Consider the following 144,179-nt stretch of genomic DNA (forward strand, 5'->3'; position numbering starts at 1 on the left):
AACGCCAGAATGGTGACAGGGCCGCAAGAACTGAGGCTGCCTTGTTCGGACCTTGACACGGTCCCTCTGTTCCTGTCACAGAGCCCTTTTTCTTAAACATCCCGCATAGGCCGCTTGGGAAACTCGTTCTCTAGGCTGGACCAAGCTGTAAGTGCAGGACGCATTTGTTCTATGCGCCCATCTTTTAAAGGGGTCTGCGCCAGACCCTTTCGGAACTCTATCGGTACGATATTATTCGCTCCGCCCTTCAGTGTCTGAAGAAGAAGTAACAGGGCAGAAGAGCAGTTTCAACTTGAAGGCTGAGGACAGGACCCAGAACGGCGTGGGGACAAGCCCCCCAACCCGAGTCCCCGCCGCCCTGACTCGCAGTGCCCCACCCGCCCCGCAGAGCGGAGGCAGAGAAGCGGACAACTGCCCCGCCCCGCTCCGCCCCCCGCGCCGGCCATTGGCGGGTCTGAAAGACGCGGGGCGTTGTCCGTTTGAATGGGAGCTACTGGAGCTGGGGCGCAGGCGCAGAGGAGGGGAGCGGTGGAAGCTGGCTACGCGGCGGGACCCCTGGGAGGAGAGGATTGCTGCGCGAGCTCTGGCCCACGTGACCTGCGGCGAGCAGGGGCGGGGGGCGCGCGCCTGCCTCCCGCAGTGCCTCTGTCCAGCAAGGCACCCCCGGCGCGCGGACGCGCCTGGGGGAGGGGCCGCGGCCACCCGTCGGTAGCTTGAGGCTTCCTCAGCTGCAGCTCCGTCGCTATCGCCGCGCTCCTGTGACTCGTCGGCCCGCGGGAGGTGAGTTCTGAGGCGTCTCAGGGCGCCCCGCGGAGGGGGATGACGGGGTGGGGCATGTGTGTGCGGGGCTGGGTCGGGAGGTTCTGTGTCCCGGGGCTGGGGGCCTCCTGCTTTGTTTGGGTGCGCGGCTGGGGCGGGCGTGGCGGGGGACCCGAGTGAGGAGACCAGGAACAGGATGAGAAGCCGCTGGCTGAGGTGCAGGTTGCTTTCTTACTGCGAAATTTTTAAACGAGTCAAGTTTGAGAGCTTTGTTCCCTAACTTTTTTTTTTTTTTTAATAAAAAGTGTGATGAGGGCACAGCGACTCCTCACGTATTCTGAGTGTAACAAACAGTGGATTAAAAACCCGAATCCCCGTGTAATTAACCCGAGGCAGATAGCATTCACTTGTGGTCTTGCGCTTGCTGTCTAAAGCGGGCAGTGTTTGTCAAACACCTGCATTTACCAGTTAAGTTCTCGGATTTGAGGCACCGACCTGTCGAGTTACCGTAGGTACTAGTAATTGCTGCAAAAAGTCTTAGTAAGCAGAGGATGTTAAGAAAGCCCTTGTCCGAAAATCTGTATAATTTATGGAATATCTTCGAAGAGGGGGAAAAAAAAGGTGGATAATTTATAATTATAGTGGTAACCAGTTAGGTCACTTTAACTAGTATCATTTGAACTCTATTAAAGAAAACGAGTAAGGGTGGAAATTTTATTTGCCTCAATGCATAATTTAACCTTGCCGCAGAGTTAAACGGAGTAGCTTCTTGGCTTTTATTTCTGTGGACTTGAGTTGGAGTCTTCCGTGGTGTGTAGCTAAATTTTCAAGCTGCTACGTTAGAAGGGTGCCTGAAGATTTCCGGTCTGATAACCACCACTGTGATTACCTCTGATAAAGACCATTTTTGCTTGGGTTGTCCCTATTCGAGAAGCAGCTTTGGTTTAATTTTTATGTTGCTTACTTGTAAACAAAGGGACGGTCACTGTTGATTGACCTGGGTGTGTGTGAGGACAGTGAGGGCAGTCCCAGACTTAACTCTGCTTTAAGCCTTACCATGGATTCGTTCTGACAAACTCCTTAGGCGATTATTTATGGTAAAACGAGTGGAGCAGATACAAAGTAAAAAGTTGTGTGGTATTGTTGTAGAGGCGGTTCCTCCCAAATCTGCTTTGGCTAGTTCGGCAGTTTAGTTGTATTTTCTAATGTTATTAAATCAGACATGCAGGTTGTTTGGGTGACTCAGACGGTTAAGCGTCTGCCTTTGGCTCGGGTCATGATCCCAGCGTCTTGGGATCGAGTCCCGCATTAGCGGGGAGCCTGCTTCTCCCTCTGCCCCTCCCCCTGCTTGTGCTGTATCTCGCTCTCTCTCAAATAAGTAAATAAATAAATAAATTTTTAAAGGCTTTTTATTTATTTATTTATTTTAATTTATTTGTCAGAGAGAGAGAGAGCGTGAACACAGGCAGACAGAATGGCAGGCAGAGACAGAGGGAGAAGCAGACTCCCTGCCGAGCAAGGAGCCCGATGTAGGACTCGATCCCAGGATGCTGGGATCATGACCCGAGCCGAAGGCAGCTGCTCAACCAACTGAGCCACCCAGGCGTCCCATAAATAAATAAATTTTTAAAAGATTGTTTTAACAATAAATCAGACACGCAGTGTTAGAAACGTTATATTTTAATATAAACCTCAGACTTGGTACTAGGCTAATTACAGCGAAGATAGGTTTAAATGGCCTTGTATTTAAGCGTAAAATGTCTTAAGATTTACCTAAATGGTAAAAATTTTGTAATTAGTTATCTGGAATTTGAAAATGAAAAAACTGATGTAGATTTAGACTATTGTAAATCTAATAGACTTTCAAAGAAGTAATAACAGCTACTATCATTATTACTGCTATACTTTATTGAGCACTTGCGTTAAGTATTAGAGCCAGGCACTGGGTTAGGTAGTTTATAAAATGGATCTCTAATCATCACAACACATGTTGGATAAGTGTCATTATGCCCAAACCAAGTCTGAGAGTTTAGCTCAAGATCAAGACGTGGTAAGTCAAACTGTGTGGCCTGATCCCAGAGCACATACTCTATTGCTTCTCTGCGACTGTTTAAAACTCCTCAGGTTCTCTGGATTCCATTTGTAGGGACATAATCCACTTTTAAGGTGCCTGTAGGTGTTGTGTTTTATTGGAAACTATGCAGAAATATTTCAGTCCTCCTTTTAGGACTGCTGTCTTCGGTTCAGTATCTTACAAGTCATATAACGTTTTCAATATCCTATAGTCATCTTTATGAAAACAGTAAAAAATTAGGTAAAATTTTCCTGAATTATTTACATGAATATGAATGTACTTTTTACTGTGGAGCAGATCTATATTAAAGCCCAGTTTTCTCACTAGTATAGGATTCTTTGCTGCTTCAGAGCTCTTATCTTCTTTCCAGGCAAGAAATGTTTAAAAGTTTGTTGGGCATTGATTATGTGCAGAGCAATTTGCTTGGTGTTGTGAGATGACCAGAGAAAACTTCTTATTCGGCAGTTGCTTCTGGAGTTTTTGAAGTATCTTCCTTTTGTCTCTCTCCGCTACCCTGTGTGTTTCTGCCAGTTTATCTAACACAGATCTGACTTCTGCTATTCCTTTGTTGAAAAAATTGCAAGGTTAAATACAAGGCCACATACATATTCTGAGTCCCTAACACTTTAGTACCTTCTTAGACTTCTCTTTTCCAACTCCTAACCCAGTGTGTTTGAACTGGGCATACATTCTGTGCATTCTTACCTCCTTGCTTTTGCTTGAATCATTTCCCTGTGACTGGAATGCCTTTCCTTCATTTGCCTAATAAGGTCTACCCATCTTTCAAGGTATAGTACAGATATCCTTGCTTCTAAAAAGCTGTCTCTGGCCCTTTTTATTTAGAGTCATTCTTCCTATATCATCTGGTAACATTACCGAATTGAATAAAACATTTTTCCACAGGTTAGTGATAACTTTTGGAAGAAGGCAGAGTTACATTTTCCTATAAAGAATTCTAAATTCAAACTTTCTAGGGACCCTTTTTAGACATTTTTAACCCTCTTGCATTTGGGATCTATTTCTCCTTAAAAAGAAAAACAAATAAATAAGCTTATACTTATTTATTAATAAAAGGATTACAGATCAGAAAGGGGAAGAACTAATATATATACATTTAGGATGGTTTTTTTTTTGGTTTTTGGGGTTTTTTTGGGTAGAAATTGGGCTTAGTGTGAACCATCAGTGTTTTTGGGTTGCAGACATATTCTTGTGATCTCCCGGTTTTATAACCTGAGTAGTCATTCAGAAAGCACTGAAAATATAATTGGGAACGATGAAAATTTAGAATGTCTTTTTTTTTTTAAGTGCCATTACTATGTCCTTTATAACTTTGGTATTGTAATACTTCTGTGTATCCATTTTTATATGTTTCAAACAGTTAACTAGAAATCCTTTTTCTTCTTCAGCTATCTAACTGAAACACTTCAAAAGTTTATTAATTTTACTAATGGGTTAAAAGAACCATATCTATTTAACATTATTTTGTAGGAGAGATAATTAACATTATTTGTAAACTCTGGGCTGCAGTTTGATGAGAAATAAAACTAAATAATGGGGAGAAAATTATTAATTTTATTCTAATGAACATACTTTTTCCTTTAGTTGAACATGGATGCACACACACACACACACTCACTCCATGCCAATGCCAAGTGTGGAGCCCAATGAGGGGCTTGAACTCAAGACCTGGGCTGAGACCAGAGTCCAAGGCTTAACCCACTGGGACACCCAGGCACCCCTATATTTGTAAATATAAATCCATAATCTTGGGGTACATGGCTGGCTCAGTCAGTAGAGCATGGGATCTTGATCTCGGGGTTTTGAGTTCGAGCTGCACATTGGGTGAGGAGCCTACTTTAAAAAAAAGTTATCTTGTTGCAGCAAGACTTTTGATTCAATAACTGTTTTGTAGGGGAAAAGGAAACCAAGATTAGGGATGTTGCATAAAAGTAATCTCTCTTTTCTCCTTGAAATTTTGAAACAACTGCTTCATCCTCTTGAATTATTGTAATCACTGAGGATTATAATTACAAAACAGCAGTTTTAGTGATTAGTGTAGTCACTGGCATAATTCATATTGACTCCATATATAATCTAAAAATAGAGCCCCTCTGTAGTTTATCACCTCCCTACCCCCAATAAAAACCTTCAGTATTTAACTTCTTCCTGATTTATCATGGGCTGCCAAACCAAAGACACTAAGTTTGCTCATGCAATAATTACTATATCCATAGTGCTTTGTGTAGAGACTTTTGGAAACTGCTGTTGACCTATAGACATTCAGCATTTCTCATGTTAGTGAACTAGTACTTGGTCTTTTTTCACTGCAACAGTGAAGCCTTGAAATATTTAAATACTTTTCTTCTAAATTACATATTGTTTTAGTATTTATCTAGTTTGAAATTTCATATATGGTTTATTTGTATTTGACTATCCAGGGAGCAGAATTCATTGGAGTCCTTAAATATAAATGTTTCCTCATAAAAAAAGAAAGTTTATGCATAGTTTAGTTGTTTAGAGTGGTGAACTTTTAGGTATAAATATTGAAAACGTGAAAAGGAATTCTTATTGTATATTGCTAAAATTGTTTGGATTATACTATTCTGAAGTGGTTGCATTTGCGTTTTGAAAGGCCATGGCTCTGGATCTGAATTTTTTTTAATCTGCCAGAATAAAAATGAGAGTTTGAAAGTAATACTACCTTAGTTTTCTATTTGATATCTTTCATAATGACCTTCGAGAACTTCAAATACACTTGGAAACCCTTCTGACTGGTAGTATACTTTTAAGATACAGATTTATTTGGAAACTAGTACCATTAATCTATTCTTGGAATTTTATTCTATTTATTTAGCTGACTGATAGTCACAAACAGCTTATTAGAAAGTTTTTATAATAAAATGTGTTTCAGTTAGCAGTTATGCAGTTAGTTTTGCTTGTTTTCTAAACTAACTTGGTTTGACATCTCACAGACTAAATTTTGATTGTTGAAGACATAAAGATGAGCAATAAATTAAGGCTTAACCATAATTGGAGTGCATACTTTAGGATTATATATTTGCTTAAGGAAAACTTTATTCTTACAGTTTTTATAGCATAGCCTGTGGTAAATTCACATTTCTCCAGAATGATAGAGAATTAGAATGATCTGCTTAACTAATCAGTATGATTGTTTATTTTATTAATTTGGGATTGTATAAAGTAATTTACATTTGTGATGTATGACAGTGGGTAATAACACCATGTTCAACACTATGCATACATACATGGATATACACACACATGTACATACATGTGAGTGTATCTTTGGTTCAGAGTATTATGTAATTGAGTTATCTTTGGTTCAGAGTATTATGTAAAAATTAGGTTATATTATTGGTTTAGAGATTGAGTATGTTGAAAAAAGAAACAGAACTATTATGCCTTGCTTTAATTTTTTTTCTTTCATTGCAATTTCTCTTTAATTTTGCCATTGACTTATTGCAGTATTTAACATTGAGATCTCATTGGTACTTTAAAAAAAATTTTAATTTAAAGATGTGCAAAAATTCAGAAATGTCAGTCACTCAGTTCTATTTTTTTAACCTCAGATTCTTTCATTTATCGAACTTCATATGATTTCAAATTATCTCAAGTTTGATATCTTTATTTTTTTCAGCTATTATTTGTGAATGTAACACTTTACCAAGTACAAGTTTAATAGAAGTATTCCACTTTTTCCTATTCAAAGTCTAATCCATTTTCTCCTCTTGGAAGTATCCCTCTTGCAATCCAGTCTGTCACTATACTGCTACTGCTCCATCTACCTTGAAAATTGGAACTCTTTTAAGTTCTCTGTTACTGCTTGACCTTTCCCTTTCACATCTAGTCAGTGTGCATTGTTTTTCCTTTTTCTTTAGGTACTCCTAGCCAGATTACTTAATCAAGTACTCAGCCATTCTTAGGTCTGACTTCCCTTGCTTTAGGCACTAATTTCCCATATCAGTCATATATTCTGATATCAAAATTTTTTTGGGGGTGTAGTTGTCTCTTCAACATCTGCTGCACTAAAATCAGGCTCTGAACTTTTCTCTCTGTTGAACTTTGTTTTGGCATCCTTCTTTATTACCCCCATTACTTCTACAATGTATATTTGTTATTATAACCTGTATCCTTAAGTCTAATATAAAAGAACTTCATTTAAAATATTTTCTTGACTCTTCTTCAATATTTATCCCTGTTCAGATTCATAAAGGGTTACTGTATCTGACTTGAAACATTACAACTGAAAGGGATTTGGAGAATTTGACTATTGCACCTTAGAGGGAATTATTGGGATAAGAAAAGTTTAAAGAATTTAGATTATCTAATCTAAAGGCAAGAAAAGGGGGCACTTGGGTGGTTCAGTGGTTAAAGCCAACACCTTCAGCTCAGGTCATGATCCCAGGGTCCTGGGATCAAGCCCCACATTGGGCTCTTTGCTCAGCGAGGACCCTGCCTCTTCCTTTCTCTCTGCCTGCCTTTCTGCCTACTTGTGATCTCTGTCTGTCAAATAAATGAAAAAAATTAAAATTTAAAAAAATAAAGGCAAGAAAATTAAGTTACATTCATTGTCTGATGGGTGTTACCAGTTTATAGAGATACTTAAAAGAATCAGACCAGAGGTTATTGGCATTTAAATTGGATCATTTGGACAAATTGAAAGGACAAAAGATATACATGTAACTGTGTATCTCCTGTTTCCCCATCACTTAGTTCCCAAATATTTTACTAACAATGGAATAGAGCAAGTCTAGGATTTATTTACTCTGATTGCATACCTTGGACAGTGCCTAGAAGTCTACCTACCTGTATAATGGGAATCTGCCTATTTTGACTTACTAATCAGGTAATTAAGTGTGAGGCAATCGAAATGATATACTACTTTATCTTTTTATGTGCTTTTGTCAGTTTCCAGCATACAGAAAAAAATTATGTCTTTTTAGTTCTCTGTAGTCAGATCAAAAGGTGTTGTGAGTTTTTGTTAGCAGTGGGATTTTAGAAGCGCTGTTTTTTAAAACCTGAGAGGTGCTATGAAGGACATATGTTTACTTGTAAATTACTAGTTATAAGTCTTGATGGAGATTGAAGATTAAATTTGGTGCCTTTTTTTTTTTTTAAGATTTTATTTATTTATTTGACAGAGACATACAGAGCACAAGTGGGTAGAGCAGCAGGCAGAGAGAAAGGGAGAAGCAGGCTCTCTACTGAGAGGGGAGCCCGATGTGGGATTTGATCCCAGATCCTGGGATCATGACTTGAGCCGAAGGCAGCCACTTAACCTACTGAGCCACCCAGACACCCTAAATTTGGTGACTTCCTAATGTTCTTTCAAACCTGTAATTTCCATTCTATTTCCTAGTCCTGTCATTAAATTTTCTTATCCTAATGAACATACTTTAATATTTATTGCAGATTTTATTACTGTTACACTAGGAATATATAAACTGTGTGTTAAATATGAAGTGGGTTTGTTAACTGTGTAATGTACAGCATGAATGAACACATTGTTACTAAACTGGTTAGAGAGTTCTTGCAAAATTAATCATTAAATCAAGAATTGCTTGTGAGTTCAGTGAATAATGAGAAGTGCTACTTTATTGTTAGGAGATTGTAATCTAAGAGTGACTGGTTTGGGATATAATTCTTTTGAGAATTGTAAAACCATATTATAAATAGTCCTTATTGAAATGGTGAATAGCATTCCGTCTTCTTGCTTGTTTAAATTAGTTTTAAAATGTTTCTCTATGCAGGTATTTCACAACTTCATTTATATACATTTGTTAATTTGATTCCACGTTTACCTTTTAATGAATATAAAGTTAACATTTTTTAGTGATTGGTAAAATTTGAAATTTCATTATGATCTGCGTGAAAAAACATTTCAATTAAATTGTAACTTAATTTAATTCAAAGTCAAATTTATTCTAATACTTTACCTTCTGCTCCATTTTATAAATAACAGCCTAAACCTTAGTGTGGGTAGGGGAAGAAGACCTTTTGGTTGACAGTTTAGCTATAGGGTAATCTAGATGTACTTTGAAGCTATTGCTATTAATATCTACACTAATTCCTCTATAGTGTTTTATTTACTAAGGAGGCACGATGGGATTCTGAACAAAAGAAAAAGATTTTTGGGGTTAATAGCTGCTACCCTTTCTTTTCATCCATTCTTAAGACAATGCTTCCTTTGTTGACCAGGGAAGGGATAAAAATAATATTATTTTGTGTTTTTTTATTTTTATTTTTTTACGATTTTTTAAATTTATTTGACAGAGAGAGAGATCACAAGTAAGCAGAGAGGCAGGTGGTGTCGGGTAGCAGGGAAGCAGGCTCCATGCTAAGCAGAGAGCCTGATGTGGGACTCGATCCCAGAACTCTGGGATCATGACCTGAGCCAAAGGCAGAGGCCACTGAGCCACCCAGGCGCCCCTATTTTGTGTGTGTGTGTTTTTTTAATATGTCAGACTGGTTATTAATATGAAAACTTCGTTTCCTCTGGGAAACTTGTTAATATTCCCAAGGCTGGTCCTTTTCACCTTCTACCTCTTCGCAGGTCCTTTTCTGCTTTGTTACTGACTAACCTCTTTTCTAACCGTACCAATTAACAAAGCAGTCGGTATGTGTGATTTAGAGTCTACGTTATAGATGAAATATTTAAAATGATGTTATGTGGTAAAGGAATTAGATTTAGGGGTGCCTAAATCTAGGCTCAGTGGGTTAAGCCTCTGCCTTCGGCTCAGGTCATGTTCCCAGGGTCCTGAGATCAAGCCCCACATTGATGTCTCTGCTCAGCAGGGAGCCTGCTTCCCCCTTCTCTCTGCCTGCCTCTCTGCCTACTTGTGATCTCGCTGTCAAATAAATAAAATATTTTTTTAAAAAAAGGAATTAGATTTAATTGGATGGCAGCAAAAGGAAAAAATGGATAGAAATGGAAAGATTGCTCCAAATATGGAACACATTTCTAAAAGGACTATTCAAAATTAGGATTAGCCACCCCAAGACCTTTCTGGGAATACTGTAGTAAAATGTTAGACTAACTGACCTATAGAGTTGTTTATAACACTGAGATTCCAGGACTTCATAATTGTGTGTGATGGCCTGTAGTTTCTTTGTGATGTATCTGGGTAAGGGATTCATTTTCACTTTTCTATTTAGGATTTAGTGTGTGCTTCTTCAATTTGCTAATTAAAGTCTGCTTCAATTCTGAAAAAAACTCTTTATCAATGAAGATTTTGCCTTTACTTTTCTTTCTATTTTTCCTTCTAGTACTGTAATTAGACCTCTGTCAGAGCCTCTCATTTTGTCTTTCTCTTCTCTGAAACTGCTCTTCATTTTTCATCTCCTTATCTTTGAATGTCTGGATAATTTCTTCAGATAGTCTTTTAGTTTACTTATTCTCTCTTTAGCTTACCTGCTGTGCTATTTAAACAGTACATTTAGTTATTAACACCAATGTTCATAGCAATAATTTTTAATAGTAAAAATATACAAAAACTACAATCCAAATTCCCATCAAGAGCAGAATGAAAAATATATTTGGTATTCAATGGAATATGATACAGCAGTGGAAATCTGCAAACTGTAGCTATGTGCAACAAGTGAGATGAATCTCAGAAACATAATATTAAGGAAAACCTTAAAAAACTAAATAATATAATTTTTAGGCCTATGCAGATACTGTACCACGGTTATAAAAACAAACAAGGGAATAATGAACAAAATTCAGTTTAGAGATCACCTTAGAGGAAGGTATGATTGGTTAGGTTGAGGCATCCATAAGACTTCAAAGGTAGTAAGAATGTTCTTAAACTGGGTGGTGGTATATAAATGTTTGTTGTGTCATTCTACACATATTTTCTAAATTTGTTTTGTACCTACTCATTACTAATAACATTTTAAAGACCTTAAAACGTAAAAGTAGAATATACTCTGAAAACAAATGAATACAAGTATAAGCTAATTATCAACACAAATGTTTTCAAAGGAATAAATTTAGAGTTTGGAATTGGCTTATTCAAATAATTATTGAATTCTCATTTTACCTGTTAAGATAGAAATTTTTAAAGCTTAAAGTATCATAATTTTCTCTTTAGATGCTCTAAAACATTCTCCTGTATTTGTTTACAATAGAAAATATTACAGGACGCCTGGCTGGCTCAGTGGGTTAAGCCTCTGCCTTTGGCTCAGGTCATGATCCCAGGGTCTCTGCTCAGCAGGGAGCCTGCTTTCTCCTGTCTCTGCCTGACTCTCTGCCTACGTGTGATCTCTCTCAAATAAATAAATAATTAAAATCTTTTAAGAAAAGAAAAGAAAATATTACATAAATTATTGTATTTTAAAACAACTTTAAAAATTAAGGTGTAGGTCCCAAATAAATGTAATAGATTCACATCCTTATTGAGAAGCTTTATGGTGACAGTTAAGCCCTCTGTTGCTTTTTTTCTGTGATTGATATGACAGCAGTCTGTGGAGTTAGCTATGTGATTATGTACAGATTGGACTTACTTTAGGTTATTCTTTGAAAATAGGACTTCAAGCAAGGCATCTTGTATTCCTTTTGCAGAAATGTTGCTGAAGTGCTGCTGAAAGGGCCAGAGATGCAAGGATTTGGGACACACTTTGAAACTTTAAGCTGTCTGACATTGACCTCCTTTTGTTATTAATAAAGAAGAAGCAGGAGCTTAGGATGTATTAACACCAACTCATTAATATACTAACCGGACAATGTTCTGCAGCAGTTCTACATTGTAAAGACCTGGACTGGCACAAAATTAAATAATTTCATATTTTACTCCGCTTATAATATGACTCGATGGAGGAAAATTTGATAAGTATGAGGGAAGACCATTCTTTTCATGTTCGTTACAGGTAAGACTACTGCTTTCTTGGTGGCTTTTAATCCTTATTTAAACATGTATTTAGTTCTGATCATTTCAGATTTAAATTTGAATATATTCAAAATATATTATCTTCAGTTAGTATCTCCTGTATATGGTATTTTCTTTTTGTTGTGGTTGTTGTAAGTTTTTATATCCTTTCTATAGGAAAATGGTGCTAAAGGCCAATTATATATTATAATTTATTAATGTTTTGTGGATGAGTTTATGAATAGTTACATTATATTTTCCAACTATTGTAATGCAAATATAAAAATGAAATATATTTCTAAATGTTTGGGGTAAAAGATGGATTTGTAATATGGTCAGATGAATGACCTAATTTTTATGTTTAAGTTTTTATTTTATTTATTTATTTAAAATATTTTTTAGTTATTTATTAGAGAGAGAGTGAGAGAGCATAAGCAAGGGAACAGTGGAGCGTGAGGGAGAGGGAGAAAGCAGGGTCTCCCTGAACAGGGAGCCTGATGCCGGGCTTGATCCCAGGGTCCTGGGATCATGACTTGAGCAGAAGGCGGATGCTTAACATCTGAGCCACCGAGGTGCCCCATGTTTCAGTTTTTAAATGGTGATCTTTAATAAATGAGCTTTCTAGAAAGCCAGTAGCATTGAAATGGGTGGGTGCTTTCTAAACATGATAAATAGCCAGTTTAGTATTTAGTGATAAAATATTAATGACATTTTAGATACATTTAGGAACAAAGCAGTGATTTCTGCATCATTATTTAACATTTATTCTAGAAGTCTGGATCATTGCACTAACAATAAAATGAACAAATATTGAATGAAAGGCATGTAATTATTAGTAAGGTGATTAGGATAATAGATTCTTTGTCAAAGAATAGATAATAGATAATAGATTTCTTTGTCAAAACTGTTACAAGTTGGGTTGCCTGGGTGGCTCAGTGGTTAAGCGGCTGCCTTCCCCTCAGGTCATGATCCTGGGGACCTAGGATCGAGCCCCACTTCAGGCTCTTTGCTGGGCCAGAAGCCGGTTTCTCCCTCTCCCACTCTCCCTGCTTGTATTTCTTCTTTCCCTGTCCCTCTCTCTCTCTCTCTGTCAAATAAATAAATAAATAATCTAAAAAAACAAAAGAAACTGTTATGTTAGTATTAAATAAACATCAGAACTTGTAGCAATGGGTAGTAGTCAGCATTTCTAGTAAGTTGAAGTTATTGGTTACCAAATCTTAGATCGTAACACATGTTTAGGAAATAGATTTGTGATCTAACATGATTCATGTTAGGGCAAGGTGCTGCCACAGAAGTTTATATAGGTAAGATGAGGGTATTTCTATTTTTTTTTTTTTAAGATTTTATTTATTTATTTGACAGAGAGAAATTACAAGTAGATGGAGAGGCAGGCAGAGAGAGAGAGAGAGAGGGAAGCAGGCTCCCTGCTGAGCAGAGAACCCGATGCGGGACTCGATCCCAGGACCCTGAGATCATGACCTGAGCCGAAGGTAGCGGCTTAACCCGCTGAGCCACCCAGGCGCCCGAGGGTATTTCTATTTTTAAAAAAGGAAGTTTTAGGAGCACCTGAGTAGCTCAGTTGGTTTAACAGCTGCCTTTGCTCAGGTCATGATCCCAGGGTCCTGGGATCAAGTCCCACATCGGGCTCCTTGCTCAGCATGGAGCCTGCTTCTCTCTCCCTCTGCCTGCTGCTCCCCCTGCTTGTACACTCTCTCTCTCTCTCTCTCTCTCTCTCAAATAAATAAATAAAATCTTTAAAAAAATTTTTTAAAGTTTTGAATAAAAAAAAGGGAGGACATTCAGCATAATTAAAAAGGGGTTTTAATAAATGAAATGTCCTCTACCCTTTTGGGCATAGTTCCAGAAACCTGGGAGTTATCTTACATGCTTTTTTTCTCTTCTTACTCTCTGTAGCCAGTTTGAAGTCATGCCAGTTTTACCTCCTTAACGTTGATCCAGATTGAGCTACTCATCTGGATCCTTCCTATCACTGTAATAGTTTAGGCCCCCATTATCCTCCCTCCAGATTCCCTCTATTCTCCATTCTTACTCTTAGAATCCATCTTTTTAATTTGCTGCTAGAGGGCTCAGTCTAAAAACACAGAGCTGACCGCGCAAATTCTGCTTTATCACCATGGTGGCTCCTTGAAATCTGTAGGGCAGACCCAGGCTTAAAACAGTACACAAGATCTTCTGTTTTCTAGCCTCTGTGTATTCCTTTGTCCTTATTTTCTCCACTCCTCACCTTTCCCTCTGAGTTCTGGTTCCCTATACATGTCTTGCTGTTCCATGTCTCTGTGCCTTTGCTCGTGCTGCACCCTCAGACTTGAATTATCTACTCCTGGAAACCATTTCTAAACAGTATAGTTTGACTATGTACCTTCCCTGTGCTCACATAATATTCTTTGTATATTTCTTTCTTTGTCTCAACTATATTAAAATTCATTGTATCTGTTTATATGTTTGTCTCCTCCTTGGCCACTCCCTTCTTTGACCATTAACTTCCTTAAGGGCAGCTATGATGCCTAGCATGTTGTATGACTCATAGTGCATGTTTGATGGAATGTCCATTGAATTCCATTGGACATAACTATCAGGTGAATCTAGTAAGTAATATTTTTATCTGTCTTACTAAGCATTTTCGAGGGTGGTATACTTTTTAATGCTATAAGAATAGCAGATAAGGAGGAGTAGATTATACATCTGCCTGTAGGAACGTCTTAGATTTGTCCTTTTTCCATTATAGGGTGAACATGGTTATATATAGGTGTAGGACTTCACTAAAAGAAACTTTAAATTCTGTAACTATTTTTAGTAAGAATATGCCAAACAAAGCTCTGGCTTCAACAGTGCTCTAAGATCAGCATTCTGTATATTAACTGGATTGTTGTATAATTGCAGGTAATACTTTGTGTCCTTTACATTAGGAGTTGTGGCCTAGTATAAATTACTGTTCTACTCTGGTAAACAGGAAGCATGTAATGTGTTATCCATATGGTTCTTTCATTGTGGCAGTCCTCATCCATCCCTGGAGGAGTTTCTGTAGCATGAGTTTGTAATTTTGAAATGAAATGATTTTTTCCATTTCAACAGACACTGAGGAACCTCCTGAGAGATGATATAATGATTTATGAAGTATTTTGTGACCTACTTGTGAAGGTAGAAATGGAGACTGATAGTAAAATGAAATTAGTTTCTAAACTTTAAAACAGTGTATGATTGATTTTAAAGTAATTATCACTAATTTTTAGGCATGATAATAGTATTAAATTCTTTTGAAAATGAATCTCTTTTAGAGATATATACTAAAATATTTACAAGTGAAATGATGTGCTTTCTGGAATGTACTTCAAAAGAATCTGCAGTTGGAGAGTGAGGATGGAAGTAGAGATGAAATATACTGAGAGTATTATATATTGGTAATGTTGATGTTGAAAGATGGATATATCAGGTGCATTATCAAGCAAGTTTCTTTAGTTTTGTATTTCTTTGAATAAAAATTTTTTTCATACTTCTTACTATGAATAATAAACACTTCAGTACTTTCATATTGTAAAAATTGACCATTGCATACAAGTTGTAAAGGAATCCAATTTTGGTGTTGAATTCTTCAGTTTTGCTAGGTAAATGTAGTTGTTAATATTCTTTCCTCAAGAATAGTTTGAGGTAATGTGAATGGTGGAAATAGTATTGGGTTTGGAGACAAAGAATGGTTTCATTTCTCAGCTTTGCATTCCCACGGTCTTATTAATAGGTCATTAAACCTGTCTGAGCATCATTTTCTTCTTCTGTAATAATACCTATCTCAGAGTGTTATTTTGAGAGTTAAATTTGATATTTAGTAAAAGATCACTTTTAAAACTAAGTTTTAGTTTAAAATTTTTAAATTTAATTTAAATTAAAACTAAGTTTTAATTTAAACCAACCAAAATTCAAATCTAAATCAAGATAAATTTACACTATTTTCTTTCACAAAGTAAACTAGAATAATTAGGTATATATGGTAAATTGAATGGATGAAAATTGTTTGTTTATGGAAGAGATCCATGCTCAATTAGAACCCATAGAAGGTAGAGGGAGTTAAGGTCAGTAAAAAGATTTGACAGCCACAGAAGACAGCACAATGGAGAAGATGGAGAGCACTCTTTTTTTGAATCTTGAGTCCTCAATCCTAACAATTATTTTTAATAATTGTTAATTAATAATTTTTACATTATTACATGCATGTAATAATATATGTAATTATTATTAATAATTACATACTATTCTTAGTATGTAAACCTTTTGAGGGGAAGATCTGATTTGAACAAAATCTCTATTAAATCTTTTTAAATGATATAGCATTGAGTTTTTAATCTCTTGCTTTCATTGGTATACTATGAACACAAGAAACCAAAATTTAAAAGGTAAAGAAAAAAAAATCTAGTGTGGAAGAAAAGTAAATAATAATAAAATATAAAAATCAGGGGCTCCTGGGTGGCTCAATTGTTGAGCACATCTTTGACTCAGGTGGTGATCCCGGGGTTCTGGGATCGAGCCCCACATCAGGCTCCTCGCTTGGCGGGAGGCTTGCTTCTCCCTCTCTCACTTCCCCTGCTTGTGTTCCCTCTCTCATGTCTCTCTTTCTATCAAACAAATAAAATCTTTTAAAAAATAATAAATAAAATATAAAAATCAAGTTGAAATGACATGAGTTTATGCAAAAATAAGGAGTTATAGCTATAATGGTCTATTAGCAAAAACAGAAACATTTCAATTAAGGGTAATAGAACTGTGTTTATTTCTAGTTACTAGGAATGTACTTTCTTTGATTATACAACTAGATACGCCATTAGAAAGAATAAAAGAAACATTGTATGTTGGATATATGTTAATGGAGGTATTTTCCCAGTTTGTCTTCTATTCTGGGTATGTTCTTTGTTTCCAACCCAGCTGGTAAACAAATTAAGTAATTCTATTCTCTCATAGAGACAAAGAGGATATGAAATTACTTTCTCTCTTACTATTTAATGATCTTCTAAAAAATTTATAAACCAACTTGCCTTGACTACTTTGTAATTAGATATATTTGATTAAGGTGTTAGAAATTTTGCCAGAATATTGACTTATTGTCTAATAAAACTATACCAGAGCCACAATATTTCTTAGAATTAATCATAAGCTAGAGAGTTTGGGACTTCATTTTGGAAATTAGTTACTGAAATAACTTTTCTAAGGTAGTTTCCCTTACAGAGCATTCTTATTTCATAGACTTCAGAGACAGCTGAGTAGCCAGCAGTGTTCCACTTTGCTGTCACTCTTTCTAATGAAAATTATCTAAAATGTCTTTTTAAGGGGGTGTCTGAGTGGCTCAGTCTGTTGGGCCTCTGCCTTCAGGTCAGGTCTTAATCTCAGGGTCCTCAGATGCAGCCCTGCATTGGGTTCCTGGCTCAGCAGGGAGCCTGCTTCTCCCTATCCTGCTACCCCTCACTTACTCTCTCTCTATTAAATAAAATCTTTTAAAAAAATAATAAAATGCCTTCTTAAAAATTTGTAGCTCTTATGACACCATTAGTCTATAGCTAAATTAAAATTATATGCAACATCATTTGGTTTGATGGTTCCAGTATAATGTGTGAGTTTAAATCCAGAAAGTCATATATTTGTGGGGAAGATACTTATTTGAAGAAGACGTTTCTCTGGTTTATATGGATATAGCAAACATGTTGTAAATTTCCAGTTTTTACATGTCTTATATCTGAATAGCCAGTTCTGCCTTATCTCTGATTTCCTGGCCAGCCACCTACCCATCCTGAACAGATGGTGCTGCTGTGTGTAACTGTTTCTCTCCCTCTCCCTCAGTGAATATCATCATTAGTATTCCATTTTACCATGGAATGTAATTTTCTTTTAACTAATGCTCTGATGATGGACATTTAATTGTGTGGGGTTTTTAACTGCTATGAACATCTCCTTTCACATATATTTTTTTGAATTTGTGTCGCTATAGCTTTAATATCAATTCCTAGCAGTGAAATTGCTCAGTGTGTAATTTACATAATTGGAATCATGCTTAAATTAAAAATTTTTAATAGAGGGGCACTTGGGTGGCTCAGTTGGTTAAGCGTCTGCCTTCGGCTCAGTTCATGATCCCAGGCTTCCAGGATCAACTCCTGCATCAGGCTTCCTGCTTACTAGAGAATTTGCTTCTCCCACTGCCTCCATCTGCTTGTACTCATGCACAGATGCTCTTGCTTTCTCTCATTCAAATAAATAAGTAAAATCTTTTTTAAAAAATTAATAGAAAAAGTAATGTATTTTTAATGTAAAAATACACTTCCCAAGTTTTTTCCTATGGTAATTCTTGAAAGTTCAGGGGTTTCGGTATTCAGACAAATAAAGACACTTCATTTCAGTAGCTCATCTAGCAGAAGAACCCTTTAATAAAATCACATTTTTACATAGTAGTCTTTTACTACCTCATTTCTCTTCACACACAGAATATACTGGTAACCTTGTAAAACCTTAAACAAAAACAATTTTTTCTTCATGAAGTCTCTAATGTTCAGAAATACATTTTTTTTTTTTAAGATTTCATTTATTATTTTGACAGAGACACAGCAAAAGAGGGAACACAAGCAAGGGGAGTAGAAGAGAGAGAACAGGCTTTCTGCAAAGCAGGGAACCCAGTGCAGAGCTCGATCCCAGGACCCTGGGATCACAACCTGATCCAAAGGCAGAGGCTTAACAGCTGAGCCACCCAGGCACCCCTCAGAAATACAGTTCTAAAGGCCAGTTTTTACTTGTGAAAGACAAAAATCAGTTTTATTAATTTGAAATAACATGAAGAAATATAAATAGCAATTTACATTTTCTGATTTAACCAATTAATTTTCCAAGTACTTAAGATCTTCCATCTTTATATCTAGTTGACTTGATGTGATGTTGAAGCAAAATGTCAAGTAGAGGTTTACTTGCATTATTTTGTCTAGATCCATAAAGTGAGGGTGAAATCACTAGTCTGTGAACGGACAGTATCCTTTGGCTAAATTACTTGAATTATTAAAAAAAAAAAAAAAGACACCTGCATATAAAACTTGAAAATTACCTATCCGAGATGACTACATAAATCTGTTTATCCTGAACTAAAAGTTTGCTTTGCACCTTTGCAATTGGCTCTATTGAACTTAGTCCAGACTTTTCTCTTAGGCTTATCAGATTTCTTTTCTACTTTTGCAATTCCATTTTAATTTATGGCTTTAAGAAACCTTGGCATGTTACAGACCAAAGACAGCATCTGAAGAAAAGTGTTAATTGACCTGCTACTACAAATGCTAAAGTATAATTGTGTTTAAATAAATTTAGGGTGAGTGATGGTTTAATTCACATTTCTTGTTAAACCAGTGATTATCAACTCTGGCTTGTACGTTGGAATTCCCCAGGGGTATTTTAAAAAATACTGCAAGCCAGCTATCATTCTCAGTGAGTGGGGCCTAGCATTGAGAGTTTTATTTATTTATTTTTAAAGACTGATTTATTTATTATATAGAGAGAGTATGTGGTGGAGGATGGGAAGGGCAGAGGCAAAGAGAGAGTGAGTCTTAAGCAGACCCCATGCTGAGCATAGAGTCTGACATGGGGCTTGATCTCATGACACTGGGATCATCACCTGAGGTGAAACCTAGAGTTGGACGCTCAACCAACTGCACGACCCAGGTGCCCCACACTGAGAGTTTAAAAAAACACTCTACATGAGCTCTGCTGTTGTGCAGCCAGGGTTAAAAATCACTGCTCTGTTAGAATCGCTCAAAGCTAATTCTGATAAGGAGTAATTTCGTGTTGCTCACAAAATGAAAATGCTTGATAAGTTCAATCAGGGTTTTCTAAAGGGTGATATGTGTACCAGTTATATTACATAAGGTAATTTTACTTTCGTATTTTACTTACACATATTTGTCTTAATGTACATTCATAAATAAACATAAGTATCACATCAAATTCACAGTTCCATGGATACTGCTTTGGATGAAGCTAGAGTTATTTTTTTTTTAAAGGACATATGCCAGTTTCAAAGAGCTTTGCCAAATTATAGAAACACATTTAAGTGAATGATTAGGTAATACACAGACATGGCAGAAATCATAAAAATATTGAAGAAAACACAGTAGCAACTTTGGTGAAAGGCACCTGCTAAAGTCTACGATTAGAATCTGAATTATCAGTACTTTTTCTCCTACAAAGATTTACAGTAACGTCATTCTTCTGGCTTTTAAAAATCCAGTGACAGACTTTGACTATTAGAATTAATGCAATCTTTAATTACTGCTTTCTAACATAAAGTTTCTTGACTCTTAGTTCTTTTATGGAAGTGTGCCTGATATATCAAAATATTTTGCTCTTTTTTTCTGAGGTATAGATGATCATGTGGTGAGAACAGAAAGGAGCGTGTGTCTGTATGAGTGTATGGGACAGAGAAAGAGGTATAGATGGTAGTAGGAGGGGTTGATGGACAGGTGAGTAGATCACTTTGATATACGGACTGAGAATGGTATTAATTATAGGCCTTCACCTTCCCCAGGTACCTGTTTTCTCTCCAAACTCTCAGAAAGTCTGTGAGATTGCCACAAATCAGAATACTTTAGGAAACACTACTTTAGGTTCTCTCATTTGTAAAGTGGGTTGCTCTGGATAGGCCATTTTAAGATGGACTCCATATAGTAATATATAGCTATGCTTTATAAAAGACTTCTGAGGCTCAGAGATATTTGATTCAGCAACTTAGCTCATGCTATAAATAATAGTTGACTGTTTTATCAATAATGTATATCTACTTCAATTATAGAGGCAGCTTTTCTGAGCAAGAGTAGCCACAGTCAACTTGAAAATTATATTACCTCAAGTTAAAAATACTTTAGTGTAGTTGTAATGTCATGTTGTAAATGTCTGTCCTATATAATTTTATAGAATGGAAGCTTCTTGCCTAGAACTGGCCTTGGAAGGGGAACGTCTGTGTAAATCTGGAGACTGCCGTGCTGGTGTGTCATTCTTTGAAGCTGCAGTTCAAGTTGGAACTGAAGACCTAAAAACACTTAGTGCTATTTACAGCCAGCTGGGCAATGCTTATTTCTATCTGCATGATTATGCCAAAGCATTAGAATATCATCATCATGATTTAACTCTTGCAAGGTAATTTAAGCTTTTTAATACTCTTTCTCCCTAAGTGTCCCTTAAAATTTTTTTTTTCATTCAGGGGCGCCTGGGTGGCTCAGTGGGTTAAAGCCTCTGCTTTCGGCTCAGGTTATGATCTCAGGGTCCTGGGATAGAGTCCCACATCGGTCTGTCTGTTCAGTGAGGACCCTGCCTCCTCCTCTCTCTCTGCCTGCCTCTCTGCCTACGTGTGATCTCTGTCTGTCAAATAAATACAAATCTTTAAAAAAATTTTATTTTCATTCAATTAAAAAAACGAACTTAATGCATTCTAGTGAGTTCTAATTCAGTAGCATTGCATTCTAAAACTAATCTTTAGGCTGATCACAGTTTAATTAAATAAACTAATAGTAGTGAAATGATCCTAGGGTTTAATTAAATGAATGAAAATTAATTAGATTTAAATATGGAAATGTCAGTTTTAAATTTTTATTTAAAGTAAGTTTCAAGGCTAATGGGTCCTTCCTACCTAAAGCATGTCAGTTGTCTTCTGGGAAAAACTGTACTCTGACTGCTTTTATTTTTAATACCACTTATTTTTTTTTTCTTTTTTCCTCCAGGACTATTGGAGACCAGCTGGGGGAAGCCAAAGCTAGTGGTAATCTGGGAAACACCTTAAAAGTTCTTGGGAATTTTGATGAAGCTGTAGTTTGTTGTCAGCGACATCTAGATATTTCTAGAGAGCTTAATGACAAGGTAATAAGGAACGTTAGGTGGTAGGTCAAATGTTTTCATTGAAATTGGTTTGTGTTTTAAATCCTATTTAATTATTCTGTAGTTTACTAGAAGTTAATACCAAAAATATTTCTAGAAAAAGTAAAAGAAAAAAAATAAAAAATTTAAAATAGAGAAAAAGAAGATAACACATTCTTCTTTCATAAGTAATCATTTGTTTAGTTCTTTGTGGATGGCCAGTGTAAACATTTCTTTTTCTTAGCCATCAAGAGTATTATAAATAAATATGTGATCAGCATTAGAATACTTGGCTTCTGACTTCATAATGTAAATTCTGCTGATATCTTCATCTAGGTGGGAGAAGCAAGAGCACTTTACAATCTTGGAAATGTGTATCACGCCAAAGGGAAAAGTTTTGGCTGCCCTGGTCCTCAGGACATAGGAGAATTTCCAGAAGAAGTGAGAAACGCCCTCCAGGCAGCTGTGGATTATTATGAGTAAGTAACAATAAGTAGCAGTCATATGGCCCACCTAAGCCACAGATCTGCTCTGTTCTTTATCCAGTAATACATTCTTAAGTTTGGCAAAAGTTTTAGAGTTATGGACTAGCAAGTAAAAATAAACCATCAGATTGCTGCTGTGATAGTTTTAGTTCAGTAGTAATCCCCTCCCCAGGAAAGGTTTCCTTTAAATTGTTAACCAGTGCCACTTAGTGGCAAAAACAAGAAATATCTAAATCAATAGCCTAAATTATGTGGAGTAAATTTAGTCTCTTACTAGTAGATCTTCCATAAAACTTCTTAGCTGTAAGGGTTCCAAGACTGACCTTGTTCTTGACTTTGGACAGAAACCCGCCTGAATGATTCAGTAAAGTATTCCTGGTTATTTACTATAATCACCCTCCATCTTAGGTATATCTTTTTTTTTTTTTTTTTTTTTTTTTAAGATTTTATTTATTTACTTAGAGTGTACACATGAGCCGGGGCGGTTGGTCAGGGGGGATGGCTGGGGAAGGGCCAGAGGGAGAGAGAATCTCAAACAGACTTCTGCTGAGCATAGAGTCTGACATAGGGCCCAGTCTCACGACCCTGAGATCATGGTACGAGCTGAAATCAAGAGTGAGACGCTCGACCCACTGAGTCCCGCAGGCACCCCTTTCATAGATGGAGCTTTAAAATGTGGTACAAGATGGGATTGGGAGGGAGACAAACCATAAGTGACTCTTAATCTCACAAAACAAACTGAGGGTTGCCGGGGGGAGGGGGTTTGGGAGAAGGGGTTGGGATTATGGACATTGGGGAGGGCAAGTGATTTGGTGAGTGCTGTGAAGTGTGTAAACCTGGTGATTCACAGACCTGTACCCCTGGGGATAAAAATATATGTTTATAAAAAATAAAAAAATTTAAAAAAAAAATAAAATAAAATAAAATGTGGTACATTATGGCTCTAAGCTTATTTAAAATTTTTTTGATAAAAAGAATTTGATTTGTAAATCAAATTAATACATTTTTTTCTCAAACTTATTTTTTCACAACTTTTTTTATTTAGAGAAAACCTATCACTAGTGACTGCTTTGGGTGATCGAGCAGCCCAAGGACGTGCCTTTGGAAATCTTGGAAACACACATTACCTCCTTGGCAACTTCAGGGATGCGGTTATAGCTCATGAGCAGGTATAGTGCAAGGCTTTGGAGCCAGATCATTTTCTCCATCAGTGTTTTGAACAGTGATTAGATTATTCTCTGGTTGTATTATAGCTATATCTAATTAGAATTTTCTGTTTCAGCGTCTCCTTATTGCAAAAGAATTTGGAGATAAAGCAGCTGAAAGAAGAGCATATAGCAACCTTGGAAATGCATATATATTTCTTGGTGAATTTGAAACTGCCTCTGAATACTACAAGTTAGTCTATTATTTCAGTAGATAAATGTAAAATGAGTAGTTATGCAGTCCTATTAAATGATAGGCTCTGGGTTTAAAACCTGTTTTTTGCACATTATTAGCAGCAGGACTTTGTGCTTCTAAGCCTCAGTTTCTTCATTGTAACAGATAATGCCAATTCCGTGCTTTTGGTATTATTGTGAGGATTGAATAAAAGGATAAATTCAGCACTTAATTCGCATAGGACCTGGTACCTTAGCTTTAGTGGTAGTGCTATGACTCCTTTATATTTTTGTTAGTTTTTATCTTTAAAACTAATTGTTTTTAAATGAAATTCTGAACTTTTAAATCTTTTAAACCTGTTTAGCATATGTGGTGTATATATTTATGTGTTTCTGGTCTTGTCTTTTTTTTAAACCTAATTATGTGTTTTGAAGAAAAGCCAAAAGAAAGCCTGTTAACAAAAATATGCCCTAGTTTTCTCCAGTGATCACTGAATTTTTCTCCCCCACCATCACACCCCCTTGTTGAGCAGTTCCCCTGAGGATCTTTGATCCTCACTGTAAGCTCAGGCCCCATTCACTTACCTGAGGAGTTGGCAAACCCAGCTTCTTCTGTGAAGGGTCTTTCTGATCTATTAATAGACTGGAAACGTAGGTATAGCAAAGTATAGACTCTTTGAGATTGTCCAGTCTATGCTTTCTAGTTTGGAGTTTTCTCTATTAGTGGAGATTGAAGACCCATGTAGGCCTTAGGCAGAAGCTAGTTTGAACCACAGATACAGTGATTGATTTGTATTTTATTGTTAAAGAATCTAATGTGATTTTGAATAGTTTGTCATCTTAAAAAAACCATAAAATTGCTTTTAGATCCATCTAAAAAACTAGAATGTCATCCCATCCTAAACATTGACCAGTGGTTAATATTTGTTGGTTGGTTAGATAAATATGAAATGCCCTCCCAAATAAATTACTATATAAGGAGTATATATTTTGATATTTTTTTTTAAGATTTTATTTATTTGTCAGAGAGAGAGAGGAAGAGAGAGAGAGCACAGGCAGACAGAATGGCAGACAGAGGCAGAGGGAGAAGCAGGCTCCCTGCTGAGCAAGGAGCCTGATGTGGGACTCGATCCCAGGACACTGGGATCATGACCTGAGCCGAAGGTAGCTGCTTAACCAACTGAGCCACCCAGGCGTCCCTATATTTTGATTTTTAAATAGAAAAGTTTCTTATATTTTAAAGCAGAAGACATAGAAATATCTTAATTAATAAATGATCTACTTGTATTAAATACTGAAAAGTTCTGTAATAAAGAGGATGGTAGTTATTTGACTCGAAAGCATGGGTATAAAGTAATGAAACTTCTTCCCAATGCCCTCTCCATAAGTAGGCTAGAACTCAGAACTCTCCTTTAGAATTGTTTTCAGGACCACAGAAGAGGAATGTCTTAACATTTTAAAGATTTTTTAACATTTTATTTATTCATGAGAGACTGAGAGAGAGAGGCAGAGGGAGAAGCAGGCTTCCTGGAGCAGGGAGCTAGATGTGAGACTCAGGACCCCAGGATTACAACCTGAGCCAAAGGCAGACACTTAACTGACTGAGCCACCCAGGCGCCCCTGCCTTAATATTATAAAATTTATATCCTTCAGGATAGAAAGCAGTGGTTTGGTAAACCTACTTTAGCAATTGAATTTGGTTCCAGAAGGACTTCTGAACATTTACAAATTAACTATACCCTCAAAGAATAATGGTGTGCCAGAAAGATAGCCCAGGATCTGAAAGCAAATCCAAAAGTCTTCTAAAAATGTTTGAGAGGAGGCAATGTTAGAGTAAGTGTGTAGCCTCCCTAGGTAACAGATTTGAAGGTATCATCATTTAAGTTTATAATTTCAGCTTTGTTTGCTTAAACCTATCATATTATCATCTACTTATTTTTCATATATTATAAATCATATGAAGTATTTATAGTATTTGGCAGAAATTATAGGAGTCATTTAAGTTACTGGATCTAAAGCATCTGTAGGATTAAGTGCTGATGATAAGAATAAAAACAGTATTAACATTTATTAGCATCTACTGTGAACAAGATGCTATTCTAAGCACTTTGTATATACTAATTCATTTAATCTTCGCAAAACCCTGTGAGGTATTTTCTCCATTTAACATATGAAGAAACGGAGAGAGGTTGAGAGACTTGCCCCATTGCAGAGCTAATAATTGGCAAAGTTGGGATTTGAACCCAGTCTGGCTCTAGGATCCACACTCTTAGCTGCTACACTAGCTTCTCATTGACGATTCAATGAGTATAGGTAGAATTTAGTTAATATTTAAATATGGTATTTAATATTTTTCAGAAATCAGTGACTAATAACCTATACATTAGAATTTTAACCAAGTATTTTGAGTTTTGACAAAATGCAAAGACAACAGTATGATTGCAAAGTGAGGTTGTATGTACAAAAATTCTCTTTTTTTGCCCCTACAACTGGGACAGTTTTTTAAAATGTTAAAAAAAACTATATTATATAATCTGTAGGGGTATTTAATCTCATATTTCAATATTCTTTTTCTCTGAAGAATTAATAGGACTCTCAAATTTATTCTTAGAATCTGGATTTGGTTTTTGTGTTTCCAAGACATCTTTTCATTTTGTCTAAAAGTAGTGGAGAAAGTGTGGGATATTGAACTCTAAAATAGATGTACTGTAAAGGCAGAAGGAAAAAGAGTTTTATTTTACAATTTATTTTACAATGTTTTGTATAATAATTTACAAGTATTATAGCCAAAAATAAAAATGATCATTGTGTGAGAACTAATTTCTTTTTTTAGAAAGACACTACTATTGGCTCGACAGCTTAAAGATAGAGCTGTCGAAGCACAGTCTTGTTATAGTCTTGGAAACACATATACTTTGCTTCAAGACTATGAAAAGGCCATTGATTATCATCTGAAGCACTTAGCAATTGCTCAAGAGCTAAATGATAGGTAAGTTACACACTTTTTTACTAAAATTAAAATATAGATGCATTATTGAGCCCCTAGAGTTTTTCCTTTGTTTTTGTTTCCTTTGTTTTCTTTGAAATTTTTAATCAAGGAATTTCTTCTGCTTTAGTCACCTCCTCTCTATATTATTGTTTGAAGGACTAGCATGTCTTAGAAGATGAGAGTGCTCCATATAGCCTTGAACCAAGACAGTAAAGAGGTCACAAACTCAATTGCCTCCTGACTAGATCAGTGTGGGAATAGTGGTTAACTTACAGATAAGGGCCAATATAAAGCTCCTCAGCTCCAGCTCATTTTGCTAGGCAGGACGGAGGATCTATGATGTCCAAATATTTCTCTTTTTTAAAGAGAAGCTGGAAGTCCTGAGTTTTATATGAAATCTTCTGATTTTTAAATGTTGATGGCTATTTTTTAAAAAACGGTATGAAAAAGCAGTGTATCTCTACGCATTTAGTCTGTAATGTTTGCTTTAGGAGACAGATTTTTACTTCATTATGAAGAATTTCTCTGTAGTTGTTCAAAGTAAAGTATGCTACTTCTAGTGAGTTCTCTCTCCCCAGTAGTATTCAAACATGGACTGAATGATTACCTGGGCTATCATGAAAAGAAAATGGAGTCGTTTAGAAGGACCTTTCCAAGAGATTTTATTATTTCATAATAAATTGTATGTTTTAAAAGAATGTTTCCCATTTTAATACCTGACTCTGATTTCCGTATTATCTGGGTATTCTAAGAAATCTCTAATATTAAGATAGTATGTTCCTTTATGAAAGACCAAATAAATCCAAGGCATTATTTATACCTTTAATTACTTCTAGATAGCTTTTATTCCACATATAGCTCTCTTTCAGATAACCCATGTTAGCTTTGAATTGTTTTGTAGAATTGGTGAGGGAAGAGCATGCTGGAGCTTAGGAAATGCGTACACTGCTCTAGGGAATCATGATCAAGCGATGCATTTTGCTGAAAAGCACTTGGAAATTTCAAGAGAGGTATGAAACTAAAACACTCCTATCTGTGCTGTTATGGTTCACAAATTAGCAAGGTTGGGGGAAGCCCTGTTATTTCTCTAGATTGCTCCTATGTGACCTAGTAATAAATTTAACTATGCTATTCCCTTGGCATAAGAACTGCACAAGGCATTTTGAGATACAAATCAGAGGTCTCTTTGCATTGGCCTTGATGTAGGAAGACAGGAAAGTAAGGCCAAGCATGGCAGAATAGAAAGATTACAAAATATGCCTCCCATCTCTACATGGAAAAGTAGCATGGTATAGAAACAAAAACATGTTTTGTTTTGTAAACCAATCACGGATTTTTTCCTGTTGCAGTTCTGTCACTTTCTGGCTATTTGAGATTAGAAACCTTTTCTGAGTCTCATTTATCTCATTTATAAAATGGGACAAATAATATCTACCTTGCAGATCATTGTATATAAAACTGCCCAGTGTATTGTCTAGTGCTGGTTTAATATATATTAACTATTATTGTGGAATGGAAACAAAATTAGGAAATTTTAATCATGTGATGCCAAGTCAGTCTGTCACAGAATAACATTTACATTATGATTAAATACAATTGTAGAAGTTAAAAGCAACTAATATTTAGAGAATGAATTGATACAATATAATTAGCTCTTCTATTGCCATACTTACAGAAATTTCTATTTTCTTTAAAACAATTATTGAAAAAAACCATTTAATTCAGTCTCTTAATTCTGATATAACAATTTTCATTTCTCTATATTTTCTTGAGTTTTGGGTTCACAACATTTTCAGCTAATCTTCACCATTTTTTGTCTTTTAATACTACTCTAAAATATAAATGCTTGTGGTTGTAGGTTGGGGATAGAAGTGGTGAACTAACAGCACGACTAAATCTCTCAGATCTTCAAATGGTTCTTGGTCTGAGCTACAGCACAAATAATTCAATAATGTCTGAAAATATTGAAATTGATAACAGTTTGCATGGTAAGTAATAGGTCTTCAAACCCAATTTCTTTATCCTCAATTACATTTACATTACATACCACATGTTTACCATGTCCAGAGAGAATATATAACATAGGAAACTTAACTTTTTAAAATACCTTTTTGGGGCACCTGGGTGGCTCAGTGGGTTAAGCCGCTGCCTTCGGCTCAGGTCATGATCTCAGGGTCCTGGGATCGAGTCCCGCATCAGGCTCTCTGCTTGGTGGGGAGCCTGCTTCCCTCTCTCTCTGCCTGCCTCTCTGTCTACTGTGATCTCTCTCTATCAAATAAATAAATAAAATTTAAAAAAAAAATTAAAAAAAAATACCTTTTTGCTTTACCCTGTCCTATTGGTTTATCAATATAGAATATAGTATTTTCAGCTGTTATCATGAACTTAGGAATGGTAAAGTTATGATGATTTTCTTTTGTAAAAATACATTTAAATTCTCTATAAGCTCATTCAAAAGTTTGTATATGTGGGGCGCCTGGGTGGCTCAGCGGGTTAAGGCCTCTGCCTTCGGCCCGGGTCGCGGTCCCAGGGTCCTGGGATCGAGCCCCGCATCGCGCTCTCTGCACTGCTTCTCTCTCCCTCTCTCTGCCTGCCTCTCTGCCTACTTGTGTTCTCTGTTAAATAAATAAATAAAATCTTAAAAAAAAAAAAAAAGTTTGTATATGTGAAGATGACAAAATTAAAACATATTGTTTGGTTATTTTTGATTCAAATGTTTCTACGTATATGATTTTTATTTAGTTATTTTCTCCCCCCCTTTTTAAAAAAGATTTTATTTATTTATTTATTTATTTGAGAGTTGGGGGGTAATAGCAAACAGGGGGAGGGAGAGGGGCAAGCAGACTACAGTCAGTGTGGAGCCTGATGCAGGTCCCCATTTCATGACCCTGAGATGACGGCCTGAGCTGGAATCTAGAGACAGACACTTACCTGATTGAGCAATGCAGGCACCCCTCCCATTTAATTTCTAAGGTGATCTCTTAGCATTATTACTTTTTTTTTTTTTTTTTTAAATTCAGAAATCCTGGGAAATTTTTAGGTCAGCACCTACAGAAAGATTTGGTTTGACATTGCTACAGGGAAAGACATGCTGGACTGTCTCTATTTCTACATGAAAAAAATTGTACTTTTTTTTTTAAGTAAGCCTTATGTGCCATATGAGGCTTGAACTCATGACCCTGAGATCAAGAGTCATACACTCTACTGACTGAGCCAACCAGGTGCCCCCCAAATTCTACCTCTGATTAAAGAAATAAAAAGGGACAATAATTTAATACTTTGTACATGCTTGTGTGAGATCCATTTTACAGATCTGGCCGAAGCTTTAAAAATTCTTAGTCTGATAAAAGGTACCAATACAGATTAATGTTTTGAACTTGAAAGTCAGTGAAAAATCGAACTTTCATCTGTTTCCTTGTCTAACCCATATAAAGAAAGGAAGAAGGAAGAGATATTAGCAGCTTAGTCAGACTTTGAAAGAACATATAGTGAAAGATTCTGAAGTATGGGTAATTTATGGGACTGTGTGCTTTGCAACTGAGTAATGGGCTGTAAAATTTCTCTGCTTAATTTTCAAGTAGGTTATGTTGTAATATTTCTGATATTTTAACAAACTATTACTTGTCCTCATGGACCCCTCTAACTATAGACCCATTTTTTCGTTCCCACTTATTAAAAAAAACCTTGAAAATATTATTAATGTTCATTTCTTTACTTCTTCACCTCCCATTCCCTGCTCAAGTCACTCTACTCGGGCTTTGGCTCCATCGTGACACTGAAATCTTTTCAAGGTTACCAGAGATCTCCATTTTACCAAATCATTGGTCAGGTTACTTGATTTCTCATTGATATTTCCTACTGCTGATCATTCCCTTCTCAAAATACTTTCTTTGGTATTCCAGGATTATCCTCCTTTTCTGGTTTGCTCTCACCTCACTGGCCACTCTCAGTCATCATTACTGTCTCCTTACCATCTTTACATCCTTGAAATTTGTAGTGCCCAGAGATCAGTTCTTTTTTTTTTTTTTTTTTTTTTAAGATTTTATTTATTTATTTGCTAGAGACATAGCGAGAGAGGGAACACAAGCAGGGGGAGTGAGAGAGGAAGAAGCAGGTTCCCCGCAGAGTAGGGAGCCTATTGCGGGGGCTTGATCCCAGGACCCTGGGATCATGACCTGAGCCGAAGGCAGATTCCCAACAACAGAGCCACCCAGGTGCCCACAGAGATCAATTCTTGGACCTTTTCTTCCTTTCCCCTTCCATCTCTCCCTCCCTATTATCTGTCTATCTTGTCCTTCCTTCCTTTCTGATTTTATCCTTTTTCCTCTTATTGTATACTCTAGATCTACTTCTTTTTCTTTCTTTTTTTTAAGATTTTATTTTTTTTTTTTTTTTTTTTTTTTAATTTTTTATTTTTTATAAACATATATTTTTTATATACATATATTTTTATCCCCAGGTCTGTGAATCACCAGGTTTACACACTTCACAGCACTCACCAAATCACATACCCTCCCCAATGAAGATTTTATTTTTTAAAGATTTTTTTTAAACATACTTGATTTTTTTAAAAGATTTTATTTATTTATTTGACAGACAAAGATCAGGAGTAGGCAGAGAGAGAGGAGGAAGCAGGCTTCCTGCTGAGCAAAGAGCCCGATGCGGGTCTTGATCCCAGGACCCTGGGATCATTACCTGAGCCAAAGACAGAGGCTTTAATCCACTGAGCCACCGGGGCTCCCCTAAAGATTTTATTTATTTGTCAGAAGAGGGCAAGAGCAGGGGGAGCGGCAGGCAGAAGCAGGCTCTGCACTGAACAAGCAGCTTGATGTGGGACTCAGTCTCAAGACCTTGGGATCATGACCTGAGCCAAAGGCAGACGCTTATCCAACTGAGCCACGCAGGCATCCCAAGATTTTATTGATTGATTGATTGATTTGACAGAGGGAGCAAGCATGAGCCAGGGGGAGAGACAGAGAAGCAGACCACTTGCTGATCAGGGAGCCCGATGCAGGGCCCAATCCAAGAACCCTATGATCATGACCTGAGCTGAAAGCAGACACTTAACTGACTGGGCTACCCAGGCACCCCTAGATGAGTGCTTCTAATAGAACTTTCTGTGAAGATGGAAATATTGTAGATCTAATCTGTCTAGTACAATAGCCTCTAGCCATATGTGGCTCTTGAGAACTTGCAGTGTGGCTAGTGCAAAAGTGGAAATTAATTCTTAATATTATTAATTATAATTAATTAAAAAGTTAAGGGCCTCTGGGTGGCTCAGTCAGTTAATTGGCTGCCTTCAGCTCAGGTCATGATACTACAGTCCTGGGACTAAGCCCCATGTCAAGCTCCCTGCTCAGCAGAGAGCCTGCTTCTTCCTCTTCCTCTGCCTGCCACTCTGCCTACTTGAGTGCGCATGTGCTTGCATGTGCACTCTCTCTCTCTCTCTCTGCCAAAAAAAAAAAAAAAGAGTCACATGTGACTAGTCTCAGTTTGGGCTCCTTGCTCAGTGGGGAGCCGGCTTCTCCCCCTGCTTATGCTCTCTCTCCCTCTCTCTTCCTCTGACAAACAAATAAAATCTTTTTTAACAAATGTAAAAACAAAAAATAAAAGAAAGTAGAAGGCAAAAAATAGTAACAGAAGTTAATGAAATTAAAACAAAGATTCAAAAGAGAGATTTTGAAAACTACAAATTTGGTTCTTTAGAAAGACTAGGGGCACTTGGGTGGCTCAGGGGGTTAAAGCCTCTGACTTCGCCTTGCCTTCAGCTCAGGTCATAGTTCCAGGGTCCTAGAATCGAGCCCCACATCAGGCTCTCTGCTCAGCGGGGAGCCTGCTTCCCCCTCTCTCTCTGCCTGCCTCTCTGCCTACTTGTGATCTCTGCCTGTCAAATAAATAAATAAAATCTTTTTAAAAATGCCTATAAATTAAAAATAAGACAGATAACCCCCCCAAAAAATCATCAAAATGATGAACAGAAGAAATACAAATAGCCCATAAATATATGAAAAGATATTTAACTCATTTAATCAGGGAAAACGACAGTGAGGTTAATACTGGAAACTTATGAGGGGGCTAAAAATTAAAAGGTCTGAGAATACCAGTATTGAGATGTGGGTAATAGAAACTCTTACTCAGTGCTGACAGTGACAGAAATATATCTACTCTCAAGAACAATCTGGCAATATTCTGGGAAAGTTGTGAATGTAGTAAGCATACGCATACTGCTAATAGCCAAACTGGAAGAAATTCTTTCTCATGCCACTAAGATGTATTTCCAAGAATTTCTGTAGTAGTACTTATTTATATGATTTTTTTTTAAAAAATGGAATCAACCTATAAATCTGTCCCTAGTAGAACAGATAAAGAATTTCCTAGTCCTAAAATGGCAATGAAAATTAAACTAAACTACACATAGCAACTTGGCTGAATCTCTCAAACGTAAGGTTTCTCAAAGGAATCAAGTTAGATGATACATAAACTATGAGAGCATTTATTTACTATATCATAAGCTATGTTGCTTAGAGAGCTATTCATATGTAATGAAAATTTAAAAATTACCATGAGAAGGCTAGTTATAGGAAGAGTCACATAGATGAGGAATTAATGTGTTGATAATGGTTTATTTCTTAAGCTGGGTATTAGGTATCATATATTCCTTATATTATGTCTTTAAAATATTGCTTAATCTTTAAAATATTGAATGGATATGAAAATTCTATTTTAATGATTATTAAAAAGAAATTTGAGAAAGTTTTAATTTAACATTTAATGTGATCTTAAAATGAAAGTGAGTGACTTAGGAAAGAGTTACAACAGGGACACCTAGCTGGCTCGGTCAATAGAACATGCGACTTTTTTTTTTTTTTTTTTTTTTTTAAGATTTTTATTTATTTGACAGAGATCACAAGTAGGCAGAGAGGCAGGCGGGGTGGGGTGCAGGGGGAAGGAGGAAGCAGGCTCTCTGCTGAGCAGAGAGCCCAATGCGGGGCTCAATCCCAGAACCCTGAGATCATGACCTGAGCCAAAGGCAGAGGCTTTAACCCACTGAGCCACCCAGGCACCCCAGAACATGCTACTCTTAATCTTGGGATCATGAGTTCAAGTTCTACATTGGGCATGGAGCCTACTTAAAAAAAAAAAAAAAAAAAAAAAAAAGGAACAAGATATAGTACTAAGGATGTTATTTTGATTATTAGCTCAAAACTGAAGGCCTAAAGCCTTTTTAAAAATATATTTATTTATGCATAAAAAACAGAGAGAGGCAGAGGGAGAAGCAGGCTCCCTGCTCAGGGAGCCCAATGTGAGACTTTATCCCAAGACACAGGGATCGTGACCCAAGCTAAAGGTAGACGCTTAACTATCTGAGCCACCCATGCACCCTCTAAAGCCTTTTCTTCAGGTTTTTACTTACTTAAACTGCCGTACAGCTTTTTTTCCTCCTTTATTTAATTTGAAATTTTTTTCAGTTTTATTGAAAAATGATATACATGACTAATTTTAAGGTGTACAAGCAAGATGGCTTGATTTTCTCGTGATAAACATCCTTACGATAAACCCTCTTAGCAGCTTCCCTAAGTATCATAGAGCAATGTTGACTATAGTCGTCATGTTGTATATTATATTCTCTAGTACATATTTACTTTATAACCAAAGTTTATACCTTTTGACCACGTTCCCCTCCCCTAATCCCCTCTGCTTCTGATAAGCAGATCTCTTTTTCCTAGTTTGGGTTTTTTTTTTTTTTTTTTAAGATTCCACTATAAGTGAGATCATACAGGATTTGTCCTTCTCATTTTTTCTTTTAAGAGTCTGTGGATAGTATATAACCAGTTATTATAAAATGCCTTTTCTAAATTAATGGGTAATGTTAGAACCAAAGTTAGTTTCCAACCAAAATGTAGCTTCCGTACATCAAAGCATTTTGGAGGGAGTGGATATTCTATTTTTTTGTATTTGGTATGGAAAATTATTATTCTTAAAAGAATACGTGTTTGTACAAGTTTCCTCCTTCCATATGGGCTTGTGTAACAGACTTTAAAATTGAATAACCTAGTGATGCTGTACTCTTAAGGGCTCCCAGGTTTATTTGAATTAATTTTTTTTTCAAAGGTGCACGCCCCAAGTTTGGACGCCGACACAGTATGGAAAACATGGAACTTATGAAGTTAACACCAGAAAAGGTTAGCAGCTTTTATGTTTTAAATTTCTTGAACTGTTAAAATCAAATATTTAAATAACTTATAACTTAAATGAATAGTTTAAATAAACCTTGTCTTGTATAGGTATCACTTTAAAATTTTCCTTTAAAAAGAATGAGGAAAAAAGTCTAAGTCCAAAAAGAATGTGTGTAGTATGATGCCACCTGTTCAAGAAGAGCATTATGCATAGATATCCTTTGTAGATGCATAAAACCTTTCCAGAAGCATATGTAAGAAAATTGCTAAGAATAGTTGCTTCTGGGAAAAATACTGGATGTCTGAGTTAGGAGAGATATTTACTTTATATATAGTTTGAACTGTTTGAATACTTTAACATGTACATGTATATTTTAATTAAAAGAAAAAATTTTAAAAGGTTAGGAAGCTTTTTTTTTTTCTCCCCCAACTAAGTAATGGCAAAATTATTGGCAAGGTTAATATTTATGATCAATCTAGTTTTTCTGGCTGCATTTCTTTTTTTTTTTTTTTTTTTTAAGATTTTTTATTTATTTACTTGACAGACAGAGATCACAAGTAGGCAGAGAGGCAGAGAGAGAGAGGAGGAAGCAGGCTCCCTGCTGAGCAGAGAGCCTAATGTGGGGCTCTATCCCAGGACCCTGGGATCATGACCTGAGCCGAAAGCAGAGGCTTCAACCCACTGAGCCACCCAGGCGCCCCATCTGGCTGCATTTCTTAAAAGCATTTTCTTAACTGACAGATAACTTTTTATTCAAGATCTTGGTCTAGGCTTTTTTTTTTTTTTCTTTTTAAGAGAGAAGGGACTTTATAATTAGAGCTTATTTTTGTCTTTATTATTTTTTATTAAGTTTTTTGTTTTAATTCCAGGAGAGTTAACATAGTGTTATGAGTTTCAGGTGTACAATATAGTGATTCAATACTTATATATACATTACTGAATGCTCATCACTCTAAGTGTACTCTTTTTTTTTTTTAAAGATTTTATTTATTTATTTGACAGAGATCACAAGTAGACAGAAAGGCAGGCAGAAAGAGGAGGAGGGGAAAGAAGGCCCTCCGCTGAGCATTGAGCCAGATGCGGGGCTCGATCCCACGACCCTGGGATCATGACTGGAGCCGAAGGCAGAGGCTTTAACCCACTGAGCCACCCAGGTGCCCCTCTAAGCGTACTCTTTAATCCCCATCACCTATACCACCCATCCCCCCCACCCCGGAAAAAGGTTTTTGAAAAAAAAAATCTAGGCTACTTTCTTACACCTTCATTTAACTTAATTTTACATTGTTAAAGTAGGTGGTTGTTCTTTTATGGTATATTATATAAAATGCTTCTTATAAAATAAGTTCATTATAATAACTTTAGAAAATTTCAACAAGGAAATTAAAATTATCAGTAATCCCACCTCCCAGTTATTGTTATTTTGGTTTTTATTCATCTTGCGTTTTTGTATGAATACTGTCATATTTAAAGATATATTTTATAATGCATATTTAATATATCATTTCCATGTTAAATATTTCTCTGCCCTATTATTACAAGCATGTGTTTTTTTAATATTGACATTTTTGTGAGAATAGTTTTCAAAAGACTAACATCTAATTGATTTGAACTTATATCCAGTATCTTTTTTATTCCAGTCAGAGTTGTTCAAAAACTGAAAGACGTCATGATTTCCCCCAAATATCTACCTCTTACCTTGTCAGTTCTCAAAGCTGTCCAATCTGCAAATTATTTAAAAAAAAAAAAAAAAAAAAACCTTTAAGTCAATTTAAGCCTCTTTTTCTTATTCTTGAGGAACATACTAATAAGTAGCGAAATTAATTTGCTACCTTGTGCCCAGCTGTGTACTAACCATAGATTCCTTTAAGAAGCTAACCAGATTCTTTTTTTGGGTGTTGAGTTTGAGAAGTTCTTTATAGATCATGCATACATGCCCTTTATCTGTAGTGTCATTTGCGAATATTTTCTCCCATTCCATGGGTTGCCTCTTTGTTTTGTTGACTGTTTCCTTTACTATGCAGAAGTTTTTATCTTGATGAAATCCCAAAAGTTCATTTTTCCTTTTGTTTTCCTTGACTTTGGAGACATGTTTTGAAAGAAGTTGCTGAAAAGGTTACTGCCTATGTTTTCCTTTAGGATTTTGATGGAATCCTATCTCACATTGAGGTCTTTCATCCACTTAGAGTTTATCTTTATGTATGGTGTAAGAGAATGGTCGAGTTTCATTCTTCTGTATAGAGCTGTCCAATTTTCCCAGCACCATTTATTGAAGAGACTGTCTTTTTTCCATTGGATATTTTTTCCTGCTTTGCCAAAGATTAGTTGACCACAGAGTTGAGGGTCCATTTCTTGGATTCTGGGTTCTCTATTCTGTTCCATTGACCTATGTGTCTGTTTTTGTGCCAGTACCATGCTGTCTTGGAGATCATGGCTTTGCAGTATAGCTTGAAATAAGGCAACGTGATACCCCCAGCTTTTTCAACATTTCCTTGACGATTTGGGGTCTTTTCTGGTTCCATACAAATTTCAGGATTGTTTGTTCCAGCACTTTGAAAAAGGCCATTGGTATTTTTATCAGGATGACATTGAAAGTATAGATCGCTCTGGGCAGCATAGACATTTTAACAGTGTTTATTCTTCCAATCCATGAGCATGGAATGTTTTTGACATCTTTCCATGTCTTCTTCAATTTCCTTCGTAAGTGTTCTGTAGTATAGATCCTTTCCCTCTTTGGTTAGGTTTGTTCCAAGGTATCTTAAGGTTTTGGTGCTATTGTAAATGGAATCAACTCCCTAATTTCTCTTTCTACTGTTACATTGTTAGTGTATAGGAAACCAACTGATTTCTGTGCATTGATTTTGTAACCTGCCAGGTTACTGAATTGCTGTATGACTTATAGTAATTTGGGAGTAGTCTTTTGGGTTTCCACACAAAGTATCATGTCACCTGCAAAGAGAGGGAGTTTGACTTCTTCTTTGCCAATCTGAGTATCTTTTCTTTTTCTCTGATTGGTGTTGCTATGACTTCTCGTACTTCTAGTACTATGTTGAACAACAGTGGCGAGAGTGGTCGTCCTTGTCATGTTCCTGATCTTAGGGGAAAGGCTCTCAGCTTTTCCCCATTGAGAAAAGCTCAATGTGGGCTTTTCATAGATGGTTTTTATGAAATTGAGCAATGTTCCCCCTATCCCTACACTCTGAAGAGTTTTAATAAGGAAAGGATGCTGTATTTTGTCAAATGCTTTTCCTGCATCAATTGAGAGGACTGTGTGGTTCTTGTCTCTTCTCTTACTTGTTTTATCATATCAATTGATTTGTGAATATTGAACCACCCTTGCATCCCAGGGATAAATCCCTGATTGTGATGGATAATCCTTTTAATGTACTTTTGGATCCTATTAGCTAGGATCTTGTTGAGAATTTTGGCATCCATATTCATCAGAGATACTGGTCTGTAATTCTCCTTTTTGATGAGGTCTTCACCTGGTTTTGGGATCAAGGTAATGCTAGCCTCATAGAATGAGTTTAGAAGTTTTCCTTCTATTTCTATTTTTTGAAACAGCTTCAGGAGAATAGGCATTATTTCTTCTTTCAATGTTTAGTAGAATTCTCCCACCTGGACTCTTGTTTTTTTTTTTTGCATAATTTTTGTTCGCTGCTCAGTCTCATTAGTGGCTGTCTAGGAAGCAAGTCAAAAAATGGGCAGAAGACATGAACAGACACTTCTCCAAAGAATATATACAAATAGATAACAGGCACATGAAAAAATATTCAACATCATTAGCCATCAGGGAAATTCAAATCAAAACCACACTGAGATACCACCTTATACCAGTTAGAATGGCAAAAACTGACAAGATAAGAAACAACAAATGTTGGAGAGGTTGTAGAGAAAGGGAACCCTCTTACACTGTTGGTGGGAACATAAGTTGGTGCAGCATTTTGGAAAACAGTGTGGAGGTTCCTCAAAAAGTTAAAAATAGAGCTACCCTATGACCCAGAAATTGCATTACTATTTACCCCCATAATACAGATGTAGTGAAAAGAAGGGCCACATGCACCCCAATGTTCATAGCAGCAATGTCCACAATAGCCAAACTGTGGAAGGAGCTGAGATGCCCTTCAACAGATGAATGGATGAAGGAGCTGTAATCCGTATGTACAATGGACTATTACTCAGCCATCAGAAAGGGTGAATACCCAACATTTGAATCAACATGGATAGAACTGGAGGATATTATGCCGAGTGAAGTAAGTTAAACAGAGAAAGACAATTATCAAATGATTTCACTTATTTGTGGAACATAGGGAATAGCATGGAAGATATTAGGAGAAGGAAGGGAAAAATGAAGTGGGGATAGTCAGAGGGGGAGACGAACCATGAGAGACTGTGGACTCCAGGAATCAAACTGAGGGTTTAAGAGGGGAGGGGGTGAGGGGATGGGTGAGCCCGGTGATGGGTATTAAGGAGGGCACACATTGCATGAAGCACTGGGTATTATGCACAGTGAATCATGGAACATTGCATCAAAAACTAATGATGTACTGTATGATGGCTAACATAACATAATAAAAAAACTATGTTAAAAAAAAAACAAACAGCTAACCAGATTCAACCCTGTAGTTTTCCAAGAGCCAAATAATGACAAGTTTTATCTTTAAAATATGTTTGGAATTAATTGTTTTCTTTTCCTCATCATAAAGTTGCACTGAGTTATTTCATTAGTCTCAACAAAGTAAAGAAACATATATAAAGATAAAAGATGTCTGTCTTAGAGATGCTTCTTGGGAAAGAGTGTAACTGAAGGGAGGTCTTGAGACCCTGGATGTCAGAAAATGCCTTTTTGCTACTCTCACATTTGATTGTAGTTCCACTTACATTGGAATTATTGGCTGGAAATAATTTTCCTTCGTAATTTTAAGGACATCGTTCCAGTCTGTGTTCTTCAGTGTTTTTGTTGAAAGGTCCAAGTAAGTATATAGGAAACATTTAAAATTTTTCACATTTCGAAACACTTGGGATATAGGTGGGTTTTATGTTCTAACATCTGGGGCCATTTAAGTTTTTCTTGAATCAGTAGACCCTGAAGTCCACTCTAGCAATAATTTCCCCTTATCACCTGTATGAGAAAAGGAATGGGGGCCTGTGGGGGGGGTGGTTCAGGGTATGGGGAGGCTTCATTTGATGCAGAGAGCTGGCTTAGTCGCTCACTAGCTGCCTGTGTCAGGTATGATAGCCTCAGGAATAGGACTTACTCTGATTTGTGCCTCATGGTATAACCATGAAAAAAATGTGTTTTATCAAATTATTAGTTATTATATAACATAGACTTTTGGACTTACTTGCAAACACTTAAGCCGCAAATGTCACATAGCTACTGTAAATACTGTAGGTTTCCCTTTCCACAGAGTGAATATTTGTTATATTGAGTCTGCTATTTAGAGGTTAAGTATATTTAAACTAGGTCTAGGCCTATATAAATTGCTCATTAGATGTTTTGCCTATTGAGAATTAGTAGTTGGTGAAAACAAAAAATATCAACCAAAAATTACTACTGCTTATATAAATTTTAATAATTTATTTTTAATTTTAAATTTATATATAAATTAATAATGTTAATTTCTACAGTTAAAAATTCTATGTGCATCCAAAATTTCCAGGTGTAACAGATTAACTAACTCACATCCAGAATAAAATTTGCTCTTTCCTTGACCATTCAAATTTTATTTTTATGGGATTTTGACAAACTGTTTTCTTAAGTTCTTAAAAGCCACCATTTTATGTTTTGGTAATGAGAAATCCACAGTATACATTTGGTACAAGCTGTTGAAAACAGTGAGACACACTGGCAAAAAGGAATTTAAGAGATCTAGCTGCCCCTCCACACAAAATGAGTGGTGACGGCAGGTTAATATTATAGAAAACCAGAGATTGTTTTTTTATTCATGTCCTGCTTTCCATTTTTTATATTTATAATTTTGTAGGTACAGAACTGGAACAGTGAAATTCTTGCTAAACAAAAGCCTCTTATTGCCAAACCTTCTGCGAAGCTGCTCTTTGTCAACAGATTGAAGGGGAAAAAATGCAAAACTAATTCCTCCACTAAAGTTCTCCAGGATGCCAGTAATTCCATTGATCACCGAATTCCAAATTCTCAGAGAGTATGTATAAAATAAGGTTTTGAGTATCTACATTTTAGTATTCTTATACTGGAACTGAATATTTGGAAATTTATATTGGACATTTAATACAAAATGCCATTTTTATTCAAAGAAGTCTTCCATATTTCCCTCTTTCTGTTGTCTTTAAAGCTAGAAACTATAATTTCTCCATTCATGTTGTTTCATTGCTTTGGACAGTAGTTGTCCCTATTTTCAAAAATACTACCTTTTATTTACTGGAGTGTCTCCCAGTAAAACTGTCCTTCTTTCAGCTTAGAAGTTAAATGAAATTTAGATGATCAAGGATTTTAAAATACTAATTTAAAACAGTATCCGCTAGCATCAACTTCTGTTTATTTATACTGAAATTATAACAGTTACTAAAACTATTCTGATGAAACAAGAAACAAGTTAATTAAGAAATATAATCTCTGGAGTATCTCTAATCTAGCTAAGTTATACTCTGATAAAAGAATCAAAATAAATTACAAAGATGATTCTTCAAATTACCAAGTCCATTTCTCAATGACAGCTTTTGGGAATATTGTGTTAGTCTTTTATTTATTTATTTTATTTTTTTTACAGACTTCTCTTGTCCCTTAAGAATTAGTTCTGCCCTTCTCCTAAGGCCTATAAAATGTACCTCTACTATAATATTTACATCATTATGAAAAAGCAAAATACTTTTTATTAAACACTGCAACTGTCATTTTAAGCTTTGAAGCTTTCCAAGTAAAGTATGACTGGTTTCCCTCTGCCCCAAATATTCATTTATTTGAAGTTATATATTTTTTCAAGACCACATCTTTAATAAAGGACTTGGAAATCACAGTTCTTAGTTTTCAATTGGAAATTGGAAATCACTATTCTTAGTTTTCAGTTCTTAAATTAGTTTACTTTCAAATTCTGTTGTAGAATCTTAGAACTGAACTTTGAGCCTATTTAAAAATAAACTGCTTCAGATACTGAATGAATTTATATAATGAATACTGAATGAAGTTATATAAATTCATTCAGTATCTGAAGCAATTCCCCAGAGTGTGAGGTACATTTTTTTTTAAAGTTATTTATTTATTTATTTGAGACAGAGCGTGAGCAGGGGGAGTGGCAGGCAGAGGAAGAAGCAGACTCCTCACTGGGTAGGGAGCCCAGTGCAAAACTGGATCCCAGGACCCTGGGATCATGAGCTGAGCTGAAGGCAAAAGCTCCCTGAGGTACATTTCTTTAGCCTTGGAAATATAAGGATTAAAAACTATATATAACTAGGGGCGTGTGAGTGGCTCAGTGGGTTAAGCCTCTGCCTTCAGCTCAGGTCATGATCCCAGGATCCTGGGATCGAGCCCCACATCGGGTTCTCTGCTTGGCAGGGAGATTGCTTCCCCCCCCCCCCCCCACTGCCTGCCTCCTGCCTACTTGTGATCTTTGTCCCTCTGTCAAATAAAATCTTAAAAAAAAAAAAAAAAACAACCTATACATAACTAGAAATGCCTTTTGTTAGTTGGATTGGAATAACTCTATTACCAAGGTTGCCATCTTGAATTCTTTATAATGAAAGTGTCAATTTTTATTTTTAATCTTCATTCTTTACCTTTTGCACATGTATCATGATATCATTCCATTCATGATATGGAATGATAATGCTGGAATATTCAGATTTTCTCTCAATATTTCAGAAAGTCAGTACAGATACTATTGGCGATGAAGGATTCTTTGACTTGGTAAGCCGATTTCAGAGCAATCGGATGGATGATCAGAGGTGCTGCTTACAAGAACAGAGCTGTGGGCCTGCTTCAACTGCAGCTTCTTCCACTCCCCCTAGAATGATGCTAAAAAGTGAGTTATCTCTGCTTCTCCCCCAGTTTTAATAAAGTTCCTTGTGATATTCTTGTGATTTCTTTCTGAGAGTTTAGTTCTCATCAGAGCAAGTACAGTAAATGAGCCTGAACCCAGGTGTGCTGGAAATGCTGGTATTTCTTCAGTTCAAAACAAAGTTCTGTTTCAGTTCCCCTAGGTTCATATGTATTTTAGTCCACTGCACTTTCTACTAACTATAGCATACTGTCTCCCTAGATTCTTTGGAACTGGGAAAAAAAATTAACTTTATTTTTTTTTTTAAGATTTTATTTATTTATTTGACAGACAGAGATCACACATAGGCAGAGACACAGGCAGAGAGGAGGAAGCAGGCCCCCTGCCGAGCAGAGAGCCTGATGTGGGGCTCGATCCCAGGACCCTGAGATCATGATCTGAGCCGAAGGCAGAGGATTAACCCACCGAGCCACCCAGGCTCCCCAAAAAATCTAACTTTAAAAGTAAAAATAGTGAGGGGAAAAAATTTAAGTTATACATATCTTATAATTCTATATAAAACAAAAATGCATCCTATCTGGATTTTAAAAAGCCGAGACAGGGCTGCCTGGGTGGCTCAGTGGGTTAAGCCTCTGCCTTCAGCTCAGGTCATGATCTCAGGGTTCTGGGATCAAGCCCCACGTGGGCCTCTCTGCTCATCAGGGAGCCTGCTTCCTCCTTTCTCTCTCTCTCTCTCTCTCTGCTTGCCTCTCTGCCTACTTGTGATCTCTGTCAAATAAATAAAATCTTAAAAAAAAAAAAAAAAAAAAGCCAAGACAGACTGAAGAGGTACCTATGACTAAGGCTGAGGCTAAGGTCTCCCTGCACCTTAGAAAGGTCTAAAATGGGTTACTTCAATTTCCTACTTCAGCTACCAAAAGACTTCCTCTGCCACAGACTAGGACTTAACTTACCAGCAACACTTAACTCTTCCTATCCAGGGCATAGGATAAAAACAGTCTCATTCATTCTCACGTGAGAAATTATCTAAGAAAGTTTATTACCTTCCAAAATCTAGCTCCAGATCTTATAAAGTATATTTTGTTTTGTTTTTAAGTAGGCTCCACATCCAGCATGGACCCCAACACAGGGCTTGAACTCATGATCAAAAGGCAGCCAGTTAACTGAGCCAGCACCCCTTGTAAAGTTACATTTTGAGTGAACATTAGATAAAAGGAAATACAGTCAAATCTAAGTAACATCGAACTGGATCATCTGAAGTACTCTGGGCTTCTTTCATCCCTCCCTGCCTGTCTAGTCAGGCCCCAGCCTATCAGTGATTCAGGGGGACAGAGTGGATGTTGGGACTGAACAAGGCCAAAAGGAACTGTATGTGTTTAAAAGTGTGCTTAAATATTTTTGTAATGCTATGGACTTTTTTCTGATTCATAGCACCATCTGTTTCCATGGTATCCCCCAACACGGATGAGTTTTTAGATCTTCTTGCCAGCTCACAGAGCCGCCGTCTCGATGACCAAAGGGCCAGTTTCAGTAATTTGCCGGGGCTTCGACTGACACAAAACAACAATAAGTCTGTACTTGGACACCTGATGACTAATGACAACAAAGAGCCTGATGAAGACTTCTTTGACATCCTTGTAAAATGTCAAGTATGTATGCATATTTATGACAGTCTGTGTATGGCTCAGATGCTACTGGCAGCTTTGTCAGTATTATAATTTTAATTTGGGAAGGGCTCATTTTGTATTAGGGACACACTTATTATTTAGGGGTCCATCACACACTACAGATCTCTGTGATGGCTTTTTACTTGTATTATTTTAGTGGTGAGGCGAGGTGAGATGTTGCTGATGACTCTGAGCTGTGGTGGTGAATAGACTGAGTGGTGTAAAAGGAGACCTAGAGAAGAGCCCCTCTTTCCTAAATGTTAGGAAAAAGCATTGGGATCAGCCAGGCATTACTATGGGGAGTCTAGCTGGGGCCCTCTCTAGAGAACTTTAGGAGTAATGCACATATTGAGATAGCTTTCATTTTTTTGTTATTTTAATAATTATTTATCAAAATGGTTAAAGAATAGCTCAAATAACTTGAACAGGACCATAAGAAAAATAGTCATTTTTACTGAAGAGACATTTCCTCTGCCCAACCCTAATTCTGTGTTTTCTCATTCATAAAATGATGAGATGATGATACATTTACTACCTCTCTCTCATTCAATTAACAGAAAATTATTGAGCACCTATTATGTTCTCTGCACTAGACATTTGAGACATACTTGGCTTTTAAAGGATCCTATATTTTAGTATGAGAGTAAGTCTGTACATGTATATACATGTACATAGATATTCTATGTCAGGTACTGATAACATGCTATAAAGAAAATTAAAGCAAGATACAGGAGTTGGGGTATCCAGGGATGGTGGTGGTTAGGAAAGAGGTTTCAGTATTGGCATATTAACAGAGAGCGCTGAAAGAGGTGAAACAGGCATGTGAAGATTTAATGAAAGTGTTCCATGCTGAGATAATAGATCTCTTCTTGGATATAAAAGCTTAGCAGGCTTAGGGAATGACAAGGTGGCCAGTGTGACTGGCATGGGGTGAATAAAGGGTAAGAGAGTGGTAGGACATCAGGATGGAGAAATAACCAGCCTCTATCTTATAGTCTATGATGAGGTTCTTGTATTCCAATCATTTTGGCTACTGCTGAAAGCATGTGGAGTGGCAAAGGGTATTAGCAGAAAAGCCAGGTAGAAAAACCAATATGGGTAATTCAGGTAAAAGATGACTCTGATTAGTGTAGCAGTTGGTAGTAGTGATGATAAGCAGTCAGAATAGGGATATATTTTGAAGTTATGGTTGATGGGTAAGACCTGTTAATAAATTGGATGGAGGGTATAAGAAAGAATCAAGGAAGGCTCCTATCTTTTAGTCAGTGAATGGTACAGTTTACTGAAATGGAGAAGTCAAGAGGAGAAACAGTTCTACTTTAGATATGTAAATCTGAGTTACGTAAGTAGATCCTCAAGTAGAGATGTTGAGTAGGCCACTGGATATGGAGATTTTGGGAGTCATCAGCATATAGCTGGTATTAAATCCTTGATAAGACAGTATCCAAAGAATAAAGAAACAGGAAGACTAAGCTCTGGGCATTCCAAAATCTAACTGAGTAGAGTAAGATAAGCCAGCAAAGCAGCAGTCAGCCCAGACAGTGGTAGAAGCAAACTGAAGAAAGTGTTTTAAGAACATTGCTAAGAAGCCAAGTAAGATGATGGGCTGATCTATGAGATTTGGCAACATGGAGATTATTAGTCTTTTTGAAAGATACTCTTTTAGTGACATGATGGGGACAAAGGATTGAGGGGGTTGAGAAAATGGAAAGTATAAAGGGGAGATAGAAGTGGGTTTTCTTACTTTGGAAGTTAATACCGCATGTATGCTGATAGAAATGATCATAGAGGGAGGAATAGGTGATGTGGCATAATATGGAATAATCAAAGTTTTTACGCAGGTGAGAAGGAGAGCAGAGTATTATGTGTACAGATTTGGGGGTAAGTGTAGGTAGGAATTCTCTCTGGTGGCTTTTATTTTCTTAGCAAAGTAAGAAGTAGGGACATTAGTGGAAACTGTGGAAAACATAGTTTCTTTCAGAAACTGAAAGCATATTGAGCAGGGGAAAGTAACAGAAGTACTGAGCTACTCTGAGGACTCATTTGAATAAGTCACAGAAATAAGACAGGTCAGTACAGTGGTTTTTTTTTTCTTGAGGTCTAACCACTTAAGGATACAGAGATTTAATCAAGGTCAGTATTTTGACAGAATAGGATAGACTGGGAGAGAAGCACACCACGGAGTTAGTTCAGTTAGGGACTTTGGAATCTACGGTGCATCGAAGAGGGAAGTAAGGAAATGAAAGATATGAAACTGAAAAGTAACAACAAGCCCAATGGCTTTTAAGAAATACTGTCCCAGGGCACCTGGGTGGCTCAGTGGGTTTAAAGCCTCTGCCTTCAGCTCAGGTCATGATATCAGGGTCCTGGGATTGAGCCCCGCACTGGGCTCTCTGCTCAGCAGGGAACTGGCTTCCCTCCTTTTCTCTCTCTGCCTATTTGTGATCTCTTTCTCTGTCAAATGAATGAAAGAAATCTTTTTTTAAAAAAAGAAGGAAATACTGTCCCTAGGGGCACCTGGGTGGCTCACTGGGTTAAAGCCTCCGCCTTTGGTTCAGTTCATGATCCAATGGTCAAGCCCCACATCAGGCTCTCTGCTCAGTGGGGAGTCTGCTTCTTCCTCTCTCTGCCTACTTGTGATCTCTGTCAAATAAACAAATCTTTAAAAAAAAAAAAAAAAAAGAAATATTGTCCCTAATAACAATCAATATATATGAAGCAAAAATTGACAAAAAGGAAAAATGATCATTTCTACAAAAACAGTTGAAGGCTTCAAGACCCCTCTCAAAATAGGTACGACAACTAGGCAGTGGATAAACTTGAATAACGCAATAGGCTAACTAGTTCTTACAGAACATACATTCTTCTCAAGTGCATATGGGATATTCTCCAGGAGAGACCATATGTTCGGACACAAAGTAACTCTCAACAATTTAAAAAGACAGGGGCGCCTGGGTGGCTCAGTGGGTTAAAGCCTCTGCCTTCGGCTCAGGTCATGGTCCCAGGGTCCTGGGATTGAGCCCCACATCAGGCTCTCTGCTCAGCAGGGAACCTGCTTTCTCTCTCTCTCTTTAAAAAAAAAAACATAATCATACATAGAAGATACTCTGACCCCAACAGGATGAAGTTAGAAACAACAATAGAGGGAAAAATGGAGAATTCACAAACTTGTGGAAATTAACCAGTAGGTAAAGAGGAAATCATAAGAGAAATTAGAAAATACCTAGAGACTGATGAAAATGGAAACACAATATTCTAAAACTTGGGATACAATGAAGGTAGTACTCTGAAAAATTTTATAGCTGTAAGAAGGAAGATCTCAAATTAACAACCTAACTTCATAGATAAATCTAAAACTAGCAGAAGGAAGGAAATGGAGAACAGAAAAATGGGATAAATCAAATCTTAAATCTGATTATTTGGAAAGTTTAACTGGTAAACATTTATACAACTGGTAAACAGTTAACTACAGTAAGAAAAAAAAAAGCCTCAAATTACTAAAATTAGAAATAAAAGTGGGGACATTACTCATATTCCACAAAAATAAAAATGATTTTAGGGGACTACTCTGAATGATTATTTGCCAGCAAGTTGAATAACCTGTATGAAATGGATAAATAGCTAGAAACACAAAATTATCCAACACTGAATCATGAATAGAAAATAGTCCCATAACCCATAAGGACATTGCATCAGCAATAAAAAACTTCCTGACGAAGAAAAGCCCTGGACCTGATGGCTTCACTGAATTCTGCCAAACATTTAAAAAACTAACACCCGTCCTCTTACTCCTCAAAAAAACTGAAGAGAAGGGAATACTTCCTATTCCTAAATCATTCTATGAGGCCAATATTGTCCTGATACCATACCCAGGAGGAATTTGTTCCTGGAACAAATTCAACACGGGAATCAATCAATAGATACACATTAATAGAATGAAAGTGGGGGGAAAACCCCCACTCGATCATCTAAATGGATATAGAAAAAGCATCTGACAAAATTCAACACATTTTCATGTTAAAAACACTCAACAAACTAGGAATAGTAAGAAACTACCACAACATAATAAAAGTCATTTATGAGGGGTGCCTGGGCACAGAGTCGGTTGCAATGTCTTTTTATTTATTTGACAGATCATTAGTAGGCAGAGAGAGAGAGGAAAGCAGGCTCCCCGCTGAGCAGAGAGCCCAATGTGGGGCTCAATCCCAGGACCCTGAGATCATGACCTGAGCCAAAGGCAAAGGCTTAACCTAGGTGCCCCGCAGTGTCTGACTCTTGATTTCAGATCAGGTCTCAGGGTTGTGGACTCAAGCCCCATGTGGGTCTCTGCACTCAGCAGAGTCTGCTTGTCAGTCTCCCTGTGCCCTTGGCCCTGTGTGCATACACATGCGCAAATTTATAGATTAAAAAGAAGTCATTTGTGAAATAGCCACAGCCACTATCATACTCAGTGGTAAAAGACAAAAGCTGTTCTCTAAGATCAACACAAGGAGCCCACTCACGCCACCTTTATTCAACATAATACTGGAACTTCTAGCAGAGTAGTTAGGCAAGGGGGAAAAAAAACCACACTAGAAAGGAAAAAGTTATCTATATTCAGAAATGACAGTTTCAGATGTAGAAAACCCTAAAGATTTCACCAACAAAACCACAAAAAACCCTGTCAGAACTAAGAAACAAATTCAGCAAAATAACAGGATATAAAATATCCAAATAATCAGTCGTGTTTCCCTACACTAACAATGATGAACAGACTAAATAGGAAATTAACAGTTCTTACAGTAATATCAAAGAGTAAGCTACCCAAAAATGAACTTAACCAGGGAGGTTAATGAACAATAAAAACTATAGAATATTTCTGAAAGACATGAAAACCTCATAAATGGAAAAAAAATCTTGTGTTCATGGATTAGACAACTTAATATTGTTAAAATGCCCATACCATCCAGAGTGTAATCTACAGATTCAGTGCATTTCTTTTTTTTTTTTTTTTTAAAGATTTTATTTATTTATTTGACAGAGAGAAACCACAAGTAGTCGGGAGAGGCAGGCAGAGAGACAGAGGGAAGCAGGCTCCCCGCTGAGCAGAGAGCCCGATGTGGGACTCGATCCCAGGACCCTGAGATCATGACCTGAGCCGAAGGCAGTGGCCTAACCCACTGAGCCACCCAGGCGCCCCAGATTCAGTGCATTTCTTAACAAAATGAAAATGGGGCGCCTGGGTGGCTCAGTGGGTTAAAGCCTCTGCCTTCGGCTCAGGTCATGATCTCAGGGGAGACTGCTTCCTCCTCTCTCTCTGCCTGCCTCTCTGCCTACTTGCGATCTCTATCAAATAAATAAATAAAAATATTTTTTTAAAAATGTAAATAAGGTTTTTCACAGAAACAGAAAATTCCATCCTGAGATTCCACAGGAACCCAAATAACTCCAAACAATTTGGAGGAAGCAAAACAAAGAGGGCTCACATTTCCTGATTTCAAATTTTACTACAAAGCCACAGTTACCAAATAGTTTTGGTACTGGCATAATGACAAACATATATACCAATTGGAAAGAGAGCCCAGAAATAAATCCTTGAATATGTGGTCTAGTGATTTTCAGCAAGTATGCCAGGACTATTAAATGGGGAAAAGATTCTCATCATCAAATGATTCTGGGAAAACTATCCACATGCAAAAGAATGAAGCTGAACCCTTACCTAACACCATATATAAACTGATTCAGAATGGATCAAAGACCTAAATGCAAGAGCTAAGACTATAAAATTTGTAGAAAACATTAAGGGGAAAGTTTCAAGATTTTGGATTTGGCGGTGATTTCTTAGTTATGATGCCAAAGGTACAGGCAACAAAAGAAGAAGTAGATAAATTGGATGTCATGAAAATTTAAAACTTTTGTACGTTAGATAACACTCTTACAAAAGTAAAAAGGCAACTCACAGAAAATATCTGCACATCATATAACTGATAAAGGATTAATTCAGAATATAGAGAACCCTATAACTTAAACTACAAAAAAACCTGTTTCAGAAATGGACACGGGCGCCTACGTGGCTCAGTCAGTTAAGTGACTGACTCTTGATTTCAGCTCAGGTCATGAGGTCAGTGTCATGATATAGAGCCCCATGCTGGGGCTCATGCATAGCACAGAGCCTACTTAAGATTCTCTCTGCCTTTTCCCCAATCCCTCCCCAAAGAACCAAAATAGATATTTCTCCAAAGAAAATATACAGATGGCCAATAATATATGACGGGATGCTCAACATCATAAATTAGAGAAATGCAAATCAAAACCACAATGAAATACCACCTCACACCCATTAAGACACTACCATTAAAAAACAACCCCACCAGAAAATAACGAGCATTGGTGAGGACATGGAGAAGTTGGAAATGTTGGTGCCCTGCAGATGGAAATAGAAAACAGTGAAGCTGCTATGAGAAACCGTATGGTGGGATTTTTCAAGATTGCAGAAGAGTAGGAGAACTCAGTTTTGTCTAGTCCCAGGAATTCGGCTACACAGCCATCATCTGTGAACTCAACCAGAGATCTAAGAAAAAGAATTGCTGCAGTCTACAAATAGAAAGGCAGCCACTTTCTGCAAGAATGACAAGATAGAAAAACTCACCTCAAAAGAGAACAAGAGGCAATACTGACTTACCAGGGACCTAATCAGTATGGATATTAAGATGTTAGAACTAGAGTTCAGAATAACAATTATAAAGATATTAGCCGGTCTTGAAAAAAGCATAGAAGACACTAGAGAATCCCTTTCTGACAAAATAAAAGAACTAAAATCTAAAAAGATTGAAATCAAAAAGGCTATCAGTGAAATACAATTTAAAAATGGAGGCTCTAACTACTAGGGTAAATGAGGCAGAAGATAATTAGTGATACAGACGACAAAATGATGGGGAATGAGGAAGCTGAGAAAAACCAAGAACTACTGGATCATGAGAGAATTCAAGAGATAAGTGATACCATAAAGTTAACAATACTAGAATAATTAGGATCCCAGAAGAAGTGGGGACAAATTATATCTGAGAACTTTCCTAATCTTGAGGAAAGAAGCAAGCATTCAAGTCCAGGAGGCACAAAGAACCATCCCCCTCAAAATCAGTAAAAATAGGACATATAATAGTGAAGCTTGCAAATCTCAGAGACAAAGAGAAAATCCTGAAAGCAGCTCAGGACAAAAGGTCTATAACCTACAAGAGTGGAAATAAAGGGCTAGCAACAGACCTTTCTACAGAGACCTGGCAGGCCAGAGAGGACTGGCATGATATATTCAGGTTGCTAAATGAGAAATACGTAGCCAAGAATACTGTCTGGCTAGAAAGTCATTCCAAATAGAAGAGATAATAACACTTCCAAAATAAACAATTTATGATCACTAAACCAGTCCTGCAAGAAATGTTAAAGGGGATCCTTTAAGCAAAGAGCCCAAAAGTACCACCAGAAAGGAACACAGACAATATACAGAAACAGTGACTTTATAGGTAATTCAGTGGCACTAAATTCATATCTTTCAGTAGTTACTCTGAATGTAAATGGGCTAAATATGCCCCAATCAAAAGACAGGGTATGAGACTGGGGCACCTGGGTGGCTCAGTCGGTTAAAGCCTCTGCCTTCGGCTCAAGTCATGATCCCAGGGTCCTGGGATTGAGCCCTGCTCAGATCGGGCTCTCTGCTCAGTGAGGAGCCTGCTTCCTCCTCTCTCTCTCTGCCTGCCTCTCTGCCTACTTGTGATCTCTTTCTATCAAATAAATAAATAAAATCTTTTTAAAAAGGGGGGGTATGAGATTGGATTAAAAAAAAAAAAAAAAGACCCATTGATGTGCTGTCTGCAAGAGATTCATTTTGGACCCAAAGACACTTCCAGACTGAAAGTAAGGGGGTGGAAAGCCACTACCGTGCTAATGGACATCAAAAGAAAGCGGGGTGGCAATCCTCATTTCAGACAAATGAAATTTTAAACCAAAGACTGTATAAGAGATGAGGAAAGATGCTATGTCATAATTAGAGGGTCTGCCCAACAAGAAGATCTAGCAATTGTACATATTCATGCCCCTAACATGGGAGCAGCCAATTATACAAACCAATTAATAACAAAATTAAAGAAGCACATTGGTAATAATATCGTCATAGTAGGAGACTTAAAAATTTTAAAGATTTATTTGAGAGAACAGAAGAAAGCACACGGTGAGAGGTGGGGAAGGGAGAGGGAGAAGCAGACTCCCTGCTGAGCAGGAAGCAGATGTTTAACTGACTGAGCCACCCAGGTGCCCCAATAGTAGGGAACTTTAACACCCCACTCGCTACAATGGACAGATCTTCTAAGCAGAAGATCAACAAATAAAAAAGGGCTTTGAATGACACACTGGACTAGGTAGATTTCACAGATGTATACACAGCATTCCATCCTAAAGCAGCAGAATACACTTTTTTTTTTCTTTTTAAGTTTTATTGATTTGACAGAGCACAAGCAGGAGGAGTGGCAGGCAGAGGAGAGGGAGAAGCAAGCTCCTTGCTGAGTAAGAAGCCAGATGCGGGACCCAATCCCAGGACCCTGGGATCATGACCTGAGCCAAAGGCAGATGCTTAACCGACTAAAACACATGTGCCCCCAGAATATACATTCTTCTCAAGTCTACATGGAATATTCTCCAGAACAGATCACATACTGGGTCACAAATCAGGTCTCAACCAGTACCAAAAGACATGGATCATTCCCTGCATATTTTTGGACCACAATGCTTTGAGGCTGGAACTCAGTCACAAGAGGAAATTTGGAAAGAACTCAAATACTTGGAGGTTAAAGAGCATCCTACTAAAGAATGAATGAGTCAACTAGGAAATTAAAGAAGAATTTTAAAAATTTTTATGGAAACAAATGAAAATGAAAACACAACTGTTCAAAACCTTTGGATGCAGCAAAGGCGGTTCTAAGAGGGAAGTATATATCAATATAAGCCTTTCTCAAGAAACATGAAAGGCCTCACAGACACAGCCCAACCCTACACCTAAAGGAGCTTAAGAATAACAAATAAAGCCTAAACCTAGCAGGAGAAGAGAAATAATTAATATTAGAGGAGAAATCAATGACATAGAAACCAAAAGAACATCAGAACAGATCAACAAAACTAGGAGCTGGTTCTTTGAAAGAATTAGTATGATCGATGACACCCCCTCCCCCACCAGACTTATCAAAAAGAAAAAAAAAACAATAAAATAAAATCATGAATGGAAAAGGAGAGATCACAACCAACACCAAGGAAATACAATTACAAGAACATATGATGAGCAACTATATGCCAACAAATTAGGCAATCTGGAAGAAATGGATGCATTCCTTAGAGATGTATAAATTGCCAAAAATGAACCAGGAAGAAATAGAAAACCTGAGCAGAGTCCAGGGCTGCATGGCTTCTCAGGAATTCTACCAAGCATTTAAAGAAGAATTAACACCTATTCTTTTTTTTTTTTTTTTTTTTTTTTTTTAAAGATTTTATTTATTTATTTGACAGAGAGAAATTACAAGTACATTGAGAGGCAGGCAGAGAGAGAGAGAAGGAAGCAGGCTCCCTGCTGAGCAGAGAGCCCGATGCGGGACTCGATCCCAGGACCCTGAGATCATGACCTGAGCCGAAGGCAGCGGCCTAACCCACTGAGCCACCCAGGCGCCCCAACACCTATTCTTCTGAAGCTCTTTCAAAAAATAGAAATGGAAGGAAAACTTCCAAACACATTCTGTCAGGCCAGTATTACCTTGATTCCCAAACCAAAGACCCCACTGAAAAGACCAATATCCCTGATAAACCTGGATGATGCAAAAATTCTTACCAGGATACTAGCAGTAGGCTCCAACAGTACATTAAAAGGATTATTCACCATGACCAAGTGTAACTTATTCCTGGGCTGCAAGCGTGGCTCAACAGCTGCAAATCAGTCAACATGATACACCACAATAAAAGGACAAGAACCACAGGATCCTCTCAATAGATGCACAAAAAGCATTTGACAAGTTACAGCATCCTTTCTTAATTAAAACTTCACAGTGTAAGAAGTGTAGGGATAAAGAATATCCTAAAAGCCACATATGAAAAGCCCACTGTATCATTCTTGATGGGGAAAAACTGAGCTTTTCCCCTAAGTTCAGGAACAGGACAGAAATGTCCACTCTTACCACTGTTCAACATAGTACTAGAAATCCTGCCTCAGTAATCAGACAACAAAAAGAAAAGGCATCTGAATCAGCAAAGAATTGAAACTCTCACTCTTTGCAGATGACATGACACTCTATGTAGAAAACTCATAAAGGAATTTAGCAAAGTGGCAGAATGTAAAATCAATGCACAGAAATCAGTTGTATTTCTATACACTGAGAAAGAAATTAAGGAGTCGATCCCATTTACAACTGCACCCAAAACCATAAGATAATTGGGAATAAACCTAAATAAAGTGGCAAAGGATCTGTACTTAGAAAACTGTAGAACACTCATGAAAGAAATGGAAAAGCATCCCATGTGCATGGGTTGAAAGGATAAATACTGTTGAAATGTCTAAGCTATCTAGGGCAATCTAAACATTTGATACAATCCCTATGGAAATACTATCAACTTTTTCACAGAGCTGGAAGAAATAATTCTAAAATTTGTTTGGAACCCAAAAAGACCCTGAATAGCCAAAGGAATGTTGAAAAAGAAAACCAAAGCTGGTGGTATCACAATTCCAGACTTCAAGTTCTATTACAAAACTGTAATCATCAAGACAGTATGGTACCGACACAAAAACACATAGATCAATGGAATAGAACAGAGAACCCAGAAATGGACCCTCAACTCTAGGGTCAACTAATCTTTGACAAAGCAGGAAAGGATATTCAATGGGAAAAAGACAGTCTCTTCAACAAATGGTGTTAGGAAAATTAGGCAGCCACATGCAAAGGAATGAAACTACACCATTTCCTTACACCATACACAAAAATAGACTCAAGATGGATGAAATACCTAAATGTGAGACAGGAATCCATCAAAGTCCTAGAGAACACAGGCAGCACCTCTTTGATCTAGGCCACAGCAGCTTCTTGCTAGACACATCTCCAAAGGCAAGGGAAACAAAGGCAAAATTGAACTACTGGGACTTACCAAGATAAAAAGCTTCTGCACAGCAAAGGAAACAATCAACAAAACCAAAAGACAACCAACAGAATGGGAGAAAATATTTGCAAATGACTTACCAAAATATCCAAAATTTATAAAGAACTTATCAAACTCAACATCTAAAGAACACATAATCCAGTCAAGAAATGGACAGGGGTGCTTGGATGCCTCAGTTGTTAATCATCTGCCTTTGGCTCAGGTCTTGATTCCAGGGTCCTGGGATCGAGACCCACATCGGGCTCCCTGCTCAGTGGGGAGCCTGCTTCTCCCTCTACCACTCCCCTTGCTTGTGGTCCCTCTCTTGCTGTCTCTCTGTCAAATAAATAAAATCTTTTTTAAAAAAGGAAAGAAAGAAAGAAATGGACAGAAGAGGCTCAGTCCTGAGTGGCTCAGTCAGTTAAGTGACTGCCTTTAGCTCAGAACATGATCCCAGGGGTCCTGGGTTGGAGCCCTGCATTGGGCGCTCCGCTCAGTAGCAGATCTGCTTCTCCCTCTCCGTGACCTCTCTTGCTTTCACTCTCTCAAATAAACAGTCTTTTAAAAAAAAATTCTCTGGATTAAAACTCAGCTTAAATGTTAAAAAAATAAATAAAAACAGTATGGTAGTTCCTCACAAAGTTAAAATTACGATATGATCCAATAGTCTCATTTCTGGGTACATACCCAAGCAATTGAAATCACAGATACATCGTACACCCATGCTCAATATTCACAATATTGCATTGTTCACAATAGCCAAAAGTTAGAGGCAACTAAGTGCCCAGTGGCAGATGGATAAAATATGGTGTAGGTACATAATGGAATACTTTTCAGTCATAAAAATGAGGAAAATTCTGACACAAGTCACAACACAGGTGAACCCCAAAGGCATTGTGCTGAGAAGCAGGCATTTGTCCTCACAGGAGGACAAATACAATACAGTTTCACTCCTATGAAGTAAAGTAGTCAGATTCACAGAGTGAAAGTAGAATGGTGGTTGCCAGCAGCTGGAGAGGGGAGAATGGGAGCTACTGTTTAAGACATTTAGAGTTTGGTTTTACAAGACGAAAATCTTCAGAATATGGATGGTGATGACTACACAACAGGATGAATACCAAATAGGGTTAATACTAAACTGTACATTTAAAAATGGTGAAAGTGGTAAATTTTATTTTATAATTATAAAAAAAATTTCCTGGGGGATTACTATCTACCCTGATCTGGAAAATTGGAGGTGGCAGTCAAAATGGGATGTTTGAAATCATGATTGTAAAGACAATGCAGTTATTGAGAGTGATCAAATTTGCCCTAAGACCATGGGAGCGAACAGATAAGGCAGAGGTAAAGAATGAAGACCAGAAGAGGTCTAGGGACCCAAGTGCCCGAGTATTGGATGAGTTGGAAGCCAATGAAATCACCACAGCTTAAGGACAAGAGAAATGAAGCCTGAAGGCGGGGAGTGGTGGTGGTGGTGGTGGTGGTGGTGGTGGTGTGTGTGTGTGTCGTGGCAAGGCGGCTGCTCACAAGGAGGTCTGGGAGGATCCTGGGGCTGAGGGGTTAAATGTGAAGGCAGGTCAGTGCACAGTGCCCAGCAAGAGTGGGCACTCTGACGTCAGCCCGCATATCCCCATGCTGGAGCTACAATACCAGATGCTCTATGCACACTTTTAAGTGCTTGTATTTTTTAGTTGATCAATAACATTTCTAATGTATTTCTAAAACTCGGTAAGTTAAAACTTCAAGGAGAAAAATCTGGGCTTCAAGGATTTAAATGCTTAAGACAGGGCTAGACAGAAAACATTCTAGGCTTTTCAGGCCCCATGGTCTTTATCACAACTGCTCAACTCTGCAGTGGTAGCAGGCAAGCAGCCACACATAATTCACCAACAAATGAGCATTGTGGTGAAATGCAAAGGAAACATTATATACAAAAACAGTCAGTGGGTTCCAGTTTGCTGACCCCTGGCCTGACACGGTATTTGTAAGGTAGTGCTGCAGTGTTTTTGTACCTAACATTCTAAGGATTTGGTAAATTAAACTTGTCAGTGCCTATTCTGTAAGATTTGACCTTGACTTTTTTTTATTTAAGATTTTATTTGACAGACAAGTAGGCAGAGAAACAGGCAGAGAGAAAGAGAGGAGGAAGCAGAGAGAGCCCGATGCAGGGCTCGATCCTAGGACCCTGGTATCAAGACCTGAGCCAAAGGCAGAGGCTTTAACCCAGAGCCACTCAGGTGCCCCTTGACCTGGACTCTTAATTAATCTTAGCAAAGCCATGAAGTTATACTTCTACATAATACTTGCTAGATTCTGATTATGTAAATCATGGCAAAGGTTTTATTAGGTTTCAGGTCTAAAGATTATATTTCTGAAACAAGCCAAAAAAAATGTTTTTCTTGGGATGACAGGCATTAATGAAATATTTGTGGTTTAATCTCTTTCTCATCAATTTTCAGGGGTCCAGATTAGATGATCAAAGATGTGCTCCACCACCTGCCACCACAAAGGGACCAACGGTACCAGATGAGGACTTTTTTAGCTTGATTTTACGTTCTCAGGCAAAAAGAATGGATGAACAGAGAGTTCTCTTACAAAGAGATCAAAACAGAGACACTGAATTTGAACTGAAGGACCTTATACAAAGTAATGCTTTGTTGGAATTTAAAAATACAGGAAAAAAATAAGCAAACCTCTAGTTATTATGGATTTTTTTTTTTTTTAATGATCTTATTTCCTTTCAGAACACTGCAGGGAAATTCAGTCTATTACTTTTTCCTTAAAAGGAGAAATTATAGCACTGTAATACAGCTTAAAATGTTCTAGAATGATATAAATAACCTTTAATAGTATGATATTAATTAACATTTCTCTGGACACACTTGTTTCAGAGTGGAGGGGGTCTTACAAAAGGTGCTTCATCAACTTTCATGATTCAAGCTCGGGACTGTGTTCTTTGGCAACTTGTTAGATTCCTTTACCTAGAGTTTGTAAAGTAGGAAGATAAATAAATCTAGACTAGAATTTAATCCTCTTGCTGAGATAATTTTTTAAAATCTGAATTGACAATGGCTTTTTTTTATACTGAACCATGGATGTAGTGAGAAATTTTGCTGTTTAGTAAAAATAACATATTTGTCCATGTGTAAAAAAGTTACAGTCTTATTTAAAAAATCTAGATCGATCTTTTTCTGCTAAGAAAGTCATATTTTCAGTATGTTATTAGTTCAAAGCCATTACAAAAAACTCAAACTTATAGCATGTTTTAGATCCTTTAATTTTAAAGTGTGTGTGTGGCTTAAAATTATACTTTCTGTTACAAAACACAGCTGTAAAACTTTTTAAGACCTAATGTCAAAACAAAACTTTAAATAAGAACCCCCCCCCCAAAAAAAAACTCTTGTGGTTCTATCAAGAACCTAGGCCATGAAAATAGAAAATAGATGAAATTCACAAAATTTAAGAATGAAAGATGTAAGTTAAGCCTTCAGTCATCACTAAGCCTTCCCTCCCCCTCCCAGAAACTGGAGGTAATTTACAAGGGTATGTAATAGGACATGACACAAAGTAAGCTTAGCAAAAGAGGATAGCAAGGATGGAAAGCAGAGCCTAGTCTAAGGGTGAATTCTAGAATGCAAATACTCATAGCCAGAACAAGTTGACAACTCATTCACCTCTGGTTGCTTCTGATTCTGCACAGCCAGGATGGAATCAGGGCCTCTGTTCTTCCTTAAAATCCTTCAGGTGATTTGGTGGATAGTGAGAACCACTTCTCCAAACGGCCAATGTTTACAAAAATAGAAAGATAGTTAATCTGGAATCACATCAAAGGCTCAGGAGAAAAAAAAGATTTTTGATTCTAAGATCAGACAAATTTTGTCAAAAGTACTCAGCACCTGGATCATCTTGTCTTCTATATTACATACAAGATATAACGTCCTAGATAGCATCCTTGTAAAAACTGCACCTAAGTTTCATGGTTTTTTTTTCTTCTTACAAGCATATTTGATGAGCAAAGACAGCATATCAAATCACAATAATGTAAAAATAAGTGTTTATTTTGCATATACTATAGTTCTTAGACCCTGTAAACATTCAACATTATCTATTCCATTTAAACACTGCTTTTAAAAAAGCTGTCGACCCCATTCTGATTTTCCTAAAAACCTGTTGCTAAAATCCTTGATTGTAATGACAGATATGGGCTGGACAAGAAACAAGTCTATTTCTCCAAGTTATAAACTGGCCTTGATCTGTTCGGTCTGCTTTAGTGTCTTCCCTAAATTGCTGTCATCATTCAACAGCAGTGGTATGTTGCCTCGCTAGCTGTCAAAGTGGACCGCATCCCCAAACGGATATCTGTAATGAAAGAATACAAAGATGAAATTCTACTTAGTTTTTTACAGATCCATTTTTGGATTGATAAAAAGCAGTCAGGAGTTGAAACAGCATTAACTCCACTATCATAGTTAAAGGTCTGTCACCTGAGGCATTCACTGCTCTTCAGAATCCAGTCACAGCTCTGATGACAACTACCCTAAGCACATATTTCCCCCACCCCCAGCACATATTCACCAGTTAGTGTGAACAGGTCTGGCCCTCAGGGAAGACTTAATATGCATCGATGTTCACAAAGCCACTCAGAACTGCAGGCACCCCCGCATTAGCTCCTTTGTTCTAAACCTACTGTGTTGTGAATTTTTATAAAAAATCCTGCTGTGTTTTCTGCAAAGAACTATTACCTTTCTTTTTTTTTTTTTTTTTTTAAGATTTTATTTATTCCTTTGACAGAGACAGATCAGAAGTAGGCAGAGAGGAAGGCAGAGAGAGGAGGAAGCAGGCTCCCTGCCAAGCAGAAAGCCCGATGTGGGACTCGATCCCAGGACCCTGAGATCATGACCTGAGCTGAAGGCAGAGGCTTTAACCCACTGAGCCACCCAGGCGCCCCAGAACTATTACCTTTCTGATGAATTACTAAAGATGTTTGCAATATTAAACTAGAAAATAATATTAACAATAAATTTTACATCCTCTTGCTGAGGTAATTTTTTAAAATCTTAATTGACAATAGCATTTTTTTATACTTAACCAGGAACATACAGAAATTATGCTGTTTAGCAAAAACAATGCACTTGACCAAGGTGTAAAGCATGTATTTGGTGGGGAAACAGTAAAGCTATTCTCCAGCTACTGACTATGTAAAACCACAATCACCGATTTAACAAGCTGTGCTAACTAAAGTCTCCTGGCCATCTTCAGTTCTGTCTTAAACGAGGGTAAAGAGGGGCAGCAAGAAAGGGGGCCCAGTGAGCGCCAGAAGAGTTGAGCAATGGAGGCACCACTCGCAACGACGAAGCCATGATGAGCTGGGGCAGCCTCCGCAGAGACAAGGGAACACAGGCTCGGTAACTGCATTAAGACACTGAAGTGCATGAAGAGGGTAAAGCTGATGACAGCGGACTGTCCTTACAACAGTTTCTGAGTACCTGCCACTTTCAGAAACATACCGAATCCATGCACAACTCACAAATCAGTAATTGAAGTAGGTATTACAGGACAGCCACTAGGCAACACACACATTAGCTAATTGGTGCCTATATATGCGCATGAACCATAAAACTTATTTTTCATTGTTCCCTGATTCAAACTGGCCTCTTATTTGAAATCAGTGATGCTTGCCATATGTTCATCTATGAGATCCTGTTCCAAAATTAACACCTCAAAGTCCCACAGGAAGCACCAATATGAAAATGAAATTACGCAAAAGATAAAATTAAACAGAAATACACGTGTATTCATTAGTTCTGATGGTGAATAAAAATATTAATGTTTAAGTTGGCACCTGTGGAGTAGTAAATGTCAGAATATTTGTAGAGAAGAGCGAATAGTTGTGAAGAGTATACTTTACAAAACCCAATGACGACCTCTGAGTGGTGGGCCAAGTCTGTGCTCCTCTAGCCACGTGGGCCAGTATCCAGATCCTTTCCACAGCTGGCTGGGCAAGACACACTGCCTTCCTCTGCGATGCCTCTGGCATCAGTCCTGAGCTGGGCCTTTTCCTCTGCAGGTGAACCTTCCACCTTCTCTGATGTGTCTGGGCCAGAGACAGGCCTAGTAGACTGGCTGCTGTCAGTACTGCTTTCTGGCGGTGTGCTTTCTCCCTGGATTCCACCAAATTCTTTGAGATTTGTATCCAAAACAGGTAACTTATGCTGTAGAGAATGACATTTTAATTGTTTAATTAACATAATATGTGAAGATTCAGTCACCAAACTCGCTTAATAAGTTTCTGTGTAAATCTGTATCAAACTCTCAGCTGTTTCAAATCCCAACTCCAGTGCTGTGCTGTAATTATGTCAAAGTTTGTAATCCTCACAGAACCCTGCACAGAGGAGTAGGAGCACTTAGGATAGCCAGGTGGTCTAGTGACCCAGCTTTAGGAGAGCAAGAGGACTGGTGATCAGTACTGCTGACTCCTCTTGCCTGGTGAGAGTAATTCATATTTACTGATCCTATATTCAGTTCCAGGTACTGGGGATACAGCAGTAACAAAACAAAAACCCTTGCCCTCTCTGGAACTTAGGGTTAGCTTGGAGACACAATCAAGCAACAAACTAACAAAGTACCAAGCTGGGGCCAGAGTGCTGTTTAAATTAGGTAGTCTGAAAGGTGATACAGGAGTAAAAAGGCTTAAAGAAATGAACATTTCAGCATTCTAGACAGGGAGCAGCAAGTAAAAAGGTTCTAGTTCATGGAATTGTGAGGAGGCCCTTGTGGCTGAAGGAGAGTGAGAGTAGAAGAAATCCATGTACTAATGGAGGGGGACTGTGGGCAGATCCAAGAAGCCCTGGCCACTGAGATAACTAGCTTTCCCTTTAAGTGAGATGAACAGTCCCTGGAGGATTTGGAATGAGTGGTGCACTGCCATTAACTATTAAAGCTGAAAGGTACATTGGAAAAAATTTTAGATGTATGCAAGTATGTTTCCTCTTACAAGAAACTCCAATGGAAGGGATTCTAATTTTCTAGATTCAATTGTGCTCACAATTGTTTCTCAAAGGTTTACAGTAACAACTTAAGACATCATAAATTTCTCTCTCAAATAGAAATGCAAGTCTCCCTTTAAATGGCATTCTGCGGGTAGAAAGTAGAGAGTCTAGCCAATGATACCAAGGATTTGGGAAAGCAGGGTGTGTGACCCCTCCCCGCCCAGTCTCCCACCCAGCTGAGCCTTCAGGACTCTCCTGCAGGATCCCCGGGGCTCCAGGCCTTCAGTGAGGACTTCTCTCTCAGCTCTTCAAAGGGCAGAAATCTCAGTCACGATTAGTTGGTTTCCTATGAATTAGCACCTGTACTAACTACTGGTTAATAGTATTTAACATAAAAGTTAAATCTCGTTTTAGTTCTAAGAAGGCCGAACTTTTGACCAGAAAAGAGAGAGTAAACAATTATATCAATAATGATATAATTAACCGTAGAAGGTAAAAGAGCAGAAACGCCTAACCAGAAGCTCCACAGGAAGCACTGAGGTCTAGCAGGAAGGGGGATGGCAAAATAAACAATTGCTGACTTACACAGGGTACGGCCTTGGGATGCTGTCTCGCCTCTGCCTGGGGTACATCACATGGCCGGAGCACTTCGGGGCTCTTGTTGCCAGTCCTAGGCCTCAAGTCAACATCTCTCTCTCTCATATCATCTCTTCTACCCTCATATGTTTTGTCATAAGGGCCTTGCTCAAAGGGGCCGAAGTGGCCTCTATAAGGGAAATCTGCATCACCTGCTCCACCATGGGGTCTATAATCAACTTCCTGCAGCCGTCCTCTATCACCTGGCTTAAGGGCCCGGGGAGGTTCTCTCTCAGGACCACCTATATGTCTCAGCATATTTACTGATTTTCCAGCACCATAGCAGAAACTCTAGAAGGAAAAGAAAAAAATACATAGTATTTAATGGCTGACTTACAATGAAATTATTCAGGGTGCTAACAAAATTACCTAACTTGACTCAAGGGCATTTGGAGACATAAACATGTTTATTTTACCATTGTTTCATTTGTGATCCCTTGCTTAGATTAATACTAGGCCAGAATAGCCAATAAAATGTGAGAAATCACTAAGTGTTAAGTAGACATTTCAATCAGCTGAACACATTTTGACTGAATTCTAACAAGGGCAGTTGGCTAAAACCTAGAAACTGAAACTGGAAGGTACTGATTGATAACTGCTCATCAACTGTCTATTTTCACACCCAGTATATAAGGTAAACGATAAAAATCAGAGTTACACACATCATTACATAAACATTCTCATGTATGGTAGCTTTCCTACAAATACAAACTTGGCTTTAGTGACAACCAAAATCCAATAGGCTTTGAGTCCCATTTCATGGGAAAAACTAGGCAGCAGTTCTCAAACTCACCCCTGGTGAGGGTGTGTGTGGGGGTGGAAATCCCTGGGACAGTTTCAGGGTCTCTGTGAGGTCAAACTTTCCGTATTTCAAAGACCTTAAATCTTTTTTTACTCTTCCCTTCTGAGTGTATGGTGGAGTCTGCTGGGGACGGAGTGACTTCCTCACTGATGGCTCGACTGTGTGCTTGTATAGACTTATATTTGAAATTTTTCTTAGTTTTAATTCCTAATATGGTAAATATCAATAAATAAAACCCCTATGAACAAGAGCTCTTTGTGGTCCTCAGTTTTTGTTTGTTTCTTGGAGGCTTTTCCTGTTTTTTTGTTTTGTTTGTGGTCTGCAGTTAAGACAGAAGGCAAAAGGATCCTAAAAACAACAAGTTTGAAAATCACTGTGCTGGAGAAAACTATTTAAGATGAAGCAGTAAGAGATGATGGGTTTTTGCTTATAATACAGCTTCAGAGACTAAATACAAATCGTCCCCCACTTACAATGGTTCAACATATAATTGTTAGGCTTCACAATGCTAAGAAAGTCTTAGTGTGTTCTGTAGAAACTGTACCTTGAATTTATAATCTGGACCTTTTCCTGGACTAACGATTTGGGGTCCGATCCTCTCTGGTGATGCTGGGCAGGGCAGTTCTTGGTCAGCCATGGGGTCTTGAGGGCAAACAACCCCTACCTTCACAACCACATCTTACCCACACAGCCATTCTGTTTCTCACTTTCAGTACAATATTCAATGAACTATGTGAGATATGACACTTTGTTATAAACTGTTATAAAAAATGGGCTTTGTATTAGATTGATTTTGCCCAATATTAGATTGATTTTGCCCAACTCCTCTGAGCAAGTTTAAGGTGGGCTAGGCTAAGTTATGATGTCCTGCAAGCTAAGTATAGTAAATCCTTTTTCAACTTACAGTACTTTCAAATTACAATGGGTTTATTGGGATGTAATCCTGTAAGTCTAGGAAAACCTGCACTACTAAACAATTCATGTCACCTAACAAAACCATATCTCTAAACCTGACTCCTGTAATCACAAGTCGAAAAAGCAAACAGGAACAATTTCAAAGTGAATGAAGTGTGGTAAGTTCTGTATCCTTAGGGAAAACAATCCTTTTTAATTATTATTAATTTAAATTGGAAGGTACTAATTGATAATTACTCCTATGTTGTGTATATTCACACCCCTCAGAAAAAGTAAATGCTGAAAATATTTAAAGTTGTAAATTTTAAATAGGTTAATTCCTTTACAAATACAAACCTGGCTTTTACCATGGCACTTCTGGGTTCTTTACATTTTATGTGACAACTGCTTTATTAGGGAAAGGGCTGAAAATCAACAATAAAAAAGCTAAAGAGACAACAGATGAATGATGAATAATGTTTCCTCTTAATAAATGTCTGTTCCTGGATCCCCCAACTTTCTCAGTAACTCACCTTCTCCCACATCCCTACTTAATTCTGTGGAAAAGCCAATGCTCCTCCCCCTCTCAGTGCTGCAAAAACCCCAGACTGAAATAAGGCCCTCTTTCTCAAAGAGGACAAAAACAACTGACTTCATGTATATTAATTCACCAAGTTGAAGAACAAATTTAGAAAAATGTTATTATTCTAAGTCACTGCCATGACATCTACAATCAAACTTAAGAATCGTTTCCTTGCTTAAATATACATGTAAGTAAAAATAAATCTCTATCACTTAAAAATCTTCTTTTCATACCATTAAGCCTAATTTAGCCTGATTTACAACAGCAAAAAAGTCAAGTTTTAGAATTGCCTTTTTTCTCCAAGTGCTGTTAACAAACCATGCTGTATACTAACCAGGACAGCCAATGCCATAATGATCAGCACTGGAATGTGAAGTAATACTGGAATCTCCTTCATGAACTCTTTAATAAATTCACCAGCTCCCTTCCCAACGTATTTCAACGGCTCTGTGACAAAGTTGGTGAATGTAACTGCCAGTGCCTAAAACAAAAGATAACAGCAACTTAATTTTTCTCTCAAACGACTCAACAGAATGAGCCAAAATTCACTGTACACTGGGGCCAAAATTACATTCCTAAGTTAAAATGCTTTTGATGTCCTGCAAATCATTGTGTAATGGAAGTATTTTCTCTAGAACGAGGATTATTAGCAAAATGTTTAAAAAAAAAAAAAAAACACTAACAACTTTTAATAAATACAAGAGGTTTTTTTTTTTTGTTTTTTTTTTTTTTTTTACTAACTTTGTATAATTTTACAAATGTATTCTATACCTTTGTTGGTGGAACCAACCAAATAGGGTTGACTAATAAGAGTTCATAGTATTTTTGGCATGGGTCATCCTTATAGGTCCATGAGCTTCTTAACAATTCTATTTAGAGAAACAGACAAAACACTGAGTCATTAAAAAAAAAGTTGCATTTCATTTCCAAATAAGACAATAATTTGGTTTTGTCCCTGTCCCCACCACCAACCAATTTTAAATGCTGTACTTGTAACACTGACTTAAAAATTTTTCATCTTATGTCCAAAATGTTTATCTTAAAAATCTCTTTAAATCAGACAAGTCTTATGTAGATAAAACATTATACTTTATGAAAACTTCTAAAAGGTAGGTATTAAGAACTGTTCTTCAGGGGCGCCTGGGTGGCTCAGTGGGTTAAGCAGCTGCCTTCGGCTCAGGTCATGAACTCGGGGTCCCGGGATCGAGTCCCGCATCGGGCTCTCTGCTTGGCAGGGAGCCTGCTTCCCTCTCTCTCTCTCTGCCTGCCTCTCCATCTACTTGTGATTTCTCTCTGTCAAATAAATAAACAAAATCTTTAAAAAAAAAAAAAAAAAAAAAAAGAACTGTTCTTCACACACACAAATGAATCCAACTAAAACCACGGAAATCTGAGGGAGATCGCTGAATTATATGCAAGTTGATATCCTGGCTATGATCTCACATTGCCATCTTTGTGTAAGATGTTTACACGGGAGGAAAATGGGAAAAGGGCACATTGATTTGTTTTCCTTCCAACTTCCTGTGCATCTAGAATTATCTCAGTAAAATTTCAATTTAAAAAAAATCCCTTACTTTACAACATAAAGAACATCAGTTCTCCCAATTTTTCTAAATTTTTAAAATCTAAACCTCCTAGAGGAGGCATTCGATTGTCCCCTGCACCCAGGAAGCAAGGCCAGATTGTTTTAGTTCCCACAACTTCTAAAGAAACGTTAATTCGGACACCCTATTTTATATAATCTGCGGAGATTCTATTCTGGGTCAGTTATTATGGACTTGCATTTATAAAGTGCCTTTGAACACTAAACCATTCCTATGGCTAGATATACAGAACTAAAGGCAGTCAACAGTAGAGAGAATGTATATACAATCTGTAAGGAAAAAGAAAGTTAAAGAACTGTCCTCTTAAGAAAAAAAAATGTATAGTAAAGCTACAACATAAGATTTTGTAAGTCAGTATAAGGAGATTAAGTCTAAGATGGATATTAATTCATATAAACACTGACTCACTTCTTTAATGCACAAAATGGGCTAGACAGACAAGATGAGCACCGTCTCCATCACAGTCCAATGGAGGAGAGTGTAGCAGTATGGGGCCGGTGAAGACACAGTTCTTATTCCCTCCCCGTGAGGTTACATGAGCCAAGAGTCACGGTCTGAACCCTGACTTTTCAGGCATGTTCTTCTGACACTGAGATCTCAGTCATGGAAACCCTCCTTTCGGCATTTCATCATTTCTCTAAGTTATCTCCTTCCCGGAAAAAAATGAGGCCCAGTGAACCAACACCTTACCCCAGAGGCTTCCAATCCAGTCCATCTTCTCAGCACACACATTGTTTAACGGCTCCAGCTTGGCAACCTCGGCCTGATGCTGTGCGAACGCGAGCTGACCGACACCAAAAGGGTGCAGTGAGTGGCTGCGGACATGAAGGTTATGTCTACACATCCAAAACCCTGACTTCAAAACGTGCCTTCACCAGACACCAGACTGTTCACAGTTCTTTTAACAGGAAAAAATACATTTTTTAATGGCAGCTCTTTTCCACTCATGGCAAAGCAGTTTTAAAGCAAGGAGTGAGAATAAAGAACTACGGTTACAAAGTACTTCTTTGTTAAGTACTTTTTTTTTTAAAAGATTTTATTCATTTATTTGACAGACCACAAGCAGGCAGAGAGGCAGGCAGAGAGAGAGAGGACGAGGCAGGCTCCCCACTGAGCCGAGAGCCCGATGTGGTACTCAATCCCAGGACCCCGAGATCATGACCCAAGCCAAAAGCAGAGGCTTAACCCATTGAGCCACCCAGGTGCCCTGTTAAGTACTTTTGATGAGAAATGCAAACCTTTGTACTTTTTATAAAAAAGATTTAGTGTAAATCTAATTCATACCACACCCAAAAATATAGTTATATATATTAAATGACTACTTCTCATTTTCTTTCATAATTCATGATAAAATGGAGTTTTGTTCTGGGTGGTTTTCAGCACAAGCGGCCTAGATAAAAAGATAACATTTTTTATATATCCAAGCCCTGGGGGAAACTGCCAAGATAACAATATTCAACCAAAGTTTTTTTCCTTTAATTTGAAAATAATTAGTTCTAGAAGCTATAGAACTTAGAGCAAAAGATTAAGGATTGATTTAATCAGATAACTTCATCAAAAATATTTTGCTACTTGACTCATTCTGCCAGACAGATCTAAAATTGTCCTTCAGGGCGCCTGGGTGGCTCATTGGGTTAAAGCCTCTGCCTTCAGCTCAGGTCATGATCTCAGGGTCCTGGGATCAAGGCCCACATCGGGCTTTCTGCTCAGCAGGGAGCCTGCTTCCTCCTCTCTCTGCCTGCCTCTCTGCCTACTTGTGATCTCTGTCAAATAAATAAATAAAAATCTTTAAAAAAATAAATAAATAAAATAAAATTGTCTTTCAACGCGATTTCAACAGAACAGTAGTGCTTCATTTGACTCCATATTCACCATGACCCCAATTTTGAAAGAATTAAAATTTTGGAAAAAGACCAGAAATACCTGAAATTACTGAGGGCAATTATCTCTAGGTGACAAATTATATTTAACTTTTAAAAAACAAATTTCTGGGGTGCCTGGGTGGCTCAGTCAGTTAAGTATCTGCCTTTGGCTCAGGTCATGATCCTGGAGTCCTGGGATTTAAGCCCCACATTGGATTTCCTTTGCTCAGTGTGGAGTCTGCTCAAGGATTCTCTCTCCCTCTGCCCCACCTCCTGCTCACACTTGCTAATTAATTCTCAGTTTAAAAAAAAAAAATCAAGGGGCACCTAGGTGGCTCAGTCATTAAGTGTCTGCCTTCAACTCAGGTCATGATCCCAGGGTCCTGGGATTGAGCCCTATGTTGAGCTCCCCACTCTGTGGAACCCTGCTTCTCCCTCTCCCACTCCCCCTTCTTGTGTTCCCTCTCTCGCAGTCAAATAAATAAAATAAAATAAAATAAATACAAATCTTCAATATTTTTTTAATAAAAATTTTTTTTAAAAAATCAAACTTCTCTGTATAACTTTTTATTTATTCTAAATTGTCTACCATCAACATACCACTTTCATATTCAGAAAATAACCTAGCTTTTAAAAAATAACATTTTGATATCCTTTCTGGCAAAGAATAAAAGGACATACTCTATACTACCTACACAAAATTCTTAAAAATGCATCTACCTAGCTCTATTCCAATTTAGCCACCCAGATGCCACCCGTCAGAAACTGGGTTACGAATCAGGCCTGCCCCAAACCGGTCAGGAACCCAGAACACCAGAGACAGGAGAGCAGCTGCCAGCACCCCCACCCCCCGCCCCATCTCCAATCACTGCGGACACTTTAAGTCAGGCACTGCAGTCTTCTGTTATTATGAAGTAACAGTGAAAAACATGAAAATGCTCCACCTATTTGATACCTTATATAAATACATCCAATTCCATCCCAAACTGACGAGGAAACTGATGAATAACACACGTCTCAGCTGGGTGTACCAATGTACATACGTCCACAGCTCGGTAGCTACTAATCCCACAATACAGAGCAGACACAGAAGCACCTCGAAAACAGAAAGAAGCAGAGAACAGGGTTACTGCTAAGCCACCCTCCCAGCTGAAAAATGATAATCATCAGCAAAAACAAAGAACTGGCCTCAAATATGCAACATCATCTGTGCCACACTCGGCCACAGAGGTGGCAACAGACAAGTGTCTTCATCCGGGTTCTTAACGTGATTACAGCAGAGGGGCTTCTTTTTTATTTAAATTCAATTAACATACAGTGTATTATTAGTTTCAGAGGTAGAGGTCAGTGATTCATCAGTTGCACAGAACACCCAGTGCTCATTTCATCACATGTCCTCCTTAATGCCCATCCCCCCCTTCTCCCCTCCAGCAACCCTGCCTGTTTCCTGGTTAAGAGTCTCTTATGTGGTTTGCCTCCCTCTCTGATTATGTTTTTTATTTTTTTCCTCTCTTCCCCTATGATCCTGTCTTTTGTATCTTAAATTCCACATATCAGCGAGATCATATGATAATTGTCTTTCTGACTGGCTTGTTATTTCACTTAACAAAACACCTTCTAGTTCCAGCCACATCATTGCAAATGGCAAGACTTCTTTTTTTTGATGACTGAATAATATTCCATTATATATACCACATCTTCTTTATCCATTCTTCAGCTGATGACATCTGGACTCTTTCCACAGTTTGGTTACTGTGGACACTGCTGCTATAGACATTAGGGTGCAGGTGCCCCTTCGGATCACTACATTTGTATCTTTGGAGTAAATACCCAGTAGTTTGCTGGGTCATAGGGTAGCTCTATTTTTCAATTTCTTGAGGAACCTCCACACTGTTTCCCAGAGTGGCTGCACCAGCTTGCATTACCACCAACAGTGTAAGAGAGTTCTATGGTGGAGTTTTTAAAGCATTTTTTTAAATGAGCTGTTACTTATGTCCCCCTTGTCCCATCTTACCATCAACACATTATATGGATCCACTCCAAAGGAGTCTTCAAATCGCCACTTCCATGTTTCAAAATCATGAAGCTTAAAATTAATTAAAATATCACTTAGTGCATCATCCAAGGCTCCTGGTTTCCAATCCTCTCCACTGAGAAACTTCTGTATTTCTAACAAGGTTTGTCTTTTTAGAATAATCTCAGCATCATAATGCATATCATCTTGGTTTTCTTCAGGCTGTATTTCCCCCAAAAAACAGAAAAGAGAAACACTTCAAGACAAAAGCCGATTTGGAACTAAATACATTTGTGGTTTGTATTTCACTTGTATAAAATAGGAGTAATATTATCCACCTATTTGTCTCACATAATGACGAGAGATCATACATGTGAAAACCATTTCAAAAATTATAAAACTCTATGCAAATAAGATACTTTGCATTTTACCAAAATACAGTTGATTCTTACTATTGGCAACAGTTTGTTCTAGGACGTCACCTCGGACACTAGTTAACGAATACCTGAGCTATGGCTCCTACAGGAAATACAGGGTTGTGTTTCTACCAAGACATTTTCATCAGCCAGTCAATACACAACCCTTTTATGTGTTTCTACTTAAAGATACCTTATTTAATACTTTTGATTAACCCTGAATGCAGAGCAAACAACACCGTAACTCCTGCCCAAAAAAAAAGCTTATCTAACAGGAGTATTTTCCCTGGTAGGCACATCCTAGCCTTCTCACAGCTCAGAGACACTAGACCACACTACTCCTGGTAGTTAAGCATCCAAATAACATCAACAAAAGTGTGAAATATGAAGCACTAAATAAACCATAAAGAAGTACTTGTTTACAGTCTGAGAGCTGAAAACAGAAGACAGAACAAAGCCTTGCTCAGCCTCAGCTAGGACTGGGCACACCAGACATCGCATATGCTTTGCTGCTTTGTGTGTGTCCGAGAGGCGCACAAATGCTCTGCAAGTACTGACTCTGAGATTACAAAAGGTTAGCAAGTACGTAAATTCACAAATACGGAATCCACAAATAATGAGCATCAACTGCTTATTTTGATTCATTTACGACTTTCCATTTGCTAACTTTATTTTCAAGTACCCTAAAATACAATAACACAAATTTTTTTTAAAAAGGATCTCAAAAAGGGGCACCTGGGTGGCTCAGTAAGTTAAGGCCTCTGCCTTTGGCTTGGGTCATGGTCCCAGGGTCCTGGGATCCAGCCCCGCATCGGGCTCTCTGCTCAGCAGGGAGCCTGCTTCCTCCCCTCTCTCTCTCTCTGCCTGCCTCTCTCCTCTCTGCCTACTTCTGATCTCTGTCAAGTAAATAAATAGAATCTTAAAAAAAAAAAAAAAAAAAAAAAAACTCAGAAAGCAGGCAAATAAACTGGAGTTTCCATGAACAAACATGATATTTATAACTATCTTTATTAACGTGAGTTCAGGTTAGCAATATCACTATGAACATTTTACATTCATTAACTGTTAAGCAAAATGTTTCTCTTTCACAAGAGTAAATACAGATACTTATATAAAAGCAAATATAAAGTCAGGAAAAAAAGTGTCATGTAACAACACAAGTCATCACTAACGTGAAAAAGCAGTCATCCATTACTAGATCTAAAAAACCTTGAACTAAAAAAAGCAAAACAAAAAAACCTTGAGCTCCATGCCGATTACCTCCGTCATAGGACTTTTCAGGCTCGATCTGTATCCTCACCCCACACACACTGATAAGACTTGACTACAAGGATGCATGTATGAGAACATCTGCTTTTCCACTTCAAAAACAAGATGGGATTATTAAATATTTATCTAACATTCCTTCCCCTTAAGTTTTCTTGATGTTTGGACTCCTCGGAGTGAAAACAAGAACTCTAAAAAAAATGGAATCTTAACATTAATTATGGACAATACGCACATGATATGCAATTCTATGAAGGAGCCCTTGCCACAGTAAAAAGCTTCCAGGTGGGTGGAGGACCTACTTAAAAACACTGTTCTTTTCTCAGCATAGAACGATCTTTTATCATATGAACAAGAAAGTGTGCAAGTGGTTAGCATAGAATTTCCTTGCCAACTCACAAAAGTATTAAATTTCCAACTGTTTAGTAAAAATCAAACAACAAATTTAAGGTACCTCCCCACATCTGCAATTAATAATTAAAATATCTACCACAGTAATTAATATTCCACCAACACTCACAAGTCCAAGCTTTCTGGCTTCAATCAAAATCTTATGTAAGTATCTCCTAAAAACAGGATTGCTTTGACTTTCATAGTCTTCCTTCTTCTTCTTCTCACACTCATCGATCTGTAATTACAGAATAAATTCAACATTAGACAGCATCCAAGTTTCACATAAGGGGTTTCACCTAAGGGTCAAGTTTCTAGCCTAGCGGCCCCATCAATATCAAAGTAAGGATATCACTTTCATATCCGTTATCACTTATATGAAAATACAGAACTTCCTACCTTCTGTGGGTTCTCTTTGCAAAGGGCAAGTAGGTAACAAATGAGGAACATATGTCCAGCACTTAGCCCCAAATGGCAGTTCTTCTGATGACTTTCAGCAATTTTTTTTAAAAGACTGATCTATTTGAGAGGGGGAGAGAGAGTGAGCACACGCACAAGCAGGAGGGGCAAAGGGAGTGAGAGAGACCATATCAAGCACACTCTGCTCTGAGAGCGGAGCCAGATGTGGGCTTGGATCTCCCAACTCTGAGATCGTGCCCTGAACTGAAATGAAGAGTTGGAAGCTTAACCAACTGAGCCACCCAGGCGCCCCTCACTTTCAGCAATTTTAAAGCTGAAGATCATGAAGCAAGGGGCAGAGATGCAGATGAGAAGATTATCTGGGACAATCTGCCTCTTCCCAATCCCAAAGCAATGATTCAGTGAGCAAAGGAATAAAAGGAAGAAGAAAGGGAAGGAAGAAAGAAAAAACAGAGATAGAGAAACATAAAAGATGAAGCCAGAAGATGAAATGAAGGGCACATCAAGGAGTTTCCTGAACGTGTGTATTACTTTTGGTCTTTTACTAATTTTTCCTGTCAACGACTGAGCACGCCCAACTCTACAGGCCACACTTCAGGAAGGCAGAAACACGGCTTCTCCAGAGTATCTGAGCATGGCAACCCTCCGCACATAATTCATCCTTCAGATTTCCTCTGAACTGAGTTCTACAAACACCACAGTGGTCAAGTCACTGAGTGAGGGCAGTTCATATCTTAGATGCAAATTACCTTAGAACTGCCTTGGAACCTGTGATAACCAACTTTTATTTTCTAACTGAGTGTGAACCACAAGTTGAGTTAGCATTTGAAATAGGCTTCAGATGATGAACATGACAACAAGTCACACACAGACTTAGGAGAGAAGGACCCTTGAAAAGTCACATGGCAGTTTCCTCCACATGCAGGCAAGGTTTACAAACCTTTTCAGATTTCTCTTTAAGAGAATTTCTGAGAGAGAAAGTACAAGCAGGAGGTGGGGGGTGGGCAAAAGGAGAGGTGAATCTTTTTTTTTTTTTTTTTTAAGATTTTATTTATTTATTTGTCAGAGAGAGAGAGAGCGAGAGCGAGCACAGGCAGACAGAGTGGAAGGCAGAGTAAGAGGGAGAAGCAGGCTCCCTGCGGAGCAAGGAGCCCAATGTGGGACTCGATCCCAGGACGCTGGGATCATGACCTGAGCCGAAGGCAGCTGCTTAACCAACTGAGCCACCCAGGCGTCCCAGGAGAGGTGAATCTTAAACAGGCTCCACACTCAGCACGGAGCCCCTCATGGGGCTCAATCTCACCACCCTGAGGATCATGACCTGAGCTGGAATCAAGAGTCAAATGTTTAACCAACTGAGCTACCCAGGATAGCTCAGTTAAGAGAATGTTTTGTGTGGGATTTTTTTTCTTTTTTTTTTTTTTTTTTTAGATTTTATTTATTTATTTGAGTGAGAGAGAGCCAGCATGAGAGGGGAGAAGGTCAGAGGGAGAAGCAGACTCCCCATGGAGCTGGGAGCCCAATGCAGGACTCGATCCCAGGACTCCAGGATCATGACCTGAGCCAAAGGCAGTCGCCCAATCAACTGAGCCACCTAGGCACCCATTGTTTGTTTGTTTGTTTTCTTTTTTTTTTTTTTTTTTAAAGATTTTATTTATTTATTTGACAGACAGAGATCACAAGTAGGCAGAGAGGCAGAGAGAGAGAGAGAGGGCAGCAGGCTCCCTGCAGAGCAGAGAGCCCGATGCGGGGCTCGATCCCAGGACCCTGAGATCACGACCCGAGCCGAAGGCAGCGGCTTAACCCACTGAACCACCCAGGCGCCCCTGTTTGTTTTCTTTTAAGACTTATTTATTTTGTGGGTGGGCAGAGGAAGAGGGAGTCTCAAGCAGACTCCATATTGAGCATGGAGCCTGACACGGGGCTAGATCTCACGACCCTGAAATCACAACCTGAGTGGAAATCAATTAACTGCATCACCCAGGCGCCATGAGAATGTTTTATAAAACAAGGACTCGAGACTCCATTTTATCAATCATATTTTTACATGCTAAGCCCAAGATGCAAAGAATGGAGTGGAAAAGTTCTGTATTTCCTAGTGTGCAGCCAAACAAGCTCATCAAGCTCATGATACTACAAAACACAGTTAAACTGAGGCAAAATTTATCAAATGAGACAGCATTCACACCCAATAAGAACCACAGCAGCACTGACAGATCTGGAATTGAGATCTCTGTATCTCTGCTCACATGTTCTCCCAGTCTCTCACGCTGGAAACCTCCCTCCTCCACTCTATCCCTCTTCTCTCCTCCCTCAGCTACCCAAATTTACCTATTCCACCTTGGAGAAATCTAACATTTTCCTCTTCAACACCTGTCACGGCCTCAGTTGGAACACTGGGCATTGCTGGACCTCTGCTACCCTCTCCTTCAGCGACCCCCTTCCACTGGGCCACCAGCTGATGGCCTCCATAGCCAAGAGGCCAGTTCCCACTCCACAGCATATATTCAAACCCCTTAAAAATCTTGTTTTAAAATTTCCTTTCTCATAAACTCCATTTCAGCCACACAAATAAAAATATTGGATAAATGAAGGAATAGCTACCAGATTCTAAATTATAATAATCCCTTATATTTGCAAGAGTAATTCTTACATTTCATGGGTTGCCTTTGTCATGAGTCTATTGTGACCCAGCACTGTGAAAGGTGACAGAAAATCAAAAACAAATAGAACATATTCCTTGTCCCTGGGGCACCTGGCTGGCTCAGTCGGTTAAACGTCTGTCTTTGGCTCAGGTCATGATCCAGGGTCCTGGGATCGAGCCCCTGTCAGGCTCCCTGCTCAGTGGGAAGCCTGCTTCTCCCTCTTCTCCCTGCTCATGCTCTCTTCTCACTATTTCTCTCTCTCTCAAATAAATAAAATCTTTAAAAATATATAAATATATCCCTTGTCCCAAGAAATGTTCAGTATGGTAAAGAAGTAATTATAACATGGTGAGATAAATGTTATTACAGGAAAATAAGAGTACTTAAAAACAAACAAACAAAAAAAGGCAAGGCCAGAGTAATGAAAAAGAAGACAAAGCTAGAGTAACTAAAGAAAAAATTATACATAAATTGTGCAGTACATACATAGAAACACATACAATGTTAGGAAAGACACGAAACAGAGCAATATACTGTAAGCATAAAATTCATGAATTAAAAAAAGTTCAAACCTTATGAGTTAAAGAATCAAGTTTGCTATGACATTCCAACAATTCATCACCATGTGACAAGTCGGGACTGACTTCTTTTTTCTCTGATACACCATATTTTACCTAAAGCAAAAGAGAGATTTTATTTCTTCATAGTTCAGTTATGAAAATAACCTAAAGTTAATGAAAACTAAATTTTGACTTCATCATCTTATGACTTTGTCATATTCTTCATCTGTGTTGAACAGCCCAAAAAAGTCTCAAATTTACTAGCTAAGAACTAAAATCAAGTTAGTTGGCAGCTTGGCAGGCTTTACATTCATATTCAACACAGAAATAAGCAGGTGGGGCTGAAATCATCTTGGACTAAGACCCAGGGAGATAGTCTACATGGCTGCTAGTCATTGATACATGACTCTTGACTCTGGAAGCTCTGTGAGTAACAGAAGTAGACTATTTCCATGACAGGACCAATAAGATCTTACACACACGCATTTTTTTTTTAATACCTGAGATTTTCTCATTGTTCCCGAAGCAGCATCATAGTTAAGCATGTCTGTGGGGTCAATCCAGTCATCGTCATGAGCATAACCAGTTATTAGCCACAGACACTCACAAAGGAGCAGAGAATACAGCATCCTGCATGAAAGCTAAAAAAAATTTTAATAGACATAATGAAATATAATTATTTTTAGAAGAAATGGTCTTGTAATAAAAACTATCTACTTCCTTCTAGTGCTAAGATAAAGTTTTCTTTCTGAATAATAACTGAAATAAAAATACTCAGTAAAATGGTATTCACATTTCAACACATACACACATATCTGCACTGAGACAAAAAGAAAATAGGAACTTTTCATATGATTCACAATTCCATTCCTTGGTTTATACCCAAGGAATGAAAACACATATCCACACAAAAACTTTGTGCTAATGTTTACAACCAACATTATTCACAACAGCCAAAAAGCAGAAATGATTCAAATGTCTCTCAATGGACAGGTAACTAAACTGTGGCATTTCGGCACAATGGGAGACTCCAGACATAAAAAGGGATGAAGTATTACCGCGGGCTACAACACGGACAAACCTCGAGAACACTGTGTTGTGAAAGACCACACAGTAGAGGGTCCCACCAATATGAAATGTCCAGAACAGGCAAATCTACATTGACAACGGTAGATTAGCAAGTGCTCAGTTCTGGGCTGGTAGTTAAATGGCACAGGATTTCTTTTTGAGGTGATGAACAATGATCTAAAACTGTGGTGATGTTTGCGTGTACCTGTGAATATACTAAAAACCACTGAACTGTGCTCTTTAAATGAGTAAACAGTATGTGAATCACTGCCCAGTACAACTGCTTTTTTTTTTTTTTAAAGATTTTATTTATTTGACAGAGATCACAAGTAGGCAGAGAGGCAGGCAAAGAGAGAGAGGAAGGGAAGCATGCTCCCCACTGAGCAGAAAGCCCGATGTGGGGCTCTATCCCAGGACCCTGGGATCATGACCTGAGCCAAAGGCAGAGGCTTTAACCCACTGAGCCACCTAGGCACCCAGTACAACTGCTTTAAAAAAGAAGATGTATTTAACCAAAACCTCTTCCTCTCAAATTCTTTTTTTAAACACATGGAAAATAAGAAATGTAGAAGATTAACATTCAAACAAGGTGACGGGGCACCTGGGTGGCTCAGTGGGTTAAAGCCTCTGCCTTTGGCTCAGGTCATGATCTCAGGGTCCTGGGATGGAGCCCCACGTCGGGCTCTCTGCTCAGCGGGGAGCCTGCTTCCCTTCCTCTCTCTCTATGCCTGCCTCTCTGCCTACTTGTGATCTGTCAAATGAATAAATAAAATCTTAAAAAAAAAAAAAAAAAAAAAAAAACCAAGGTGACTGAACTCCCAAACCATTCATAGAAAATAACTTGTTTCATCTAAGCCTCTGCAGAAACACTGTCAAATCATTTCAAAACTTAATACCACCTTTATTTGACACTGTCCAGGGTAGTAGCCAGAAAGCTTATGTGGATATTTAAATTTAAACTAATTAAAATTAAATAAAATAAAAAAGTTCAGTTCCTCATTCACACTATCTGCATTTCAAGTGCTCAACACCCACGTGGGGCTAGTGGCCACCACAGTAGACAGCAGACAAGGCAGCTACAGAATATTTCCATCATCACAGAAAGTTCTTTTGGACAGCCTGTCTTATACTTAATATGAGTAAAAATCTGGTAAGGGAATTCCCAAGTCAGAAAGCCCTGGGTTTAGAGTCTAGCTGTAAAAAGAAAAGGCTGTACCACACACTCCTCCTCTGTGCTCCCAGTGTGCTCTGCTTACTCTTCCAGCACAACTCACAATGAAAAGAGCAACATACTGGTCAGTATTTTTTTTTTTTTTTAAGATTTTATTTATTTTTTATTTGACAGAGAGCAAGATCACAAGTAGGCAGAGAGGTAGGCAGAGACAGAGGGGGAAGCAGGCTCCTTGCAGAGCAGAGAGCCAGACGTGGGGCTCGATCCCAGGACCCTGAGATCATGACCTGAGCTGAAGGCAGCGGCTTAATCCACTGAGCCACCCAGGCGCCCCCTACTGGTCAGTATTGATCAGGCTCTTCACTGGCACAATGGCTATCGCTCTTGGCTGAGCATTGGAAACACCTGGAGAGCTTCTAAAAATCTCAATCTTCCGGCCACATTCCAGATCAATCCAATCAGAATCTCCAAGACTGGGCTCCAGGTGCTGAGATTTTTAAAGCCCCTCAGGTGGCTCCAATACACAGCAAGGACAAAAAACCACAACGCTACGATGCGGACTTTTCCAGGGGGAAGTAACCTCTTACTCCCATCGGAATTCACCCCCCCTGAGGACTCTCCTTTTTGCCTGCTCCACTTCTCCATGCCCAAGACCTAGAACAGCGGCTGGTACATGAGAGGCATTCAACAAAATTTTGTTAAGCAGCAAATGCAAATGGTCAAAGCCACACAAGCAGTCACAGGGTTTTAGAGGTTCAAAGGGTGAAGCAAGCTCATCCTACTGGGGGAAACTGACATCACTTCATGGAAGAACAGGGGTGGAGATAGAGAAGCGGGGGTAAACGCGAAGAGGGCGAGATGAGGGAGGCAGAGGAGCGAAGTGAACCCTCGAAACCATAAACTCAGGATGGACGTGCTGGGGCCAGAAGATGGTTAGATGACAAGGTAGGCTTGGGCGACAAGGCCCACAGCCAACCTCATCTGCTACCAGTAGCTATAAACGCATGGGAGCCACATCTGGGGAAGAGAAAAGCAGCAGTAAGTGTACAGAATGAGGGAAAAACTGGACTTGGTAGAGTCCTACAAGGAGGCTGAAGAGCGTTCTAAAGATTAGTTCTTCAGCCCTCAACCACTGAGTGCCCGTAAGGCAACAACAAAAAGGTGTTATCACTAATTTCAAAGAAATTCAGAATGAGAACACGGTTTTGGGGAAAAGCTCAGCTTTCATTTGTTCAAAATCTACTAAACACCTACTGGATATTGGGCACTATCTTAGGTGATGGGGATACCAGGAAACTAGCCCAGGTTTTAAGAAGCTACATGGAGGGGAGGGGCACATGGGGCCCGGGAATGCGGTGGAATAATAAGTTGACAAAAAAAAATAAGTATCATTTCAAATAATGATACATCCTATGAAAAAAATAAAGCAGGATAGTGGCAGGATGGATTAGGCAATGTTGAGTATTTTAGGGAAGGCCTGAGATTAAAGATAACCAAAATTCCATCACCCATCGAGAGATGGAGTTTATTTGCCCTCCTCTGCATCTGGGCTGACCCTGTGAAATCACGGGTCATGAAAAGAGGAAAACCTGAAATAAAATAAAAACATTTAGAATTATAATTCGGGAAGCAACCCAAATTGTGGCCCACTGCAAGGAGAAAGTTAGGGGTTTTTATAAGAAAAAGGAGGAAGGGAGGGCACCTGGATGGCTCAGTGGGTTAAAGCCTCTGCCTTTGGCTCGGGTCATGATCCCAGGGTCCTGAGATTGAGCCCCACATCGGGCTCTCTGCTTGGCAGGGAGCCTGCTTCCTCCTCTCTCTCTCTGCCTGCCTCTCTGCCTACTTGTGATCTCTATCTGTCAAATAAATAAATAAAACCTTCGAGAGAAAAAAAAAAAAAGAAAGAAAAAGGAAGAAGTATAAGATACATCAGCTGTCTACCAAGAATTATAACTGGAAGATATTACAATTTATAATTCATTGTTTTCTAGGTATGTTAGTTGCTAGGGAAGTCCCTTTTTCAGAGTGTCCAATTTTTGTTAAAAAAATACAGACACATCACCAAGGTGCTCAGTCATATGCTCTTGCCCAGTTCAAACAGAATGCAATTCCTGTTCCATAAACGTGATAAAGTTTCTGTCACAATCTTCTTGAGAGTAAAGGTTTTACATCGGTTCACAATATTTAGCCAAAATATTGTGGTAGAAATGATGTTGTTTTGGTTCTAGGTGTGGCTTGGCCTACATGAGGTTTAGCTGCTTCTACCTCACTTTTGAACACCTGCTTTTTTATCTCTGCTGCCATGCCGTGAAAAGGCCTGGCTACATGGAGAGGCCATGTGCAGAGGGCACACTTAGCTTACAGCTGGCAGCCAACACCAATGCCAGCCATGTGAATGAACCATCATGGTGGTCCCAGTCCAATCCCATGGTTGGACAGACTTAGGACCCAGCCAAAATGACGTGGAATAAAAGAACTATGCCGATGAGTCCAGTCAAGGCCCATAAGCCCACAGAATCAAGAAAAATAATAAAATCGTTGTTTAAAGCCTCTAAACTTTGAGGTGGTTTGTCACACAGCTGCAGATGACCACAACATTTAAGCAGACAAGTAAGCAGCAGCTACCTTAGGAAGACTTGGCAAAAGAACATCCAGAGTGCAGATGCAGCAAGCATAAAGATCAGAGCGGGAAGAAAATCTGAAGCATTCAAAGAACAGCAGGAAGGTCAAGATGACGTAGTAACTCCATGCTCAAAGCACTCCCAGGGCTCCTACACCAGGTCAAAATGAAGTAACAGGGGCCAGGTGTACCCTCCTGCCTGAACAACCAAAATCTCTGCACAAAGTCTACGAAACAAGTTTTCAAGACACTGAACACCAGGCAAACAAGCATAATGGTCTTTGAAAAATGGGAAACAAACACAGACAGCCTTTCCATTGCCCTAGGTTACTGCCTTAATAGTTTCTAGGCCACTGCATAGGAAGAGAAACCTCAGGCAGAGCCCAGAAAGCCACTGTGAAAACAACTGAGATTCTGGGGGGACTGAGGCAAGAGAAAGGTGCCAAAAGACATCCAGACAAATGAAGACAGTTTCTTCAAATACCCTAGGAATTTCCTGAGTGACAGCAGTGTCTACTGCAATGAGGTGACATTGATGTGACTTTGCTGGACCCCAAAAAAGCTTCAAGTGGCGGATGGTCATCAGAAAGACCAGGCACGTGATTAGAGTGTTGGAACTTTCTTGTAACTTTCAACTATCCAACCTCAGGGGAAGGAAGGAAAGAGGTCACTAAGTTCAATCATGCAGCCAATGATTTAATCAGTCATGCCCACATACTGAAACCCCAATAAAAACTCTGGACACTGAGACTCAGAGGAGCTGACTGTTGACACACGGATGTGCCAGAAAAGTGACATGCCTGGATTATATGAAGAGAGGACACAGAAACTCCACATCCTCCCCCACAGACTTTGTCCTGTGTGTCTCTTCATTTGGTTGATCTCAATCTATATTCTTTCCAATAAAATTGTTCAGGGAGTTCTTCCAGTAAGTCATTCTAGTGAATTATCCAACCTGACAGGGTTGTGGGATCCCCATAATTTATAGCAGTAGGTCACAAGTGCAGGTGGCCCCTAAGATGTATGTCTGTCATGGAGGCAGTCTTGTATAGGACTGTGTCCTTAACTTGTGAGGGTCTGTACTACCTTGGGTACACAATGTCAGAACTGAACTGTAGGACATCCAGTCTGCATCGCAGAACTGGTCTGAGAACAGTGCCCCTTGAGCCTTTAGCAAGGCACAGATCAGTGCACACAATGCAGGAAACTACCTCAGGCCTGAAAAAGAACCCCTTAAAGGATTCAATCAAAAATAAACAGGAGTAAAAAATAATAAATTAGGACACAAACTTGTAATAGAGAAGATAAAAACCAAAAGTTAATTCTTTGAAATGACTAAAAAAATTGATAAACACATAGTAAAATTAAGAAGAAAAAGAGAAGGCCCCCAAAATTAAGAGTGAAACAGGATAAATTATTCATGACTAAAACACTTAACAAACCAGGAATAAAGAAAAACTTGCCAGATAGAATACTACAGGCAAACACTATACCTGATGGTAAAAAGTGAAATCTTTCCCTCTGAGATCAAGAATGAGGTGAGGGAAAAAGCTCTGGAAGGTTTCTGGGATACCGACAGTGTTCTATTTCTTAATCTAGAAGGTAGACACAAAGATGTGTCCTTTTTAATAATTTGCTAAGATGAACATTTATATTTTATACACTTTTCTGTATATATATTTCACATTTTACAAAAGGGTTTTTTTTTTTAAATGGGAAAGACTAATTGAGATATTGTTATGGTCTGAAGTGTATTCCTCCAGAATCCACATGTTGAAGTCCTAAACTCCAGTTCCCCAGCATATGACTGTACTTTGAGACAGTGTCTCTAAAGAGGTAATTAAGTTATAATGAGGTCATCAGCATGGGCCCTAATCCAATATGACTGCTGTCCTTATAAGAAGAAATTAGGACACAGGACAGAGAAAAGACGGTGTGAGAAGGCAGATGGTGTGAGAAAGGAGAAGGCAGCCATCTACAAGCTGAGAGAGGCCTCAGAAGAAACCAACTCTGCTGACACTTTCATCTTGGATTTCCAGACTCCAGAATCTTTTCCCTCCAGAATCTTAAACAACAAAAATAAATTTCTGTTGTTTAAGACATCAGTCTATGGCATTTTGTTATGGCAGCCATAGCAAACTTACAGATTTCTTCAGACATAAAAAGACTAAGAAAGTCTCCATCCCATAGACTCTTGACATATTAAAGAAGTTTAAACTCAACAAGAAAAGGTGTGAATAAAAGATACAATGATGAGCAAAGGAACTGGTTAAGTATATTGATAAATGAAGTCAACTACTGACAGTAAAAAAAAAAAAAAAACCCAAACCTCAGAACCTTTATTGTTTAAAAATGTAAAACCAGATAAATAACCCAGAAAACAACTGGAAAGCTGGCAGAACAGACTCTCCACAGCCTGACATAGGCAAGAGGCAACAGTGAAGCAGACCCACCCCCTCCCACTGCTTTTGGTAAGATGCCATCAAAGCAGTGCCAAAGGCTGACAGCGTGCAAGCAGCCCAGACAAGGGCCAGCACTTCTCCAAAGTGAATCCTGCTCCAGGGAGGGGAAAATAACCACACACACCAGTCTGACTGCGACCCCAGTTGGTCTGGGGGCAAGCAGCTGGTTTAACTGCAGGCCCCACCCACCAACAAAAGCTTCTCAGGGCACAATGCAGGGAAAGCACCCTGCAGTTTGGTGCTACTTTATCTCTGGCAAACACCTGGTCCTACTCAACTCAACTCCAAGGCAGCCCTGGACCAGTCCACTAACAACACAGGCACCAGACTCTACCCACAACAGGCAAAGAGCCATCACAGACTGGACTGAAGGGAAACACAGCTTTGCCATGATGGCAGGACACCCCTGTAGCAACACACATAAGAGACACCCCTGAAGCACTATTTTCTGGTGAAAGGAGACAATGCACTGCAGGACCTCTTCTTCATAATGCCACTACTTCAAATGCAGGAGACATAGCTAACTCTCCCAACACAAAGAAACGGACACAGTAATAGATAAAATGAAGAGACAGAGGAGTACGTCTCAAATGAATGAGCAGAACAAAATCACACCAAAAGGTCTATGTCCAGTAGAGATAAGAAATACATCTGACAGAGAATTTAAAGTAATGCTCATAATGATACTCACTGAACTTGAGAAAAGAGTGCAGGACCCTCCACCAAGAGATAGGGTATGTAAAAAAGAACCAATTAGAGCTACTGGACTCACTAAGTGGAAATAAAAGTAGACCACCTGGAATAAATACCAAACAAGAGGAAGTAGAAGGACAGACCAGCAATCTGAAGGACAGAGTAATAGGAAGTAATCAAGCTGAGCAGATGAGAGGGGAAAAAAACACACAAAATGAGAACAGACCCAGGGAACTTAGCAACACTGTCAAGCCTAACAGTTGCATGATAGGGATTCCAGAAGGTGAAGAGCAAGAAAAGAGGGCAGAAGATTTGTCTGAAGAAATAATAACTAAAAACTTCCTGAATCTGGGGAAGGAAGGAGAAATCCAGACCCAGAAGGCACAGAGAGTCCCCAACAAAACCAACCTAAAGAGTTCTGCACCAAGACACAAAGAAAATAAGATGGCCAAAAGCAGTGATAAAGAGAGAATTTTAAAAAGCAGCAAGAGAAAGGAAAGCAGTGACATACAAGGGAAACCCCAGATGGCTATCGGTGGGTTTTTCACCAGAAACTCTGCACATCAGAAGGGAGCAGCATGACAAATTCCAACTGCTAAAAGGAAAAAATCTACAGCTAAGAATACTCTATTTAGGGAGGCTTTCATTTAGAATAGAAGAGACACAGTTTCCCAGAAAACAAAAGTTAAAAGCAAAACTAGCCATGTCCTTGTCAAATATACCATTAGCCTGTGGGTCCCAAATTCACAGTCCAACCGCCCTCCTGCCCAAGTCAGCATGTATGGCCTGTCACCTGCTCAATGCCAAGTCAACATGCCTTAAGCTCAGACTGCCAAGGGCTCAAACTGGCACTCTTCCCCTCAAATTCTAGACCCTATGCTCAAGTTTGTGCATAAAAGTTGGCATAATTGTAACAGCAGAATGAAGCAACCCAAACAGTGATACTAATTCTGTGGAATATATAATGGATAAAAGGAGTGTGCTAGGCTGAGAATATCTCCAACAAGCACATCAAAGAATAATACATACAGCATGATTCTGGTTACTAAAAGAAATAAACCAGGGAAAAATAAAACAAGATGAAATCAGAGAGCAAGACAAACCATAAGAGACTCTTAAGCATAGGAAACAAACTGAGGGTTGCTGGAGGGGAGGAGGGTGTTCGGGGGTTGGGAAAGAGAATTGGATGATGGGGATGTGGGAATGGGGTAACTGAGTGACAAGCATTAAGGGGACACTTGATGGAATGAGCTCTGGGTGTTCTATGCAACTGATGAATCACTCAACTCTACCTCTGAAACTAGTAATACTCTATATGTTAATTAATTGAATTTAAGTTAAAAAAAAAAAAAAAGGAACCCCCCCGCCAAAAGTAAAACCAAAATACTAAGCAGTAATAACGGTGGGAAAAGTATCCTAGGATCCCTGTTGAGCTCTAGAGAGTGAAATACTGGATGACTGAATATTGGGGGGGAGGGGGTGTTCAACTAAGGAATAAAGCCTTGAGAAGACTGAAACCCAAGAGAAGGCAGTTAAGACTAATGAGAGCAGAACAAAAGGTAAAAAATGCAGTGTATAGAAACCAAGAGGTGCTTCATTTGAAAGAGGCATTAGTCAACAACAGTTTAGAGAAGCTGAAAAAAATTAAGTCTGGTGCAGGAGAAAGCCACTGGATAGCTTAGTCCATTGACAGGGAGAAGCCTAATTTTAAGCAGTGAAGAACTAAGTTGGTAAAGGGAGTCTCTGAACTGAGCAGAAGCTTGGAGAAGATGGCAGCATATGAAATCAAGGCTACAGAAAAGGCTTTCCAGAGGCAACAAGGTTTTACATTCCGTCAAAACAGAAATGAATAAGGAGGGTTGGAAAGAAAGGTTCTAAAGCAAAAAGAAGAGAAGCTGTCAAAGTTCACCTTACCACCAGTATCAAGAAGATGGTGAAATGTTCCACTGGAAAGCCAGGAGTGTCACTGTGTGTCAGGTAAGTTGCCACGTGGGAATGGAGATCACGGAAAACAGTTCCCTAGGGAGCATTATACAAAAGGAGATGAATCAAAAACTTTTCAAGCAAGGGGCGCCTGAGTGGCTCAATGGGTTAAGCCTCTGCCTTCAATTCAGGTCGTGATCCCAGGGTTCTGGGATCAAGCCCCACATCAGGCTCTCTGCTCAGCAGGGAGCCTGCTTCCTCCTCTCTCTGCCTGCCTCTCTGCCTACTTGTGATCTCTGTCTGTCAAATAAATAAATAAAATCTTTAAAAAAAAAAAAACTTTTCAAGCAGCTGAGTTTTGACTATGACTTTCACAGTCATGTTATTAGGCTCACTACTTTTTCCAATAATGATCAGCAGAAGCAAAACTTATCCAGGACTAGGAGCTGAAGAAATGATGGAAGATCAGGAGGTGAGGCAGAAGTGGAACAGCTTCAAATTCAAGTCTCCTGACAAAATCCCTTGGTCACTGATTAAAGGCTGGAACTCCTTGAGAATTCTTACAGCTGATCTCATACTTCCTCCAGATAAAACTGCATCTAAACCTGCCAGGGATCTTGTTAAAAAACAGCTTCTGATTAAGTACGACGTGGGCCTGAGATTCTGCATTTCTAACAGCTACTGGTGATGGCAGAGATGTTGGCCCACAGACAACATTCTGAAAGTGTTTAGGAAAAGTAACCATCCCGCATTGGTTAGGATAAGGAGGGCATCTGTGACTCTACTACTTGGCAGTTAGTAATAAGATCTCTCCTCTAGTTCTTACTTTTTAATCACCTTTCTCATCTGCTTCAGGCTTTGACACTAATATCAAAAATAGGGGGGTGGGAGGGATAGGGTGGCTAGGTGATGGACACTGGGGAGGGTATGTGCTATGGTGAGTGCCGTGAATTGTGTAAGGCTGATGAATCACAGAACCTGTACCCCTGAAACAAATAATACATTATATGTTAGTTATATATATGTGTGTGTGCGTGTGTATACACACACACACACACACACACATTAGTGTTTGATTACTATGTGCCAAACACTGTTACATACATTCATTCATTTAATTCTCCAAAAACTCTTGGCAGTAGTACAGTTATCTTCATTTTACAGATTAGGAAAACAAGTATATTGAGTGGAGAGCTACCAAGAAAGATCTCCAAGCAAACTCTCAGCTGAGTGGAAACAGGCACAGAGAAATTATCTGATTTCGATGAATTACACGTGAATGAGAAAGACTAACGAGTCAAATTCTATATTAACCCAGAAGTTGCATGGCACAACAACCAGGAGTTCCCAATTTCGTCCGTTTCCGTGTTGAGTAGTTTGCGGGAGCCGGAGCTCTGACACTGGAGAATGGGCACCTCTAACAATTTCCCAGATGAGGACGATGACGCTAAACTGGGGATCACACGTTCATGGGCACTGCCACGGAGAAAATACTTCTTGTTTTTCACCACCCACTCATAAATCTGAATCTCTAACTTTTTACATTCATATAAGATTTGGAGTTTAAAAAAAACATTCACTCCAGCCAACCGAGCTATTCCGCTGACGCCGTTTGCTCAAATTCTGCGTAAAGTTTTCCGAAATAACCAAAGCCCACACAATTCAGCGTTCGCTCGGGTCTGGCTTTGCACTTGCTTGTCCCTCTCCCCAGGCCGCTCTGTGAACCGTGTAACGCGACAGCAGCCCAGCTGCCCCCGAAGATAAGGCGGCCAGTCGCCCGCTCAGGCTGGCACCCGCAGCGCCGCTAAGTGCCCCCGCAGCTCCCCCGAGAGCGCGGCCCCCGCCCCGGGCAGCGCCCCCGGGCTCCCCGGCGCCCGCGCCGCCATCCGCCCAACCCGCCGGGGCCGAACCCGCAACGCGCCCGCCACAGAGACACCCGACCGCGCTGACTCACGGATCGGTACTCCGCCTCCGTCTGGGAAAGACAGACACCTAACCCGCCGACTGGGAAAGATGGCGAGCGCCTGCAGGGACCGCCGAGCGCGGGGCGTCTCGCGCGTCCTCATCGACTCGCTCGGCGTGCAGCTGGGCGTCCTTCCCGGGCCCGCGACGGACTGGCCCGCCGAGGGGGCGGGGCCGGACTCTGCGGTCTTGCTTTAGGCCAGGGCTGAAATCTTACCTGGAAGCCAAGTATTGTACAGAGCCAAGTATGTACAAATCTTAGTATTGATTTATTTTGTAGATCCTAATGTGTAACCTTTGCATCAGTTATTTAAAGTAGGGTATAGGAGCGCCCGGGTGGCTCAGTGGGTTAAGCCTCTGCCTTCGGCTCAGGTCATGATCTCAGAGTCTTGGGATCGAGCCCCGCGTCGGGCTCTCTGCTCAGCAGGGAGCCTGCTTCCTCCTCTCTCTCTGCCTGCCTCTCTGCCTACTTGTGATCTCTTGTCTGTCAGATAAATAAATAAAATCTTTAAAAAAAATAATAAAGTAGGGTATAATGAACAACAAAGCCAGTCGTATTTTGGGGAGGTGTGCATTGTACACAGGTGTGCATTATTACCGTTATTGACTCGACAGGGAAGAGCAGCCCTCTGGTTTAGTTGGAAAATAATAAATTTCGTTTTGCTTTTGTCTTTAACTGCTGGCTTTGCAATTTCAGGACATTCTCCAGAGAGGAAATGAGATTTTCCACACTAGAAGGAAATGAGAAGTGTACACAAGAGTTCTTGGCAACAAATTTAAAAGTGTGTTAAAATTCGGTGTGTAATGCAGTACACTTGTGTGTGCTGCTTAGTACTAATTTTTAAAATTAAAATATACCTGACATAAACGTTATGACCTTAATTAACCATTTTTAAGTATACAGTTCAGGGTCATCACAGCGTACTGTGCAACTATCACCACCTTCCATCTGCAGAACTATTTTATCCTGCAAAACTGACACTCTACCCATGTAAACAACAACTCATCATTCCCGGCCCACCCCAGCCCAGCCTCTTCCTGACCCCTGGCAACCACCATTCTATTTTGCATCTCTGTTAATTTGACCTCACTAGATTCTTAAGTATTTGTCTTTTTGTGGCTGGCTCATTTCACTTAGCCTAATGTTCTCAAGGCTCATCCCTATTCTAACTTGTCAAAATTTCCTTCCTTTCTAAAGGCTGAATAATATTTCATTGTATTATGTACCACAGTTTGTTTATCCATTGATCTGCTTACGGGCTTCTTGGTTGCTTGCGCCTTTTGGCTATTGTGAGTAAAGTTGCTGTGAACATGAGTGTGCAAATACCTCTTCAAACCCTGATTTCAGTCTTGAGGGGTAAATGTCCAGAAGTGGGATTGCTGGGTCATATGGTAATTCTATTTTTTTGAAAACCACCATACTGTTTTCTACAGTGGCTGAGCCATTTTTTAATATGATTAGCAACAGTTTAATGAAGCCATAGTCTTTACAGGATTCTGAAATGAAAACAATATAAAACCTGTCATAAAAATTAGTAAAAGATGCAAGGTAGAACTCATTTTAATACTGGTACAATGGCAGGGGTGCCTGGGTGGCTCAGTGGGTTGAAGCCTCTGCCTTCAGCTGGGATCATGATCTTGGGGTCCTGGGATTGAGCCCCCGCATCAAGATCTCTGCTCAGCGAGGAGCCTGCTTCCTCCTCTCTCTCTGCCTGCCTCTCTGCCTACTTGTGATCTCTGTCAAATAAATAAGTAAATCTTTAAAAAAAAAAAAATACTGGTACAATGGCAATAGCAGCTTTACAAATATTTTAAGATTTCAATAGCATTTTTATGAACCATTATTCCACAAGAATGATCAAATCATCACATTGTTTAAATTAAACTGAGACAATACAAGGTGGTTTATTAATATTTCAAACATTATAAGTGCGCCATAAAATATTGTTACAGATGCTCAAATGTTTTATTCTCAGTGACCATTCCCTTTATTCTCACACACTATAACTGTAGCTAGAGGCTTAAAAAAAAATACTACAATCAGATATGTTTCTAAACTTCCTTATCTGTTTAATTCTCATTCATAAATGGGTTGTAAACATTAATGTGGGTCTCATAAAAACAAAACATCGCCCCCAGGTCTGCTTTCCAGTCTAGTGACTTCCCATAACTCTCTATTTGGCATCTCAAAGCAATATTTATCTGTAGAAAAATAGGTATTTCTGAGAAATTACTAAAATATCTTTTTTTTAAGATTTTATTTATTTATTTGACAGAGAGATCACAAGTAGGCAGAGAGGCAGGCAGAGAGAGAGAGGAGGAAGCAGGCTCCCTGCTGAGCAGAGAGCCTGATGCGGGGCTCGATCCCAGGACCCTGAGATCATGACCTGAGCCGAAGGCAGCGGCTTAACCCACTGAGCCACCCAGGCGCCCTAAAATATCTTTTTTAGCCTATGCTAACCAGGGAATAGTCCAAGGGTATCATCTATGTAGCTGCTTCCTGTCAGGCTAGAAAGTTCAGTGAAGGTCAAAACCCCTTATTTCCTATCCGTGAGGTTCTGTCATCCTTATTCTTGGAAATGCGGTAGACGTTATCATCTTCAAAGCTAATCCTGTGCCTTCAGTCCCATTCACCCTAGTGACAGTTCCCTTTCCTCCGTGATATTTAACAGATCAGTGATAGTGATATTGGCTGAAGCTATAGTAGTGTCCACTGCTAAGTACTTACATCTAACTGGGGGCTCCCAGAAATACTTGGCAATTTTGTACGACTTATATAGGGTTGCCAAACAAAACACAAAATGCCCAGTTAAATTTGAATTTCAGATGAACACTGAATATTTTTTTTAGTATAACTATGTCCCATGCAATATTTGGGACATAATTATACTAAAAGAAACCATTCATTGATTAATGGGACATATTTATACTCAAAAGTTATTTGTTGTTTGTCTGAAATACAAATTTGATTGCATGCCATGTGTTTATAATTGTTAAACCTGGCAACCCTGGACCAGCAGGGAAGAGTGTTTTCGTACACAGGTGTGCATTATTACCGTTATTGACTCAACAGGCTGTTGAGGACAGGGAATTAGAGCTCAGGGTGAATCTGCTATGGACTTCAGAGATCCTTCAGGGCATTGTGGAAAATACAAAGGTCATGTTGAGGTCCTCATGAAACTTAGCTGCTTGAATGTGGGCAGCAGATATCAAAGGAAGGAATATCTCAGACTTCAGTGAGTCAGATATAAGCAACTACATAAGATGCTAGAAACGATACATTCTAATTTTTAAGGTCACATTGGACATTTTGCTTCAAATCCTTTTGGAAAATGATTGGGTTTGAATGTGGTCTTACCTCTAACTATTTATAGTTGAACAAAAATAAAATCTAGAGGTCCTTTTTTACGGATTAAGTTTGTAGCACTTAATGGATGCATTAGCCTTACAGGTTAAAATACTCTTTTTTAAAAGATTTTATTTATTTATTTGACAGAGAGTGAAAGTGAGGGAGGGCCCAAGCAGGTGGGGGAGACAGGCAGAGGGAAAGAAAGAAGCAGACTCCCCGCTGAGCAGGGAACCTGATGCAAGGCTTGATCCCAAGACTCTGGGATCATGACCTGAGCTGAAAGCAGATGCTTGACCGACTGAGCCACCCAGGCACCCTGAAATACTTTTTTTTTTTTTTTTAAGATTTTATTTATTTGTTTGACTGACAGAGATCACAAGTACATAGAGAGACAGGCAGAGAGAGAGGAGGAAGCAGGCTCCCTGCTGAGCTGAATCCAATGTGGGGTTCGATCCCAGGACCCTGGGATCATGACCTGAGCCGAAGGCGGAGGCTTTAACCCAATGAGCCACCCAGGCGCCCCGATACTTTTCTTTTTAATTACCCAAGAATACTCAAGATGAATGGGCACCAGGTTCTGTCCTGTTCTTTTTTTTTTTTTTTTTTAAAGATTTATTTATTTCTAGAGAGAGGAAGAAAGCATAGGGAGGAGCAAGAGAGAGAACTTTCAAGCAGACTCTTCCTGAGCAAGAAGCCAGAAGCAGTGCTCGATCCTACAACCCATGAGATCATGACCTGAACAGAAACCAAGAGTCTTAACCAACACTTAACTACCTGAGCCACCCAAGCACCCCAACCAGGTTAATTTTTTAATGTCATAACTGTACCTGTTGAATAAAAATTAGCCATCTAGTTAAATCTGAACAACTTCTCCAACCTAAATAGAGTAATCCCAGGATAAACATCACTTCGGGGATTGCATTTTCTCATCTGCTCTCTTACCAACCATGTAAACTAAAAAATGTCCAAAACCACTTAATAACATAGTATGAATGGTCTCCAAACATACTTTAATACTTCCAATGGAATTATTTGAGTATAATTATTTATACAAACTCTACTACATTAAAAAAAAAAAAAAAGATTGGGGTGATTTTATCTGAGTATTTTGTGGACCATCACATGCAGTCAGGCAGGGCTGGCATCAGTTTTGTTCAACAAAGCTGCTTGTAGAAAGTGACAGGGTTTGAGTCGGACTTCCAGGCTGACTGTGCTGAAACTTTCTCCTCGAGGCCCAGGTCATCAGTGGAGTCAGCCTAGTTCCTGTTTCCATATTTTTTTTATTGGTAAGTGGGGCTCCCCCTGTGATCCTCTTAACATTGACTTTTCTAAGTAGTTTCCGCAGATCCATCTGGCTTTTACCAGGAGTAATTAAGACATGCGGAAGTCAAGTGGTAACAATTTGGGGCTGGGTTTCAGGATAACACACCGCAGGTCAGAGACTGTAACTAGTGAATGCTGTGCCTCTGGTGATGATACAAATTTCTTCATCAAAACCGTGTGTTCTTTCATTTCAGACAGTAGATCTTTAACTATTATCTGCATGGATCCATCTTGTTTTTAATGGTCCAGTCTGATGTTCTTTAGTACAGTCAGAATTTCTGAGCAGCCCAGGTGCCACAGGTGATGGAGTACAGGCAGAGAGGAGGCAGGGGGAGCAGAGGCAGAGATGGATGAGGAGGAAGGTGGGTAGCTGGCTGTGGCAGTATGGGAGGAAGTCCAGCTGGGGATTCTCCAGGGATGGTGAGAACATAGGCAGGCACATTTGTAAATTTACCACTTGTGTGACCCATTTGACCACAACTTGGACAAGGATGAGTCCTCCAGGATGGTCTTCAGTGCCTCCCAGAGTCTGCAGAATTCACTTGCCAAAATGTGAAACTGTTGTTTTAGACTGTTAAGTTTTTGGTGGCAATAATAGGATGGAGAGATGATGTCTCTCAAGACTTCTGAATTCTGGGCCATGCAGTTCTGGCACCAGTTGTATATAGACCACACTCTTTGTCCTAAGATTTACTGTATCTTTGATATAGGGAAATTTGAATTTTCAGTTTCATCTTAGCCAGCTTCTGCTAAGGGATATTGTTATCTGTGGAAGAATAACCACTCTTTCTGGTGACGGTGGTGGAGGGGGAGGTATAATTAGCTTGAACTGAAGTGGGAGGATTCCCTTTTTTTGAGTAATCTTTTCACTTTGGCCTTTAGGTTTGTTCCCTTGTTGTTTGAACTTGGGCATTATTTAAGTCTAAGAGCTTGTGGATTATTAGATGGAGTTAGGGTAGTGGCTTCTCCCTTGCCATTGTGGCTACACCATTTTACATTGCCACCAATATTACACAAGAGTTTCAATTTCTCCACATCCTTGTCACAACATACTGTCTTATGTTTTTGGTAACAGTCACCCTAATGGGTGTGTGGTGGTATCTCATTGTGGTTTTCATTTTCATTTCCCTAATGATGAGTAGTGTTAAGCATCTTTTCATGTGTTTATTGGTCATTTGTCTTCTATTTTCTTTGGGAAAATGCCTATCCAAATACTTTGCTATTTTTTAATCTGCTTTTGGTTTCTTGGTTGTTTTTGTGCTGTAGTTCTTATATATTCTGGATATTAATCCCTTACCAGATACATGACTTGCAAATATTTTCTCCCATTTCATGGGTTGCATTTTCTCTGTTGATTATGTCATTTAGCCTATTAAAATTAAAAAAAAAAATTTTATCTAAAGATTTTATTTATTCATTTGAGAGACAGAGATCACAAGTAGGCAGAGAGGCAGGCAGAGAGAGAGAGTGGAAGCAGGCTCCCCGAGGAGTGGAGAGCCCGATGTGGGGCTCGATCCCAGGACCCTGGGATCATGACCTGAGCTGAAGGCAGAGGATTTAACCCACTGAGCCACCCAGGCACCCCTAAAAATTTTTTAAATAAAATTTAAATCAGACACTTCTGTGGGGAGGAGCTAAGAATTTCAGCGCCCCACTCAGCTCTATTCTCCTTCCCCATACCCCCACCAAGAAGGGTTCAGAGAATGTAGATACTTCAGTTCTCTTACTTTCTCTTTCATGTGAGCCTCCAAGAATCTATTCACCTCCATGGAGAAGACAGTATGGAGGCATGGGGAAAAGGACATATGTAATTGGATATTTATTAAAATAAGTATATAATTTCTAGTGCTTATTATCTAATGCACTGCAAAATGAATTCCATACCCCATGTATAGGAGGATCTTAAAGTTCTCTCCTTGAAGGTGGAATAATTTTATGAACTTTTTTTTAACCATAAAGTTGAGCTGGTCTATATCAAGAAATGCCTTTTTTTCCTAGTTTTTTTTTTTTTTGAAGATTTTATTTATTTATTTGACAGAGATCACAAGGAGGCAGACAGGCAGGCAGAGGGAGAGGAAGGGAAGCAGGCTCACTGCCGAGCAGGGAGCCCGATGTGGGGCTCGATCCCAGGACCCTGGGATCATGACCTAAGCCAAAGGCAGAGGCCTTAACCCACTGAGCCACCCAGGCACCCCTTTTTTTCCTAGTTTTAAACTTAATACTAATGACCTGCTGTTAATATCTAGAATGTATGAAATTAAGCATGATAAGTAAACTGAAGAGGAGACGGTGGCATAATTTTAGCAGAATTCCCCTCTGCAAATGTAGGAAAACTGTGTATCTGCTGAACGTACACAACTAATTAGATTTCGTTTCTTTCTAAAGCACTCAGTTCAACATATTTTTTGTCTAACTTGCAATTTACATATTTTGCGGGGCTTTTATTTTATTTTTTTTTTTTAAGATTTTTATTTATTTATTTGACAGAGAGAAATCACAAGTAGTCGGAGAAGCAGGCAGAGAGAGAGAGGGAAGCAGGCTCCCTGCTGAGCAGAGAGCCCGATGCGGGACTCGATCCCAGGACCCTGAGATCATGACCTGAGCCGAAGGCAGCGGCTTAACCCACTGAGCCACCCAGGCGCCCCATGCGGGGCTTTTATTAATCAACTTTCACAATATATCCAGGATGGAAAGTTCCCTAGATCTTGATTAAGAGAGACAGGAAACACATAAAAGTTAGGCAGTTGCCCAAGGGTTAAGAAGTAAGTTAGTAGAGGTGCCTAGGTAGCTTGGGTTAAGCCTCTGCCTTCAGCTCAGGTCATGATCTCGGGGTCCTGGTATCCAGCCCTGAATCAGGCTCTGTTCAGCAGGGAGACTGCTTCTCCCTCCCCCCCACCCGCCATCTCTCTCTGTCTGCCTCTCTGCCTACTTGTGATCTCTGTCAAATAAATAAATAAAATCTTAAAAAAAAGAGAGAGAGAGAAGTCAGTAGAACTTTATTTTATTTAAGTAATCCCTACATCCAATGTGGGGCTTGAACCCACAACCCTGAGTTCAAGAGTCACACACTCCGCTAACTGAGCTAGCCAGGCATCCAGTAGAACTTTAGAAAGAAATTCAAGGGGCGCCTGGGTGGCTCAGTGGGTTAAAGCCTCTGCCTTCGGCTCAGGTCATGATCTCAAGGTCCTGGGATCAAGCCCCGTATTGGGCTCTCTGCTCAGCAGGGAACCTGCTTCCTCCTCTCTCTGCCTGCCTCTCTGACTCCTTGTGATTTCTCTGTCTCTGTCAAGTTAATAAATAAAATCTTTAAAAAAAAAAAGTTCAAGAAATCGATTGGGCGGGGGTTGGTGGGGATGCCTGTGTGGCTCACTTGGTTAAGCATCTGTTTTTGGTTCAGGTGATGATCTCAGGGTTCTAGGATCGTCTGCCACATTGGGCTTCTTGCTTGGCAGGACCTCTGCTTCTCCCTTTGCCTGCTGCTTCCCCTGCTTGTTTTCTCTCTCTCTGACAGATAAATAAAATCTTAAAAAAAAAAAAAAAAAAAAAGGAATTGATTGTGGGGTTCACCCACTGGACCACACCACCTCCAAGTAAACTGGAGAAAATAACACTCTAAATTGAAAGTCACAGACACTAAGGAAAAGGATATTTTTAGGTGTCAAGAGGTCTTTATTGAAATAATAGCACGGTTACACTTCTAATATCCTTTCCACTTGTATACAATAGATTAAAAATGCTTGCTACATACAGTGCACAGACAGTTCAATAATTAGAACCAACTCAATAGCATTTGAAATAAATAAAATAGCCTATTTAAAATAATTTAAAGTAAAATTACTGTACAATATGAAAATAAAGATACATAAATGTTAGGATCTACAATGCCATAGGAATAAAATCATTATTCTGCATTACACAAAACAGTGCAAGAAACAAATCCAAATAAGCTTTTGGAGTGCAAAGTTTAAATTTTTCCATTTTAAATTATCATGCAGACATAGCATTTCAAACCATGCTATAGTCTATGGCAAAGTTTTTAATTTTTAAGAGGAAAAACACTAGCCAGTAAATTTACTGTACCATCAAGTGTTGCATCACATAACGCCGCTGCTCTGCTTCTACAGTACAGTTTAGAAGGGAGGTATCTTGTTGCATTCAAAAAATTGAAATTAACAAGTTTCTGAAGCAAACATATTTACCTTTAAATCCTGAAACAAAATAATGTGACAAGATAGTAATTATATCCCTGGGTTTAAGAAAAAAGAAAAGGCCAATACCACATCATGAACTAAGAAGCAGTTTTCCATCCATCTTTAAACTCTATAATGATCCTAAGCGAAAATAACCATGTAACTTCTGAGAGACATGTAAAATTCTGACCTCTAGCTGACAAGTGAGATAATATCATGGGAGTGTGAGAAAAGTAATTTCTGAACACCTATGTTTAATCTGTGTAGAACTTGGTTGCATTACATGTAATAATATGCTTAAAGTATAGTTCAATTTCAATGTGCATATAAAACTGTTATGTAGGCAAAGACCAAGGAATGCATTTAATACTAAACCGTAAACACATCTTCCACCTTGATGTGGAGCGCACACTGACAACATAAGAGCTCTTCCGCAGGCTTTGGCAACAAGACTACATATAGCAGATCACAGCAGCACGAGCTCACATGGAAGACTGAAAGCACTGCAGAATAACACCACCCAACGCTTCCTATCAAAGGGATACATGGTAATAAGGGGCCTCCTCGTGCTAAGCCACTTTCCGATCAGTCTACGTTCTTCAGATTTATAATTTTCACAACTCAGTAGTCTGTGAAGTCTCTGTGCTTTCACTGCATAGATTGACACTGGGTGTACTCTATCCATTGTAAGTCCAGAGGGTTACAGTTCTGTCTGCAGAGGATGACAGGAAGGAAAGATCCTGGGTGTGCCATCGGCATTGAATCACTTTGTCTTTGTGCTCCCCCACCACCATGATAGGAAGCTGTTTAGTGAGATCCCCTAAATGGGAAAGAGAGAGACACTGATTTACAATCCAAAATAAGTATATGTCTGGATTTCACAGACTTCCCGCTACTTGAAGGCATTACAGTATACAAAGTCCTAAACTACATTAATACAGTTAAAGGTTTAAACAGGGATAAATTCTTTTAATACCTATGTTAAGCAGTATTTGGAAAAATATACACAGCAACATTTGACATAGCTGCCACTCTCTCCTTGATTTCTCTCTGACTTTGGTGCCACCATACCTTTGTTTCTTCTGCTGGTTTGCTGCTCCTGTCCCAGGAGGCAGCCTTTGGGTTTCCTGTTCCCTTTACACCCGCTTCCTATGGAGTTTCATCTAATACCTTGGTACCATGGCCATTTGTGTACTTATGACTCACACATTTCACTTCCATCCTTGACTTCTCATCTGAACTCCCGAATAGTATCCAAATAGCCATTCCATATCTCACTGGATTGCCTGATGGTCATCTTCATTTGTTTAAACCAAACTTGATTTTCTTGCCCAAACCTGTTCCTCCTCCTACCAGTTAATGGCACAATCTGGTTGCTCATGCCAAAAGCCTAGGAATCAGCATGCCTCTCACTCCCCTTTTTTAATCTAAACAAATTAAAATATGTCCCAAATTCAGTCACTACTTACCACCTCCACCTCTACCACCCTAGTCTAAGCTACCATCAGTCCTCACCTGAACTGTTCCAACAGCCTGATATTCACACGTATATTCCATTCTCCCTAACTCAAAATTACCTTTTAAACAGATATCAATAGATACCAGATCACTCCATTTATTCTCCTGCCTCTGATTTATTCTTGTCTCTCCCTCCCTTAGTTCTCTAAGTCCCAGACACATTGGGTTCTTGCAGTGTCATGAACATGCTGAACTCACTCATGCCTCAGCACGTCCTGGCCTGGCTTGTGCCTTCTTATCATTCAAGTCTCTACACAAATGGCACTTCCCTAAAGAGACCTACTCGAGTCTACCTAAAATAGCCTTCTCCATCCACACAGTCACTCTCTCCCACCCTTGCTAATTTTATTTAAAGATTTTATTTATTCGACAGAGATCACAAGTAGGCAGAGAGGCAGGCAGAGAAAGAGGAAGGGAAGCAGGCTCCCTGCTGAGCAGAGAGCCTGATGTGGGGCTCCATCCCCGGACCCTGAGATCCTGATCTGAGCCAAAGGCAGCGGCTGAACCCACTGAGCCACCCAGGCGCTCTCTCACAGCAGGAAAAACCTGCTTTGGCCACTGTCAAAGAAGTTACTGCCTGTGTTCTCTTCTAGTATTTTTATGGTTTGTGGTCTCCCATTTAGGTCTTTAGTCCATTTTGAATTTATTTTTGTGTGTGGTCTAAGAAACTGATTCAGTTTCTTGCTGTCCAATTTACAGAACACCATTTGTTGAGGAGACTCTCTTTTTCCCATTGGATAGTCTTTCCTGCTATGTCAAAGATTAATTGACCATATAGTTGTGGGTTCGTTTCTGGGTTTTCTTTTCTCTTGAACTATGTGCCTGTTTTTTTTGTTTGTTTGCTTGTTTTTTTAAGATTTTATTTATTTACTTGACAGAGATCACAAGCATGCAGAGAGGCAGGCAGAGAGAGAGAGAAGCAGGCTCCCTGCTGAGCAGAAAACCAGATACAGGGCTCCATCCCAGGACCCTGGGATCATGACCTGAGCCAAAGGCAGAGGCTTTAACCCACTGAGTCACCCAGGCGCCTCCCTTCGCTAATTTTTTAATAGCACTTAACCAATACCTGAAATTACATCATTTATTACTTATTTTTTATTTACCCCCAAAATGTAAGCTCCATCAAGGAGGAAGTTACCTTATTCATCTTTCTGTCCCTAGTTGATAGAAAATAAATATTTGCTTACTAAATAATTAAAAATAAAACTAGAGGCTGAAGACATAATTACACCATTTATACACTAAGGTTTTTTTTAATCTTTTATTTCTGAATAATGTGTATGGTGCCCTACTGATTTTTCAATTTTAGACATTGAATAATGTTGATAATCATCAAGCATTGAAATTGATAATCATTGAAAATTCTATTTTTCTTGAATTACTTCCATCCTCCCCTACTCTAAACTTCCTCTATCTAGCAAATATAGTTACATCATAATTTTTGTCTAGTTATTGTATATATACATTATTATGAAAATGTATATACACACTGTCCACAGCTGAACTACATAATGCATTATGGTTACATTTCCATTAAATTTTTTAATTGCAGTTAAAAACACATAACATAAAACTTGTCATCTTAATTCCCTCAAGTATATAGTTCAGCAGTGTTATGTATATTTACATTGTTGTGCGACCAACCTCCAGACCTTTTTCATACCTGAAATCTTCCCAATTTCCCCTCTCCCCAGCCCCAAACAATCATTCCACTTTCTGTTTCTGTGTTTGACTATTATAGATACCTCATGTAAGTGAAATTGTATAGTATTTGTCTCAGCATACTGACCTCAGGGTTCATCTATGTTGTAGCATGTATGAGAATTTCCTTCCTTTTGTAAGGTTAAAAAATATTCCACTGTCTGCATATACCACATTTTGGTTATTCACCTGTCAATATTTATTTGGGTTGCTTCCATCTTTTGGCTATTATAAATAATGCCACTATGAACAAGGATACACAAATATCTCTTTGAGACCTTGCTTTCAATTCTTTTGGATATATATCTAGAAGTGGAATTGCTGGCTTGTATGGTATTTCTATTGTTAGTTTTTTGGAGGAACCACATACTGTTTTTCATAGTAGCTGCATCACTTTACATTCTCACCAACCACGCACACAGGACTTAATTTCTCCATATCCTTACTACACTTACTACTTTATATTGTTACTATTGTTTTTTATAGTAACCATTTCCCCAATGATTAATGATATTGATCATCTTTTTGTATGTTTTTTGTCCATTTTACACTAAGTTTTTTAAAGTAGAAACAAATAAGAGAACATAAAGCGTATTTTATGTCATCACTGAACTCAAAATGATTTAGTGTAGTAAATGTTTATTCTTTCAAATATTCTATTTTATTTAAAGATTATTTATTTATTTATTTGACAGAGATCACAAGCAGGCAGAGAGAGGAGGAAGCAGGCTCTCCCTGAGCAGAGAGTCCAATGCGGGGCTCCATCCCAGGCCCCGGGATCATGACCTGAGCCAAAGGCAGAAGTTTTAACCCACTGAGCCACCCAGGCACCCCTCAAATATTTTTAAATTACTTAATAAAATAAGACTATTTACTTGATTTAATAATTTGCTACAATTCACTATAAGTACTATAAAACTAAAATTTGAAAATGTTACAAAGTTGATTATACCAGATTAACAACAATAACAAAAAGATCTAAATATTCATAAAAATCCAAGAAGACAGCACAGGCAGTAATTTTTTCCTCACACTGGTAGTAGCAATATTTTTTCAGATATGTCTTCTAAGGCAAAGGAAACAAACTACTGGACTACGTCACAATAAAAAGCTTTGCACAGGAAAGGAAACAATCAACAAAACAAAAAGACGACCTACGCAATGGGAGAAGATATTTGCAAATGACATATCTGGTAAAGCATTACTATCCAAAATACGTAAAAAATAAAAACAACTGAACACCAAAAAGCCAAATAAGCCAATTAAAAATGGGCAGATGACATGAACAGACATCCAGACAGCCAACAGACACATGAAAAGATGCTCAACATCACTAACCATCAGGGAAATGCAAATCAAAACCACAATGAGATATCACCTCACACCTGTCAGAATGGTAAATAAAAAACACAAGATAAAAAAGGTGTTGGTGAAGATCTGTAGAAAAAGGAAAGGAACCCTTGTGCACTGTGGCTGGAAATGCAAACTGGTATAGCCACTGTGGAAAACAGAATGGAGGTTCATCAAAAAATTAAAATTAGGATTACCATATGATCTAGTAATTCCATTACTGGGTATTTACCCAAAGAATTAAAAAACACTAATCAAAAAGAACCCTTATGTTTATTGTAGCATTATTTACAATAGCCATGATGTGAAAGCAATCCAAATATCCATCAGTAGATGAACAGATAGATAAGATGTGGTATACACACACATACACACAAATAATGAAATATTAACAAATATACATGATGGACTATTAGCCATAAAAAAATGAAATCTTGCCATTTGCATCTGTCCAAGATGGATGGAAGGTATAATGCTAAGTGAAATAAATCAGTCAGAGAAAGACATATACCATATGATTTCACTCATAAGTGAAATTTAAGAAACTAAACAAAGAAAAAAAAGAGAAACCAAAAAACCAGACTCTTAACTATAGAGAACAAACAGGTTACCAGAGGTGAAGTAGTGGGGGGGATGGGTGAAACAGGTGAAGGGGATTAAGAATACAATTATCTTTTTTTTATTTTTTTGAAGATCTTATTTATTTGACAGACAGAGATCACAAGTAGGCAGAAAGGCAGGCAGAGAGAGAGAGGAAAGCAGGCTCCCTGCTGAGCAGAAAGCCTGATGCCGGACTCGATAGGGGCTCAATCCCAGGACCCTGGGATCATGACCTGAGCCGAAGGCAGAGGCTTTAACCACTGAGCCATTCAGGCGCTCCAAGAATACAATTATCTTGATGACCACTAGGTGATGTATAGAATTGTTGAATCACTATGTTGTATACCTGAAACCAATATAACATGTACACTAATTATACTGGAATTTAGTAAATAAATTTAAAAAGTTATATGTTGGGACGCCTGGGTGGCTCAGTTGGTTAAGCCACTGTCTTCGGCTCAGGTCATGATCCCAGGGTCCTGGGATTGAGTCCTGCATCGTGCTCCTTGCTGGGCAGGGAGCCTGCTTCTCTCTCTGCCCCTACCTGTTTGTGCTTGCTCTCTCTCTCTCTCTCTCTCTCTGACAAATAAATAAATAATAAAAAAGTATATGTGAATTAAAAGAAAAAAAAAAAGGCGAGATCCCAAATAGAATAAGAGAGACTACAAACAAGAAAAGAGGTCAATCTCCCTCACCTTGTAGGTCTGTCACCTTTATTTTCATATCATAGGATCCTGTTAGCAAGTAGTGAGCTCCAGGAGAGAATCGAACAGAGCGAACATCACTGGAATGAGGGTGATAACTTTGTACCATTCTTCCTCCTCTTATGTCATACAACATGCAGCTAGAATCTTCTTGTCCTGTGGCTAAGAGACGGCCACTGGGATCTACAGCTACAGATGCCACTGCACTGCCTGTATAAAAGAAAGAATAAAAGTTTCATATGGAAAAGTCAATACAGCTCAACTACAACAGCTAATTATGTTCACTGAACCATACACTAAAAATTTAATGTAGCTTATCAAAACTGAAAGAAAAATCCAAATTAACATTCAACCAATAAACACTTACATCCTTTTTAGAGACAAAGTATGAAGCAAGATCCTATGAGAATGAGAAAGTTTAAGTTTTTGGTCACTTGGGAGAACCCCCTGGGATGCCGTTACTTATAGTGCAATAGTGCGATAGGTGAGCCACTTTTTAAGTGTCAGAAAACTCCCACAAGCTTACAGTCTAGTTAGGGGAACAAGAAATTAAACAACAAAATGTGTTTTAGGACACAGTGTAGGAAATGTGTCTAAGCAACACACCAATAACTGCCAGTGGAAACTAAATGACCATAAGTGCTGAGTCCACTTGCTGCAGCCCTAAATCTAGACGGTGCATTTTTAATGAGGGCAATAATGTCCGCCCAGGGGGTTGCAAAATGGTTCTCAGGGGATGAAAAAATCTTAAACATTAACAATAATTTGTAATCCTCCAAAGCTTAACCCCACCCAATAAAATCTTATTCCTATTATTTATCTGGTTAGGAAAAAATTTAATTTCGTTTCTCTCCTTGCATGGAGAGGAACAATAATGAAGTTAAAATTGAAGAACACTGCTCTGGACATGGTAAAGAGTCTGCACTTTAAGCTAGGAGCAATCAAAAGGCACTGAAGTACTGTGAGCAAGGTATGGTAGGTTCTGGCTGTTGTGCAGACCGTGGACTGAAGGGGGAAAAGTAGGAATGCAGAGACAGTAAGGAAGCTCTGCAGTGGTTTAACTGAGAGGTGGTAGTGGTTTATCCATTCTGGAGGCTAAAACAATACATTTTGCTTATTAATTGGTTATTGGAGGAAAGGAGAGAACGACAGAACCAGGGAGACTCTTTCCGGTACGAACAATGGGTGATAGAGGCAGTTTGTTTGAGAAGTCATGACTCAGTAGTTTAAGACATGTTAAGTTTGACATATCCTTTAAGATATCCAAAAGGACATGTCAAGTAGGTGGATCAGAAATATGAGCCTGGCATGTAGAATAGGTTTGGGCTAGAGGTAAAGATTTAAGGTCAGTATAGGAATTATATTTAAAGCTGGAGGAATAGAAATACTCACGGAGGGAAAGGGAGAAGACAGAAGTCCTGAGTCCTAGGGAATACCAAAATTTAAAGACTGAGCAGAGGACAAAGAACCAACAAAGCAGTTATATAGGAAGGTAAAAGGAGAGTGAAAAGCCCAAAAGAAAAGAGGAGGGAATCAACTTACATGTCCCTGAAAGCTGAAGTAAAATAAGGATTTAAAAGTTATTTTGACAGCATGAAATTATTGGTGACTTTGGAAAAATGTAGCTTTTTTAAAAAGATTTTATTTATTTATTTGACAGAGAGACAGAGAACATAAGTAAGCAGAGCAGCAGGCAGAGGGACAGGGAGAAGCAGATTCCCTGCCGAGCAGGGAGCCTGATGTGGGGCTTGATCCCACGACCCTGAAACCATGACCCGAGCCAAAGGCAGACACTTAACTGACTGAGCCACCCAGGTGCCCCTCAAAAGGTAGCTTTTGTTGGAGTAGATGTAGCAGGAGATAGATTGGAATAGGTGGAAGACTAAGGATGAGAAAATGGAAACAGCAAATGTAATAGGACTTCTGAGACCTCTGGGTAAGAAAGAGAGCAAGAAATTAAGGTAAAAGATGTGAAGGGGATAAGGAGGTCAAAAGAGGAACTTTGGGGCATTTCCAATTCTAGGACATTTTTGTGTATCTATGGTAGAGAAGAAAAGAAGGGCAGATACAGTAGAGAGTGAGACAATGCTGCAAGAGAAAGGAGATGTCCAAAAAGTTTAAATCTCTGAAAAGGAGAGAAAAGGGGCTGAAAATAATTTAGACAACTGGGGAGAGTTTGGAGGTAAGTCAGTGATAAGGGTATAGAAACTAAGCAAGCAAACAAACAAAAACCAACTCCAATTATTAACACCAAGAAAAACAAGAAGATATGAAAGAAAAGGGAAAAAAAAGATATGAATAGCACTTATAAGTGCTAAAACAATATAAGGAATGAATACTGATGTGACCAAAAATGGTACAACTATATTGAAAGGATGGGAGATAGAAGCATGTGAGGGGATGAGGAAAAGTGTGAATTGGAAAGGGATATAAAAAATCTTCATCTTTTACAGTGGTAAGAGAATAAATAACCCTAACAAAAAACTATAATTGGAGACATGTTCTTTAGAAATATGAAAATAAGGGGCACCTGGCTGGCTCAGTTGGTGGAGCATGTTATTCTTTTTTTTTTTTTTTTTAAAGATTTTTTTTTTTATTTATTTGACAGAACACAAGTAGGCAGAGAGGCAGGCAGAGAGAGAGGAGGAAGCAGGCTCCCTGCTGAGCAGAGAGCCCGATGCGGGACTCGATCCCAGGACCCTGAGATCATGACCTGAGCCGAAGGCAGCGGCTTAACCCACTGAGCCACCCAGGCGCCCGGAGCATGTTATTCTTAATCTCAGGGTCTCTACACCCCATGTTGGGTGTAGAGATTACTTAACAAATAAAAGTTTTTTAAAAAGGAGTATGAAGGGTGCCAGGCGGCTCAGTCATTAAGGATCTGCCTTTGGCTCAGGTCATGATCTCAGGGTCCTGGAATTGAGCCCCACATCGGGCTCTCTGCTCAGCGGGGAGCCTGCTTCCTCCTCTCTCTCTCTGCCTACTTGTGATCTCTGTCTTTCAATAAATAAATAAAATCTTTTTAAAAAATGAAATATGAAAACACAACTCTTACAAAAGTTAAAAATGGATGTCTTGGAGAAATGGAAAATGAGGCAGTGGCTAGAGGACAGGGGACAATTCTCAGGGCAATGTTTTTTTTAATCAGCCTAACTGAACTATTTGGTTCTTTAAACATCATCCTTAATGATGAAAAACTGAGAGCATTTTCCCTAAAGTCAGGAACAAGACAAGGATGTCCACTCTTACCACTTTTATTCAACACAGTACTAGAAGTCCTAGCTACAGCAATCAGACAACAAAAAGAAATAAAAGCCATTCAAATTGTTAATGAAGATGTAAAACTTTCACTATCTGCATATACACACATAATATATATATATATATATATAGAGAGAGAGAGAGAGAGAGAGAGAGAAGACTGAAAAACTGCTAGAATAAATAAAGTCATAGGATACAAAATGTACAGAAATCTTTTGCATTTGTATACACCAATAATGAAGCAGCAGAAACAGAAATTAAGAAAACAATCCCACTTACAACTGCCCCCAAAATAGTTAAGATACCTAGGAATAAGCCTAACCAAAGAGGTGAAAGATATGTGCTCTGAAAACTATGAAAGACTGAAAATGATACAAAGAAATGGAAAGACTTTCCACGTCCATGTATTGAAAGAATCTTGTTAAAATGTCTCCACTACCCAGAGCAATCTACACATTTAATGCAATCACCATCAAAATACCCAAAGCATTTTTCACAGAACTAAAACAATTCTCTCTTTTTTAATATTTTATTTATTTATTTGACAGAGAGATCACAAGTAGGCTGTTGGGGCGGGGGGAGGCTCCCCACGGAACTGAGAGCCAGATGTGGGGCTTGATCCCAGGACCCTGAGGTCATGACCTGAGCCAAAGGCAGAGGCTTAACCCACTGAGCCACCCAGGTGCAACACCCTCTTTTTTTTTAAGATTTAAAACAAACAATTCTAAAATTTCTATGGAACCATAAAAGACCTCAAATAACCAAAGCAATCTTGAAAAAGACAAGCAAAGCTGGAGCATCACGATTCTGGGCTTTAAATTATATTACAAAGCTGGGGCCACTGGGTGGCTCAGGTCATGATCTCAGGGTCCTAGGATTGAGCCCCACATCAGGCTCTCTGCTCAGCGGGGAGCCTGCTTCCCCCCCCCCCTCTCTCTGTCTGCCTCTCTGCCTACTTGTGATCTCTCTGTCAAATGAATAAATAAAATCTTTTTTTTTTTTTAAGATTTTATTTATTTATTTGACAGAGAGAAATCACAAGTAGATGGAGAGGCAGGCAGAGAGAGAGAGAAAGGGAAGCAGGCTCCCTGCTGAGCAGAGAGCCCGATGCGGGACTCGATCCCAGGACCCTGAGATCATGACCTGAGCCGAAGGCAGCGGCTTAACCCACTGAGCCACCCAGGAGCCCCAATAAATAAAATCTTTAAAAAAAAAAACCAGATTATATTACAAAGCTGTCATCATCAAAACAACATGGTATTGGCATTTTAAAAAAAGGCACAGGGGCGCCTGGGTGGCTCAGTGGGTTAAAGCCTCTGCCTTTGGCTCAGGTGATGATCCCTGGGTCCTGGGATCGAGCCCCACATCGGGTTCTCTGCTCAGCAGGGAGCCTGCTTCCTCTCTCTCTGCTTGCCTCTCTGTGTGCTTGTGATCTCTGTCAAGTAAATAAATAAAATATTTAAAAAAAAAAAAACAGGCACATAGTTCAAGAGAAAAGAAAACCCAGAAACGAACCCACAACTATACGGTCAATTAATCTTTGACATAGCAGGAAAGACTATCCAATGGGAAAAAGAGTCTCCTCAACAAATGGTGTTGTGTAAATTGGACAGCAACATGCAAAAGCAAGAAACTGAATCAGTTTCTTAGACCACACACAAAAGTAAATTCAAAATGGACTAAAGACCTAAATGGGAGACCACAAACCATAAAAATACTAGAAGAGGGCGCCTGGGTGGCTCAGTGGGTTAAGCTGCTGCCTTCGGCTCAGGTCATGATCTCAGGGTCCTGGGATCGAGTCCCGCATCGGGCTCTCTGCTCAGCAGGGAGCCTGCTTCCTCCTCTCTCTGCCTGCCTCTCTGCTTACTTGTAATTTCTCTCTGTCAAATAAATAAATAAAATCTTTAAAAAAAAAAAAATACTAGAAGAGAACACAGGCAGTAACTTGACAGTGGCCAAAGCGGGTTTTTCCAGTCTTCTGAAGCGAGGGAAACAAAGCAAAAATAAACTACTGGGACTACATCAAAATAAAAAAACATCTGCACAGCAAAGAAAACAATCAACAGAACTAAAAGGCAACCCACGGGATGGAAGAAGACATTTACAAATGATGTATCTGATAAAGGGTTAGTATCCAAAATCTATAAAGCACTTATACTACTCAACACCAAATAATCCAATTAAAAATAGGCAAAGACATGAACAGTTTTTCTAATTAAGTCATACACATGGCCAACAGACACACAAAAAGGTGTCCATCATCAATTATCATCAGGGAAATGTAAATAATGAGATATCACCTTGTAGCTGTCAGAATGGCTAAAAGCAACAACATAAGAAACAACAGTATGAAGGTTCCTCAAAAAGTTAAAGATAGAACTACCCTACAACACAGCAATTGCACTACTAGGTATTTACCTAAAGAATACAAAAACAATCAAAGGAATACATTCATATAAAATGATATTTCATAGCAGCATTATTTACAGTAGACAAATTATAGAAGTAGTCCTTTGGACTTCCAGTTATGTAAGGTGTCCATCGATTGATGAATGGATACACACACACACACACACACACACACACACAATGGAATATTAGCCATAAAATGAATGAAATCTTACCATTTACAATGACATGGATGGAGCTAGAAGGTATAATGCTAAGTGAAAAAAGTAAAAAAGAAAAATACCACATGATTTCCATTCATATGTGGAATTTAAGAAACAAAATGAGCATAGTAGAACAAAAGAAAAAGAGACAAATCAAGAAGCAGATTCTTAATTACAGAGAACAGTGATGGTTACCAGAGGGGAGGTGGGTAGGGGCATGAGTGAGATGGGTGATGGGGACTGGGAGTGCACTTGTGATGAACACTGGGTGATGTATGTTAAGTGTTGAATCACTAAATTGTACACCTGAAACTGATATAACACTGCATGTTACCTAACTGGAATTACAATAAAAACTTAAAAAAACAAAAAGGAAACCCAGAGCACAGAATGAGCCTCAAGTGAAACACACTCAGCAATATTCACTGCATTTGCACCAGTCCCCAGTGAGTTGCATATTAACATGTGGCTGGTAATTTAACGGCACCTCTAGTCATAAATGAAGCATTCTTAAAATAGTAAGTAAAATATTCCTGATTTTAAAAAAAGGTCTATGGATGTCAAGAGAATAGGCAAAGCATTAAAATAAAACAAAAACATCACCAAAAAAGTAAGAATAAAAGGCAGGCATTTTCACCTGGAATAGTGCCATAGAATTGCTATTAAAAACTACAATAAAAAAAAAAATACAACAAAAGAAAAAGGATTCTAAAATAAAGACAATGGCAGGATGCTGCATCACTCTTAGATACCAGTGTCTTAAAAGGTGATAAAAGACAAAGAGCAGTACTATCACTTCACATGGAACAATCCAAAGTATATTGTTAAGTTTAAAATGTGAGGCATGTATTGTTATATGCTACCATTTCTGTGTGCATGTATACACATGTTCAAAGAAGACAGAAGATTATAATATATACAAACTTCTTGGTTATATACTTACGGATTATGTATAGAAAAATAAGTAAGAAACTGGTCCCTTAGGGAAAGACACCAAGGAACAGGACTGGAAGAAAATGATTTTGTTTAATTTCAATTTATCCACTGTGTATGTATTAAAAAAATTTCTTTAAAGATCTGAATCCTAAAATAGCCCTTCTAACATGCTGTGATGAGCACTAGGTGTTATATGCAACTAATGAATCATTGAACACTACATCAGAAACGAATGATGTACTATGTGTTGACTAACTGAACATAATAATAAAAAAAAGGGAAAAAAAGAATAAAATAAAATAGCCCTGCTAACATAATAAGTGGGGAATAATACTTAATCTCCTGGGCTTCAAGTTTGCTAAACTGAATTTTATTTTTACAAAGAAATAAGAGATGAATATATTTTGAAAGAATTTAAGGTAATCAATAAAATATCAAGTATCTCTTTGTTTCTGTTCTTTTTTAACATATGTTTAACAGGGGAGAGAAAGTAGGTAAGTGCAATTTACAAAGTTTCTTTCTCATATAAACTCATTTAAATTCCAGAAAAACCTACCAGTTCCATGGAATGTTGTGCCAACAACACGAACACAGCTTGGTACCCGAAGATCCCAAAACCTAACAGTCTTATCTTGGGAACCAGAGGCAATCATCCAGCCACTCCAGGTATAAAGTGCTAAAATATGGCCTATAAAAGATCATATACTCAGTTATTACTGTGGAACAAACAGTACTTTTCCTTAATACATTCAAAGGTAGGTACTCATTATTGGACATGGGATGATCTGGTTAATCAAATATACTGGCAGGTAGAGATTTTCCACATGTATCAAATATATTGGCAATTTTCTTTTCTTTTTTTTTTTTTTTAAGATTTTATTTATTTATTTGTGAGAAAGAGAGTGAGATAGAGAAGCAGATTCTCTGCTGTGCAGAGAGCCCAATGTGGGGCTAGATTTCAGGACCCTGAGATCATGACCTGAGCTGAAGGCAGACAGTTAATCGACTAGGCCACCTAGGTGACCCTATTTTGGCAATTTTCATAAAACCAAAATCCAATAAAATGCACAACATGAAAACCATACTAAGCAATCTGTTTTGTGTTTCACTATTTCAGGATATCATAATTAGTACTGAAAAAATTTATCATCTGAAATTACAGCAAATTATGGCAAAGCAAAGGATTGTGGGCTTTGCAAGAGACAGACTTGAGGTCATATGTCAGTCCTGCTATGTTTAGTTGTAAGATACTGGTCAAGTCTTGTCTTTCCAAGTTTTATTTATTTCATATATAAGATTGAGATAAAACTTCGTGACTTATAAGGGTGTTGTGAGAATTAAGTTAAGGAATTATCTGTATAGCAAAGGATTTAGCACACCAGGCGAAATGTTATTTATCATTACTGTGTTGTTATCCAAAGTTCCCAATATAAATTTTTAAAATAAAAATTTCCTGTCTTGAAGAAGTCCCTTTTGATAAAATATACCCCATTAATGAATATGCAGAGGGGGAAAAAGCATAGGTTGAACAAAAAGAAAAGTAGCATCTAAGATATCACATACCAGTATGTCCACTCAGAGCATGCAGGCCCTGTCCTCTTTGACAATCAGTTGTATAAATGTTACAATCCCCTGCTCCAGCACTTATCAAAATAGCTCCACCACTTTCTGGGCCTTCCATAAATGCCAAGTCTCTAATTGTCCCATCATGCATACTAAATTCCAGATCCGGTCCTGAAACAACAATAAGAATTAAAAAAAAAGATGCTGCTCAACTTACTATGATAATTTGAGATTGTTAAACTGTCTCAAAACTAAGCAAGAATAATTGTAGAGACGTGTGGCTTATATTTTCATTTAGGGATTAATACTATAATCAATTTCACTTTACTGAGCAAAGAATTTGAAGTGTTTTTCTGATTGGGTTTTTTTTTTTAAAGATTTTATTTATTTATTTATTTTGTCAGAGAGAGAGAGAGAGAGAGAGAAAGAGCGAGAGCGAGCAAGCATAAGCAGGCAGAGTGGCAGAGGCATAGAGAGAACCAGGCTCCCCGCTGATCAAGGAGTCCTATGTGGGACTCCATCCCAGGACCCTGGGATCATGACCCAAGCCGAAGGCAGTGGCCCAACCAACTGAGCCACCCAGGCATCCCTGGGTTTTTATTTTTTAAGATTTTTTTTTTTATTCACTTGACAGAGAAAGCAAGCGAGAGCATGAGCTGGGGAAAGAAGCAGGCTCCCCAGCTGGGCAGGGAACCCTACTCAGGGCTTGATCCCAGGACCCCAGGATCATGACCTAAGCCAAAGATAGACACTTCACCAGCTGAATTACCCATGAACCCCAGCAAAGAACTTTAAGAAATCAAAATACTGGGGCACCTGGGTGGCTCAGTGGGTTAAAGCCTCTGCCTTTGGCTCAGGTCATGATCCCATGGTCCTGGGATCGAGCCCTGCATTAGGCTCTCTGCTCTACGGGGAGCCTGCTTCCTCCTCTCTCTCTCTCTTTCTCTGCCTGCCTCTCTGCCTACTTGTAGTCTGTCAAATAAATAAGTAAAATCTTTAAAAAAAAATCAAAAACTGATTCAGTTATCATCATTCCTTTTTTAAAAAAAGATTTTGTTTATTTGACAGACAGAAATCACAAGTAGAAATGAAAGAGAAGACAGGTACTCTAACATATTCATTAATGCACTGTTAGTAGTTATTTAAAAATTACCTTTCGGGGCACCTGAGTGGCTCAGTGGATTAAAGCCTCTGCCTTCAGCTCAGGTCATGATCTCAGGGTCCTGGGATCAAGCCCCACATCGGGCTCTCTGCTCAGCAGGGAGCCTGCTTTCCTTCCTCTCTCTCTGCCTGCCTCTCTGCCTACTTGTGATCTTTCTGTCAAATAAATAAATAAAATCTTAAAAAAATAAAGTTACCTTTCTAATAATAATTTTTAAAAGATTTTATTTTATTTTATTTGAAAGAGAGCATATGCAGAGGGAGTGGCAGAGGGAGAGAAAAAGTAGACTCTACAGTGAGCAGGGAACCTGATACAGGGCTGGATTCCAGGACCCCGAGATCATGACCTGAGCTGAAGGCAGATGCTTAATGGAGTGAAACACCCAGGCATCCCTGATAACAACAATTTTCTAATTATTAGACAACTGTAAGAACTTACCAAAAAAAATCAATCATGCCTTATGAAGGCAACTAAGCAACTATAATATAAAAAAACTCTCCTTAAGGCTATATTCTTAGATTATACTGAAAATAATACAAAGATACATAAAGCTACAACATTGGGAAAACATTAAGAATACACTGGTAAGCTACTGCTTACATACTTGGGACCTACCTGTTGCATTACAAGTCTCTGCATTGAAGGGCAGAACTTTGACATATTTGTCATTGGATCCTGTTGCTAATAACTGTCCACAAGGACTCCAGGCCACACAGTAAATGGATCCTTTATGATGTTTATTCCTTTTAAAACGTACCACTGGCTGCTTAGGGATGTCATGTGCACTAAAAAGAAAAATTATAGAAAGACTTCAATTTCTTGCTTGCTGAAAGAAATGAAGTTCTATATTATTGTTGTTCTTGAGGGAGGGAGCAAAAAAGTAGCAGACAACATGTCAATAACAATTTTCAAAATCTTGGAAGAAATAAATTTAAAGCAGATTTAAAATCCAAAAGTAAAATTATGAACTATTCTTAGACTAACCTCTTATTTCAGACCACACAGGAAACAAGATTATTTTTTTTAAAAGTCTCCATTTCACATATTTTTCATGGATTTTAACTCAAACACAGAAGAATGAAAAAAAAAATACTAATGCTTCCAAATTCAGAAAGTTCAAAAAACATTAAACATATAATATGGAGCATCTGATTGAGGCTGAGGGAAGGTAAGGGATGAATAAAAAATAAAGGAAGCAGAATTCTTTCTGGAGTTTCAAATCTGGCAAGGGTTGATGTCATGACTATCCACATACAGTAAGGTAGATATAAGTGTTCTAATCCAGTTAAAAGTACTAGGCCTTAAAGAACAGAAGAATAGCTCCAGTGAAGATAATATATAGTAAGGAAAGTGCCAGCCTAGTGTGCAGTATGGGAAACAGCCTATGGGGCTAGCAGAGAGAAGCCCAGGGCATTCTGAAGACTGAGTGGGATGGATACTGTAGCAGGTGAGGAGCTACAGGCATGGCTGTGGAAGGTCCTGAATAGCCAGGCTCCTCAAGAGTATGGCTTTTAATGGGAGTCAAACATTGGTTTAGTGGAATAATAGCATCTTTTTTTTTTAAACTAACATATAATGTATTATTAGCCCCAGGGGTACAGGTCTGTGAATTGTCAGGCTTACACACTTCCCAGCACTCACCATAGCACATACCCTCCCCAATGTCCACAACCCAACCAACCGGAGTAATAGCATCTTATCCACACTTTAAAACACAGCCTAATATTAGGATACTAAAGATTTTATTAGATATGATAACATCAAATCTATATAAGAAAATGTACATGTTTTTGGAGATTCATCATAAAGGATGAAATGACATCAAATTTACCTTAAAATACTTTAGCAAACAAACAGAACTGATGAAGCAAATGTGACAAAAATCTTGACAATTACTTTATTTCACTGTACTATTCTCTACTTTTGCATATGTTTGAAAAGTTCCATAATTAAAAACAGAAAAAGAAGACTGATAAATTGCCAATACCTAGAAGGTGCTTAATACTGATCTAGAAAATAGATCATATCAAGATTCTTTTTAGTTGCATATATAATTCATGGCCTAATCAAAATGGACAAAAATTTACAAAATTAGTCAATAATTCTTATGTATATTTCTTAAGCATTGAAAATAAAAATTTAAAGACTTAATAAAAGAAAAAGAAATAAAAACTGAATGCTACCAAATGGCAATTCTGAAAAAGGAACCGATATATCTAAATTAAAAACTGAAGCAAGAATGATAGTACAAACCAACTATCCTTACCTTGGATCAATTACTTCTGGATAGGCACATACTCTCAGAGTTTTTGAATTTGAGCCTACAGCATATAAACCACCACCTGGATGAAAAGCCACTGCTCTAACAGCTTGTGTGTCTTCTAGAGTATTAATACAAACAAACTGCTTTTTTGATTTATCATCCTATGGAAAGAATAAATATGAAAGTCATCTTAGGAAAAAATGAATTTGAAAGAATTCATCTTTAGCCTATTTTACATTCATTTTATTACTTCACATTAACTACCTATAATCACATATTCTTTTAAATGGCAAATTCAAATTAACCCAAATTTTTCTGCTTTTTGCTGCCCATTGCTGAACTAAGTTCAGAAAGCTCAGAAACATTCAAAGCTTTCTTTGCTTACTGTGACAAAACATAAGACTATGCATTCTCATATAAAGTTATCTTTAATTATTAAGGAAAAAATAGCTCAGGGGTGCCTGGGTGGCTCAGTGGGTTAAGCCTCTGCCTTCTCCTCAGGTCATGATCCCAGGGTCCTGGGATCGAGCCCCACATCAGGCTCTCTGCTTGGCAGGAAGCCTGCTTCCCCCCTCTCTGTCTGCCTCTCTGCCTACTTGTGATCTGTCAAATAAATAAATAAAATCTTTAAAAAAAGAAAAAGAAAAAATAGCCCACACATATAACTTTTATAAAATTAACAGAATATCATTTTTGTTTCTAAAAGTAGGAAGTATAAGACTATTAATCAATCCACTTCCTCTTGGGTGGGGTAGGGGGGATAGTTTACCATTATCTCCAGCAATGAATAGTTCGATATTTCAAACTGAAATTGTAAAATACTCTTTTAAAATTATAAAAATGATTTTAATCAGAACACTAAATTTGAATCTCATTTTAATTTAAATTGTCAACCTATCTGGTCTCTGCTGAGGAAGGCAAGTTGAAGCAGTTCTATATAAGTTTTGATGGCTCTTGCTATTAGTATCATTTGTAACTACCTTGCTACCCTGACCACAAGGGACTGAACCTGGAACAGGGACCTCTAGACTGGGTGTAGTCAATAGACCTAACCAAATCCTGCCTTCAGGAAGTATGAATGTCAAGTATACAAACAAAGGCAAGTCACTTCAGCTCTATATCAACAAAGAGTTTATTATGCCTCTCCCTACACAAAATTTTATCTATTCATTCATGGAATAAATACATCCTCATGGAGTATAAGGGGAAAACCTGGTGGGTCATACTATGTCTCTCTTAGATAATTGAATTCTATTACTCATTTGAATTTATTTGGTTAGAAATGCTATATTTTCCATTAATCCACATGTAAGAAATTTGCCAAATGAACACCAGTGATAGATAAGAGAAAAATAGAGGTAAATGACTAACTGATTAAATGGCCACTAGCACACTAATAATCATTAAGGGTTGCTTTAGAACAGATGTGGCAGACCCACCAGTTAGTTTATTTGCTCTTCTTCAGTGTGTTTAAATATTTTAAGAAACTTGTAGATATTTTTAAAATAGATTTCACATAAAAAATCTACATTCTTATAATTTCTTGAAAATCAAAAGAACTGGAAACACTAGATAAGCATATTTCTTTGCACAAGGGACAAATACTCTTATGTGCTTATCACAATAGTCAACTTTATTCATTTATGTTACCTGTCTGGTTCCATCAGCGTCTGAAATAGTGTCTTTGTGTATGGAATTAAAGTTTGAACTAAAGAAAATAAGGTAGCTGTATAGTAGTTTAGGGAAGAATGTCTTGTTCCAAAGCAAAAAACAGCTGCACTGATGAGAAGCCCAAAAGAAATACTAATAATATCTAAACAAATTAACCATAGGGTTTTCAGAGAGTAGTGCACAGCCCCAACTCATGAGTCAAGATTGCAATTATAAGCATTATAAGCTTTCATTTATCCTTGCAACAAATAACATTAATAATAATGATTATTTCTAAAAATGGTTTTCTATGAATTGAGAATTCCTTAGCAATATCTGCAGGTATATATAAAAATAATAATGAAACCTCCTTCCCCAAAGCATTAAAGCATTACCTCTTCCCCTCTTGACCTTGATAGATTCCCTGAAGAATCTCCAAGAGGTGGCTTAATGACTGAATGTTCTGATGAGCTGTGTGAATAGAAATTCAAAGTTTACTCTGAATAAAACAAAAATATTTATCTTTCAACCTCAGATATATATATATAAATATCTATCTATCTATCTATAGATAGATAGATAGATATTTTTTGGGGGGGGGGGGCAAATGACCCGCACTAACCCCAGTCAAAGTAATTCTCTGAAGCCATTTATTAAGAGACTCTGGGATTGGGGCGCCTGGGTGGCTCAGTGGATTAAGCCGCTGCCTTCAGCTCAGGTCATGTTCCCAGGGTCCTGAGATCGAGTCCCGCATCGGGCTCTCTGCTCAGCAGGGAGCCTGCTTCCTCCTCTCTCTCTCTGCCTGTCTCTCTGCCTACTTGTAATCTCTCTCTGTCAAATAATTAAAATCTTTAAAAAAAAAAAAAAAGAGAGAGACTCCGGGATTCAGTGACACCATACACAGTTGTAAGGAGCAAGTGAGAAGCCATTCTGGAAAGGAGATTAAGTTAAAGTCTACAAATTTTAGAGTGAGATGTCACGAAGCTTTCCCCTGCTGAGTTCTAGAATCCTGGATGCTATATTTAAATGTCACCCCAGGCAGGAACTTGGATTGTTCTTTAGGAAAATTATCTGGTCTAAGATAAAAGATTAACAGGAAGTGACATCTGAAAGTCTTCAATAAAACAATGTTTCCCCTATCACTTTTTGTCATGGAGACAGATCCATCTATATACATAGCCTTCCTTCCAATCAGTTTTTTTTTTATGCCTCACTCTTTACAGATAGTCAAAGATTTCCAGATACTTGAAGAAAGCCTCCTAGATTAAAGCCAGAGACTAAAACAGAAAAAGTGGAGTGCCTGGGTGGCTCAGTTGGTTAAGTGTCTGACTTTGGATCAGGTCATGATCTCAAGGTCCTGGGATCAAGCTTCAAGTCAGGCTCTGTGCTTAGTGAGGAGTCTGTTTCTTCCTCTGTTCCTCTCCCTGCTTATACACCTGCGTGAGCACGCTCTCTCAAATAAATAAAAAATATTTTTTAAAGCTTTTATCTATTTATTTGAGAGAGAGACAGAGAGAGTACAAACAGGGGGCGGAGGAGGGAGCAGGCACCCCACTGAGCAGTGAGCCAGATGCAGGGCTCCATCCCAGGACCCAGAGATCATGACCTGAGCCAAAGGCAGATGCCCAATGATCTGAACCATCCAGGTGCCCCTCAAATGAATAAAATCTTAAAAAGAATGTATATATGGAAAAAGGCATTTGATTTGTATTTCCCTGATGATAAGTGATGTCAAGCATTTCTTCCTGTCTGTTGGCCATCTGTATGTCCTTGGGAAAATGTATATGTCTTAAGCTCATTTTTATTTATTTGTTTTTGGGTGTTGAATTTTATAAGTCCTTTACCTATTTTGGATACTAACCCTTTATCAGATATATCATTTGCAAATATCTTCTCCAATTCCAAAGGTAACTTTTTAATTTCATTGACTGTTTCCTTCCCTGTACAAAAGCTTTTCATTTTGATGAAATCCCAATGGTTTATTTTTGCTTTTGTTTCCCTTGCCTCAGGAGACTTATCTAGTAAGAGGTTGCTATAGCAGATATCAAAGAGGTTGCTGCCTGTGTTCTCCTATAGGATTTTAGTGGTTTCTTATCTCACATTTAGGTCTTTAATCCACTCTGAATTTATTTTTGTGTATAGCACAAGAAACAGGTCCAGTTCTATTCTTTTGCATGTTGCTGTCCAATGTTCCCAACACCATTTGTTAAGAGACTAATCTTTTCCCCTTGGTTATTCTCTTTTGCTTTGTCAAAGATTGACTATACACTGGATTTATTTCTCAGTTTTCTATTCTGTTCTATTGATCTATGTATCTATTTTTATATCAGTACCATCTTGTTATAATTGCTATGGCTTTGTGATATAACAAAACTACAATGAGATATCACCTCACATTTGTCAATGGCTAAAAGCAACAACACAAGAAATAGCAGGTGTTTCCAAGGATGTGGAGAAAGGGGGACCTTCTAGGTGGCAAAAACACTAATTCAAAGGGATACATGCATATAAAATAATATGTTTACAGAAGCATTACTTACAATAGCCAAATTACAGAAGTAGCCCAGGCGTCCACTGATTGGTGAATGGATAAAGAAAATGTGGTATATATACACAATGGAGTATTATTTAGCCATTTAAAAAATAATGAAATCTTGCCATTTTACAACAAATGGATGGAGCCAGAGATTATTACGCTATGTGAAATAAATCAGTCAGAGAAACACAAATACCATATGATTTCATTCATATGTGGAATTTAAGAAACGAAACAAATGAGCAAAGGGGAAGAAAAGAGAGAGGCAAATCAAGAAACAAACTCTAATTACAGAGAACAGACTGATGGTTACCAGATGGGAAGTAGGTAGGGGAAGGGTTAAATAGGCGAAGGGGACTGAGAAATGCACTCACTATGATGAGCCCTGGATGCTGCATGTAAGTGTTGAATCACTAAATTGTACAACTGAAACCTGAGTGGCTCAGTTGGCTAAGCGTCTGCCGTCAGCTCAAGTCAATCCCAGGATCCTGGGATCAGAGTCCCAAATTGGGCTCCTTGCTAAGCGGCGAGCCTGTATCTCCCTCTGCCTGAGACTCCCCTGCTTGTGCTCTCTCTGATAAATGAATAAATAAAATCTTTTTTAAAATAAAAGAATAGATGAAGCAACTTATATGTGGAATTTAAGAAACAAAACAAATGATCAAAGGGGGGAAAAAAGAGACAAACCAAGAAACAGACTCTTACCTATAGGGAACAAACTGATGGTTACCAGAGAGGAGGTGGGTAGGACAGGGAAGGTTGAAATAGGTGAGGTGGATTAAAGAGTGCACTTGTAAGGATTTTTAATTAAAAATTAAAAAAAAAAAAAGAAGAATAGAAGAAGAAAATACTTCTTAACTATTCCTATTGCATAAATTAACACTGTTTACGAATGATAGCCAGATAAAAAATCTTCCCCAATTAGTGAAAACACAAATATGCATGATGTCTTCAGTTGCTGTAACTGTCAGAGCTCCCAAGAGGGTCTTGCTGCAATCATCCCAACATGCTATAAAACACCATGTGCCCTCAAAGTCCATGAATTAAAGTATTATTTGTTGAAAGGTACCAATGGCAAGAAAAAGGAAAATCAGGGAGAAGATAAAACTGTAAGATCTCTGAGTAAAATGACTTATAAAAAAGAGAATCATCTTAGAGGTAGTGAGAAAGCAAAAATAAAAATAGGAGAACAAAAGCTACTAAGAAATTCAGAAGTCAATAGAAGAGAATACAGATAAATAGACAGATCAGAAAAATATTTGATATGTAATGGTCTCCAAAAACTTTTATTTGTAAGACTCCAAAGAGAAGTTCAACTTCCTAGGTTTCCAAACATTAATAGGATGTTAATATTTCCAGGTGTTACAAAATAAAGTACTTACATTTGGTTTCCACAAGGTGATTCCTCAAGAAAAGGTATGTGATTCGTTGATCCAGGATTACGTGGGGTGCTTGTGTGAATATTTGAAGCATCATGTGTTAATCTCTGACTGGAGTCTTGGGGTGGTGTGGCAAAACTAGTTACAGAAGAATTATTAGATCCATTGCTTTTGCTCCCATTACATTGCTGGTTGAGCACTGACACCTCACTACCAAGGCTATCCATTCCAATATTTAATTCACCAAGCTTTTGAATGGACCTAAAAAATAAAACAATGTAATTACATTAAAATGAAAAACTTAATCACATTATTAACATGTAGAAGGGAGAAGCCTAGGTGGCTTGGTCAGTTGAGTGTCTGCCTTGGGTTCAGGTCATGATCTCGGGGTCCTGGGATCAAGCCCCCACTTTGCGCTCCCTGCTCAGGGGGCAGTCTGCTTCCTCCTCTCCCTCTGCACCCCCCCCCCACTTGCACTCTCTCACACATGCTCTTTCTCTCACAAATAAATAAATAAAATCTTTAAAAATATATATATATGTAAGATTATAAGTTTGAGAAGGTAAATACAGGAACATATAATAAATAAATGGTAAGTTCAGTACTAAAGTTACCATCATTGCCTTAAGACATAACTAAGATATTGAAAGATCCAAATTTTCCTACAGTATCCCCAGTGCAGGATACAGGTATTTTACCATAAAATTTTTTTTTAAAATTTTCTTCTCCAATATAGCTTTGGTTTAATTTTCAATTTGAAACTTAAGTTCCCAAAACAGTCAATAAAAATATCACCACTATCAAAATTTCTCACCAACAAAACAAAACAAGCCATTTTCATCTCTCTAGTAATATCATACCAACTAGGAAATGTATGATTAGAGCCTAGCATGGGACAAATTCTAGTGGCAATCTATTAATCACACATTTATTCATTCTACACAGACAATGTGCCAGGCTCTGATTTAGGAACTAGGGAGCTAGAGCAGGAAGCAAAACAGCCTCAAGGTCTTTCCCTCATCACAAGTCTTCCTATATCTTCCTAAGACTTCTTTTTTTTGGACTCAGGACTCCAAACAGCACAAAGAGGAAGCTAGCAGGCTCTGTTAACATTTAGACCCAGAACTGGCCCAGCAACACTTTCTACAACCTAGATTCAATATGAGAGAGGAGTACACAAGGGATACGATTACCAAGAGGTGTTGGGGCTTTTGCATTTTCTCGTTTTCCTACATTAAACATGGGAGAGAGAGAGAGAGAGAGAGAGAATGTATTTAGGGCTTGGAAAGACTTTAAAAGAGCAGTTCAATATTATTAAAGGAATTGGCAGCCATTACTAAATATATAAGTTAATTCTAACTAGGTTACATTTCCCAAATGTTATCCTATAAAACACTAATCCTGTGACGTGCTCCCCATAAAGGAGTCAGAGGTCAAGTCAACTTCGGAAATGCTAAGTATAAAGTCTAAAATGTTAATATCATTTTGACTCTCTAATAGTGGGGAGGATGAGGCAGAATATGCTTATAAGTGCCAAATCAGGGTGCTATTTATTAGTATTAATAGAAACAAAGTATCAAGAAGTATAAAGTAGTAAGAGAGTACTGTTAATAAAAATTCTATTGTGCTTTAGTTGATTTTTTTCCAATAAGATCTATTATGTAACATGACTTTTGCTACTTTTCCTTTTTCATGACTCTTGGAAAAAAGATGCAAAATTTAAATCTGGAAACTAGCCACTGCTAAAATGATTCGAAAAAATAAAACATTATGGGGAAAGTGTATTTCATTTTATAGATTCTATCTCTATTCCAATAATCCATAGTATTGGGTACTTTCAAGTCCTGGTACTGGCTCAGATATAGAAAACTAAGGGCCTAGAAAAAAAGGTCAAATAAAAGTATTATATTAAAGGTTTAGAAAATAATAGATAAGAGAGTTAGGAGAACAACAGAGAATTTATATGAAACTAATGTACAAAAGCCAAATACCAACTAGTAACTTGAATTCTGTTTACAATTGTCTTTAAAGGAAAGATAAACCATCTTGAACAGTTTAACTTTCTTTTCTGAGGAAGTACATCCCTTACTACTATTAGGATCACAGAACCTTGCCACTTTATCTTCCGATTTAATGCTAGCCATCTGCTTCCACTAAAAAATAAACGGTCAGGAAATCCAACTGCAGCCATGGTCTTTATGGATATAAAGAAGACATCTAAGAACCAGAAATGGCAGTTCATCAAAATAGGTTAATTCCGATAAGACACTGACTTATCAGAGGTGATAAGAAAATGATCCTCAAATGCAATGTTCAAAAGTCTATTTAGATTCTTTAGGTTACCTCTATAAACATTCCTTGCGTGAAAGTTTGAAGACAGAATCGATTTCAAGCTCACTGACTTGCACAACCCTCAGAGTAACAAGAAGATTACTCCCAATATTATTGAATCAAGTAAAGAACTGACAGTCACCACTGCATTGCCTAATCATAATCACAACAATATCCTACATTTATGGTAGGTTATTTCCCAAATTCCAGGAATTATTCTAAGTAATTATATATATATATATTTTTTTTTTTCTTAAAGATTTTATTTATTTATTTGACAGAGATCACAAGTAGGCAGAGTCAGGCAGAGAGAGAGGAGGAAGCAGGCTCCCCGCTGAGCTGAGAGCCTGATGTGGGACTCGATCCCAGGATCCCGGGATCATGACCTGAGCCGAAGGCAGAGGCCTTAACCCACTGAGCCACCCAGGTGCCCCCAGTAATTTTTTATATATTAACACATTTAATCTTCTAACAACCTTTGCTCATTTAAATATATATATTCTAGATTATTGATTTTTAAAAAGACACATTATCATCTTTCTAGATACATACACACACATCTCCTATAATTAAAAACAATGTAAGTGCATATCATCTTGGCAAAAATTGTAAGAAAGAATAATTTTAATATATTGAATTCTAAAGAAACTGAAAGTTAAGGACCCAAAATAACAAAAAAAACAGTGAACACTTAGTATAGTGCTTACTATATGCCAGGTACTATTCTTAGCACTTTGTGTAGATTAACTCATTTAATCTTCAGGTCTATTCTGTGGAGTAGATGAGGAGACAAGCAAAAAGAAGCCAAGTGACTAGGAACCCTAGGATCTCAGCAACCCTGGGACAGCTGGATCCACCTGGCTATTTGCTTCTGGCTGAGTTCACCACCACACTTCTGCTCTTGTTGTTTAGAAGTGAAAGAAGGTTTAACGGGAAGAAGACCAAAATTAGATGAACACTCAGAATGCTGTGAAAGGAAGATATTCCGTAACTCCCCATTATTTGAAACACTTAAAATGCTTTAAAATTTCAAACTATATGTGGAAAGTAGCAGTTGCCGCGTGCTTTCAATAGCTTTGAAACAATTCCTTATGTTTTAAAAAGTGACTGAAAGACATACCTATTAAGGAATTGTTCGGTAAGATTCTGCTGCTGATCAGGTCCATCCTCCTGATTTACACCTCCCTCGAGCAGCATTTGTTGGTATATTTGTCGCTGTTGCTCCTTCTGTTCTAAATGCTGTTGATAGCGTAATCTTTGCCTATAATATTCTTGAAATTGTTCTGTTGAATCTCGAAGCTTAAAAATATTAGAAAAAATAATGTATTTGAGCAGACTATGATTAAATATATGTCCCTACCCAACAGGAACTTCTATAAACACTGGATGAAATATACAAGTAACTATTTAACAATTGGAAAACTTAATACATTGCTCTTTGAAAAATAATACAGTATCCATGAGTTTATATGGTCAAGTAGATCATTTAATTTGCTTTATTCTAAAGCAAGAGACTGACCAAAATGAAAGGTCATCCTGGATCTTTGACTAACCCAAAATAAAAATGCAAATTATAGTAGTCACAAAGGGTCATGGAATTAGAGCTGTATTGCTTGGAAAAAAATACTGAAAGACCACTTTAGTATTTAATAAACACAATATTAACTTTTTCCAACACTGTTTAAAAACTTATTTATTTATTTGACAGACAGAGAGCACCAGCATGGGGAGTGGCAGGTAGAGGGAGAAGCAGGATCCCCTCTAAGCTGGGAACCCAATGAGAAACTTGATCTCAGGACCCTGGCATCATAACCTGAGCTGAAGGCAGATGCTCAATCAACTGAGTCACCCAGTGTCCCACACTAACTTTGTCCCACACTTAATTTAAGCATGTAAATGGTTTAATAGGTTACTCTACAGAGAAACTTTAAAAATTTCTCTCAAAAACAATACTTTGTTTCAAGTGGCCTTTCACAAGAAAGTGGAATAAATGGGTAGTAAACTTAATCAACATTTCTACATCTTTATTCTAAAAGAACTATATAGCACCCAAACTTACCAGACTTACATATTTAGTAAATTCCAATACTGACAAAGAAAGATGGAGTCTGGTCATATTGCATCAATCATGTGACCTGGGGTCACTCTGGAACAAGTCAATCATCTCTAAAATTGGCCCACACTAACAATAAGCTTAACAAATAGTCTTATACAGCTAACTAAAGCTAAAACTCTCTCCCCTTTTCCAAGAAGTATTTAAGAATCCTCCTCTACTTCATAACTTACAGCAATAACTGAGACAAAATTATCTAGGTGTCCTTTTAAATTTTTTATTGTTGGTAAAATAGAAACTTTGTCATTTTAACCACTTTTATGTGTCAGTTCAGTGGCATTAATTATACTCAACATTGTGCAATAATTACCACTATTTTCAAAATTCTTCATCAATTACAGAGAAAGTCTATAACCATTAAGCAATAACCTCCCATTTCTTCCTCCACCAAGCTCCTGATAACCTCTATTCTACTTTCCTTATGATTTTGCCAATTTTAGATATTTGATATAAGTGGAATACATGATATTTCGTCCTTTACTGTCTGGCTTATTTCACTCAGCATGATGTTTTCAAAGGTCACCCATGTTGTAGAATATGTCAGAATTTCATTCCTTTTTGTAGTTGAATAATATTCCATTGAATGGATATATCATTTTTGTTCATTCATTAATCTGTGGATGGACACTTGGGTTTTATCTACTTTTTGACTACTGTGAATAATGCTGCTATAAACATGGATGTAGAGATATCTGTTTGAGTCCTTGCTTTCAATGCTTTAGAGTGGAATTGCTGGGTTATATGGTAATTCAATATTTAGCTATACTTAAGCTATGTTTTAGCTATATTTAACTCTATATCAAAAATACCACCAATCCATAGTGCACCATTTTACATTCAAATCAACAACGAATGAGGGTTCAAATTTCTCCATTTCCCCACCAACACTTATTTCTTGTCCACGGCTTTGAGTTTAACTATCCTAGCCGTTGTGAAGCTATATTTCATTGTGGTTTTCGTTTAAATTTCCCTAATGACTAGTGGCACTAAGCATCTTTTCACATGCTTATTAGCCATTTGAATATATTCCTTGGAGAAATGTCTATTCAGCTCCTTTCTTCTAAGTTGAATTGTCTTTTTTGTTGTTGAATTGTAGTTCTTTACATATTCTAGATATTAAACCCTTATCAGATATATAATTTATAAATGTTTTTTCCCCATTCTACTGGCATCTTTTTACTGTCTTGATTAAGTCCTTTGAGGCACAAAAGTTTTTAATTTTGATGAAGTTCAATTTATCAGTTTTTATGGTTGTTGCTCAAGCTTTAGGAATCATATAACACAATAAAATCCAAGATTATGAATATTTGCTCTTGTGTTTTCTTCTAAGAATTTTATACTTTCAGCTCTGATATCTGATAATTAAGTTGTTCATCTGTTTTTAGTTAATTTTTGTACATTATATGAGGTAAGAGGTCCGACTTCATTCTTTTTCATGTGGACATCTAGTTGATCCATCATCATCTTTCCCCATTGAATAGACCTGACACCTGTACCAAAAGTCAATAAGCCACAGATATATGGAATTACTTCTGGTCTCTCAATGTTGAGAGACCATACTGCTCTATACTTCTATCCTTATACAAGTACCAAACAGTTTTGATTACTGTAGCTTTTGTAGCTATTGTAGCTTTGAAATCATGAACTGTGCGTGAGTTCTCCAACTTTGTTCTTTTTCAAGATTGTTTTGGCTATTCAGGACAAATTACAATTTCAAGTGAATTTGAGTATTGGCTTTCCACTGCTGCAAAAAAGGCTGCGAAATTTTTTATAGGAATTACATGGAATCTGTAGATCAAATAAGTACTGACATTTTAACAATATTAAGTCTATCTGTGAACACATGGTATCTTTCCATTTATTTAAATCTTTTAAAATTTCTTTCAGCAATATTTTATAGATTTCAGAGTCTAAGTTTTTCACCTTGTTGGTTTAATTTATTCCTGGGTATTTTCTAGTCTGGATGGTTTTTATTTCTTTTTCTTGTCTAATCATTCTAGCTAAAACTTCCAGTAAATGTTGAAGAGCAGTGGTAAAAATAGGCATCCTTGTCTTTGTTCCTCATTTGAGGTGGAAAGCTTTTAGTTTTTCACCTTGAGTAGGACATTAGCTTGGGGTTTTCATAAATAAACTTTACTGTGCTGAGGAAATTCCATTTTTTTCTTAGTTTTCTGAGAGCTTTAATCATGAAAGAGTGTTTGATTTTGTCAAATGCCTTTTCTGCATCAACTAAGATGACCAAATGTTTTTCTGTTCTTCATTCTATTAATGTGATATATTACATTGATGGATTTTTTTTTAAAGGTTTTATTTATTCATCTGACAGACAGAGATCACAGAGCAGCAGGCAGAGAGAGGAGGAAGCAGGCTCCCCGCTGAGCAGAGAGCCCGACGGGGGCTCGATCCCAGGACCCTGGGATCATGACCCAAGCCGAAGGCAGAGGCTTTAACCCACTGAGCCACCCAGGCGCCCCTGATGGATTTTTTTTTTTTTTTAATATTGGCCAGTTTTGCATTCTGGGATAAATCCAAAATATTGACCAGTTTTGCATTCTGGGATAAATCCACTTGATCAGGGTATATAATCCTTTTAATATGCTGATGAATTTGGTTTTCTAGTATTCTGTTAAGGATTTTTGCTTTTGTTCATGAGAAATATTAGTCTGTAGGGGTTGGGTTTTTTGGTTTTTTTGTTTTGTTTTGTTTTTTAAAGATTTTATTTATTTATTTGACAGAGAGAGATTACAAGTAGGCAGAGAGGCAGGCAGAGAGAGAGAGGAGGAAGCAGGCTCCTCGCTGAGCAGAGAGCCCGATGCGGGACTCGATCCCAGGACCCCGAGATCATGACCTGTGCCGAAGGCAGCGGCTTAACCCACTGAGCCACCCAGGCGCCTCTGTTTTGTTTTGTTTTTAAAGATTTTATTTATTCACTTGACAGAGAGAGATCACAAGTACACAGAGAGGCAGGCAGAGAGAGAGGGGGAAGTAGGCTCCCCACTGAGCAGAGAGCCCAACGCAGGGCTCGATCCCAGGCCCCTAAGATTATCACCTGAGCCGAAGGCAGAGGCTTTAACCTACTGAGCCACCCAGGCACCGCGGTTTTGTTTTTTTTAATTTTATTTATTTTGAGAGAGAGTGAGAGTGCACATGGAGGGGAATGAGCAGAAAAGGAGAGAGAATCTCAAGCAGACTCCATGCAGAGTGCAGAGCCCAACATGGGGCTTAATCCCACAATCCTAAGATCATGACCCGAGCTGAAATCAAGAGGTGGAGGCTCAACTGACTGACCCACCCAGGTGCCCTGGTCTGTAGTTTTCTTTTCATGTAATGTTTTCATCTGAACTGGGTATTAGAGTAATGCTGGCCTCATAGGATGAGTTAGGAAGCATTATTCCTTCCACTTACATACTTTTGGAAGATTTTTGAGAAGGACTGATGTTAACCCTTCTTCAAATGTTTGGTAGAACTCACCCCCAAAGCTATCTGATCCTAGATTTTTCTTTGTTGAAAGCCTTTTTTCTTAAATTTTATTTATTTATTTGACAGAGAGAGAGAAATCACAAGTAGGCAAAGAGGCAGAGGGAGGGGGGGGGGCAGGCTCCCTGATGTACAGAATGCCCGATGTGGGGCTCGATCCCAGGACCCTGAGATCATGACCTGAGCGGAAGGCAGAGGCTTAACACACTGAGCCACCGAGCGCCGTTGGAAGCTTTTTGATTATTGATTCAATCTCTTTACTCATTATAGGTCTGTTGAAATTTTCTATTTCTTCTTGAATCATTTAGGTAATTTGGGTTTCATTTCAACTTGGTTATCTAATTTGTTGGCTTATAATTGGTCATAGTATTCTCTTATAATTCATTTTATTATTATAAATATGTATTATAATACATATTACAATACAATACCAAAAAAAGTATTAGCCATTTCTGATTTTACTTACTCATGTGTGCCCCCCCCCACTTTGGTCTAAGTGCTTGTCAATTTTGTTGATCTTTTCAAAGAACCAACTTTTGGTTTTACTGATTTCCTCTACTGTTTTCCTATTCTCTATTTTATTTTTCTTCCCTCTAATCTTTATTACTTTCTTCCTTCTGATAAAATTTATTCTTCTTTTTCTAGTTCCTTAAGGCATAAGGTTAGGTTATTGATTTGAGATCTTTCTTCCTTTTTATTTTTTATCTTTTTAAAGATTTATTTATCTGACAGGTCACAAGCAGTCAGAGAGGCAGGCAAAGAGAGAGAGGAGGAAGCAGGCAGGCTCCCTGTGGAGCAGAGAACCGGATGTGGGGGTCAGTCCCTCTCTATCTGCCTGCCTCTGTCTACTTGTGTTCTCTGTCTGCCAAATAAATAAATAAAATCTTTAAAAAAAAAAAAAAAAAGATTATTTATTTATTTATTTGTCAGAGAGAGAGAGAGAGGTGCGAGAGTGAGCACAGGCAGACAGAGTGGCAGGCAGAGGCAGAGCGAGAAGCAGGCCAAGCAAGGAGCCCGATGTGGGACTCAATCCCAGGACACTGGGATCATAACCTGAGCTGAAGGCAGCTACCCAACCAACTGAGCCACCCAGGCGTCCCTCTTTCTTCTTTTTTAATGTATTCATTTTTAGCTATAAATTTCCAGAGCACTGTTTTTGCTGTATCTCATAAGTTTGAAATGTTGTATGCTTTGGGAAGTTGTATTCATTTTTGTTAGTCTCTAGGTATTTTCTAATTTCCCCTGCAATTTCTTTGACCCATCAGAGTGTGTTAATTTTTAGAAACTTGTGAATTTTCTGTTATTAATTTCTGGCTTCATTCCATTGTAGTCAGAGAAGATATTTCACATGATTTCAATCTTTGCTTTTTTTTTTTTTTTTTTAAGATTTTATTTATCTATTTGACAAAGAGAGAGAGAGAGACCAGGGGGAGCAGCAAGCAGAGGGAAAGAGAAAAGCAGCTGAGCAGGGAACCCTGTGCAGGGCTCAATCTCAGGATCTTGGAATCATGACCTGAGCTGAAGGCAGATGCTTAACTGACTGAGCCACCCAAGCGTCCCTGATTTCAATCTTTTAAAATTTACTGAGATTTGTTTTGGGTCCTAACATATGCTCTATCCTGAAGAATGTTACATGTGCACTTCAAAAGAATGTGTGTTCTGGGGGCACCTGAGTGGCTCAGTGTGTTAAAGCCTCTGCCTTCGGCTCAGGTCATGATCCCGGGGTCCTAGGCCTAGTCCCACATTGGGCTCTCTGCTCAGCAGGGAGCCTGCTTCCTCCTCTATCTCTGCCTGCCTCTCTACCTACTTGTGCTGTCAAATAAAAAAATAAAATCTTAAAAGAAAAAAAAAGAATGTGTGTTCTGCTAGTGTTGGAGTGTTCTTTTTTTGTTAGTATCACTTTATGTATTTGCATTCATGTATTGTTAATATTCACATATTCATAAACTTACCAATACTTAGAATACGAACACTGATCTGAGGAGTCTAAAAAAACAACTTCCTCTAAAAAGACTGATATAGACACCTCTGGGTGAAAAAAAGGTGCATCCTCCAAAGCAACAATATAGTTGTTTTATAGATGTCTGTTAGGTCTAGTTGGTTTAAGTATTGTTCAAGTACCCTCTATCCTTATTGATCTTCTGTTTAGATGTTCTACCCATTATTTTAAGTGGGGTATTGAAGTCTTCAACTATTATTTCCCCCTTCAACTCTGCCACTGTTTGCTTCACAGATTTTGCGGTTCTGTTTTTTGGTGCATATTCATATATGTATTTTTAATAGTAATTTTTCTACTTTATTCATAATATTTAGTTGAAGACAAAAAAATTTATTGAACTTATTAAAACTACCTCTTCACCTCTTCTAAGTGGCATACCATATAAGATAAAATTTATAGGGGCGCCTGGGTGGCTCAGTCGGTTAAAGCCTCTGCCTTCAGCTCAGGTCATGATCCCAGGGTCCTGGGATCGAGCCCCGCATCGGGCTCTCTGCTCAGCCGGGAGCCTGCTTCCTCCTCTCTCTTTGTCTGCCTTTCTGCCTACTTTTGATCTCTGTCAAATAAATAAATAAAATCTTTAAAAAAAAAAAAAAGATAAAATTTATACTCTATTATACAATTTCTTTTCCAAATCCCCACAGAAAAATAATTTGGAACTCGAAAGACTTGGATAAAAGTACTTGATATTATAAATGTCATAATTTTTGTTCACTAAATCTAATTAGTAAAATATAGAGGATAGTCTTACAAATACAAGCTATCCACATTCAATGTGAGTTCAATTACTTGAGTTCTGAAATATGTAAGATTAATATAAACTATGGCATTTTAGATTGTTAATAAATTCATCTGTTAAAAATGCTCCAAAATACATGACAACTAAAAATACCATGCATCCTTAAGGGAAAAGGGATAAAATTACTTAATTAATAAGAAAGTCTAGATAGTCTCTCACCTACTTCCAAATATTGGAAAATTCCTTTTACATTCTATCTAGGCAAATACTATTACTTTAGAGAATAATTCTAAAAGTCACTAGGTCTATTAAATATTACCTCATTTTTTTCTTGCTTAGCTGGTCCTGGGTTCTGTGCTCCATTTGCAGGCTCTTTTTCTGAAACTGAACTCTGGCCTGGGATTTCACTGCTTATAGGCCGCTGTGCCTCAATGGGTGTATCACTTCTTTCAGAAAGATGCAAAAAACAAACAAAAAAACAAACAGGAAGAGGAAGGGGTGAAGGAAAATATATTTTAATTAACATAATGAAAACAATCTAAATGTCATCAAATGTGCAAAAAATCGATTTTTAAATATTCCTTTCTTCTACTAAGGGTATTACCTAAGAGTTTCTAAAAAAAATAGAATATGCTTATAACAGAATGTGCACTGGATTATTAAGCAAGGAGGGTAGTGGCTCCAGTCTGGTGAAATCACTTACATTCTCTGTGGCTGAGCTTCATTTATAAATTGAATTGAATAATAAGCTGGATGACCTAATGCCTAAATTCTCTTCATATCTTAATCTGTGATTTTCTTAACCAAACATTAATTTTTTCCCTCCAATATGTTTCAACAAAATTTTTTAAATTTATTTTTTCAGTGTTCCAAGATGCATTGTTTATGCATCACAACCAGTGTTCCATGTAATACATGCCCTCCTTAATAGCCTGGTGGTGGGTATTAAAGAGGGTACATTTCAACAAAATTTTAAGAACTGTTTAGATTTTATTAAAAGACTGTCTTTGGTTTATTTGCACTTAACATAAAAGCTGAATATACATCTTTTCAATATTTTAATGCATACTTATTAGTAAGCTTAATATCTTACATCAGGTTGTTTCTAATATTCTTCTAAACACTAGCAATTTCTACTTTTCATAGTTAACTGTGTTCAAAATTTTTAATAACTAACATCATCCAAAGATGATGAATACCACAGACATTTATACAGACTATCCATTGGCACAAGGTACCATGTACATGTACAAAAGTAAAATGACCTTTCCCTTAAAAGAATCTGATTATGGGATGGCTTCATAATGGCCTCTCCAGGCAGATGTATGTAAGACATAACAAATTACAGGTCTAGGGTTCAGGAAGCAGAGCTAGTCATCCTCAGAAAGGCACCATTAGTTAGAAGCTTTTGGATAAGTATCTCAACATACGGAATCACACATGTACCCAGAGGAGAAAGTAGAAAGACAGGAAAAGTTTTCAGCTACCAGTCAGTGCTCTAACCTGCTAATGACCACAAGAGGTCCCCCTTTATGTCCAAAAGACAGATTTTCTAAGAATTATTAACTGTATAGAGATAGAATAAAATGACCTTCATAAGGTAACATTTAATTTTGCAATTTATATAGCATTTCCACATGCACTATCTCATTTAACTTGGACAGTAACTGATGAAATAAATTGTAACTCCCGTTTCACAGATAAGGAACAAAGTGATTTTCCTAAAATTGCAGAGTGGGTAAATAAAACTAGGATTTGAATCCAGATCTTCAGGATCAAATACAATGCTGACCCATTCCTGAGAATTTGTATATTTTTGCTGTTTAATTTTGAGACCATTACACTGAGTAGCCAAAGCTTATGTTTCAACTGCTTTTTCTTCGAGTTTATGAGTAAAAAGCTATCTTTACAAAACACTACATACTCTCTTATAAAGCTTTCTTTCATGTTTTATCTTCTTGTTCACCATAATAACTCAATCACTATACCCAGGATGCAGCACGGTGCTAGCACAGAGCAGACATGCAAATATTTTTAAACAAATACTGCTTAAACACGAATTTACCACAAATAAGAGGTCTCCTCATGAGGCATCTTCAACATAATTTATCTAATTAAGCCTCCCAATATTTTCAAATTGCACCTCAAATATTTTTAAAAACAAGGTTCACTTTCTCCAAAGTAAATTTTTATACTTTATCCACAGAACAGTAGTCCTCCGCAGCATGTTATTAGCAGACCTTTTGACATACTGTCCTTACCTGGAGTATGACACTCAGATGGGGAGCACCATTCACATACTTGCCTCTCCGCTAGGAGCTTTATCTCACTTCGCAAGTCAACACCCTATTTTATAGAGGAGGTCTTTGAGGCTCAGAGAGATTAAGGAACTATCTCAAGGTCACACAACTACTAAATGGCAAAGATATTGTTCAAACCCAAGCCTGCTCTATTCATTATTCCACAGTGCTTTGGCTTGTAAGTCTTCCAATTTCACAAGCATGACAGATGTTTTCTGGGTTACTGCTACTGCTCAGCTAATAACACATGTATTACTCACTTCTGATATATCATTTTTTACCTCTCTGTTTATTCTGTAATCTAGTAACTTATACTCCACTTCTTTATGTCTTTATCCAGTCATTCCTCAATTTTTACTACTCTCTTTACATAAGCAACAGCACGTGTAGAGTCAGGTGTGGCTGGATTTTTATGTCTTCTTTCCATACAATTCCACTGGTGTACATGTCCAAACATGCCATTCATTATACCGACCAGGAAGTTCTTCTTATGCACTCAGAAGAGCATCAGCAGCTCCCCAGAACTGAAGTTCAACATCCCAAACAATGAAAATTTTCTTTAAAGATACCGGAAAGTCCAGGATAAGTTTAAGATAATCTCTACCAATGCTCAAGACTCTATTCCTTTGGGATTTAGATAACAGGAAGCTCCTATAATAAGTTATACTCATCCATTTTCATGACTAGATATCTTTCTTTCAAGTAGAGCAATAAGATGCCTTGGGCTTTAGCAAGTCACTTAACATCCTAAAATCCCCTTTTCCCTTTAAAAAACATTAAACAAGATATCACAACTCCCTACTTTGCAACCTCATAGCAACTTAATAGAAAATAATCTCGGGATTGTGAGATCAAACCCCACATCAGCCTCTGCACTCCTCAACCTTCCCTCTCTAAAAAAAAAAATAATAATTTAAAAAAAGCGACTTGAACATTAAACATACACACACAAAATCTCACACTTGCGAATATTTTCTAATTTTTACAAGCAAATACTTACCGTTCAGGAGATTCCTCATAAATACTGTGACATTCTGTATTCTCAAGCATGAGACTCCTACTGAGGTTTTGTACACCTGGATAATGGAAGTTAGCAAAGGAGTGTGACATTGGAGAAGTTTTGTTTCCAAGGTCTGAGATTCTCTTATCATGACTGGTTAGTCCACAAGTGAGGCCATCTAAAGCAGGATTCAGAGAGCGGGTCATATAGGCATCAGCTGATTGAGGCCTTCTCATTGGAGATGATGGATAGGGAGAAAGTTTGCTGATAAGAGGAGTCAAAAGATCAGCATATGCAGCTTTTGTAGGTTTCAGAAGTTTGTCAACATGAATATTAAGCATTTTCTGTTCAAAAGCACAAGAGAAGACAGAAGATGGGAGATTCTGAAGCCATGACAATAAACTCAGATCCAAGTCATCACAACCATTACCACACAAAAGATCAATGCCAAGAAGTACTTCACTTTCTGTAATTTCTTCTCCAGTTGCTTTACTTTGACAAAATTCTACACAGCATTCATAAAGTAGACCCTTCATTACAAGCTGAAATAAACGATTGTTACTTGCTTTAAAACCAGCCTCACTTAGCTTCCTATCAGCAGGGATGAATTCTGCAACCATGACACAAGCCTCTTCAAAACAGTGAACTCGTGCAGTGCTGGGATTCCAGTCCTTAAATTCAGCATGATTGGTCAGACGAGGCAAAGTCAAAAGCAAACAGAGCTTGCTATAATCATCTTTAGAGGGACAGTATTCTTCTAGGGCATGCAAACATTGCACAGCTTCTTGCATGGTAAATTCCAGCTGTAAGAAAAATTTAAGTAATAACTATTAAGAGAGATGTTAAGAGATATGAAACCAAGAGTATTTTATCCAGATACAAAGATACCTTATAAATTCTCATAAACTATTCAACTGCAAAAGGATAAACTCTACTGTCCCAGAATACTCATATTGCAAGATATTTAACAACTTTCAAGTCAGGAATCCAGGAATCAAAATGCTTTTCACTACTAAAATAAAAATTAAATAATTTGGCTAATTAGTAAATTAAACTCTTACTATAAAAATATTGTTCTAGTTCAGGCTTCAGACTATCACTCTCAAATGTACAATTTTTAAAGGTCAAGAATAATTGAGTTCTCTAGAAATGAAAACTGAAGCATGTCATTATTCAATTGTTTATATAGCTTGCTGTCACTCCAGCTTACCCCAAAAGTAAAAGAGCCATTCTAAAACTTGCCATAAGAGAAATTTGTGTGGAGAAAGAAAGCAAATTAAAAAGAAAGAAAAAAGAACATTTACAGTTCATTTAGTACAAAAACAGAATGAAAGAGAATAAAGGAAGCTTAGCTGAGAGACAGATTACAATAATTTGGGTACTGAATATTACCTTAGACTCAAACTTCTTATGATGTAAAGGAATCTTAGAGCTTATATATCCACCTTTCCTCATCTTATATATGAAAAAAGTTGGGGAGCAGGATTTAATGGAAGTAATACAGTTGGTTAGTGACAAAGACAAAATAAAAATTAGGTCCTTTGACTTATATTCCAGAGTTCTTTCCACATTTAAACATCATTATCTCTTTTTTTTAAAAAAAAAAAAAAAAAAGGCGCCTGGGTGGCTCAGTTAGTTGGGCCACTGCCTTTGGCTCAGGTCATGATCCTGGAGCCCAGGATGTAGTCCCACATGGGGCTGCCTGTTGGATAGGGAGTCTGCTTCTCCCTCTGACCCTCCACCTCTCATGTTCTCTCTCTCTCATTCTCTCTCAAGTAAATAAATAAAATCTTTTTTAAAAAATCATTATCTGACAAACATTTCTCTATTACACATGAAAGTCCTCATTGTAATATTTTTTTAGTTTATTTCAGTGAACACCTCCTGGCACATAGTAAGTTTCCTTGGTTTGGAAACAATGTAACAATACTATTACTAAAACTTTAAAAGTAAAACCCTTCCTGGGGCATCTGGGTGGCTTAGTCAGGGTCATGGAATTGAGCTGTGCACAGCAGGCTTCCCGCTCAGCTGGGAGTCTGCTTCTCCCTCTCACTCTCCCCCTACCCCTCCCTGGGCTCGGACTCACTTTCTATCAAATAAATAAATAAAATCTCAAGAGAAAAATAAATGTTTAATAAATCTTTGAATCATTAAATTTAAATGGTCATAAAGGCATAAAGATTTTATCAAAAACCACCTCTGGTGTTGTGCTAAGCACTGGGTATTTTATGTAAGTGACCAATCACTCGATTCTCTACCTGAAACTAATACTACACTGTATGTTAACTAACTGGAATTTAAATAAAAAGTTGGAGGAAAAAAAACCACCTCTGCTACAATGTAAATACTGAAAAAACAAAAAGAAGTTAATCATAATTCACTTCTAGGATAAATAAAAAAGCAAAAATGTAGCATTTTTAAGTCAAACATCTATTGCATTCTAAATCACCTTAAACATGAGAAGAGCACACATTACTCACCTACCTACCAGCCAGCCACTCATTCATCTTTGTCTAAATCTTGCAACAAGTTTAGAAGCATTACAGAGTGAAAGCACTACAGCTACAAAAGAGTAAAATCTTACCCCATCCTACTTCATAAAAATTTTGAAAATGCAGGATACTAATCTTTGTTTTAGTGAATAAAATACTTATGACTGAAACAAGACTATGGCGCAAACCTTCAGGAATAAAAATCTTACATGCTGGGGTTCATCTTCTGCTGACATTGCATTGTTAACACATAAAGCTTCTAAAAACTTCTGTTTCAGGATAATATAACGAAACCTGTAAACATAAAATATGAAATATTAAAATTAAAAAGCTGAGTTACAGAATAAATAAATAAATAAATAAATAAAATAAAAAGCTGAGTTACAGAAATGTCAAAGATTGGAAATGAAACCCAAGTCCCCAGAGCAACAGAGGCCATATTTGTTCCAAAGGACTAATTAATCCTTTAATAGTTTTTGAAAAATTAATTTTCTAATGTCTCATAAATCAAATACACTTAAAAGTTACTATACCTGCCTTTGCTTACAAAAAAATTCTCAAAATTCTTAAAAGCTTATCACATTGAGGCTACAATAATTTCAGAATTAAGTAAATACAACGGAACACTCAGAGGAAGGATTTCCAATATTAATTCTGAACAAAAATCAAGTTTTATTGAAGATGTTAAATATTATCTAATATGAAATCAAAGTCCTTTACATTTAAAATGCTTTATGTTTTATTGTATTTTGTTTTATTATTTTGTATTTTATTCAAAATATCTTTTTTTCTCTTCAAACATGACAACTGTCTAATAAAAACAGGCTGAACTATCGTAAAAAAAATGAACATTTCTGGGGCACCTGGTGGCTCAGTGGGTTAAAGCCTCTGCCTTCGGCTCAGGTCATGATTGCAGGGTCCTGGGATAGAGCCCCACATTGGACTCTCTGCTGAGTGGAGAGTCCACGTCCCTCTCTCTCTCTCTGCCTGCCTCTCTGCCTACTTGTGATGTCTGCCTGTCAAATAAGTAAATAAATAAATAATATTTAAAAAAAAAACACGAATATTTCTGAAAAGTCATAAAATAGCCATAAACTTTAAAACTTTTTTTTTGTAAGGAGGCTCCAGCATGAAGCCCAACACAAGGCTTGAACTCAATAACTCTGAGATGAAGAGCTGAGCTGAGATCAAGAGTTGGATGCTTAACTGACTGAGCCACGCAGGTGTCCCTAAACCTTAAAACTTTTTAACAGAGGGGCACCTGGGTGGCTCAGTGGGTTAAGCCTCTGCCTTCGGCTTGGGTCATGATCTCAGGGTCCTGGGATGGAGCCCCCCATCGGGCTCTCTGCTCGGCGGGGAGCCTGCTTCTCCTCTCTCTCTGCCTGCCTCTCTGCCTACCTGCAATCTCTGTCTGTCAAATAAATAAATAAAATCTTTGGAACAACAAAAAAAAACTTTTTAACAGAGATGTTTCAGGGAGAGGAGTCTGCTTGACTTGCCTAAGAATTTAAAAATGTTGGATGCCTTAAGCACCTTAAAGAAAAAGTATTTCTATGGACTATAAATAATAATGAAACTTCAGTCATTCTTTCAACATTGTTATGGTAGCAAATATGTGTAAAATAAAACAAAATCCTTGCCTTCAAAAAGAGGGTCATCTAAAAAATTGTATGAAATATGTATACTGTACAGCAAGGTCTCAAAGGAATGTGAAACCAATTCTATCAGAAGGGGTGGGAAGTATAAAGTCTTATAAGAGCTGACTCTTGGAAGATGATCAGGTGTGTGCTATGTAAAGGCAGGAGACAGTCAAAATACTATTCCAGATGAATGAAGAATGGACAAAAGAGGGAAGTCAATCCTTGAAAAAAAGAACTTTTGGGTAAGAGTCAAGGGTACAGGGCACCTGGGTGGTTCAGTACACTGAGGTAAAAAGGCAGAGGCAGAGGTAAAAGCCTCTGCCTTCGGCTCAAATCACAACCCGAGGGTCCTGAGATCTAGTCCCATATTGGGCTCTCTGCTCAGTGGGGAGCCTGCCCCCCACCCTGCCTGCCTCTCTGCCTACTTGTGATCTCTGCTAACAAATAAACAAATAAAATCTTTAGCGGGGGAAAAAAGGATTCAAAGGTATAAGGTCTTCCGGTGGGGACCACTCTCTGGTCAACACAGTGTAACCTAAAACTCAAGCAGAAAGCTGAAGTTCCACATTATTGAAAAGTCAGCAAAAATGGTTGGTACTGCAAGAGTGGCTGAAAAGCAGGGAGACATAAAAAAAAAAAGAAAGAAGCTATAACGAAAAATACACCAACATCTATTATATTAACTCAGCCCAAATCTTTGGCTATCTCTGAAACTGTGAAGATGCAAAGGGGACTCCAAAGAGCCCAGAGAAAGCAAGCCTAATTAACTGAACCAAGATCTCAGCTGACATCCATTAAGTGAGAGTGGACCAAGTTAACTATCTGCAGGAATAAAAGTCAACACTTTTTTTTTTTTTTTTTAAGATTTTATTTATTTACTCGACAGAGAGAGATCACAAGCAGGCAGAGAGAGGAAGGAAAGCAGGCTCCCCGCCAAGCAGAGAGCCTGATGCGGGGCTCGATCCCAGGACCCTGAGATCATGACCTGAGCTAAAGGCAGAGGCTTTAACCCACTGAGCCACCAAGGTGCCCCAAAAATCAACACTTTTCAAAGGAAGATAAAAGAATCGAGTCTCAGCAATGAATCCACAATATGCAGAAGACATTTTAAAAATGACTAGATTTATTAAAATAAATAAAAGTCACTCGTAGTTAAGAAAAAGGCAATCAACAGAAGTTGAGCCTAAAATGACCTAGAAGTTGGGATTAGCAAACAAAGACTATTAGCAAGCAATAGCGACTATAAATATGTTCAAGGACTTAAAGGGAAATATAGTCACAATGAGTAAACAGATGGAAATATCTCAGCAGAAAAATGATAAAGGAAATTCTGAAATGGACAGGTACAATGATCTGAAATGAAAAATGCATTATTTATGAGCAGACTGCTAATAGCAGAAAAAGGCATCGGTGGGCGCCTGGGTGGCTCAGTGGGTTAAGCCTCGGCCTTCAGCTCAGGTCATGATCTCAGGGTCCTGGGATTGAGTCCCACATCAGGCTCTATGCTTGGCAGGAAGCCTGCTTCCCTTCCTCTCTCTGCCTGCCTCTCTGCCTGCTTGTGATCTCTCTCTGTCAAATAAACAAATAAAATCTTAAAAAAAAAAAAAAAGAAAGAAAAAAAAGAAAAGGCATCGGTGAACTCTAAAAGTAAATCAGTAGAAATAATCCAGACTGAAGAAAAAACACAGGAGGGGCACCTGGGTGGCTCAGTTGGTTAAGCGGCTGCCTTTGGCTCAGGTCATGATCCCAGCTTCCCGGGATCGAGTCCCATATCGGGCTCCTTGCTTGGCAGGGAGCCTGCTTCTCCCTCTGCCTGCCTCTCAGCCTACTTGTGATCTCTCTCTCTCTGACAAATAAATAAATAAAATCTTTAAAAAAAAAAAAAAACACAGGAAAAAAAATGTTTTAAAAAAAGGAACAGAACCTCAGTCCTATGGGACAATATCTGTCATCTGATACCGCATAGAGTCCCAGGAGGAAAAGAGAAAAGGGCAGAAAAAAATATTTACAAGTAATGGCCAAAAGGTTGCCAAATTTGATGAAAATATATATACTTAAAGGTTCAAAAAACTTAGCAAACCCTAAGCAGGAAAAATACAAAGAAACCACACTTGAGCACATCATAATCAAACTGCTGAAGGCCAATGATAAAATATTGTTGCCAGAGTCAGGAGTTAGAAGGATGGGCAGAACAGGTGAAGTGGATCCAAAGATACAAACTTCCAGTTATAAAATCATAGGGATATAATGTAGAGGATGATGACAATGGTTTATAATGCTGTACTATACATTTTAAAGTCACTAAGAGGGGCGCCTGGGTGGCTCAGTGGGTTAAGCCGTTGCCTTCGGCTCAGGTCATGATCTCAGGGTCCTGGGATCGAGTCCCACATCGAGCTCTCTGCTCAGAGGGAGCCTGCTTCCCTCTCTCTCTCTCTGCCTGCCTCTCTACTTGTGATTTCTGTCAAATGGATAAATAAGATCTTTTAAAAAATTAAAAAAAAAAATAAAAATAAAGTCACTAAGAGAGACATTAAAAATCTTCCTCACAACAAAGAAAAGTTTTTGTAACTATGTACAGGGATGAATGTTAATCAGACTTACCGTGATGATTTCCCAATATATACAAATATCCAATCACTGTATTGTAGACCTGAAACTAATATGTTATTTATAGGTTACCGAAAAAAAAAAAAAAAAAAACCTTGAAGGCAGCCAAAAAAAAAAGACAAAAAGAAAAGAAAAAGAAAAAAGAAAAAAAGAGAATCAGGATACAAACACAGCTAAGTGTTCATCAGAAATAATGGAGGCCAGGAGACAACTGAATGACAACTTTAAAATCTTCATATTATTATGAAGAAACAACTGTTTCAAATATGGCCCTTGTGACTTTTTGTACAGACACTGTCAAAAAAGGTAAGTTTATATATAAGATTTTCAATCAATTGAAGTACATGCAACTTGTCCTCGATACAACTCAACTGGATTGAGCATACTATTTTCTAGGAAAGCTAACAGTTTTGTTTTTAAATTTTTGTTTATTGTTTTGTTTTGCTAAGCCTCTACCAGTGATAAGACATTAAAAGCTTCAGAAGAAATCTTACCTTTTTTTATCAAATTTTTCCATACATTCTAGAGGCTGAATGAACTGAAGAACTTCATCCCATTGACCATCAAGGATTAGCTGCCTATATAGAGGAAAAAAAACCAGCATTTTATCCAATTTGCCTCATACTAATTAAAAGCAGAATAAATATGACAACATTAAAACCAGTCTGAAGTCTGTAATGAGGTTAACATTTTACATGGTTCTTTAACTCCTCTAAGTAAATTTTTCACAACTTACTTGTAACAACATAACCTATATGAGAAGAATTTTTGATCTGCAACCATTTCTCATTCTAACATATGTGTTTTTCTCATGTATATAAAAACATTGGGCTAAGTCTAAAAGTTCCTTTATTTTCCTATTCATCTTTCAGTATTAAAGCTCTTCTGTCTTACTTAGGGGCCAGTGTGCAGGTATGCTCCAGACTTACTAAATCAGTGGTTCTTCACTGGGGCAATTTTGTCCCCAAGATATCTGGTAATGTTTGGCGACATTGTGGATTGTCGCAATTGGTGGGGGGGTGCTACTGGCAATCAACTGGGTATAGTCAGAGATGCTACTAAACATCCTACAATTCACGTGACAACCTGCACCCCCCCCCCGGGACCAAGAATTATCTGGCCCAAAATGTTAGTAGTGCTGAGGTTGAGAGATCCTGCTCTAAACTGTGATTTCTATATCTCTGAGGCATTTGACACTAAAATTTATACTCTACAAATAAAAACAGCAAGGAATACGAACATATTTCATCCTACTTTAGTGGTCTATGGGAACTTCCAAAAGTTTTAAGGCATTCTTATGGCTGCTCTTTTATAATAGCAATTTCCCTATTTTTGGCTTTTAGAACAGTAAAATTTTAAAAGGGATAGGCAGGAGGATCTATATCGGATTGCCAACTTTGAGTCTGCAAATAAGGAACATTAATAAAAAGCAATCATAATGCATATCATAATCATTTTATAAATAGGCATTTTAATATTTAAAAAGTAGGAAGGAGGGCGCCTGGGTGGCTCAGTCGTTATGCGTCTGCCTTCGGCTCAGGTCATGATCCCAGGGTCCTGGGATCATGGCCCACATTGGGCTCCATGCTCAGCAGGAAGCCCGCTTCTCCCTCTCCCACTCCCCCTGCTTGTGTTCCCTCTCTCTCTGTGTCTTTCTGTGTCAAATAAATAAATTAAATCTTTAAAAAAAAAAAAAAAAAGGTAGGAAGGACCATAATTTCAAAGGTGAGTCCTTTATGATGAATACATTTAATTTAAAAATTTACCCTTCTACAATTCTTTGCATTTCACCTCAGACCAGCAAAACTTCATCCCAATACCCAGCAGGTTCTTCGAGGGGCCATATTTGAGAGCCACTGCTAAATTACCAGGAGTACCAATGCTTGAAAGAGAGCCAAAAGAATATGGCCTCCGTACTGGTTCCTGGTGATTACCATTGACTAAGCTCCTCAGGGTTAAATGACATTCATAATACAGAATACAGAAAAGTTCAAGCAATTTAAATAAATTCTCTTAATATAGTAAAGATTTTTTTTTTAAGTTCCTTTTTCATGACTTAGGGATACTTAATCTTTTAAGGCTTTCCAACTCACAAAATGCTATCTCCAAGAATCTGTACTCTTTGTCAAAGGATATTCAGCATCACATAAGCAAAGAATACATTTCTGTATGGAAATTTGGGTTTTCCTTTTTCCATCCAATTCAAGTTAGGATATATTTAGCTTTTTGCATTTTGGCAAATATGTTAATTCCCTTTTGCTCTGCAATTCCAAGAATCTTGTTCTAAGGAAATAATCCAATATATAGAAAAAGCCCTATGTATAAAAGATGCTCAACAGAACACTTATTTAAGATAAACTGGAAATAATTTGTCTAAAAATAGGGGAACCATAGGAAATTAAATTGAGAATTTTTATAGTATAAATTTGTAACGACACAGGGAATGCTTATGATGTTAATGGATAAAGGATACTAAATTATAAATGCAACAGAATTGCATTTTTTAAAAAATATGTATAGAAAATTATTAGTATGAAGTCTGTCTGGGTGGTGGGTAATTTTTCTTCTTTATTTTTTTTTTTTTTTAAAGATTTTATTTATTTATTTGACAGAGAGAAATTACAAGTAGGCAGAGAGGCAGGCAGAGAGAGAGAGGAGGAAGCAGGCTCCCCGCTGAGCAGAGAGCCTGATGCGGGACTCGATCCCAGGACCCTGAGATCATGACCTGAGCCGAAGGCAGCGGCTTAACCCACTGAGCCACCCAGGCGCCCCTCTTCTTTATTTTTTTATATTTTCTATAATGAATAGGTTTATATTCACTTCTATGGCAAAAAAAAAAAAATGGCACTGCAGAAATATTTTATCTGCCTGGAGTCCCCGCTTTCTTACTCAAGTATTTTCTGTGATGACACCACAACCATAAGGGAGTTGTGACTCTAGTTTTTTTAATGGACCTCTGGATCTTACTACTGAAAGCATTCTTTAGAGAACATTATT

The 144,179-nt window shown here is 38.1% G+C and overlaps 3 protein-coding genes, 1 long non-coding RNA gene and 1 pseudogene across 15 annotated transcripts in view; 1 reads left to right on the forward strand and 4 right to left on the reverse strand.

Annotated features, from left to right (window-relative positions):
* Positions 1-492: 492 nt before the first annotated feature.
* GPSM2 (G protein signaling modulator 2) lies at positions 493-58,439 on the forward strand. 2 transcript variants are annotated; one of them, XM_059138421.1, is made up of 15 exons: positions 493-780; positions 11,418-11,722; positions 20,668-20,889; positions 21,471-21,606; positions 21,940-22,082; positions 23,134-23,257; positions 23,371-23,486; positions 26,301-26,456; positions 27,358-27,466; positions 28,315-28,444; positions 34,569-34,639; positions 40,619-40,795; positions 42,469-42,628; positions 44,036-44,253; positions 57,870-58,439. In XM_059138421.1, the coding sequence occupies exons 2-15, from the start codon at positions 11,667-11,669 to the stop codon at positions 58,095-58,097; spliced, it is 2,046 nt and encodes a 681-aa protein (XP_058994404.1). In that variant the 5' UTR covers positions 493-780; positions 11,418-11,666; the 3' UTR covers positions 58,098-58,439. The 2 variants fall into 2 exon arrangements, with proteins under 2 accessions (XP_058994404.1, XP_058994405.1); XM_059138422.1 differs by lacking the exon at positions 11,418-11,722.
* A 1,008-nt stretch (positions 58,440-59,447) lies between these two features.
* Positions 59,448-88,519, reverse strand: CLCC1 (chloride channel CLIC like 1). 4 transcript variants are annotated; one of them, XM_059138424.1, is made up of 13 exons: positions 88,383-88,519; positions 86,420-86,524; positions 76,992-77,132; positions 76,504-76,605; positions 72,997-73,104; positions 70,795-71,016; positions 69,736-69,876; positions 67,609-67,702; positions 66,086-66,183; positions 65,649-65,795; positions 62,985-63,326; positions 61,335-61,622; positions 59,448-59,769 (listed from the first exon to the last, which is right to left on the reverse strand). In XM_059138424.1, the coding sequence occupies exons 3-12, from the start codon at positions 77,118-77,120 to the stop codon at positions 61,365-61,367; spliced, it is 1,641 nt and encodes a 546-aa protein (XP_058994407.1). In that variant the 5' UTR covers positions 77,121-77,132; positions 86,420-86,524; positions 88,383-88,519; the 3' UTR covers positions 59,448-59,769; positions 61,335-61,364. The 4 variants fall into 4 exon arrangements, with proteins under 4 accessions (XP_058994407.1, XP_058994408.1, XP_058994406.1 ...); XM_059138425.1 differs by having other exon boundaries at positions 61,253-61,622; XM_059138423.1 differs by having other exon boundaries at positions 59,448-60,152; positions 60,370-61,622.
* A 3,806-nt stretch (positions 88,520-92,325) lies between these two features.
* On the reverse strand, positions 92,326-94,410 carry LOC131809462 (proline-rich protein 11-like; annotated as a pseudogene).
* Positions 94,411-96,710: 2,300 nt separating this feature from the next.
* WDR47 (WD repeat domain 47) overlaps positions 96,711-144,179 on the reverse strand; it is a 65,659-nt gene continuing 18,190 nt past the window's right edge. For 7 of the 8 annotated variants that reach the window (XM_059135783.1, XM_059135781.1, XM_059135780.1 and 4 more), the window contains 13 exons: positions 141,677-141,760; positions 137,145-137,229; positions 134,444-135,246; positions 131,463-131,589; positions 123,939-124,117; positions 120,491-120,748; positions 116,968-117,043; positions 114,926-115,083; positions 113,275-113,444; positions 111,498-111,668; positions 110,491-110,622; positions 103,117-103,335; positions 96,711-98,072 (listed from right to left, as the gene is read on the reverse strand). In XM_059135783.1, the coding sequence (XP_058991766.1) occupies positions 97,930-98,072; positions 103,117-103,335; positions 110,491-110,622; positions 111,498-111,668; positions 113,275-113,444; positions 114,926-115,083; positions 116,968-117,043; positions 120,491-120,748; positions 123,939-124,117; positions 131,463-131,589; positions 134,444-135,246; positions 137,145-137,229; positions 141,677-141,760 (2,605 nt within the window). In that variant the 3' untranslated portion in view covers positions 96,711-97,929. The remainder of the gene's footprint in view (positions 98,073-103,116; positions 103,336-110,490; positions 110,623-111,497; positions 111,669-113,274; positions 113,445-114,925; positions 115,084-116,967; positions 117,044-120,490; positions 120,749-123,938; positions 124,118-131,462; positions 131,590-134,443; positions 135,247-137,144; positions 137,230-141,676; positions 141,761-144,179) is intronic. The other variant, XM_059135779.1, reaches the window with a different exon arrangement.
* On the reverse strand, positions 107,855-108,872 carry LOC131809133 (uncharacterized). The gene is made up of 2 exons (XR_009345066.1): positions 108,322-108,872; positions 107,855-108,117 (listed from the first exon to the last, which is right to left on the reverse strand). It is a non-coding gene; the product is annotated as an uncharacterized LOC131809133 (long non-coding RNA).

The sequence above is a fragment of the Mustela lutreola genome, chromosome 10 (assembly GCF_030435805.1).
Source record: "Mustela lutreola isolate mMusLut2 chromosome 10, mMusLut2.pri, whole genome shotgun sequence".
Classification (NCBI taxonomy): domain Eukaryota; kingdom Metazoa; phylum Chordata; class Mammalia; order Carnivora; family Mustelidae; genus Mustela; species Mustela lutreola.

What these genes read in the sequence shown, in the direction of transcription:
- CLCC1 (XM_059138424.1), bottom strand. Translation starts at nt 77,120, where the DNA reads ATGCTGTATTCTCTGCTCCTTTGTGAGTGTCTGTGGCTAATAACTGGT. An exon ending in CTGGATTGGAAGCCTCTGGG is followed by an intron (nt 66,184 to 67,608) that starts GTAAGGTGTTGG and finishes TTCTCTAAATAG; the next exon opens with AATTGTTAAGAAGCTCATGG. An exon ending in ATCCCAAGGCCGTACCCTGT is followed by an intron (nt 61,623 to 62,984) that starts GTAAGTCAGCAA and finishes CATTCTCTACAG; the next exon opens with CATAAGTTACCTGTTTTGGA.
- GPSM2 (XM_059138421.1), top strand. Translation starts at nt 11,667, where the DNA reads ATGGAGGAAAATTTGATAAGTATGAGGGAAGACCATTCTTTTCATGTT. An exon ending in ACTTGGAAATTTCAAGAGAG is followed by an intron (nt 27,467 to 28,314) that starts GTATGAAACTAA and finishes TTGTGGTTGTAG; the next exon opens with GTTGGGGATAGAAGTGGTGA. An exon ending in CCCTAGAATGATGCTAAAAA is followed by an intron (nt 42,629 to 44,035) that starts GTGAGTTATCTC and finishes TCTGATTCATAG; the next exon opens with CACCATCTGTTTCCATGGTA.